This window comes from Hydractinia symbiolongicarpus, chromosome 11 (genome assembly GCF_029227915.1).
Source record: "Hydractinia symbiolongicarpus strain clone_291-10 chromosome 11, HSymV2.1, whole genome shotgun sequence".
Lineage (NCBI taxonomy): Eukaryota > Metazoa > Cnidaria > Hydrozoa > Anthoathecata > Hydractiniidae > Hydractinia > Hydractinia symbiolongicarpus.
Window position 1 is genome coordinate 23,004,512 of NC_079885.1, and position 144,179 is coordinate 23,148,690.

A 144,179-nucleotide genomic window follows, 5' to 3' on the forward strand; every position below is an offset into this window, starting at 1 on the left:
TGCTATCGTAGGGTAGATTTGGTACCAATAACATTAGTGATAACGAATGTCTGAATTATACTGCCAATGGGAATAAGGTATAAATATTCGTTGTCGCAAGGCAAATTTGATACCCACGACGTTAATGATAATAAATTCTGAACTGTCCTATCAAACATGTTACAAAAAGGAAACTTTGTTATGACAGAATTGATTTGCAGCTAGGCTTTAAATATCGCGACAAAAAGTCTAAATGAAATTTCTGCTGCGGAATTTTTCCTTAACTGAAGTTTTAGAGATACTTCCACCACAAGGACTAAATAAAATGTTGTTGTTAACTCAATGTAGATAGTTGAAACAGCCACACATGACTATTCATTCCGCAAAACAAGTTCACACTGAAGCTTGTAAAATTTCTGTTAAATAATGCTCGACCAAGCGGTAAAATATCTGTAAATGATGTTGCTTCCATTCGGATAAGTCATTCAGGCATATTGCTTTACGCTTAATCAAGTGGTCTTGTGCAGCGACATTTTCGAAGCATAACTTTGCTGTAATTTTCTCTCAAGTAACAATACAAGGGTCCAAAGGCCAAACCGCATTTTTAATCATTTTGGAGAAACTTAATTTACGAATTGTAAACCTTATTTCATGAATTTTGTTTCATCTTTTAAAGTTTAATATTTTCAGTCCCTGCAACCAAATTTTTCAACGGGACATACGACCAGTTATTACCAAATGTAAATAATGAACCGACTTGCAGCCGTTTATTAATGACCCTCTTAATATGACTTACACTAATCAAAGTCATGAGTGCCAATGTGAAGAGGTTTGCTGTCTTTCACTAATAATTTCTACTTTTTCAAGTCGATAAGATCGTCGTCGCTTTTTAGGCCTTGTTTATAATGCGATGCATTTTTCGGCATTATTCACCTGCGACGCTTTATTCTTAATTGTGGCCTACCTTTGTTATTGCCTAAAGAAAATCTCGTCACCTGTGACTATGTAGAACATTTTTAAACTTTCGCCGCAAGAAACATTTTTAGTTTTTAAAAAATTTGGGACTAAACTTTCACGACAAGAGCTAAAATCATAGAGATCGCGAATGTTTCTTCCAGCAAAAAGTTCTCCCGGTAACACTAATTTTCTGGAATGAGTTCGGTGTATTTTAACATCACCTCATTTTTTTATTATAACTGCTAAGATAATGCTACAGCCTGCTTAAAACATTTCGACTTTTCTTTTCGTAACTTTCCATTAGAATAATTCTAAATCCTCATTTTGGAGTTGCAAAGGAATCTCCTAAGAGAGGTTTTAAAAAGATGATTTTCGAAATATTGTAATTGCTCACCTGCCCTAGTATAATTTTTAAAAGAGTATTAGCCCTATTTCTATATCCATTTTGTTCCGCGAAATATACATGGTAAAATGCAGAATAACATGAAAACGAGATTAGTTATGAGCAAAATTCGGGATGCTAGTAGTTTACATTCAAGTTTGAAGAATGTATCAACAAAATGTTGACTTTTACAACCCTAACAGCTTTTAACTAGCAGTTTCACAAAATCGTAGTTAACACGGTTATAAAGAGGGTATTGGTAGTGATAGTGTGACAAAAAAGTTTAATACTGCAGATTTTAAGAGCGTATAATTTAATGTATGGTAGCTAGCTAAACCTAAATGGAGCTAAAATGCCGTGTTTTGTGTCTACTTTGCTTGTTCGGCATTTTATTCGATTGATTGTAATTAGAAACTTCGCGCGGTGCTTTCCTCAGTTGAAACAAAGAAGGCGTAGTAAAAGGTCGAACTCTATTTGTATATCAAGTGCGCTCAAAAGCACAATCTGTCTATAATTCGAAGTATAGATATAGAAATCTGACAAATCAAAGTCTGTAAAGAAAGGTAAATACAAGAGGCATCCAGCGTCACAGTTTGTATGTGATACAGCAGTGAGTTGTTATATTTATTAATTTTGTACGTTTACATTGTACGGTTCTGCTTTTCTTCACTTGGTCTTGTTATTATTTTGCTTTGAACTCAAATCGAAGTTAAAAGTTGATTGCAAATTTGTAGTTATCTCTTGTATACTGTACCACCTAAAACTTATCCACGTTTGTATTATAATGTAAATACATTTTTTTACTGTTTCCTAGTAAATTTAGGACTGAAATATAATGTACATTTTATTATCGCTCAGTGGCTCTTTATATTACTCTGATCAGTTCAAAACAATATCGCTTGCCCGTTGCCAGCCAGCATAGATGAATTCCAGCTTGAAGTTACTTGTTTACTTTTCAACGGTAAACTTTTTTGGCTTTGACATTGGCGTGGTACGCAGATAATAGACCCGTTATAGCTTGCTGATGAAAGGTTAAAATCCATCTATAACTAGCAGGAAGAACAGCAAAAGCTAAAACCCTGATAAAATATGAATTCTCCCCCTTCTCTCAAAATCAATGTTGAATATTGAATATGCTTAGCTGATGCCAACAGAAGTACTCCAGAAACCTAGAGTACCAGAGATAATAAGTAATCAAAAACGTTAGTATAATCCCACTATAATCATAGTGTAATCCTCCATCTGCACCACCCCTATCCAAATAAATTTCATCGCTTCATGCTATCCAGCGGACCACGATGCAGAAAATAGCTATGTGGAAATACGTACAGAGCAATTTTCCACGGGCTAACGACTCGTGTTATACCATTTATTTACACGGAACATACGACAGATATGCATTCTGTTTGTTTAAAATGGCCGTTATCTCAAAACAACAGTTTTAAAAATAAACGAAAAAATTCTTGAAATACCACTGCTATTTGTAAAAGTTTCCGTGTTGTGAACTGCGTTCGTTTATCTATGCAAGTCAAACAGAAGGTTGAAGTGTGTACATAACGTTCTGTCAACACAAACATACAAAGTTCAAAACACGAAAGCCTTAAGTATGTGATAAATTCGTTCTTGTGAAAATTATGTAGCCATCAATGATAAATTCTGAATATAAATACTTTGAAAGTCACCCTGTGTCGTAGTCAGTGAGAAAACAAACAAGAAAATAGATTGAGCAATGGAATCAAAACCAATGTTACAGCTCAGTTCAACAATATCCAGGCAGGGAGTTTGGGGGGCTCTAAACCTATGTTGGGGCGCGACCGAACTTTTATCACTTAAAAATTCCTCGGCAAGAAAATGCCTTTGCATAACTGAAAAGCTGTTTTTGTTGAAATACCATTTTTTTAAACAAACAAGAAATCTATGACAATAAGATGAACAAAAGGGGTTATTTCGGGTATGTATACCAAAACAGAATGCGGTGGAAGACGGACTGTCAAATGCAAAGCTACACCGCACTAACAGCCAACATATTGTTGTATGTTTTCTATGTGTTGAAACATGTCAAAACTATGCGTTGGCGCCAGATAAATTATGTGAAGGAACTTGCACAAGCTCATATTTGATGAAAGATGATATTGTTGGATGAGGCTGGACTTAATTGTAATTTTTGTAATTTTTGGATGTAATTTTTTCCTGTTTATGATATCCACGTTCTTGTCATGAAGTCCAAAATTTTGATGATGCTGATATGTGCTATCTCAAAGTTGAGGTTTTCAGTACGTCGTTTAAGGTCTCAGGGCTAATTGCCTTCCCGTTGCAATACAAAAAATTGGATCAAGGTAGCGCAAAATAAGACTTTGCGCTATCCTTGTTTCAACATTTAATTATTAGACATCTGCCTGTCAAATGTTTATCTTCCATACCTTTTAAAGGCTATGATATTGGCTATTAATCGAAACTACCCCTAAAGTTCCCAAGGACATCCTTAAAATGGATTGATATGATCACTCTTGGTAGAATTATTTTTGGAACATGAAAGTTACAACACAACTTTATTTCAACAAGTGGAATCCTACTGCATGTTGTGGACACGTGATTATTCTGAATTCCCGATTTTTTTTTGTATTTTACCCGTAGCTGAATCAAAAAAAATGGATTTTCGGGCAATTTTTGCCATCTTTTCAAGGGAATTATGTAAAAACAGAAAAATATGTTAAATGACTTTTATTTGGCTTACAGGCACCTTAAACAGAATGTTAAAAAAATTAAAACTGAAGCAATTGAATATTGAGCAGATAGTAGTATTTTAAACAAATTTCAAGCCTCCAGTGACGTCATAAAAGTGCTGAGATAAGCAAAAATTTATTGCTGCTATTTTGCTCCTTTTGTGACGTACTATAAGTGTGCCAAGTTTGGTTCAATTTAGACGAGCCTATGAAAAGTTATTTAGGGGAAAGGAGGGGGCGGGCGGTTTTCCCCCTTTTTCCGGTCATTATATGTTCGAAAAATCGGGGAGCCAATTGGGTTAAGACTTTTGAATTTAAAATAACTACTTTTTTACAACGCCTTATCTATTGAACAGCTTTTTTTGTCTACAAGAGTACTAAACATCGATGCGCGTTTTATATATATACCTTAAGTAATCGACCAAACCTCTATCCGTCCCTTATCTTTCCTGGCTATTGTTCAAAAGTGCCACCTGCGTGGAGTGAAAGAAAAAAAACTACAGGAAAACCAACCAAAAGAAACATTTGATTAAACTGGATTTGTGATTTGTGAAATCGCGTACAATGCAACATTCTTTCGCGAGATTAGAAGTGCGAAAGTAAAAGTAGAAAAAAAAGTTGTATAAAAGAACCTCAAATATATTACATCATTCAAAGCTTGGGGTTTGTTACCTAGGAGCAGGCTTACACTTAAACGAGATTATTAAAACAGAAGCAACGTTGGTTAACGTTTGTTATTTTTATATAAGTGGAAACCCACTTCAACGCATGTTATCGTGCACATATTAAAACATAAAGTGTTGTTACTTCAAACAGTAACATCAATGACTGATAAAATTCTCAAGTGTTTCACACATTAACATTGCGCAACGCAACCTACACACACGTGAACGAAACTGCAAGTGCACATTTCTTTAAAATGAGCTAAAATATGACATAAATTCATCGAAGGAAATGACATTGTTGTTACACCTACGTACTTTCTATTATTGTTTCTGAGTACATATCCGTGGACACACACCCTTCGACACATATCCGTGGACACACACCCTTTGAGACATATCCGTGGACACACATCCTTTGACACATATCCGTGAACACACATCCATGGACACACATCCGTGAACACACATCCATGTACACACATCCGTGGACACACATCTGCGATAATACTTTTTTAATACTGACGTATTTACCAATTTTTTTATAAGTACCATAAAATGTGACTTTAGCCTGAGGTGTTATATCTTATCTGTGTACATCTCAACCTGGAATTATTCTTATTTTGTTAATATATTTCGAACATCTGTTATTTCTTTCACAACCCATATTTGATATGGGGGTAAGTTTTCGGGTCTAGGTTTTTATAGATGTCGTCATTCGTTTGCAAAACATGGCAGAATTTCTGCCTTGACAGTTGTCTATTGTGTCTTACTTTTAAGTTATTCTCAGCCTCGTTGTTCTTAAATCTAATTGTACGATATAAAAGATTTTGTTGACTAGAACGTATCTTCTACCCCATTTGATAATATTTCTCAAAAACGCTAAACATTTAGGAAAGTTTTAAATTAGTTGAGACTAAGATTATATCTTGTGTACATTCTCAAACAAAATTTGAATATTTATCCTCTGCTATGTCAATCTTTCAAAAAGTTGTTTGCTGATATTTGCGTGTTTCGAACCTGCAATAGGAATATAGTAAACATTGAACATACCACTGCCTTGAGTAATTTTTCTTGCGTGTTTTTTTTTCAAGTATGGTGCGGTGTGCCTATGTTAGCGTTGGTTTCAAAATGTTTTTGTTTCGAAAACGTCCATGTAAGCTCTACAATTATTGAAAGAGACAATTGAGGAATATCAGAAAACTTGGCATCTACTTTGTTCGCCCAGTTAACAAAGATCTTTATCGGCTTTAATTAACAGGCAACGCCTTGTTACATTGTCCAAAAAGAACAAATATATTCAATTTTTCTAAGTTATCTCCAATTATTAGCTACCACCACACGAAACAAGAGGATTGAGTTGGCTAGTATTTTTTTACAAAAATGAAGAGGCAAATATCATCCATTAAAATAATGACACTGAAAAATTGTGTCTGAACGTTTTTCTACACCAGGATAGAGTCATATGATAAGATTTTTTGAGCGTTAAGACGGATTTTCTTGAGGCAAATAGTAAATTAGCTGTGAGAGACCTTTTTTGATTTCTATCAGATCCACAAATATGTTGGTCATATTTAAATACTAATTGTAAATACAATTTTGGAATTGTAAACAAAATGTTTGTTTTGAATTGTTTCCGGTTATGAGTTTTTCTAAAAATAAACACTGATTGCGTTCTAATTGGTTGAAAGTTCACGGCAATGTGATAAGGTATAAACTGTTTTTGCTTTTCGGCTAAGCAATTTTCTGTAAGTATAGTCAAATAGATAATACTTCACATTCCGGGTTACATTTAGCCGTCTAATTCACTTCGTGGTAATACGCCTTTTTAGAGATTCCGAGTACATATAAGGTGGGTCCTCCCCCCCCCCTCAATCCCATTTAATTAGGCGTGCCCAGTAAATACCATAGCTATAACTTATTGTTAATCGTTTCACGCGCTAGAGAGAATACGGTGCAGTACAGTACGCTATCGCTTGCCAAGGATCTAAACAAATAAAACGTACAGAAACAAGATGACGAAATCTTTTTACAAGCAACACACCCACAGTTTAAGGATGACAAATTCCTTTAGGCTCATGACAAGTGCAAAAACTGTTAGCAAAAGAGCTAATTTTGTTTTAAAACCAAACACATCGAAAACAAAAACAAAAACTGTAACACGATAATAAATAAACAAGTTACTATACGTTCTGAGAAAGTATTTCGTAAGCATATATTTGAGAAGTCAGCAACTTCAGAATACAGATATTTGCTAACATTCTTCTTGAGAGGAGTTCTGATGTTTAAGTCATCAAGTACTGGTCTGATAAGGTAGGTGGATCATTTCTTTCTGGCTTTGGCAACTTCTGCTCTAATGAAAAGATATATATGACAAGTTTTATGACCTAATCAGGGAGCTATAACACATACTGCAGATCATAAATTTGGGACTTTTTTTTCTGAAATATGCATGGAAATAGTTCTGATAAAAGTCTGAATAAAAACTAGGCGGTCATCTTAGTTCATCTTAGTAAAATATATATATGTTATTATAATAGTCTTAATGTTTTTTTATAATTGATATTATCAATCGAAATAGGGGGAGTATTTCTAGCTTAACTTTAAGCAACTAAAGCTGTACGAACATAGCAATCGCGCAACTACACAACCCCCTCAGGCATCAATCCTTTTAACTATCCCGTCATTGGAAAGGAAAAGTTTGTACAGGTGGCTTTGCTAAGGAGAATAAAAACAACTTCGTTTCCGGCGCTCCTTGCTTCATCTGTATGTAGCGCTTCATTCGCCATTCATTCTGTATGTAGCGCTTCATTCGCCATTCACATTGTCGGTTCAATTTTTTCAATTAGGTCATCAGAAACCAATTTAAAATCAACGCGTATAAATGTACGACCGCGCAGCCTTGAGTAATATCTGCTATTTAAGTCATTGCATTTGATTGGTTAGAGGTGGAGACATGAAAAATGCTCTATTTTCGTTAAGGGTTACTAAAGAAGTATGACTTTTCTAATTCGTACCCAATTTTCTTAGTCTTATGAACTAAAAAAATTCGCCTATGTGGAACTTCAATTTACTGACTTGAGATTGAAATACAAAAATTTGGGTACATTGCATTGATACACGTGTTTACTCTCACTTTTCTGTGAACTGATTCCAGGATGTTGGCAAGTTGTTTGAGGTCCATCCCAGACCAAGCTTGGGTTCAAAAACTCTCAAAAAGTGGGGAGTGTTTAAAACATTTTCACCTCTCGTTCCCCATCAATTTACCCACTTCTAAGGAAATTGGATTATTTGGAAATTTTCGAACTGGGACCGATTTTTTCGGTCCCTTTAGAGTCCAACTTAATTCTAGTATGTTGTGGAAAAAGAAAAGAAAGCAAAACGGAATGTTTGCACCGGGATTTTTTCTCAGTTGGAAAGTAAACAAAAAACCATGTCGAGCATATATATCCGGGGTTTATTAAGTTCCAGAGATTTAGCTTTAATGAAAAATGGCGGGAGGTTGAAATGAGAGGCTATAAACATTCTACGACACTACAGCGCTAGACTTTTTATAAACAGGATAATCTCTTTTCCTGCTTTTCTGCGATTCTGCTTTCTGGTTGAATGAGAACCTGCCAATTTCATAACGTACAGTGGAATAACAATTTAACTTAAAGAGTCTGGCATTTAATGTATACGTATAAAAAAACGTTATATCGCCATCTTAAAACAGAAAAGCGGTGAAAAATGTGTGTTTTTAGAAATTAAAAAATGGTGGCAAACGAAGAAGTGAAAAGCAATGCTCCAACAAACGAGGGTCACACAGTTGCAATGGAGACAAAGGAGGAGGTGGAAGACAGTGCTCCAACAAACGAAGGTCAAACAGCTGCAAGGGAGACCCAAGGGAGGTGTCCATTCAAGCCGATAGTGTTAAACAATATCACAGATGGGAACAGAACAGTCGATACACTTCACAAAGAAGCATACGTGAGTAGAATATCTTTTTGGAACAATTGCAAAAAGAAAAAGAGAACAGGGAAAATGAAATTTAAAACATTGGGTCTGAAGCATTAAAAATATTCCTTCACAAACTCACTTTGTTAATTAAATTTTTGAAATTTTGCCTCACCAGGGCTAAAACCTTGTGCTTTTAATATTCTTTAGCTATTTGACAACTTTTTTGCAAAAGATTTTAAAATCCGGTTAAGGGTAATAACATTTAGCAAACCAAATTTACATGCAATTCAATCCAATCAAATGGTCAGCGGCGACAACACGTGTTCTCAGAAAAATCGATGATGTCGTACCAAAATTGCTGACGCCAGCAAATTTTGATCTTCACTAATTAATTTTTCATGCTATACTGTGTTCCTACTAATTTTATGCACTTAGCTTAAACCATTCAAAAGTTACTAGTTGGTTGGTTCTGGGAAATATCCGCATGATTAGGGAGGCAAAGTGCTTTATAAAATAGAATCCAATTTAGTTCAAAATATTCTCTAGTTACCTACACTACACAGAAGATATTAGTTTTTTCTAACGGTTTCTAAATCATTTGTCCTCTGTATTTTAAAAAACTTTGAACATCAAAATAATTAGTTGGTATTTCCCTTTGACTATATAACGTTCAGATGTACGCTGCGTCTTTACCAAAGTCTGTAAAGTAAAATGGTACTTTTTTAAAACAAGTGGCTTCAACTGAATTTTTAGTATGCCCTTTATGTAGATGAAAGCTGCTGTATTCAATTTTGTACCTTTTCCTAACTTTACTCACTTGAAATTATAAAATTTTACAATTTAATCATCTGTATTGACAAAAAATCAAAATTAACACAACAATGTATATTTTAGGCAACTTTTTGCACGGCGGAGAGATGTACAGGTTCCATTATGTACCCAGTTGGTGGCGAATCAGAGAAGAAACAACCCCCCGGCATGCTAAGACCTAAAGAGGAAACAAAGCGACAAGCCATTTTTTTCTTAAAACAATATTATGCTTCCATGAACAGGTAATACTATGTTTTTAGAATTGGGAGATAAAATAAGAGCAAAAATTTCATTGAAGTACTGGTAAATTTTCACTTTCCTAATTCTTTATTGTTTACCATGTTTTAAAGAACTATGAAGAATGTTTTTTGTCAAGGTCTCTTAAATTAAAGAAAATATTTGACTTAGACAAATAACTTGTTGTAGCATTTAAACACAAAAAGAAATTTGATTAGGAATTAATATTTTGTTTATAATATTTCACGAGGTTGACAACTCGTAATTGGAAAATGAGATCTTCTTTTTTTAATCAACTAAATAATTTTCGATACTCATTAGGCAAGTGAATTTCAGCCCACACTAACAACTATCTTGTAAGAGAGAGTATAGCATTAAAATGGAGCTGTTAACTAGCTTGTTTGTGTAAAATCATTTGAAATATTGCGAGAAATTGCACTGAGTTGGAAGCACTCTGACGGAAGTCCTATCATTTGACTTAAATGTCAGTTTTGCACAGTTAACACAAAAGCATACAGGACATTCTGTTGCCATTGCAGCGTTGATCTTTTGTAACCTAAATGTCGTTTTAGGCCCAAATGTGTCCAAAAATTAAAATTGCTTTATTTACGACAAATTCTACTACATCTTGTTCCTACTGACTCATGAAATTTAGTGATTAATATTCAACATTTGATATATTTCGGAAATAAACTATTTTGTTGCTATAAAACTTCACTGCTAAAAAAAGGTAAGATAATATTCAGGTGTGCCTTTATTTTAATAAAATTTCAGGCTTGGTTGAACCTAAATCAAAGACTCTTTTATTATTCTAATATAAGCACTCACAAGACTTTAAATGTCACGAACAAAGATGAGAAAGCAGTCTGTTTAATATCGTTTCTTTATTTTTAATTTTAGTGAAGATAGTGAAGAACACAAGAGGAGAGTTGAAAAGGTTACATCTGAAATTGAAGAAACTGGTACCTATGATATGGATATAAACGAACTGAATTTTGGTGCTCGTTTGGCATGGAGAAATGCACCTCGTTGCATTGGAAGAATACAATGGAAAAAACTACAAGTAAGAAATGCTTGCTTAAGTCTCATCAACAATTTAAGACACATATCATTTTTTGAAGAAGCTCAAATTTCCATTATTTTTTGCCGACAATCTTTCAACTTTGAACCCCATTTCTTACCACATCCCACCTCAGGGTTGGTGAATCTGAACACTACTGAGTGGGAAATTTATTTCTCTTTCGTATGAGCCTTTAAATCTCAAAGTTGAGTGATCACGACTTATGACCGATAGACGGCATGTCGGTATTTCGTCGCTGTAGAGACGTCAATTTGCGCACTTCAGAATCTAAGGGTTATTAGCAGCAGTGTGAAAAAACTTCAGGGTTTAGAAAAACGGGTTGAGCAGTTCGATAGGCTAGTGGAAAAGGACTTAGGAATGTTTCAGATTACCTACCTATTGGACGTTTGAAAAACAAACTTTTACAAATGGCCTTTCATTGTTTCTTTATGATTCAGCTTTTTGATTGTCGGCATGTGAAAACACCGCGAGAAATGTTTGAATGTATCCTGCAACACATCAAGTATGGGACAAATGAGGGGAACTTAAGGTGAGTAAATAATTGTTACCGCATTAAAAAAAAATCAAGTGTAGTGGTAGCGCCTTCGGCTTGTAATTATCAGGTTTCAGGTTGGAGTCTCTACTCCGGCGCAATTTGAATATAGTTTTGTCAGTCAAATGACCGCTAATCGGCTTATGTGGCAGGCAAGCAAGTTAGAGAAATGCTATACATATCTCTGGCGGTAATGTAACATAGTTGCAGTCTGAGGGGAGGAAGAGTCAGCCATTAGTGTGAAATTAAAACTTCGCTATACATGCATACTTACTTTGTGAAGAATCTAGAGTTATCTGAGACAAGGCATAGTACTTTTCGGTTTACTAGCTTTTGAGAAGCGTTACCGCATGAGTTTTTTTTTGCACAGGTCTACTATTACCATCTTCCCTCATCGTTCTGCTGACATGCTTGACTTCCGGATTTGGAATGCCCAGCTTGTAAAATATGCTGGTTATAAGCAAGAAGATGGTTCAGTGATTGGAGACCCAGCCAGTGTGGATCTAACGCAGGTTGGTATGCTATCTTCATACCTATTTCAAGAGTTCAGGGCTATGTTAACGATGTCGCCGGAAATTGATACCAAGAATATTCACAACAACCCTTTCAATAACCATAATTCAAAATCTAATGTGCTATTCGCCTACATTAAAACAAAAGGCTAACGTATCTTGCCTGAAAATTGTTATACACTTTGTCACGACTAGGAATGTTTTCCAATTGGCCTTTTATAAACGCATTTCTGTTGCTAAAGCGTTTGATTTAACAAAAATAAATGGGCAAGCGAGCTGCAAACTCAACATGGAATGCTTTTGTATGCCATACGCTTATTGTGACTATTTACAAAAAAGGAAAGCATAATTCGGGCTTAATAGAAGGATTGGACATGATAGAGGTATCTTATATGCACAATAGAAATGAGTTATTGCTTCATCCCTCACCTTGTCTGTCGTTAATTATATAACCAAAGTAGAACAGAAATACTATTATGAGGGCCCACCATTATTAATTTATTATTTTACAGATTGCTCAACAACTTGGTTGGGTTGGTAAAGGAACACCATTTGATGTACTGCCATTAATTTTACAAGCTAATGGGGAACTTCCTGAACTGTTTGAAATCCCTGAAGAATATATCATGGAAGTAAAGATCAAGCATCCGACGTAAGGAATAAAGAATGCTTTATAACCTGATAAAAACACTCTTCCAGGTTTGAAAAAAAACTGCTAAACATAGACATTCTGATCTCGCGTGGGACGGGTGTTAAAACCGCAAGAGTTTCTATTATTGTTTCATCCCTTTTTCATTTTTATGTTCATGTTGTTCATAAATTTAAAATTCTGGACTAAAAATAGAGTGCTATAAATTCCATTTAGATATGAAAAAATTGATGATCTGAATCTGAAATGGTATTGTCTACCGGCTGTTGCAAACATGTCGTTGGACTGTGGTGGCATAGAATTTACTGCGGCACCGTTTAACGGATGGTAAGAAGTTACATATATATATATACTAGTTGATAAGGGCCGTGGAAATATCTATTACGGCAGGAGTACAATAGAAGGACCCGACGTCTGCAAAGAACCGTGAATACTAAAAAAACTAGGGAAAAAATTGTTTACACGTAGCTTCTATTGTGCTGACGAAGAAAATGTATAGGATCATGAACTTTTGACAAACACACACAGAAAGACAGACAGAAGCTTCTTATTATTAAATAGATGTTTACTGCAGCTTCCAGAAAATTTAAAATGATTTCTATGTACTTTGGTTTAGTCTGTATGCCTAAACACCAGCGATTGCTTTTAGGTATATGGCAACAGAAATTGGCGCTAGAAATTTCGCTGACAAAGACCGTTACAACATGCTTAAAGTATGTATCAGATATCTTTTTTTTTTTGACAGCACAGAAAATTCCACAGACGTGGATCTGGATACAAGAAACCGAAATTGTACCAATATAGCCTGCTTTCTTCTTATATATATTTTCTTAAATTTTAGCCGGTAGCAAAATGTATTGGTCTGGATACATCAAACAACGCAACTCTTTGGAAAGACACTGCTGTGGTAGAATTAACCAAAGCTGTCCTGCATAGTTTCAACGTATGTGTCATACTTCTACCATGTCCTCCTAGTGTAACTTCATAAAAAACAGTATTTTTATGAAAAATGTGAAATTGATGTTTGTTTTTAATTACGTAACGTTGCGTTTCTGCTTCCTTTTTTAAGTTCTCATCGTGACGACAAATTCATTCTAATTCGTTAGGATTGCAATCTAATAAATTTACCTTTAATTTAATGTTTTTCCCATCTAGGCAGCAGGTGTGACCATAGCTGACCACCATGCAACTTCTGAATCTTTTATGAAGCATTTAAAGGATGAAGTAAGATTCTTTTTCTCTGACAAATTGTACGCAATCATCTTCGCAACAATTAAAACTATAAGTTTTGGGTCCACAGTTGATCTAAGTTATGGCTTAAAAAGTATAAAGTTTGGTACAAGTAACTTTGGATTTATTATTTTTTAATAGCAAGCGTTACGAGGTGGATGTCCTGCAGATTGGGTGTGGATTGTGCCACCGATGTCTGGTGCGGCGACAAGGGTGTTCCATCAGGTTGGTACATATCATTGGTAGCATTGTTTATAATAAAAACTTTTTTATACCATAATTCTCTAATAATCAAAACATTTTTCCGAAGTAAAGCGTGCTGTCAGTGTGGGTTTGAGTTACCATGAAGTATTTTACTATCAACATTGGGGCCCTAAAAAAAACAGCACATGTCCTTTCTTTTTTTGGCCCAATAATGTCTTTTCTTTAAATTAGTTATCACTGTTATTAATATGATGCTCTGAATGGCTTGAGTTGAATACCTCAACCCTTTTATACCTGAGCTTTTTTGGCTTTTGCAACCCTGGGAAGAAGAGGCTCACAAAGTGGCTGCGGATCATAAATCCTGAAACATTTATGTTTAAGTGGTGAAACTTAGCACAGTCGCAGAATGTCTTAGTAAAAACATATTACAGGTAAAAAAATAATTTGATGAGGTCACTGGGATTAAAGATGACGTCATATATATGACTAGTATTCTGGTCCTGATAATACAAAAATTCTGGTGTGCATTATACACCTTCTAGTTTGTATCCTTGTAACACAAAAACATTCATTAGCATATATAAAACTATTTTAGAAACAAAACAACGCCATAAAACTTTTTTCTTGACTTGCTAAAAAGAGAATTCTAAAAAAAAAAGAGATTTTTTTCACCTCAATTTTTTTGCCTGAATCTGTAACAAAAGTTATATAAAGCCACTACTTCTCTACATTCAATGGCATCCACTAAAAAAGATATGCCCTATTGAATCTGCTGTAGGCAAGCCCCCTCCCCCACCGCCCCCAACTATACCAGGGTTAAGTTGATTAACTTTAGCGAAGACTTATTTCACGAAGTCCAAAGATATATCTTTCGCAAAGTACCTGTTGAAGATTTTCTGCGAATAATTATCTTCACGAATCTAGTACTTTAGCGCAATCTTAATTCATTAATCAGACGTCTTAGACTTGATCATATCAAAGAGGCTGCTAATTATTTTTATCAACTAGAAAAAAAATTACCGAGAAAAAACTTTATAAGGAATTAATTTTACGATAAAGTCATTTTAAATAATTTCAACTCTATTTATTTCCGCGAATTAACTTTTTCATGAAGCTTCGTGCAGACAAATTTTTGAGAATATGAATATAAACTCAACTGAAGGTAATTCAAATGTTACTAAAATGGTCTATAGCCCATATGAAGTGATATATATTGTCATGTCATCAATATTGTTACCAATATTGTTAGAAAGAAACACATTTTATAACTTTTTCAATTATTTTTCAAAACTTAAGAGTTAGAATTCTAAATCGTTAAAAATGAACAATTCAAAATTACATACACGTACAACGAGGCGAGAGAATTTATTTGTTGGACACTAGGTGGATTTTCAAAACATTTCCCTGGCAAGTCGAACACTACCTTGGGTATCTCTTTACTTCATCATAATATGACCCCTCCACTTTTAATACTGTGTCGGTGGCCCTATTTGGTGTTATCTTAACAACCGAGTTACAGTAAAAAATAGTCAGAAGACATTATTTTTATTCTAGGAAATGTTGAATTATAAACTAAAACCGTTTTACGAGTATCAGACCGACCCTTGGAAGTATTTTCCAATTACAGCAGCTGATGGACAAAGAAAAAAGAAAACATTCAAAGGAGTTGCTGAGTAAGTGGGAATCTTGCTATCTTTAAGTTGACTGATCACGAAATATGGCTAGTAGAGAGCTTGGCGGTATTCCGACCTTGCTGAGACACAATTAGCGGTTAAGCTTCTCTTGGACCATTTACAACACGCAGTTTGTCAACTTACTAAAAATTAAATAAATGCTAAGAGATCTTAACATGATTAAGATTGCAAAAGATTTAATATTTCCTTACCAAAAAATTTTTCTTGCACTTTAATGTTTACATTTAGAGCTGTAATATTCACAAGTAAATTGTTCATGAAGACATTGGCGAAGCGCAACAAAGTAACCATCTTATACGCCACGGAAACTGGCAAATCAGAAGAATATGCAACAATGCTGAATGAGTTGTTTTTGCATGCTTTTGATTCGAAAGTAATTTGTATGGAGGATTACGATTTCGCAAATATTTATAACGAAAAGTGTGTCTTGATCGTGGCAAGCACCTTTGGTAATGGAGAAGCACCAGATAACGGACAGGTAATAACAGGTTACCTTGGTTGAGGAAATGGTATAGTTTACAATAGGAACGCATTAGGTGGAATGATGGATGAGTAAAAGTTCCTTGTCCCTCTTGTATCTCCCATACTCTCTTAGGTTTAAATATTATCACTAAACTTTATGTCAGACTAATAGAAGCGTACTGTCTTATAGCAAAACAAAATCTCGCTGAGGATGGATATCTTGACATTTCTTAAAAAATGATTGTGTTTTTTTTAATGTGTTTTAGCTGAAACAATGAAGAGACATCGTTGTTCTTGCTTTCTTGCTAAAGTTCCCGTTAACTACTATAAGCTTTAACGGGAAATAAGTGAATTGGGGGTACTTTTATCTGCTTTGTGTGATCCATAAAATGTTAAATATTGGGCTAATTATTCATGGTAGAACTTAAATAACTATGGATATTTCGTAGAAATTCTAAAAAGATCTATATAACATTCTTATAGCGTCGTAAAAACAACAAGAGATAATTTTTCACTAAATGGGGAAACATCCCCATATCTTTAATAGTTAAGTGAAATGTCAGCCGTTACGCTAGCCCTGAAATAATGAATATTCGTACACACATTTAGGCATTTGAACAAAAGCTGAGAAAACTTGTGTACCCAGAGCGGTAAGTATTTACGTATATCTTCAGACCACACTGCGCAAACACATGGTACACATGGTAGGAGTTTTTATTATTGCTAGTCGTTAGCCCGTGGAAAAATCCACGGGTTCGGACGGACGGACGGACGGACGGACGGACGGACGGACGGACGGACGGACGGACGGACGGACGGACGGACGGACGGACGGACGGACGGACGGACGGACGGACGGACGGACGGACGGACGGACGGACGGACGGACGGACGGACGGACGGACGGACGGACGGACGGACGGACGGACGGACGGACGGACGGACGGATGGACGGACGGACGGACGGACGGATACGGGTGTTATAATATAGATTAACATTTTCATCTAATTAGTGCTACAGTTAACAATTCTATTTCTTACTTCAGCATTCACAAACCACTGTACAGAACAATGTCATCATCATCAACTTTCACAGAAACACCCAAAACCGACCTGGAAAATCTAAAGTATGTGATTTATAGTTAATATTTTCATTGGCTTTGAAGCAGAACGCAGAATGTGAAATTAAGTTGAGCTCAATACATAGCTGTCTTAAGTTTTGACAGTTTTTCATTTTTCAAAACTGCTATACTCATTTCAGCCGGCTAATACTGGAATAAACAAGAATAAACAAGAGTATTTATGGCGCAAAAAGTAATAAAGCTTTGCGTATCATCTCGACATTTAAGAATACAATTTCTCACAAAAATTTATAGAGACTACTATGAAAAAAGCTGACTTGTAGCTTGTGCAACGATCCTCTTCTCCCTTTGGTGTAACAGCCATTTGTATGCAAAAGGCTGTTACACTAAATATTACATCAATATTGAAGTAAAGGAATGGAGAGACAATCTAAGATTTCTTTGAGTAGAGCTTGAATTTCATACATTGTAAATGAACCTTATTAAGCTCATGATTAACATTTATGTGTTTTCTTTTTAAGATTTTCAGTATTTGCACTGGGATCCAGAGCTTATCCACAGTTCTGTGCATTTGGAAAGCAGTTAAATAAATATATCAGGCACCTTGGTGCTGAGGAAATGTATTACCTTGGTGAAGGAGACGAGTTGAATGGACAAGAAGAATCCTTTAGGATTTGGGCCCGAAACTGTTTTCAGGTGTGCAATCAAGTCTTTATATGTACCTTTATATGTATATTTACATGGAAGGGTGGGAGGAAGGGTGGGAGGAAGGGTGGGAGGAAGGGTGGGAGGAAGGGTGGGAGGAAGGGTAGGAGGAAGGTTGGGAGGAAGGGTGGGAGGAAGGTTGGGAGGAAGGGTGAGAGGAAGGGTGGGAGGAAGGGTAGTTTGTCTCAATGTGCATTAATCAGAGGTACGATAATTTTTTAGGCTTTTAAGGATTTAATCAAGATAAAACTATAGCGAATATATACTTTTCGAAGACCAGTGCCTTTAATTTTGAGAATCGCTTCTTTTACTTATGTTTTCGTTATATATCTCTAGTAGAAAAGTTCTTATTTTACCTTCACGAATCAAACTTTTTTATGCGTCAAACAAGTACTCCATTTATGCAATAGCATGTGGTTCTAACAGAGATATCAGCCCAATCTCGTTCTCAGCACCTGTTTCTCTTCTTGCATATCGGACAGCAAAACGAACATCTATCTATCATTATTTATCAATAAGCGCAGCGCCGATGAGAAACAAAAACCTTGGGATCGAGGTTGATATGAGTCGCAGGACCTTTTTTGCTATCACAGGATTATACGGAACAAAAAATCCGTTATAAAAGTTAGTTAAGTCTTTAAATTCTCTGATTTATTGAAGTAAACTTTAATTTAAAGAAGCTACTATATAAATATTAAAACTACATATATTGCTTTATTCTTTTATTTTAGTCAGCCTGTGATGTTTTCTGCGTCAAAAATGCAAAAATCTCTGCATCTTCAATGGCAATTTGGAAATCCGTTGCTGATTGGCAAGAAGGATCTCATAGAATAATAAAAGCCGAAAAGGAAGATAAAACAGTTGATCTTTGCAAAGGTTAGATTAGTATAGTTCAAGTAACACACTACAAAAAGCAAATTCTTTTTTTAAAATTTTGTGAGAAACTATTTTATTGTCTTGGTCAATTTCTTAACGTTTGAACTTTAAATTTTCAAAAAGCGCCTTGGACAGATATATAAAAATTTTTTTTGTTCAGAAAAAGGATTTTTCAATTTTTGCACCAATATTAGCAACAAATAAAAAAGACGAAAACATAGTAAATTATAGCTCACCATCAGGCGAAGTTTTTTTCTTACCAAACGATTTCCTCCAAAACTTTCCATTTGAATGCTATAACAAAATCCCGGTCTAAAATGGCGTGTAGGCAACAAAACATTTAAGTCCTGAGCAAACCACCAATTTTGAAAAATTATATTGGGCCACTGTGCCAGATTTTCATTGAAAAAAGAATAATATTTTTAAAGATATTTTTTAACGCATTATTAGGATCATCATATACAAATGGCAAAGCGATATTGCATTTTAAATATTTTGTTCTACAGCAATAATTATAACATTTAAAGAATAATTTTGAATTTGAAATGTTAGGCTTTGCTGCAGCGATCAAGTGGTGAAACCTATTGACGAAATGTATATTGACAAACAACTAGGTCAACTTTTATTCTTGATTACAGTATCAGTTTAATTATATGACTATTTTCCAGGTCTTTCTAAAGTGCATCGGCGCAAGGTAACATTATCAAAAGTTATGGCTGTCGAAAATTTGCAATCAGAAGAGTCAGGGTAAGATGGAAAGCATACTTCTTTTGATATGTTCATTAAATGAAACTTTAGATACTGCATGTAAGATATTTCATTAAGAGATGAAAATTCTTTTGGCAACCTTCGTAACTGTACTTGTTAGGACACTATACCCAAGGGTATCACAGTACTTTAAAACTGACCTTCATTATTGACCTTATAAAAAATGTTCTTTAACGTGTTAATTTGGCTTTAAGTTAATATTAAGAAAAAATTTATAGTATGCTTGATAGGGAGATTGTCAAAATGTATGTTTAATGCCCAAATGACACCATTTAAACCACTGCCTGCAAGTAAGACCTTTTAAGTAGAAAAGAAAAACATTTGTAGTTCATACTCAAAAATTCTCAACCATTCTGATGATTCCGAAAAAAAAAATGGTATTCGTCTATTTTAGACGCGTTACTGATTTCGTGCAACTGAACACTAAAGAGTCAGATGGGATAGTTTACCAACCTGGAGACCATTTATGCGTCTATCCATCAAACAATGCAATTATGGTTAAAGAACTTTTGGATTATATAAAAACTGAGCATGATATTGATCAACCAATCTTTGTGCAGCGTATTACTGAAGGTTTGTAAGATTAATGTAACTACTTTTTGCGTAGATAGTTACGAATGCGTAGAATCATATCATCAGTAAAATACCTTCATAGCTTCGTTAAGTAAAAGCCATTTGTTTTCAAACGGTTTCCCTCAGGAATGATTTGGCGCAAAGCAAAGACGTTAGACTGTTTCGTCATTGGCGAAATTCTAAGGACGTCTTCACCTTCTTTGCAAGCTGTTTCTCCTCTCCCTCTATGTTTAGCGTCTCCACTCAGTGACTTAATCTAACTAAGATTCTAAAATTTAATAAGAAATTCTTATCGATCTATCTTTAGTGATTGTGACCCAAGTGTTTAAATATTGTTAGGAAAACATTTAGTAGGGAATGATGGCATTTTTGTTGGTGAAAATGTTTCTGTTTGTATTCCATGTTTAGCAAACTAACTGGGAGATAAAAGGAAGAATGGAGTAAATGAATAACCGATGAAAATTTAATACCATATTAAAATATTAGTAATACCACGCTAAACGGAAATTTTGACGACTCCTTTACATAAACAGATCAAGTGAATCATGATAAGACTAGCTTAAGTGTAAATTTGAACTTTAACATTTTTCTGCAATGCTCACACTTCTTTATTATTTCTCATACACTTAGATGACAAGTGGGTGCCTGTAGCAGTACTCCCGACGCCATGTACCCTCCGTCAAATGTTTACACACTACCTGGATATCAACACACCTCCTTCGGTGAAGTTCCTGTCGCTTTTGGCAGATATGTGTCAAAATGAAGATGAAAAGATACAGTTGACTGAGTTGGTAAAGGTAAAGTATTAAAAATTGTAGGCGATTGTATATTGAGTTGAAACACATTAAAGGCGTTAGCAATCAAGATTTTGTCTAGTGATCTTAGATAGATTTTAATTTTGATTTATTAGCAAAGTAATACAGAGTCCATATCCATGTTTATGGATTTTTTATAACTCTGTGTTTTTGTCTTGAAAGCTGCTGACTGCTACTGTTGCTGTTATTGGTATTGTTGTTGTTTTTGTTGTTCTCTCGCTCTGAGTTTGTTTTCCTAAAATCTTTAATTAGCACTTTCTCTAGGTAAATGAGTTGTACGAAGATTGGAAGTACAAAAAATATCCAAATGTTTTGGAAGTTTTAAAGAAGTTTTCTTCAGCAAAACCAGACATCACAATGCTTATCAGTCAACTGCCTATCCTAAAGCCGGTAAATATGCATTCCTTTGTAACTATTTGGTGATTGTAGTAACATATTTGAGGACATTCTAGAGGATGGAATAACATATGTTGGGTCGTAGAACCTTTTGTAGCAAATAAACCTTTTTGGAAAATTGAAATTCGTCAAGTACCTAATAATTTTATCATTTTTAAGATCTTATACTTAGTTTTAAAACATTCAAGAAAGCAACCTTTTTCTGAATCATTTTGCCTTCTTTTTTTTTTTTTTGGGGGGGGGAGATTTCCGGAACAAAATATTCTTGCCAAATCATTGCGTACTTTAAGAGGACTTTGCTGGCACGCAATGTGAATTCGTTGCAATTTGCCAACAGCAAGGGAGTCGGTCAAATCAAGTATTTTTAGAAGCATTCTACATCAACACGCATATGAAATTAATATAATTTCTTTTACAGCGTTTTTATTCAATATCCTCATCTCCAAATCTGCATCCTGGTGAAATCCATCTAACAGTGGCACTTGTGAATTACAGAGTTGATGGTAAGAGAATCATTAAAATTGACGTAACTAGAAATCTAATATCGATCAAATTTTTGTATCATTGAACTTATTTAAAACAGGCGGAGTCTCTATGCATCTTTGTTGTAAAATTTTATTTCAAGTGTTCAAACATTAGTTAAACCAGCAGAGTCCATCACAATGCACAGCTTAAAAAAGGTCTTAAAATAATAACTTGCTCCGAGGCTTGGGAATCATCTTTTATAATAATACGCTAAGTGTGTCCGTCTGTCTGTGACAGGCAAAGTGGATGTCTTCTTTTTCCTTTGATGTTGCCGAAAAATGCATCTCTAATATGTCAAATTTTCTGACGTTACGGCGCGACGAAAATAACACTACCTTAACGTCAATATCCTATATTAAATTAATGAAACCATTACAGTGCACCTAAAACTTTGAGGCCAAATAACTTGGAAACGAGGTGGTGACGTCAATGTTTTTTCACCGCGTGGGTAACTAGGGACCACCTTTGACCAATTTGGGTAAGTTTCCCAAACCTGGATCCCTGAATCCGTTTCGGGAATGGACGGGTTGATGACGTCATCAAAAAACCTTCAAACCCTAATATCTCTGCAACCGTTTGTCAAAAATACACGATCCTATACATTTTCTTGATCAGCGTTTCAAGATCTATACGATGAAGGCAACAGGCATACACATTTCTGAAAAAAAAAGTTTTGTGTTCTGACATGTCTCTGCTGACGTCATCAAAATTTAAATGACGGTTATTTTTCTCTGTTATCCTGCCTAAGTGGATTTTTCCACAGGCCTTATCGACTAGTCTCTTATAATAATACGGAGAGTGTGTCCGTCTGTCTGTGACAGGCAAAGTTGATGTGGTCATTTTCCCTTGATGTTGCCGAAATTTCCTTTGAAGTCACCGAAAAAATTATGTCCATTTTGCTGGCGGGTTTACTTTGTTTACATCACGTGATCAAAATGGAGCAACTTGATTTGCTCAAATAAATTTAACGGCTTTCTTTACAAAAATGGTGTCCCTTGACACCGAAAAAAAACAACAACAGAAGAACGGTCCCTCTGTCTTGAAAAAAGTAATTCAGAGAAAGAAGAGTCCAAGAAGTGAAGTAAGAAGTGGTAGTTAGAGCTAGAAGTAAAGTAGTAAAGTTAGAATTAGAAAATAAAAGTTGGAGTTTGAAGTGGATTTAAAATCAATAATAGTAAGAACTTTGATGTATTCAGACGTTTAGTTTTTATGTCACTGGAACAAGCAGACTCGCATTTTCCAAGAAAAGCCTCAAATTCTTGAAGTTTTATATTTTACCGCTTTTTTTAAAAAAAACCTAGCCACCATATTTGTTTATGTTTTTGTTGCATAATTAATGTATCCCCTGGCGCGTAACTAATGTGTTTGTCCTAAAATTCAAAATGCTGCATAAAGCTGTTAGCTAACTAACAAACGGAAAACTTTGGTGGTTTGTTGAACTTACTGCTTATTGTAATGTTATTATTTTTACATTACTATTGTTTCTCTTTATGTGTGTTTTACTAAGCATAAATAGCTAGCTTTAGTTATAGCTAAGTGTTCCCAGTTTAGATATATTTAACTGGGGGTCTTAGCTACTGTTAGCTAGCTAATTTAGCCTCTCCAAGTCCTGCTCTCTTATCCCATGGCTAGCTCTAACCTATGAATTATGTTGTTATTCCTTTTTTTTAATATGTATAGCTAGCTAACTTAGTTTACCTATCTTAAACTTCTCTTCTTTTATGAGCAAAATCTTTCAAAGACTTAAACTTTGGACAGGATAGTAGGATGTATTTTTCTAAGAGTATAATTATTTTCACATTTCCTGTAAACTTTACAAGGGGACCCAAGCAATTTTTTTCAGAATTTAAAGCATGTGTGTTAAGTTATTTCTTATTGTTTTGTTTCTGACATCCTGTTAAACTTTTGTCAGCCTACATGTAAAATTCCAGGTTATTTTTACAGGGGGTTGTAGACATTTGATTGGCAATTTTACGTGGGGTTATGACTTTATTTTAATTTATGAGAGGATGGTATGGTTGTTTGTGTTTTTGTTTATGTTGCAAACTGCTGCTTTTTAAAATTTTGTGTAAACTTTTGTGGGAAAAAGACCACATGCAATATACTGAAAGAACAAATTCACGTTTTTGTTAACGTTTTTGTTAAGAATTTTAAAATTGTAATAATAACTGTGTTTGGTGATAATGAAAACTTTTTTGTTTTTAATATTATATGAAATGCCTGATTTTTCTATGATTTGATGTGTTTCATAACCTTTTTGTGGAAGATTTATGGGCAATGGCAATATATATAGGCGTGCAAAAAATAGACTGATTTTTGTTGATTTGGATGTGCTCCTTAAAAACAAATCTATTTTACATTTTGTATAAACTTTTGTGAGGACAGACCGTATATACACTCTGTTTTCCAAAAACAATATCTTTGTTGATTCAAATTTACTCCTTATTCATTTTTGACATTCACGTTTAAAATATTTGGTAAAGGTCACTACAGATCATCGTACTCAGGAAAAAATTTTTGTATTCTTAACCTGTTCATTTTTACAATTTGTGTATATTTTTTGGGAACAGGATAGTATGTAATCGAAGAAATGATTTTCCAGATATAAATTTTATGTTTTTTGACACTTTGATTGAATTATTAAAGGTTTTTCACAAAGTAGAGGTGTGTTATTTCTGACTTTATTATTTGTTGGTGTTGTACATGATTCTATACATTATTTTGATTATTATTTCAAGCTCTATACATAATGATCTTTGTTGATTCAAGTTTATTCTTTGCTCATTGATTTTTTGACATTTAGGTTTAAAATTGCTGGTAAAGGGCAGTATGTTTTAACTTTTTTGAGGGAGTACAACACCGAAAAAACTTGTGTTTTTTTTTATATTTTGTATAAATTCTTACCGGGCAGGACAACATACCGAAATGACTGATCCCTCTCTATTTATAAATTTGATGCATTCCAAATCGCAGTTTTTTGAAATTTTCAGTAATTATTAATGAGTACAAGATACAAATACTGATTTTTGTTGAATCAGAAGTATTTCCTAGAACCATTCTTTTTTTACACTTTTGTGGAGAAAAAGTGTATGCAATATCATCAGAATAACTGATTTTGTTGCAAACTGTTTTTCTTTTTCACATTTTGGATTGAAATATTGTTATAAAGGGCATATATCAATAGACATATATATACCAAAATAATTAAATTCTGCAAACTTTGATTTTGTCGTTCACCTCTCATCTTTTATATTTTGATTAAACTTTTGAGGAAAATCATAGGAATTATTTAGAATATATATGTATTTTGTGTTGGAAATTTAGTGCAAAAATTGACGTAAAATGAACTGTTAAATTGATTGTTGTTGTTTTAACATGAATTATGACTCAAACTTTGTTTTTGCATTTCTAATTTGACTAATTAGCCTAAAAATTTGCCAATTGGTTTTACACTCTGTTCTTTTTTATATATATTTTATGTGAACATAGAAGTACACAAGTAAAGTTAAAAGCCACAAGAAGTTAATTCGAAAGTGAAGAGTGGAGCTAGAAGTAGTAAAGAAAAGTTAGAAGTAGAAAATGAAAGCTTGGGTTTAAAGTAGATTTGGATTCACAAATAGTAAGAACTTTTTAGATATTTTTAGACGTTATGTTTTTATGTCGCTAGAGTTACGTGTCAGGCAGACTCGCATTTACCAGGAAAAAGTCACTTAAGAGCTTCAAATTCTTTATATTTTACCGCGTTTTTTTTACACTTTTTTGCATAATTAATGTTATCAAACAAATGTGCTAGCGAAACTTTTGGTTTGTTGAACTTACTGCAAATGTCATAATTTTTATATTGCTATTGTTTCTCTTTATATGTGTTTTACTAAGCATAAATAGCTAGCTGGCGTCTTCCCAGTTTAACTATATTTAACTGGGTATCTGTCTTATCTAATGTTACCTTCAAGCTCCATATCTAAACCTAGCTAGCTAACTGATGATTAATGTTGTTATTCCTCTTTTAGCTATTTATATCCACCTTAGTAGTCAAACTTAGGGATCTTATTTGAGCTCGAATTATGATGTAACAAGCCACAAAATCTTTTAAAGACTTATTGAACTTTTAGGGTAGTGTGAGGAAAAATTTTACTTTAAGAGGAATGATTTTGTAAAACTAAAGTGTGTGCGTTAATTGGAGTAAGTTTTATTGTTTTGTTGTTGACATCCTGTTAAACTTCTGTAAGCTCGCATGTAAATTACAAGGTTATATATTTTTACAAGGGTAGTGGTTGATATTTTTACAAAGGTTGTTGACATTTTTTGGGAAATTTACCTGGGTTTTTTACATTTGTGGTTAAAATTTCTCAGCAGAGAATAGTATGGTTGCCGATTATATTGTTTGTGTTGCAAACTGCTGTTTTTTAAATGTTATGTAAACGTGAATTTAGACGATAATAATACGCTAGGTGTGTCTGTCTGTGTGTCTGTGACAGGCAAAGTGGATGTCTTCATTTTCCTTTGATGTTTCCGAAAAATGCATGTCTAATATGTTAAATTTTCTGACGTTACGACGCGACGAAAATAACACTACTTTTACGTCAATATCCTATATTAAATTAATGAAGCCATTACAGTGCACCTAAAACTTTGAGGCCAAATAACTTGGAAACGAGGTGGTGACGTCAATGATTTTTCACCGCGTGGGTAACTAGGGACCAACTAGGACCAATTTGGGTAATTTTCCCAGACCTGGGTCCCCGAATCCGTTTCGGAATGGACGGGTTGATGACGTCATCGAAAAACCTTCAAATCCTAATATCTCTGCAACCGTTTGTCAAAAATACGCGATCCTATACATTTTCTTGATAAGCGTTTCAAGACCTATACAATGAAGGCGGCAGGTATACAAATTTCTAAAAAAAAAATTTGGGGGGTTTGACTGGCCATTGCTGACATCAGCAAAATGTTAAAACCCTTATGTCTCATTAACTGCTTATCAAAAAGATATGATCATATACATTTTCTTGGTCAGCGTTTTAACATCTGCATAGTACAGGCAACGAATAAACTAAATTTCGCCAAATATTTTTGTAATTGCACTCCTGACGTCGGCAAAAAATCTAAAACAACCTACTTTTCCATTGTCCTTCTGCCTAAGTGGATTTTTCCACGGGCCTTATCGACTAGTGAAATATAATTTGAAATATTATAATGTCTTCAGCATTATATTGTCTTAGGTCCTGTTCCCAAGCCATCAATAATGATTATTAAAATAATATTAATTTTAATAATAAATTTTTAATAATAAAATAATATTAATTAATTAATTAATAATTAATTAATTAATTAATTAATTAATTAATTAATTAATTAATTAATTAATTAATTAATTAATTAATTAATCGTTAAGAGTGTTGCGTTGAAAGCATAACTGAAGACTACAATTTTATTTTGTTTTCTTTAATAGCGAAGACGGAACATTTTGGCGTTTGCTCATCGTGGTTGCACTCTCTAGTGGAGGATGATACTGTTCCTTGCCATATCAGACCGTAAGTACAACTATACTCTTTCCGTATATATATATAAAAGTCAGATACAAATGACATAAAAGTGTTTACTAGAACTTGTTAAAGATAAAAACTAGCTTAAGAGAAATGTTAGCGGTAAAAAACTTACTGCATGCGCAAACAAAACGCCGAGTTTATGTCTCCACGTCTTAGTTAAAACCATATGTTGTCTATTTTACTACGTGACGTCAACTACTCCGACACACAAGATGTAGAACCCGATAAATCTTTGAAAAACGGACTCACAAAAGCTAGTACTGTTTATATGTGAATAAATAACTGTAATACCATAAATGTGGCTTTGTAGCTACCTTGCTTTTGCTACACATGTAGAATGGGTTTGTCGCCATTATTTTTGACCAGGATTGTAGCAAACTTTATAAGTGGAAAAATGCAAAAAGACATTGTATTGGCATTATGCGTAATTTCCGTTTGAAGGCTATGTGTGACAACTAGCTGCCTACCTTCTTCTGATTTCTTAAATTATCATTAAATGCGAAGCCGCATTAAGTAAAACACTAATATTAAGTGTTACTGTAATTGTCGTACCAGTTAAAAGAATACGCTAGATTCCATCTGTATTAGTAAACTTCATTTCCCGATTTTACTTTTAGTAGCCAAAAAGCATCAATTTCGATTTTCTTCTTCTTTAAGTTAATTAGTAGTTAGCTATATTGACAGGCCAATGCGAAACTATGTCTGATTTATTGTGTTAAGTCATGTCTTGTTTTGTTCAGTAACTTTTGTTGTCACACATGTTTTGCCTTGTTTCATTATTTTTGGAACTAAAATCAGTCCTGGCCAAACCTTTTGCTTTTCATGAAAAAAAACGCTAGGTATTTAATAAGGCAAAACTAAATAGGTGTATCTATAATATTTTGATGCTGTTGCTAAAGAATTGTTTCGTAAGCCGGTTTAACTTGGCTTATTATCTTTAATATATAGCTCAATATAATATGTAACTATATAACTTAAAATAAAGCCTATATAGTATATAAGACTTACCTTAAAAACTTAGATGTTTGTAAAAATATTGATTTGAAGAATTTAGGAAAACCTATTACACGGCGTAAAAAAATTATAGCTTTGGAGAGCTACAAGAAAACATGAACTCGTTATACGTAATTAAAAATTCCATTAATCGACAATTAATCATGGAAAGATAATACCCAAAGTGAATCTTTAATCTATTTTCGTGTTTAAGTAGGCGTACATAGTTCCAATTTCTTAATGTCTTTATTGATTTGTTTTTACAATTTTTTTTGCCAATAGAGCACCAAAATTCCATTTGCCAGAAAAAGAGAACGTTCCCGTCATTATGATTGGTCCTGGTACCGGCATAGCTCCATTCAGATCCTTTTGGGAAGAGCGTGTTTATCAAATCAGTAAAAATCCAGAACTGAAATCCAATATGCATTTATATTTTGGTTGTCGTAATTCGAAGTTAGATAACATTTATTGCGCAGAACGCAAAAAAGCATATTCGACTGGAGTGTTTAAAACGAGTTTGACCGCATTTTCAAGAGAAGACAATAAACCGAAGGTATAATGGCTAATTTGTATGTGAATTGTCTTTAAAACTTGCATTAATCAATCTTTTTTGATAGGTGTACGTGCAAGACTTAATTCGAGCAAATTCTGACGAAATACTTTATTTAATCATCCAATATGGCGGACATGTTTATGTCTGTGGTGATGTAAAGATGGCAGCGAGTGTTAATAAGGCCTTGATTGAACTAATTGAAGAATTTGGGGCATTTACTGACGAAGAAGCAACATATATCGTGGATACTATGAAGGTATAATGTTCGAACAAAACTTTCTCTTTCCTTTTGTTTTTAGCCATTTGGTTTATTTGTTTGTTTGCTTTTTCTGGTGAAATTAAAATCATCAGAAACTCCATTCTCCCGGTATATGATATCATACTGCACTTGTATATTTATTGGTTGAATTCAGTCAGGTGTAAATTTATATACTACGGCGACTAAAGAAAATTCTGTGTTGGTGGCATTTTTCTTATTGTCAAACCCTAAATTTCCATTAATTTAAAATAATCCTCTGTTACAATTAGATATCATATAGATGGATTGTTTATTTGCATCACATAGCTGGAAATTTTAAAACCTTAAGTTTTGCACTTTCATGATTGCAAAACACATGATTGTACTGGATAATGTAACCCGTGATGCTACAATTTCTAGTATATTATCAACTGTTATTATTGCGATTTTTAAGAATAAGTAGCCTGTGAAAAAATCTACGGAAATTAGCCTGTCGTACCATCAATTTTTTTGTAATATTTTTATTTATATAGAATTTTATTACTTGTAAGTACTTCGCAATGTTTATAATTAATGGAGTTACTCTGTGTGGGGTCCAAAATAAAGTAGTGATGCAATTATTTTAAAAAGAATACGGCTATTATTATACAGACTAGTCGTTAGCCCGTGGAAAAATCCACGGGTTCGCCCGTCCTTTAAATTCACTGCTCGCAACAAAGTGGACAAAAATATATCGCATTTGGTATTGGTTCACATTATGAAAATTTCGTGATTCCGTTACGGGACGCGGCTCTCGCGGACACACAGACAGACGACGGCTATTATTAAAGAGATTTTGTGTGATAGCGTAATTGTATGCTCTGCGTTGGCAAAGAAATACAGACTTTTATTCTGATTTAGAGAGATGGACGTTACCATGAAGATATCTTTGGTGTATTCAAACACAAAGAAGTAACAACAAAAGTGAGAGAAGCAGTTAAAAGGTTAGAACTCACGTCAAAGCACTCTGCTCTTGCTATGGTGTTGTCATAAACTGCCTTGGCTGGATGGCTAACATTTTTGCCGACTAGAAAATATTTTTGAATCTAAAATATCACTGACAAAACATCATACTTATTTTCAGCTTTAAGGCGAGATATAGCTTCTCATCCGTTAATCTTGAACATGAAATTGTATTTAGCTTTTTCTAAGAAAGGGCACAGTTATTTCACACTATTTTACAATTTTTCTAATGTCAGCTGAAATAAAATTCACACGACTGGTATTGTAGCTGGCATTAGGAAAAATTTTAATGGATTATTATAATAGCTTTTGATTGCTTATATATACAAATTTAGCTCTAAAGAGTATATGTTTTGCTTTCTTTAGGAAAAGAAATGCTTCCATGCGAGGCGTAAGTTCCAATTTAATATGTTATACTTATAGAAAACATGAACACAACAATTCACATTACAACGGCCTTGTTTACCCACCTAAGATTATGTTGATTTTTCTTGCTTTTATTGTCTCAAACCATGTATGATTTTTCTGTCTTTAAATACAGTTATTGTGAAAGTTCAATTATTTAGTTTATTAACTATAACTAAATTATCACTATAATTTTTATATTTCAAACGCTGTTTTCGAAGTCAAACGTTAAAATACAAGCTTATACACCTTTCCAGAGACTTATTCTTTTGATGTGCCGCAACTTTTTCTGTTGAGTTTTATGAAAAACGGACAACAGATTTGAATTCCTTATCAAAAATGTCATAAACAAAGAAAATTTCGAAACAATGCAGCAAGTAAACAACCTGCTATTCTAATTTAAAAATTTGTGGCATGTCCAACCTCTTTTTGAAAACGAGGACTTTAACTGTGATATATATCTCCTCAAAGTAGCACTTTCTGTTGGCGTATCAAGTTAAACTTTTACACAGAAATTAAACAAACTATTCTGAATTCAAATATGGTATTCATATTTTACGAGGTTAAAAAAAGTAAGACTCATGGTCTCGGGAAAGGTGTATTTTTCGCTTAATTTATATTGCTTCTAATACATAAAAAATTCATACCGAAAATCGTCGACTGAAAATCCTCAATAATATGAGTAGACTATATTACTATTTGAACCACTGATGTTGTCGTTCTTTAGATGCAATGCATTGAATGTTGTAGTTGCCAGAGTTATTCACATGACGTTGTAATAAAAACAGCAATTGTCGGATCATAATAACCTAAAATATTTCAAATACCTTAACATTAATAATAAAATGTGCATATAATTGTAAGGAATCTCAGTCAAAAAATCACAGCTTAAGGGAAAAAAACACGTTCGTAATTTTTTATTTTTTATTTCAGAGCATGAATTTCGGCGTTCCTACGTTTATGTAATACCAGTACACAACAGAAAAAGACGAAAAAATTATTTGTTTCTTAATTGTTTCTTGTAGTTGTAGTTTATCTTCATTTACATTGTATTTTATTTCTATCTTATTGCAATATCCACAAAGTCGCACAAGGAAAGTCACGTTATATAAAATTCACACAAAGAAAAATGGTTTTGTTTAAATGCCATTAATATTCCTTTGTAAAGCAAACAAATGACTTGCAAAGTGAAACCATTATTGAGTCTAAAAATGGAAGATTTTCCACTGAAGTAAGTGAAGGCAACGAAAATGAACACTAAACGGAGACTTCAATGGTTTCTTTTCTTCTCTTTATATGTTTTTATACATAATTCACTGTTTAACAATGTGAACCAATACTTTATTTTAATTTAACAATTTATATATATAATGCATTTTTTGTAATATAGATTTATTTTTGTGCTGATGTTATACAAAATTATATTTTACAGTGACGGTTCTATCATTCAAATTTCCTTAAAAAATAATCATTTATTCCTTGCGGATAAGAAGCGATAACATATATCTGCTTCCGATATTTATTCCTTTTTTTTATTCACATTTTTTATTTTACCATTTTTATACAAAGATAAGAATAAATTTCTGTTTAGTGAATTGTTAGTTTTAGAGAAGTTAAGAATTGCATTAATTTCGTGTTAGAACTTTTGTATTTTTACCGTATTGTATTTTTTTACTTCAAATAGAATTCAGTCTGGCTGAATTTTAAATTATTAAAAAAAGGGAATAATCTCTGTCATTTTCCTTACTTCTCTGTTGTAATCTACTATCTGCAAATCCCTTCACCAAAAAATAAACATATCCCCACATAAATTTTGTATAAGATTTGACAGTTTTTGGCATTGATGCACTGTACGCATTAACCCTATTCGGTCCGGGGTGGGCGGATTCCGCCCCCCCTGACGGTTTTTTTTTAATAACTCCTGATTGCTTTGTTATATGGCTATGATACTTACTGAGTTTCAACATTTATCTATTAGACACCTGCATGCTAATTTTTTAGGTCCCATACCTTTCAGAGGCTTTGATATTGGCCATTACTCGAAACTACCCCTAAAAATCTCTTTGAAATCCTTATAATGGGGAAAATATAATAACTCTTGTTAGGATTATCCTTAGAACTTGAAACTTGCAACACAACTTTATTTCATCAAGAAGAATCATTTTGAATAATTTTAACACGTGACTAATCCGATTTCCCGATTTTATCGGATTTCACCCGAAAATCGGAAAAAACGGTTTTTCGGGCAATTTTTGGCAATTTTTTATCCGATCCATGTAAAAACCGGAAGATATGTTAAATAACTTTTATTTAGCTTTTAGAAACTTCAAACAGAATGTAAAAATTCGCTCTAGAACGAAAGTAATTATATTTTAAGCAGATAGTGGCATTTTTGACAATTTTCAAGCTTCTGATGACGTCACAGAAAATGTGCTGACGCAAGCAAAAGCTTATTGGCGCCATTTTGTTCCTTTTATGACGTACTATAAGTGTGCCAAGTTTGATTTAATTTGAACAATCCTATGAAAAGGTATTGAGGGGGGGGCGGAATCCGCCCCCCCCCCCCCCCGGTCATAGTATGTTCAAAAAACCCCGGACCGAATAGGGTTAAGAAAGGTCACTTCTTAAAACAACTCAATGTTCGCCTTTAAATGTTCCATTTGTCAACAAATGTACCTGAATGAACACCACAAAATTTTAAAAAACATTATTGTGCAATATCATTCTTAATCATGGGTGCATAGTGAACGTTTAAGGAACAATTTGAGCTTAAGTGGGGCTAAATATTCTTGTTTATAACATAATTTAAGCATTATATGTTTTTAGAGTGCCTTTAACAAATAATTTATGACCTCTTGCTGTTTTAGCCGTTTAGCTAATTAGGTGTGTGAATGAAACAAATTACAACACACAACACTAATATAACTCAAGGATAGATCAGGAACTCATCCGCGTGACACCAATCACTTTTGTTACATGAAATTAAGTGTAACCAATAGTAGGGATATCATACCAACAAGATCGTACATGGTACCATGTAGATCACCGGGTTCTAAGTCAATAAAGGTATTAAAGGTGATATTTGATTCACCAACGGTGTTTTCTCCGTACAAACGCTCTGAACTATTGCTTCGGTGATGTTTGGTGCCATTTCTGCTGAGTCTTCTTTTACTTTGTTTTTGTTGAGTTCTTGTGTTGCTTCCATTGCTTAGTTGTGTCTTCATGCTTCTCCTTTTCCATATTTTTTATTGTCTACTGGAGGTCCATTTTCCGACACAATTTCCATGTCACCTTGTGGTAGTACCAATCCACTTCCTCAGCCGCAATTTCATTTACTTTCTTAATTCTTGACAGCGCTCTGGTGTTTTCTTCTAGGTTTATTTCCACGTCAGTTTCACATTCACTGGTTTCACGACTGTTCATATTAAAAACCAACTGACAAGTTCTTTTCTATCCACCGAATGTTTTTTCTCTAAGCGCCAAAGGTCTGCTTCGTTCTTTCTCCGTCAAAAGAATGCTCCCTCTTCAGAAAAGGTGTTTTTCTGCTATTCTAATCCTGTTGTTTCAGTCTACTGCCTCTCTGTACAGCACTGTTGTAAATATGTTTTCTTTTCGTGACGTTGTTTGTGACGTATTGTCCTGCGCTTTTGTAATTTCTCTGATTTAAGACCAGCGTCTTTATCAGATTCATCGGTCTCAACTCCTGCGTTGTGTGTTGCTTTCAAAATACTTAGGTATATCTTGGCGGTTCTTAAGACTCTCTGTTAAGTCAGCAAGTAAATCGTTGTTACCAAGAAGTGCGTGGCATGGCACCCACATGGCTCTGTGGCGTGTTTGGATATTTTTTTTTTCGGGATGTATGTCATATACCAATCCTTTCATTGATACTACTACAGCTATCGTTTTTTCCTAAAAGGATCTCATCTTTCCTATTCCACCCCTTTGCAAAGGAGTGCGAATCAGTAAGCGGTCTCTTATTTCCTTACTTGCATAATCCGCCATTTGTTTTTTCCAAAGCTTGACATAGTCATGGTACGATGTTTTGTCTTGTGTCACTATGAATGAGTAAAATATTAACAGGTAATCGCGGCGTACGTCCAAAGAGCAAGAAAAAAGGTGAACAACCGGACGTTGATTGCTTGGTACAACTATAAGAATGGAACAATTTGTTAACATGGTCTTCCCATATGAATTTCAGGTTAACACTAAGGGTGGACATCATAGAATTAATGGTCTGGTTAAATCTTCCACTTGGCAATTTCATTGAGAATAGTATAGCGCAGTACAAACCACAAAGTGTTGCCTTGATCGTGTAAGGATTTGTTTGCCTTTCCAAACGTCAGTATAAAATCGTTATAAAGCTTGTTGGCAGCAAACTTTAAAGATTTGTTCGTGGTATCAGTAATTACAGAAATATGTGGAAAATTAATAATTCAGTTCATTAATGACGATGTTGTGATAGTGCCCATGGGTGCTTGGAGTAAGACGTGTGGTTTTGTCTCTTTCATACAACCGCATGACTTTTGGATATTTTTCTTCATTCTTGGAGAAAGATATTCAATGAACCCTTTCTCTGACAATTTAATAAACTTTCTAGATGACCCATTTCAGCATGCAGTTCTTTTTAGATAAGAGAACGCAATATTAGGGACAACTCAAGGTGCATTTCTGTTTCTGTTTGTCGGTAAAGAACTCCCCTATTTCTCACTGTCAGGTTTGCATATTCTCTAAGCAACGACTACACATTTTTTCCTTTAGTTTTCTTTCTGTTTTCGTCAAAGTTGTTCTACTTTCTTGGATTTCTACCATCCTTATCCAATGCTCTTCTTTTTGTGCCTCATAGATATCTGTCAGAGATACTGGCAATCACAATCACATTTTCCAGATCGTCAAACAAGGTGGAGAACGTATTCACTGCTACCAAATTAGTCTCCCCTTTTGTTGTTGATTAACAGCACCATCAAGGATTTGTTTCTTGTTCATACATTTTCCACAAAGTCTGTCATATTGGTTGAGATTCTGCGCAGCGAATCTGCAACAGGTTTCTTTTTTCCTGACTTGTGATGTAAAGTAAAGTGATGATTTGCTAATTCATTTACCTAACGCTGACTGACTGCAAGGATAGTACTATCCTTGCGGTCAGTCATCTATCTATACTTATAGATAATTACGTAAATGATCGGATATTCCCGATTTCAGGGTGAGCTATGGTATTTGGTCTCAGCTCCAACCAGTGTGCGACTACTATAACCAATCACTTAAAGCTTTCCATTTTGGACTAAGTGAATTATCGTGCTCATTCTTTCAGTTTATATTTTTATCCTAGTATTTTAGTCAGCATCTCCTTCACTTTTCTTGGACATATCAAACAGATTAAACAACCAATCAGATTTTCCTTGTGGTCTTGACAGGTCTTCTCTCTCTCCCGCGTGTTTTTATTTGCTTGTTTCTTCTTTCTGATGCTCTCTTCGTGTACCAAAATAAACAACAACAACAACAACGGTACACACGTGCTCTTTTCCAGTAGTAATTCTTTCCTAATTGTAACGAATTGTCATTGCAACTTTGGTTACAGCCGAATTACATCGTCCACCTGAAAAAAAACTCAGCACATTTATTTTGCAGAATTAGCTTGCAAAATTCATTGTTAGTTTTAATAAAAACATATTTAAAATCCTGGTATATTGCAGTAAAAGGTCTACCAACACTGCACTTAGAATAAGCTATCCTCCTAGGAACAAGAAATATTATTTAAAACATTGTTGTAGGCACTGTATTTGACTACTTTCACGTTTTAGCCATGAGTAGCTAGCTAGATAGCTAACAGCAGCCACAAACCCAGGTACAGCTGTGTAGGAAACAGATTGATGAAAATACCACAAAAATAAATAATATTGGCTAAGGTAAAGCACTTATAAATTTCTTATATTAAACTGAATAACACCCTTATATGAATAGGAATAAATAAGGCTATATAGATAAATTTTTGGATGCTCTCTCAAAATCTACGTTCTTTAGGAGACAAAAAAGCAATGAAAACAAGACTTACCAACGTGAACGCCAAAAATTTCAAAATAGCTGTCGTTAAACTATCTCTGATTGTTTCATATTCCTTCACCCATAAAAATTGTTTGTTGACTCCCTATAGATCTGTTCTGTAAAATATTTTTTGTGGCCATATGGCAACGTAATTTACGGACTTTGGACGGTATGTTTTCCTTCCAACATAGCCGACGCATGCATGTGGTACCTTAGTACTGCACCTGGATAAAAGCGAGGTGTATGGTACCTTCCTCTAGCTAAAAGCATGTTTGAAAGAAAAACAAAAGGTAAGGACTTCCTAGCAGTTAATTTTTTTCTCAATGATGTTAATTTCCTATGCGGTGAATGCCTGGTTGCTATACAGGAGATATGCAGATTAGTACGTAACCCAGATGTCTGCTGCGCCAATGAGGAAAGACAAACCCGTTGACAGACATGTCGGAAGTCCACCTAAGCAACGATCCCTCGATATTCAAATTGAAAAAACAACAGGCCGTACTCCACAAGTACCGAAACCAGTCCCAGACGTACGCTTTGACGAGCTGGGGCACTGGCTTGAACACAGAGAGAAAAAGAACAAGTGCCGGCATTTTGTGCAAGAAATGCTAAGTGTACCTCTGCATAACCAAAGATCCTAATTGTTTTTATGGCGTTTATCACTGAAGAACAATTAATCCTTAGTTGTGTTGTTTTGCTTAGTTTTCAACAGTTTTTGTCAGAAACTCTACTCGTACAACCAAACCGTTCTTCGATTCAGTCCAAATTGCTTTGCAGATTGCCATAAATTTAGGTACGGAATCACTTGTTTTACCTTTCTAACAATTTAAAAGCTTGTCAAGGGCGAAAATGCAGCCACAGTAATTAACTTTGTATGAAGTCAATATTTAGTATTTTTCTGTATTCTACTACCCATGAGTCACAGAGTTGCTATATGGCAATCAAAAGTATCTTCCAATGAAGACATCATCACATATTTTTTTTCCATGCAAGTCATAGAGGCACTATTAGTGCGTCAGGGTTAAAAAGACAACTTTCTTAGTCAACTTCTTAAAGTACTTGAACTCAAGGGTTATAGAGATATACACACACATTAAGTTCAAAGCCAAGCAACTTTCCATTCCCAGCTGCGACGCCTTCTTTATGGGCTACCGAGTTCATTTAACCTAGTGAGATCAGTATTTCTCTTCTATTTTGCAATTTATAATTATATCTATTATACCCCGAAATTTCCTCATTTCTTTGCTTATACTAAAACAACATCCTTACAGGCTAATACAACATCGTTAAACAATTTTTTTTCAGTCTTACATGTTCTCTAAAACACACAATATATCGCTGATCTACCTACTACGCTACGGTAATTCTATTCACGTCAAATCTGAATTAACATCGTTAAAAAAACTGGATCCTTGTAACGATTTTAGTAAAGCAGAACGTAGTACTTTATAACTATCTTTAACGTTAAAGACACGTTGCTACATGGAAATTAGTCCGAATTTATGCGGTTAACTTTTTCGTCCTGTGAATTTTTAATATCTTAGCCGTGCTGCATAAAAAGTGTGCATCACGCATAATAGTGAAAGTCGTTAAGTATCGTCAGTCTTTGAAATGTTGTTTTTAGGTCGTATTTATGTCAATAATCCTAGTAGCTAAGCAACCTAACCCAATTGCTGTGTTATATCGAAAGTACAAAAAAATGCACGTTTTTTTGCATGGTTATAAGTTATTGAGTAAAGTTAGGAGCTTTAGAAAAACTTTTAGATGTATTAATGCATTATATTTTAGATAAAAAAATAAATATCAGGATCGGTATGAGTAAATGATATATTATTATTTTTGTTCAATGTCTGCGTCATTTTAATGTTGTAATGTGATCCATGTAATTAAATACGATTAGAAACTGGTGGTAAGATAAAAAAAATTTGTTTTGGTATGCACTTTTTAGATTTGCAAAGATTTGTGATAAGTGTGTGGTAAAAGGTTTGGAGTTTAAAGTTTCCATTAAAAGACTTATATACTATTCAAGTAAGTTTTTATGGTACTAAAAGTTTTATAATAATTACTGAAAAAATCCTTCCTATTCTGGAAGAAACGACATTTTAACAAAATAAAAATATTGCAGGAAGTTCTGTAATGTAGTCTATCACAAGCAATTGTCTAAAAGCTTCCAGTTGTGAAAAGAGGCATTTTCTTGGTGATGATTGGGGGTAGGGGTGCAAGCTATTATTGCTAAGTTAGCGCCTACAAGGATCAAAATCAACGAAATCGAACCTTACGTCAAAATGAAGCTTATCTTATTAAGAAAGGGCGCCCTCACATAGCTTCACGCAATCAAACAAGTTTGATGAATAGGATCCATGATTAAGTTTTCTAATGTAGTCGCCATATGTATCTGTTACAAGGTCCTTAGGTTATGTTTACCGTTTTTGTGTATGTATAAAATGAAGATATTAATCTTTTTATTAATAAAATGACTTGTATTCGGATACATCAATCACAGCTTCAGGTTAACCTTAAGCAGGTTCAAAGATATCGGACCCGTATGCTACACGTTTAAACAAAGAATCTTCTGTGTCTCAAATATTAACCTTATAAAGTTTGGTTTGGTTCGGTTTGGGGCGGAGCTTTTAGGTATTTGTATATAACTTTAAGTTAGTAAGGGTTAAGTGTAAAAGTTTGACTTTGTAAAAAAAATTTTACAATTAATTCTAATGCACGCAATAAGACTTTTGCATCACTCCTATGATACGTTTCATTGCTTCACTTCTCAAAAAATCTTGAAAGTGATCAGAAAACTTTCAAATTAAAAATCAAGAATTTTGAGAAATCATCATGGCTCAATATTAAAATTAACAACGCAAAATTCCATATCTGTTTAGAATATATACAGTTGGCTATATACAACGGTCTAGATTGGGCCTCAGTGGAGACTTAATAGGGTCAAAACCCTGTTGTTGCCATCATGACCAACATGTTTTAATTCGGTGTAGCATTTTGCACGAAAATTATTACTACAATCTTGAAAAATCGTTTGAAGTTTTTTAATCTATTTATCACAATAGACCATGAGCCAGACATTTGAGTTTGTATTAATTGGGTTAGGCTTAGGATTGGCATTAAATGATACACGATAAATGTTTAAATGAATGTGCGTGTTTTTACAGTTCCTTGTGTCGTGGGCGTGTGAAATATTATAAACTACCGCAAATTATTTTTGTTAACTATTTTGTTAACGATTATTAGCTACTATGGTTTTTTTCATTTTCATACAGGATGAAGCTGTTTTTTGCTTTGGTTTTGTTTGCGCTGTTTACTGTCGATCAATCAATCGCAAATGTTAAAAATAACAAAAAGGTTAGATATTTCTTGCCAATGATATCCACTCTTGACAGTCAGTTTAAGCATGTTTAGTTTTTATTCAGAATAAATGCCTAATTTTGAACAATACCTTGTTGAGCTAAATGCTGATAGCTAATTATCACAATATGCTCACTCGTATGTTTCTAACAACCTCTCCATGTTTGACATAAACATTCATAAACGGTCATTTTTAATATCTGATTTTTTCAGCCACAATGATTTCTTTTCTTGACATTTGAATAATTATCCTTTTTACATGACTTACATTTGACAAAAATAAGAAACCAAAGTTCTCTTTTCCTAAAATATTGAATTTATGAGCACCACATTTTTAGCAATTAACTCAATTGGACCCTAGAAGTAAAGAAGAGCATAGCCATGGACTTATATGATCGTTGACTTTGTCACACAAAAGCCATGTATGTTACCACGCAGTAACGATACACAATATATGTTCTAGCTACGTTCTTTGAATGTTAAAAAAAGTGTTTCCCACGTTGAAGGCATCTTTTTATGATTGTTGCCTAAATTGAAATAACATTCTTTTTACGTTGCGTTATTTTTAAATTTATTTTAACTTTAATTTATTAGCTCATCAGAGTGACATTAGCCGTGGAATTTGTTGCTATTGGAAAACCAAATCCTCCTCCGCAGACGTTCTTTATTCAAAAAGGCACATATGCGATTGACGCGTTTCTTAAGAAAAACAGCACCCAATGCTACAACATAGTGTATACTGTGTCCAAATTCGGTGCATATATCACAACGGTGTGTGATGTGAAACAAACAGCGAATGATCTTTGGTTTTTCTATATAAATAATAAGGAATCACCAGTTGGAGTGTCCTGCTACGAGGTTAAGAATAATGACAAGTTAACCTTATCATACGAAACCTACCCGGAAAGTCAAGCCCATGATGAATTATAAGAATTTGTAAACTCATGGTGCAGCTTTACTTGTATTACTAATTATATTTTTATTTACTCACTTTTTGTACTTTCGTTTTAAACCCAAAAAAATTGGATCATCCATGGCAGCTTTCTTTTTCCCCATTTTAAAAGAATGAATAAATCTATCATACTTGAAACAATTTATACCTTCGCCCATACACAACGGATACATCAGTGATGTGACTAAAAGGTCTGAACAACATTGCTGGTATGATCATGGCTTTATCCAACAGTTAGCATGCCCTTTGAGTCAGAGTGTAAAATTAGAAATCTAATCTGACATATACGTAGTGCTTTAATTGAACTTAAACTGATTAAAGATACAGTTTCTTTACAATCTCCAAACCTAAAGCTAACCCTGATGTTAATAATTTAGAAACATATGATTTTTCTTTACTTTAAGCCAGGTATGGCTTAACTAGAAAAATCAAGGGTATAAAACTTGTAAAGGTCGACGTGAAACCGTTAACCAGCATGAAATTAAAGAATAACGCCTCCTGTCCTAACAGTTAAATTAATTTGTGAACAATCCCTAAGCACTAAAGTATTATAAACTACACGTTTTTCTTTTTATTGTAGGCCTGTTCATCAGTCCATTTACATTTAATACATTTGCCAAAGAAATCAACGTATCGTTACGTCACTTTATTGAATTACATATAACAATAATTTGCGAATTTTTCGGCCTGATTGGGGTAAACAAAGTAGCTTCTCCATTGAATAGAGTTTAAAAATTTAACTTTTTCTTTCTTTTGAAGATTGTTCAATTTTAACAAAAAATAAAGAAGCCAGCTTCAATTAAAATTGAGACGTTCTCATAACAATTACAAATCATTATGGATGAAAATAAATTTACTAAGTTCTAAAATTTTATTTAATAAACATAAAAATAACAGCATTAATATTACAACTCGATTTGTTAAAATCAATTAGAAGGCGAGAATAAAATAAACAAAACAACAAACAACAAAACCACTTACAGAATCTTTTTAAAATTTGTATTATTGTTCTTTTTTATCATGAAATTTGTTCTTGGTAATTTCTTTCAGAAAGTGGCATTATTAAAGATTTATTTAGCGAATCTGACAACTCAATGTTAATTGTCCGTAATTTTTTCCACGCACGAATTTTTAAAATAAAAACTGCATGGAGTAAACAATAAAAACCAACTAGCCGTCAATTTTTATATATATACTAGTCGTTAGCCCGTTGGAAAATCCAGGGGTTCGCCCGTCGCAGCTAAGCTACCATTTTGCGTGACAGACGGACGGACGGACGGACGGACGGACGGACGGACGGACGGACGGACAGACGGACGGACGGACGGACGGACGGAATTTACTCTATGACTTATTATGGCCAAAATTTGCTCTAAAATACAGGAATTTAATTTCGCGAATGAAAAAATTGTCAAAATTTGCCAAAACATATTTCAACGAATAGCGACAGTGGCAACTAAACCATCTTGCGAAAAGCCGGAAAATTGAAATAATAGTTATTCTATTATGTCTAACTAAAGAAACTACTTTATTATGCTTCTCTTAGAAGTTCTTTGGTAAACTTTTCTTTCGTATTTTACATGATCATATATCTCGTACGCAAATAAACACCACCCTAGCTCTTAAAATGGGCATTAATAAAAAAGAGTAATTTTGATCATTTATCCTGCTTCCTTCTTAATATCTGCTTCTTTCCAAAAAAATATTTTCATTCTGTTAGTCCTTTTTAACGTCACTTTATTTATCAAAATATTCGATTATATAAAATTATGTTGATGTGCTGCCTTCTTTGTTTAGTTTTTATAACAAAAAATTCGTGCATCATATGTGATTGCAAAAGTCTGTAAACAGTAACGACATTTTAATAATAGATGTCAGGTGTTGTTAGGTTGTTACTAGCAGCGCCAATGCAATAAACAATGAAAGACTTTTACAATTAAAAGATACGTAAAGAGGACAGGAGACATTACACGTGGAAAGATAATAACCATAAACACATAACATAAAAATTGACATTCGACGACTAACGACGTTGAATTCTGCTTTCTTGCATTGAAGTTTGATATCTCCGTCTAAATTATGTGTCTTTTCATACATACAATCAATACAATTAACAAAAAATTCAATTGGGTCTTTATCCAAGCACTAACAATAGGTTTCGAAAACTTGCGTTTTTCGGCAATTAAATCCGCGGCATGCCAGTAAAAACGATTTAAACAGCATTACGGGGCTAAATCCTACATTGACATACGTGTCAGAGATTAAAAGCAGAAATCTGATTTGCCATGCACAAGTGATTTTATTAATAAGAACGTTTTAAAAACAATTTAGATTTGTTTATTAAACGTTACGAAACAAACGCTTAGAAAACGTGGAAATCCGTTATCAGACAATACGAATCCCTGCGCTACTACATCTTTTTAGCATTTGAACGAAAGGCGCACTTAAAATATCGACTGAAAAAAATCTTTATGATAGGGAAAATATGATTATCCTTAGGACTTAAAACTTACAAAATAACTTAATTTGTCAAGTGGATTCTTTTTGAGTATTTTGGATACGTGATTAATTCGATTACCCGATTATGCGTTCAAATTTATCTTCAAGCCAGGATCAATTTGCTGATCAAGAAAATGATGAAGTGGCACAATTGATGGAAGATCCTCACAATTCTGAATCAGAGGATCCAGCTGAGGATGCTGTAGTGTTAAATGATATTTTTGTTTCTTCAAGTGATGCATCAGTCATTATTACTGATGATGAGTTAAATAAAAAAATGACATCACTTGATAAAAAGCAACGGCAATGTTTTGAGGTAATTTATAATGGAGTGAAAAGATTTGTTAAAAATCTGTCAGCTACTCAAATTATAGAGATTTCTCCATTGTATGTGTTTTTAACTGGAGGTGCTGGAACAGGTAAATCACATTTAATAAGAACTGTTTATCATGCTTTAACTAAAATACTCTTATACAACTCAAATATTTTGGACAAACTAAAGGTTATTTTGCTTACTCCAATAGATATAGCTGCTGTTAATATTAATGGAACTACTATTCATTCTGCTCTTGGAATTTCAGATTGTAAATTTGGAAATGATTTACCTAGACTTAATGACAAAAAGAGGTCTGCATTGAGATATAATCTGTGCGAATTGCGAGCCATTATCATTGACAAAATATCAATATTCTCCAATTTTCTACTTTTGTATATTTACATACGGTTTTCGGATGACGTTCCGTTTGGTTGTATAACTGTTATAACAGTAGGTGACTTCTATCAACTGTGTCCAGTAGAACAACGAACAATATATCCTGAGTATAATGATTTGTGGCAAAATTTAGCACATTTATGGAATCTTTTTAAGATGGTTGAACTACATGAAGTTATGCGCCAAAGAGGTGATTTCAAACCAATTGATGTCTTGAACAGAATTCGAACTACCTCAATTGAAGAAGAAGATGAGAAACTACTAAGCTCTCACTTTATTACACGAAGTAATATAACTCATCCTAATCACGCTCTTCATATCTTTGCAGAGAAACCATGTGAAGAACATAATTGTCAAATGTTGAGATTAAATGAAAACCGTTTGTATTCAATACTAGCAATTGATGATTCGCCTAAAAATATTGCTAGAAATGTTATTGACAAAGCACTTAGTCGCAAAAAAGTTTTAATAATGGTCAAATGTATGTAGCTTTAAGAGTTACTTCTTTGGATGGACTATTGTTTAAAGGTGAATACAAACCATCTGCTAGTGAAGCTAATGCCAAAGCATAATGTGAATATGATTGCATGACAAGAAACGAGAATGAGAAAGGCAAAACTCCAACCATTACATCAATTTTATAAATTAGAAACTGCATTGACAATATCAAATACAAGGTGCCTTAACAGATATGCTGTAGATATTTTTATAATCAATTTTTGGTAAGCTCTGCAGATGGTATTTCTGATATTTTAGGTAACTTTCGTATGTTACACAACAAGTCCAATGATGAGTTTCAAAGTATTTCATTTTGCCATTATCTTAATGTTGAAATAGTTAATATTTACCAAAGCATTGGCATTTCTATAATAGAATTTAAAAAACCTTCTTTCTCACTTAATCTGTTCAAGTTAGTGTTATGAGACAGAAAAAATACATCTTGTTCGTCTGAATTCTATCAAACCTTGATATTGTTCAGTTATCATCAATTAAAATTATTATGGGTGACTTAATATCAATGCCCAAGATTACACACGTTGAAATGTGTTGTCACAAATTTTTACCGGATGGTACAAGAACCAACTCATCTTCGTAAAGCAACACTTGACATATATATGTCAAGAAAGAATTGTTTAATCATTTTGAACTTCGTCAATTTGTAAAATGTATACACTTTTCTGACCATGATGCCATCAAATTTCAATTAAAGAAACTTTGAAACATTATGAAACAGAATAGTTGTTTGATATAATTTGTTTAGGTATACGGCTTAAATAATTCAATTTTATTTTTTGATATGTAGTTCTCGGAAGTGCAATGCAGGTAATAAAATAAGTTAGAGGGAAAGACGGCAAGAATGGAGCTTAATTTTAGCTACTGTATGCACATAGATTCTAAATTTGTACATTGTGTTTTATTTTGTTTGTGCTATTTTTAAAAGGTGCTGTGACACAGTGTGGAAAGAGGGGGTTTGGGGGGTGATAAGCTTTCTAATATCTTTTAAGTTGAGTTGTCTTAACACCTAATATTGCAAGGCATTGGTGTACATCAAGTGCAACCAGAGAAAAAACTGTTACAGCGCTTTTATATTTTTGGTTTGCCTACACAAGTAGGCTTTTGGTATATTTTAAGATTTCTGTTTTAAAAAAAGAAGCAGGAACAGAGGCTATATATACAGAACAAAAGTTATGATTAGGCTTGTCTCTGTGTACCTTTGCTTCTGCTTCGATGTATACTACATTTAGTGTTTTGTTTTACATTGTGTTTTATTCTATTTGTATATAATTTAGTTTTAACTTGAAGTTAGAGACACACGAAAGACGCTTGCAAATTAAAACAAGTTCAAAGACGTTAGGAACTTAAGCACCTTTAAAGGAACTTACGAAATAAAACAGAGTTCTGAACTGAAGCAAGTTGAAATACATTTTACGAATTAACAAGTGGATGACTACAAAATAAATCATGTGCATCGTCAATTTTGTGGTGATGTTGATTCTTGGTGAAATTTAAAAGGTAAATGTAAAATATGTGATTTATAGAGATTTAAATTCATTGGATTCATTTTAGAGGAATTTAGAGGAATTTAATAACTTGTATCGAACTGTTGCCATGATAAACTTTGCCATATATATATGGCGTAGAATAGGGAAATAAGAGGACAATTATGTCTGGGCAAAAAATATCTGATATATAATAGCATTTCTAGTATTCATTTTTTCTTTAGTTTTCTTCGTTGAAAAACACAGATGGATCGATATAAGTATTACAATATACCATTATCACTCATAATAAATTACAATCTAAAGACTGGAGACGTACCAAATTATTTTGTCCATCGATATCCATACTATATCGATACATTGTTACTCATTGACGAATTCAACCGCTAAAACATTTTTAAACTACCTGTTTTAAAAGTTTAAAACACGTATTGAAAGCATATGAAGTCACAAAAGTCATATCCAATATTAAACCTATTAACACGCAACTAGTGGACGTAGAATTGCAGCGAGTCATAAACTGATATAAGAAGAATGTACGAGCCATGCCATGCCACTACTTACTTTCTTACAATGCACCACTCTAAACGTTTACGTCGGTTATAGTATCAGAATAATACTAAATCCTGGACAAATACATCGAACTTAATTAAAATAGCGTGCTGTGCTCAAGCCAAGAGAAAGAGACTGTACCTCTCATCATTTAAAAGAACTATGGATTTTGGGCAAATTACATTGTAAACTGTTGCAAGTATTTTCACTTCAACTTTTCTATGTAATATTATCTTTCCACGTTTACTGTCACCAGTTCTAATTTGTGTTATTTTTGTAATTTGGAAATTACATAATTTTATTGTATGGTACTTTTGCTGTATGGGTAAAAATAAGTGTTTTCTAAAGTGAGCAGTTGTATGAATATGTGATTATGTATGGGATAATGTGCATAGATGATACGTACTAACACCAAGGTATTCAAACATCAATTTTTCAAGAAAATTATTTCTTGAAGATTTAAATTCTCATCAACCCATTTTCTCCCTAGAAAAATCCTTTGTCTTCATAGCACCTGTAAATGTTTCTAATAATATCTTACATTCTTATATTACTTTTTTAATGACTAGTACTGTAAATAGTTTTAAAAAAGATAACAAAATGTGAAGTTCCAAAACAACATTTTTCTTCGACCATTGTCTCATTATGACGTCGTCATAATGAGACAATGGTCGATGATGAATTGATGACATGTCAACCCAAGTGATGATGACAATGATGACATGTCAACCCAAGTATATCCTCTCTAATTAAGTCACACCATATTGATGCTACTTTGCGGCAAGTGTCGTCACTTAAACCAAACAGAACAACAGTTATAACTCGCGGGCGCTTTATGCCTCCCCCCCCCCGTACTTACAATGGTAAAAAAGCTCATACCTAATAGGGTTAAACCGACCGCGATTTTTTTTTTGTATAGGCACACAGTTTTAAAGTCAAGTTTTGATGATACACTTTTCTCCTAACTGCAAAAATTGTTTGTATAACCCCTTGAATTGTTTCTCATTTTATTTAATATGCAAATCCTTAATATGACGTCCAGAACACAATGGAATTAAAAAAATGGATGAGCTTCTGTTCTCCTTCATCAATTTGATTTCATCAATCGGAAAAGTTGTTTATGAATACTGATATTGATCTGAATATTGATTGTTTGAGAAAGTGCATTTTTATTGCTGTTGGTTAGCGCGTTTTTCTTGACGCATGAGAAAGTGAAAAACGGGTTTCATTTTTTAGATTTGGTTTTGTTAATGCGTTTATAAATTTACCTCTAGGATTTTGTCAGTATCGCGACAGCAGTGAGCAAATATCTGGCATATATTTGCGATCGCCCGACAAACAATTTGAATCGTAACTATTTTGACTGGTGTTTATAAAATATAAGTTCAAACGAATCAAACTCGCTCAATGTCTTCTCTAGGATTCACACTTCTTTCTGCGGTTTGCCGAGTGTTGCACTTGTTACTAGATCTATTGTTCTTGTTTTTACGCAGGCCGTTGAAAAAAGACATATTAATGGCAAAGTAATTGATGTTATTGAGGTGGAAGAGGACATTATTACGGTGCATTTTTTTTCTTCGAAATATACCACCCATTTTTGACAATATGTCAAAAAAACATTTTTATGTTCTCACACATTTGTACAGAATATCTATTACATCCTACATTGTCTAAATTAACTTTTGTAAAGTCATCGTTAAACCGAAAGTAGTGTTTTAAAAAAAACCTCAACGATGAAGAGCTTAAAGCAATAAAGCGCCATACCAACAAACAATGTCTGTTTTTTTCTACAAGTTAAACCAGTTTTATTAATTGCATACTTACTGACAAGAACTTAGTCAAAAAGTTTGGTATAATTTTTTATTTTTTAAACAGAAAGAACAAAGATCTTTCTTCAAGCGACTTTTAAAAAAACATAATTCGTGTTATTATCCCACAACTGAACTAATTTTATTTTTTACCTAGTTTTCAAATAATTCTTTTCTCTTTTTTAAAACGTGGCAGTATCGTACAGTTCGAAGAAAAGTGAAACTTTTTTACGGTATATCTTGTAATCTCAACGATGAAGACTTGCGTATTATTTTGGATAGCGCTGTTTCTCTGTTTGCGTAAGTAGATATTTACGACCACTTCACATTAAGGCGTTCTTAACCGCAGTTTCGAATATCTAGGAATACGCACAGAAAGATTGTTTACACGTGTCCGCTTGCAGACAGACACTTTTTCTTACCAATCACTAAGATTTTAGGAAACGCTGCCATCTTTAACGTAATTGAAATTAAACATATTGAGCACCGGCGTTTACACTCCGAGAGCTGTATGGCCGTTAGCGTTTGAATGTATTATTACGCAATTTTTATATAATTATAACTCTTGTACTTAAGACTCAAAAATGATAAGAAATGTCTCCCTTGTAAAGTCAAATAAAGAAATTTCCTTGTTAAGTCAAGTGATGAATATAGCAAGCAGAGTGAACTTTATTATAGTAATGGCGACAGGGGAAAAATTCCAACATCCTATCATTTCTTTTATATTCTTAAAAATTTTCTTTCCGAAGGTTAAATACGCTTTTAGAGTTATTTGGAAACTGTCCAAAACAATTTTTGGCATAATATTGCGGAAAGATGGTTTAGTTTGTTCAGATATAAGTCCATTTCGGACAAAAAATATCGGCAAAAATTTTTCGTCCAAAAAATTATTTGTCATCAAGAGAAAACTTTGCCACTTTCTTCCCTTTTTTATAATGCTTGTAGATTTAGGTTTTATTTCTATGAATGTTCTATTGGCTATATATATAAATACTGTGAAAAATTTTATAGTAAAAGGCTTTTTTTAAAAAATTATTAACTGTAGATGTAAATCGCCCTCTCCTCACTGTCTCTGATAAGAATACCCAAAATGGCCTTAACTTTGCTACCTCCTTGATATACACCAACGAAGTAGAGTAAGCTCAGCTCTAACTGGCTAGGCAAAACAACTTTGCATGAATTGTTATGTAATATAAAATACGAAGATAATTAAGTGGTAATATAACACAATTTTATCCAATACAATCGATAAAAATACACAGAACGACTTTCCTTTAGCTACTCTTGTTCAAACGAAATCTTGTGAGACATATTGGCCAACCCACGCATAACTTAAAATAACAGACACACCTAACAAAAGCATATTATAGCTCTCCATGGCTGAAAAAAAATTAAGAACTTTTTGGAACATTTTCTACATAATTCTCTGTGTTAAAATGTTGGCAAAATGCTAATTAATATTTTGCATTTTCTTTATTAGTGCCTGAAGATGTAGCCGGTTCACTCCCAGCATGTTTTGTCAAAAGTACTGTGCAGGCATAATTTCCAAAAATGCACGAGACTAGATAACCTTCCGGCCTAAATATTTTCTTATCATTCTCACCGTGTTTTTTGAAGTGGTCACTTGTCCAATTCTTAACTTCTTTATCTAGGTATTACAGCAATTCAAGCATTCTGTCGGACCATTCCTGTTCCCCAAGTGCGACCTCCGTGTTGGGCTGTTCAAATTACAGGACCAGTGGCATGTAATGGTTTCTGCTACATTTACCTTTAGTAAAAAATTGTTACGTTTTTTTGTTGTTTATTGAATTGCGTTTTATAGAAAAAGATTTAAGATGTAAAGTAATTTGTATATTGTGTTAGGCCTTAACGCGTCATGTTACGCTCCATAACTAAGAGTCTGTTTGGACTGAATCGAGATAAGGTAATTTTGAAATATGTTACACAATCAAAAGTGTTTAGAATTTAAATACGTGTTTTATTTTCTGAGGAAAAAATGTATCTTAAATATCTGTTGCACGATTTTCAATAATAAATGCGCCTTTCTACACCACCATATCGTGATTTTTGCAGTTCCCGATCATGTATTACTTATATTCACATTCACGTATTCTTTTACATGAGGACTCACGTAAAAAATACGTAAAAGATCAACCTAATGAAGAATAGGTCTGCTGAAGATTACGAAGATAACAGAAGTTTTAGATCTGCGCTTGTGAAAACAAGAAACTTTCTATCCATCTTTTCTTTGTATCAAGTCGTTCACTATTGAGCTGAATTCATGCAATTTTCAGGCGGCACATTTCCACATACATTTACAAGTGGAAATGTCAGAAGAACGTGTCTTAACCTTATTCAGTCCAAAGTTTTTCAAAGATATTATGACCGTGTGGCAGATTATACCCGACATGTCCATAACCTTTATGATTGGATAAATCTTGGCGCACTTGAAGTACGCTTTATGACAGGAAATAAACGGCAATAAATTTTTGCTTATGTCACCACTTTTCCTATGACGTTAAAATTTTTTCAAACAATCAATATCTGCCTAAAGTTCAATTATTTTAGTTCGAGAGACGAATTCTGTCTAAAGTTCCCGACAGCCAAACAAAAGTTATTTAATATTCCGGTTTTTACATAGTTCGCATAAAAACAATCGCTAAAAATTGCCTGAAAATCCGATTTTTCCCGATTCTCAGGTAAAATTCATACAAATCGTTAGATCCGATTAATCACGTGTCCAAATTTAACATAGTGATTTCCCTTGAATAAATAAAGTTGTGTTGTATGTTTCAAGTTCTAAGGATGATCCTAACAAAAGTTATTATAATTTCCCGATTATAAAAATTTCATAGAGATTTTTAGGGGTAGTTTCGAGTAATAGACATTATCTCAGGCTCTGGGACTGACCGATTTAGCATGCAGGTGCCTAATAGATAAATAAAACACCTCAGTAAGTATCATAACCCTGCGCATAGCAGACAAGAGTTATTGGAAAAATATCAGGGGTTGAAATCGGTCGAAAAATGCATTTTTGTTAATTCGTTAAAATAAAACTTCGTTAAATTAAAGAAACTAGTCGTTAGCCCGTGGAAAATCCACGGGTTCGCCCGTCCTTTTTATACCGCATTGCGTGCTTTTCGCTATTACGCAGCTAAGCTACCATTTTGCGTGACAGACAGACGGGTATACGTGTATTATAATATAGATTAATTAACTTCGCGAAACTTTTAGAAAAACTAGTTATTCTCCGCAAACCTTTTCTTGTAGCTGAAACCTCATAATAGTTAATAGGCGAAAAATTTCGATTTGACTGAGAGGCAAAAATTGATCTTTGCAAAATGTATTTTTTGGACCTTGCGAAAAGTTTCATTAATTAATCAACGTAAGGTAATGTAGGATAGCCTTTAAAATTTATCAATACATTTATCGCACCTAGATAAGTCTACAAAATGATGGCGGAAGTGTCACTCAATTTAACTGATTCCGGTCAATTCAGATATAATATTTCAACACTGGGTATGAAGAATGACGTACATCGTTAGGAATACATATATATAGGAAAGTCACGTGACTTTAAGAGTTTGTTGTAAAATCCTGAATATAATATTCAACAGGCTACTTTGCCGATCATAAAAAATAGCAATATCAAACAAGGAGTTTTTGTTCGTTTAAAGTGTCGTAAATCTTACATCGTTGCGAAAAAGTTTTAAATTTATTATTTTTAAATTTCAACTGGGACTTTGAAACTAGTTACCTGTTGGTGATTAAACTTTCTTAATCGTTTAAGTTGATGAAGTGAAATTTCTTATGGAGATTGCAAGTCACTTTTCAGCTTTGTTTTTAAGGAGCTTTGACCAGAACAAAATTACACGTGATGAGTAAAGTACAAACTATGATGTGGCTGTCAAATGGAAAACAGAGAAGAATCACGAGGGAGTAGAGAAAGTCGGCCTTCTCCTTACTTATCTTATCCAGGAATACACAGTCACGTGAAATTATCGTCATCGTCAATATAACAAGAATTTCGGTGATATCATCCAAAAATTTACCAAGAAACACCATCCAGTGTGATCCCACATTCGGACGAAGGTAGCGGTAAATTGAAAACCAGTTGCTAGTTGCCAGTAAGCCAATTTATAATATACTGAAAAGTTCGGGGTTGGAAAATGCAGATTATGGTTGTTTTCCTAACATCGAAAGGCATTTGTAGGGTTCGTTAGTGTAGGTTGAAACGTCACATGTAATTTTCGGAGGCTTGCTGCAACCAAACCACAAAAATGCATGAGGAGATTTACGCGCAGCATCAAGCATACTATAGGCGCTAGGTAAACGCCCTTCGCTGGTTCCTCTGGTGTACAATTTCTTAGAACTCAATTATTGATATGATAAAAAACGGACATGTGGAACTGATTTGAAGGATTTTTAAAGGATTCTAGAGTCACCTGTAATTTTGACGGGCTAATAGTTTTAGTAACTTAATTTATCAATTTAAATTGCCATGGAAAAGGGCCATTCTAAGGTAGTTATTTTGCTTTGACATGTATCTCGTGTAGAATGTGAATATTTGATGCAAGAAATCAATGAAGAGTGGTAAGAAACAAAAGTATGGTAAAAAACATTTATTTATTCACAAAAATATCTAAATTGCTATATTCTTTTCTTAAATTTGATTTAAAGTTCTCGTGTATTTCTGGTAATTTCTCTGATTGTTTTAAATACGGCAGGTGTATGCCGTTCTTTTCAAGATTGGATGAATCTGTTTGTCTAAACAAAAGAAAACTTTGTTTCAATTATTAAAATATCGGAAGTCATTTAATAAAATGCTCACTGTAAGCGTTAAGACTTTTATAACAACTTTAGACGATATTTAGGTGTTAAACTCAAATCGCATTAGCATTACACAAAGAACATTGGTTTGGCAAATATCTATCCTAAAAACAGCAAATTTCAGCACAATAGCTAAGTGTTGTTCCATTTTAATAGTTTCCATATTGACGACGTTGGTCGTTAAAATATATTTCAAATCTAACACAACTTAGAGGTAATGAGAATATTTGGAGGGGAAACTCAAAATTTTACCAACAGCATTGTTACTTACAAAAATCTCTCCTACAAGTATCCTATTAAAAGCTTAAAAACATTGACGATCATCATTGACGTCAGAAATACGTTTGATGTTTTCCGTTCCACGAGGTAGCTATCACTTAAAATAGCAAACACGTTGGATTGGGTTTTGATGGCAGCAATTTCTCTCTTGTAAATACAAATTAGACGAAATGAAGTATCTTTTTCTAAATACTAATACTAATATTATATGAATGTTTTCAGATCAGCTTGGTAATTCCAGAAATAATTACAAAAGCTCATATATATATCCCTTACTGGAAAAAAAAGTTGGGAAAAAGTGACCAATTCTTCACTCAGTGACCAATATTTTCTACTGACCAAAATTTTAACACAATTTTCTTGGCGATCATTTTTACTGACTTTTTTACTTTTTGTTGCCAAGTCTTTTTTATTTACGTTTACACATTTTTACCGATAATGTATCGTAGCTACTATATGACGTAATAGTACGAAAATATTCTTTTGCATTGAATTTTAGGGGTCAGTATTCATTTTGATATTATAATAATTTACCACCCTACTCATATTCTGGTCTGATGTCTATCAAAGATATTTACTATCTACTTAGGCAGAAAAATGAAGCCCTACCTTAAATTGCCGGGACACTGTTGATTCTGATATTTCATTAGATACTAAAATTAAAAAAAGATAGGAAGCTTACCCAAATAATACTAAAAGGGATTCCTGCATCGAAAATGATATTTTTTATGTTGTGAAGGATAAAAAGTTGTTTATCAAGTCCTTTGGAATTTTTTAAAAATCTTTTTTCGTTCTCAAGTTATTCAAGATTTAAATATTTATAATCTAAGAACTTATGATGTCATAAGCACTGTTCTAGAAAATGCTGACTTTACATATCTACCTTGTCAAGATATCATTAAGAGCATAAGCCCACACTAATAAAAAATTTTGATCTTTTGCAGGTTTGCAAGATATTTAAATTATTAATTTATGCTTACTACGTTATTACATCATTAATGGTGATGTCATTAGGTCAAATGGAAATCTTTGAAGCTAAATGCCTCAAGAGCGAAATAAGAATTTCAAATATTCCAAAAAACTTGATCAACAACTTTTTATCCTCGTTAACATACAAAAATATCATTTTCAGTGCAGGATTCCCTTTAAACACTTGTTATCTTGAACTATGTTTTCCCTAGTTACTTTAGATAACCCAAAAAAGGAGCAAATCTTAAAAAAAAAATTCTGAGCAAAAAGTGTTTAAAATCTGAAACAACTTTTAGGACAAAAACAAATTAATATACTCATATTAATAGGCTTAGCTTAGCAAAATCATATCAGCCTGCGGCAAACCAAAATGTTGCGGCAAGTTTGGTTGGATTGGAGTTGAGAAATTTCTAGCCCTCGTCAAACCGAGCTGGCTTGTTCCTTATGCGATCACATAATATTTCTGATGAGGAGAAAAATCTTATCAAAACGAGTCGTCCCGCTTAACCGGACTGACTCGCCTCGTGTGACCAATTAATTAGAATGTTAACACGCATAAATGTAGGCACCTCCTTTCTGCTTGATTTATAGGCACATTTTAGATATCAAAGATATTTAGATCAAAGACATTACAACACTATTGTACGATGTACCAACCTGTGTGGGAGATACCTTCTCCGGCAGGTATCGAAATTCTATTAATTTTTTCTTCTTTTTTCTGCTTTTTGCCATGTTTTCTTGCAAATCAGACGTATCGCAATGAACGGACAATGATGTCAATTTCTCAGTTAAACACGCTATGGAACGTGACATTTTAAGTTTCGTTTGGGTTGAACTATCTGCGAATCTTTTTCTACCTGTATTCTGCAAGATGTTTGGTTGTATCGCTATGCCATTAATTTTCTTTATTTCCATTGGCCGACGTAGTGGTTTTATATCTACTTGAATTGTTTTGCTATCTGTTTCAATAATTGTAGGTGTGATGTCAATGTTATGAATTTTTGATCTCTGGAAGTCTTGGGGAATATTATTTATGCACTTTTGACTTTGTAAAAGTTTTTGATTTTCTTCACGTAATTTAGTAATGGTTTCCATCAACTTTTTAACTTCGTTTTCCAATCTAATAAAAAGTGAATAGATTATCAACCTTTGCGTTTTGATTATTACTTAACAATAATTCACAATAACTTAACTCTTGAAGTGCGGAAACGTCATATTTTGGAACTGTCAAAAACGCAACTACAAAGCTGTTATTTATTTCTTGTGTTAACCTAATATAAAATGGCTGACGGTTCTTGAAAAAATTTCGAAGGACTTTTTTTGAAAAAATTTGTTTGGCTGTCAGAAACTTTAAATAGAATGTAAAAATTCGCTTGCAATATGTTCGAAAAACCCCCGACTGAATAGTGTTAAGAAATCATACTTTAAGAATTAAATAAGGCTCAAAATGATAATTTTCTAAGAATCACGAGGCTCAAAACAAAAAGTACAATTTTTATAACTAAAAATGTGTATTATTAGCAACATTCGGGGCTTGTACAAAAGCAGAAATTAATGATATAAAATTTTACTCCTTCTTTTCTTTCGTTATTATTGCCAATTCGGTACAGTAGATAATCATGTGTTCTTTCTCGTTTCTTGCTTTTCGCTTCAAGTGTTTCACTCTCAGTATTGCGTCATAAACATCTTGATCATTTTCCGTATACTTTTTCTCATTCCTAAATTAACGTATTGCATTAGACTTTGTTCTTAAATAATGACTAGATAAAGAAAAGAACCGTTATTTGAATTTAGATGACTTTGACAATTACTTATCCATATACCACAATGGGTGACTCGAATCAGAAATTGTGCGCCAACCATTAACCTGATATTAGTAAATCCTGTGACGTTGAAAAAGTATAATACAGTAAAACATCGTGTTTTCAGGACAAGGTATTGTACTGATTTTTCTTCTGCACGCTTTACAGAATCAACTCTATAAGTTCTTGTGACTAGCTAAGTGTTACGTATTTATTTTTTCGCGATTGTTACGTCGGTAAAACTTTTGATTAGTAAGCCGTTTTTAAAGTTACTATGCCATTACATAATCAATGGTAGAGCACTGAGCAATTTTTACTAAATAAAAATTCGTTATTTACAACAACTATAATTCCTCTCAAATAAAAGCAAAATGGTAGACACGTTGTGTGAGCCATCAAGGCGGGCTAGCTTGTTTAAAAGGAAAATGAAAACTTTGTCCGTATAACTTAAAAGATCCTAAACATGTGTAAATAGGTAGCTGGCTACATAACAGAATATTTCGAAACGTTTAAGCTAGAACTTCCTTAAGTTTACGTTATCACAGATATAATACATATGCAAAGTTGTATTTGCGTTGATAATAAGATACATCTCTTTTTTCAATATCGTGGTAATTAAATAAAACTCTGTCATTGATTTTATTTTCACTATACTGTCTTGTGTTTCTTTACAGCATGCCACCATTTTTAAATTTCTAACGCCTATTTCTAATTTCCAATGTCAATTGTTTTTTTTAAGGATCCCCATTGCTGACATCAAGATGCTGAGACCACTATTGTATCATCACCTATAATCTTTTAATTAATGCTTTAAGTTATGTTTAAAATGACAAAAAAATGATTAACGTTAAGAAGCTATAAAGATAAGAGTCCGAATAATATGTTTTGTTGTTGTGCACTTTATTTGACGTAGTAAGTTCACGACAGCCTTCGTTATTGGTAATCGCATAACCTTTAGTCAACATTATCATATTCGGCAGTCTTGTTAATTCTTAGTAGTTCGAAAGAGTAAGTAAGCATTAGTATAAAACCCGAGCATTTTATTGTTAATACATACGTATGACAATATAAAATATTTTTGTTTAATTTCTCATTTTAATACCTTTTTTTATTGAGGTTTACGTCCAAAATTTTGTGTGTTTGTGTGTGTGGTAGCTGTAGGGAGGGAGGAGGGGTTAGGGTTTTAAATGTCCCTGATGTCGTTTCTATTTTAAATAAAACGAGCAACTATTATTTATTATGCAAACATCACTTTCAATATCCTATTTTTCCTTGCTAACCTCTTAACACTAATTGAAGAGTGCTTTTTTTTCTAAAAATTCGGTCTTAGGGTAGTATATTATTCTCTCGCTACAGAATGTTTTTCACACGTATCTATTAAAAAAATCTATTTCATGCTTTTGTTATAAGTTAGTCAATTGTACATCTCTTTCGTTTTTCATGTCTAAATCAAGTTTGATACAAACTCTTCTTATATTCATGCAAAATGCATCATTCAATCTATCATTTCTCAGCTTAATTGCATCATATGTTATTATTAACTCTGTAATACGATAACATCAACAACATTCTTCACTATTGGCAGCAATCACGTATTAATTGATTGTGGTGTTGATTGGTAAATCGTGGTTACATGTAAAATCCCAACTTATTGAGAATATTGTGACAAAACAGCCCACTCACGTTCTAACTTTCATTTTTCTTTGACAAATTCTACGTCTCGTAATTTATATCCCATCTCACTGCAGTGTCTAACACAACTCTTTCACCCTGGATATAGTCACCTCACTGTTTTGGGGATAAAACAAAAATACGCAAAAAAACTTAGTTTTAAAAATTTGTGCCTTATTTCTGATTGTACTTGTTTTAGACATACAACTGCTAATTTTCAAACATTTTATATCCTTTTATCTTAAATCTTTTGTCGTTGGATATAAAGATCTATAGTGACTTCAAATTGAGAAATAAATACTGATGGAGTATTTTAATGTTAACATAGAAGTAAGTCACCTCAATCCATTTTCATAGTAACATATTATGCCTTCGTTTGCTTTTTTTCATTTCCCTTTATTTCTTTATATAACTGTAAAAAGGTAAAGGCGGTTCTTCATTTAAACTTCTACACTAGGATTAATATTTAACGAGGCAGCCACTCTACTTTTTCGGTGTTTTTTCAACAGTTGGTGTGAAGAATTGAACCTGATACTTTCCACGCATTTCTGCATTTGCAACCCTGTTCGGTTTAAACAACTTATAGACATGGGTTCTTAATCATGTATAGCGGACAGTCTAATGCCGATACTTCGAGGAAATCAGAGAGTTAAACTGAAGAAACTGAGACATTTTAAATGAAAGACAGAGATTTTTGATGTCTAGTACTGTGATACTTCCAACGTCCCCTTGTTTTGAATATCTAGCCGCCTTTAATTTGAACATTGTTATAAACACACATCTCTCTAATAAAGGTATCTCTCTGAAGATTCGTGAAAAGTAACTAACTCTATTTAAAATAGGAAGTAATGTGAACTGTAGCTATTTAGAATAGAAGGTTTATTGTTCATTTATAGTTTATTGTCGTTTACCTTTTTATCGCGTTTTACCGTGTCAGTTAACCCTAATTTAAAATTTTGGACCAGCCATATCAAACAACCACGGTAATATGAAAATATGAAACAGATCAAAGGGAAAAAAATATCAAAGAATGTGATTTGTAAACCCCTTTAAAAAACAAAAAAATAATTCTGTCATTAATTCTCTCTACCTAAGATGTGTTCTTTCGTTTCCTTGCGATAAAGAAAACGTATCGATCACTGTTGTAACAAAGATATTTTAAAAACTTTTAAATCTGCAAACTGATTGACAAAACAAACTTATTCAGTCTCTTCACAAAGTTAGTTTGCCTTAATAAAAAATTATCAACAAGAAGATATTTCATGTACAGACATAAAAAATGTCTGTACATGATGACGATAAAAAAAACTTACGTGTTTTGCAATGCCATATTGTCTAAAACTTCCATTTGCTAAATAGTTTGCCGCGTCGTATCTTCCACAATTCTTTAACGAAAACAAATTACATCGTTTTTAAATTAACAGGTCCTCAAAAGAGGATTAACCTCTAATTAAAAACTCTCGATTACACTGTAATTAAACCAATTAAAAGGATAATTGCGTTGCTATAATTAAATTTAATTCTCCTTGTGAGATTACTTAAACGTTTATCCAAATTTTAAGAGTTTGGCCAATGTAGCTTGTTGTTTTCTTATCAAAACATACCTTTAATCCTTGCTTTCATCTAATGTTATTTTTTACAGCTATAGTTTCAATCCTTGCTCCTTTATCAACTGGCTTGCTTATTTGCAAAGAACTTAATGATGTTCACTTCACATCCTATCAGGTTTAAGCACCCAATTTTCTTTATAATGTTGTTTTAGTATCCATTTTTAGCCCTTTGCTTCTATATAGCCTTGAAACATAGATATATTCATGCTTCAAAGTAGCAAAATAGCATTCCTTGCTATAACTGCCGCCAAAAAAAATAAGAATATCTATGTCTTTTACAAAGGCTGCGGATAAATTCAAATCAGATAAATTTAGCACTGAATGTTAGCTTCGCCAAAATTTAGGAAGCTGCATAGAAAGGCTAACTTCTATTACTTATTTAAAGGAACTGCTGCTGGTTTTTAGATGTCATTTATTCTTCATAACAATAAAGCCTAATTAATTTTGTTAATTTCTCTCCTTTTCCTCTCCCTACGTTAACAGCACAAAATTTTGGTGTGGCAACACATAGAATAAAATTAATGAATGACTCCGGATTAAAATTTGTCGTAGATAAATAATTTGCAAATATTTTCTGTCAGTTGAGTTGATGTTGTTATTATCAATAAGCAGAAGTTTTCAATAGGCTAGCCAAACCGGGATACATTCTAAAAAGTCTCATGTCAAACAACCATAAAAATCCTTTTTTTCAAAAAAAATAAATTACTAATCAGCAATTAGCGCATATTTTGAAAATTAATCATCTAAGAATTTATGCTCAATTAAATAGAAAAAGAAAATTAAATCACTTTAATGGGGCCACAAACGCCTGTTGCCTTATACTTTTAGTCACTTACACGAAAGTCGAGCTAATGGCGGTGGAAAAGTGTATAATCACTAAAGACAAAAACAACGTCTTAGCCTTATTTGGTCCTTTCGACCCTCCCTCTTCCCTTGTTCATAATATGTTCGAAAATCCTCGGACCGAATAGGGGAACTTGCAGATAGTGGAGCAAAATAATAGGTCGGAAATTAAATGTTTTTAAAAAAATGAAGTCATCATGAAATTACTGAGATCATCCAAAAATCTCATCTACGGTTATGTGCATACAAAGTTTCGTGGCTATAGTTTTTCCTGTTGAGCAGGTTTCTTTAGGGGGAATAATAAATCTATTTAAAGTACCCTCTATAATTCGACTTCTATCAATTTTTTACATCCCTTTATTTTGCACAACTGGTGCGGTATTCATTCCAGACCAACTCTCAAAATCGCTTCTTCATATAATTCGAATATCTGTATATTTTAAATATTTTTGCTTCCTCCTTACCAATGAACAGGTATTACAAGTTAAGAATAGAACATTTATATTTTAAAGGTAACGGGACAACCTCCCCAATTATTAGTAGCTCTGAACAATTGCCTATCTATAATTAAAACAATTAAGTTTTCTAAAATAAATAGGAGGCATTTGTTAATGTGTTGTCTCAACGCATGGGCGTGTTTGGTGTGTTTTTATACTTTTAGTCGCAATTTCTTTCTATAGTCCTAAAAATTTTTAAATTACTATAGCTAAGCTAAAAGGTTGAAATTTCTAATATTTCTCCCGTGGTTGGCCTCAGGTTGTACGAAAAAAAGGCAATAAATTGCATAAATTGCAATATCTTGAATAAGATACTTTGTCTAAGTCTCTGTCATAAACATAACAAAGTTTATACTTTTTATTTTATAACAAAAAAAGCAGACATTATTGTTGAAAAAAGACACCCACATACTTGAAAAAATAGCTTAATTCAAACCGTGCAATTGCTAGAGCACAAAACACCTACCTGGAAGTTGAAACCTAATGATAAAAACATTCGCTCCCACTGCGAAAGAAATTTGCTAACGTTTATCTGCGTGTAACAGGAAAAGTTTGTGTAAAACTTGAAAAGAAAATAAGAAGTATAAATCTGTTATCATGAGATTCCTTTTATCTTACTAGTTTTCTTTGTGAGCAGTTCTTGTTACCATGTCAACAAAGCAGATGTAACTACGCGAAACAAATGTTTTCTACTAAAAACCCATTTCGAATGCTATTTTCATAGATTACATTATTTATTAAAAATATTTCCTTTTGATTAATCCAAGTTTTCTAGTTTCTGTTTTAATGTGGTGTGTTGCTATTTACTTTTGATATCTTTTCAAAGTTTTTTTTTCATCATTTATCCTGACATTAAAATCTTTTGGAACATATTCTTATATACTTGCAGAGGATGAAGGCGCGAAAAGATTGACTAATTCGAAACGGATTGTAGATAGATGTTAATTACGGCAATTACATTTTCGGACCTAGATGAAAGCAACCATTTTTTTCTCCATAAAGCTTGCATGCTAACACGTAATGACCAGTCTCTTGGTGAGCAAACACGATGTTGGTATAATGTCTTGGCTGAAAATTCATGAATAAAATGTGAGAAAGAGAAATGTGAATTTTCAATATTAAAATTTTTACTTTTTCTAGAACCAGAGCAATCAGCCAATCCGTGCAATTTTTTATTTAAAAACAATAAGTTTTAATTTCGATTTTATTTTGTTATTTATTGTTTTTCTCGCTAAATAGTACGTTGATTACTGACATTTGGCACTTATCCATAACAGACCATCTTACTAAATTCTCACATACCTGGGATAATAGCTACCCTTTAAAACTTTAAAATCTTTTTAATCGACATATTAAAATAAGCGTTGTGATTATGGCTATGCCTTGAAACTATACTTAAACGTTTTTACGCCGAAAACGATTATATATGAAAGATATCTGAAGTGGCCTTTATATCTTTGAACAAAATTCAAAGAAAAAATTGAAATTATTGATTCTGAAAAAGAAGTGATATATCAACTGTTAATTCCATTTGGGAAAGTAGAAGTTATTCGGGACGAAGTTAGCTTAACGCACGGACAACAATCATGTTTCGAACAGTGGTAACGCATCATAAATAACGCTTAAAAGCTATCCATAAAAACACGTGTTACGGACGAAAGGACGGAAATTTAATATTTAGATAAACTTGAATTGGAGTTGATTTTCTATTCAACGTTCTTGCATGTAAATTCGTGTGGAACGTTACGTTTTTGAACTTGTTCCAATATTTTTTTGCATGCTCACATCATGCACACGGTTTTTTAAACCGATTTTACAATTTTTTTGCGATTACATAACATTTTGCCCGGGGTGAAAATTCTTGCCCGGTTGTTCTACCCCCAGCATAAATTTTGCCCCGGGACGTATAGCCTAAGTTAAAAAATCTCCATAGAATCACAATCCATAATATGAGTGAGTTTTCAGTTGAAGGCCGGATTAACTTTTTTTCCACCTGTATCTGAGTTGAAATTTCAGCCTAGACTGAGATTATCCACTTAATCATTCCCTAACTAGTATTTTATTGAAGTCATAATTTAAAATGCTTTCCGACGTTCGTTATTTTTTCTCAAATAATAAATGCTTTATTATTCTTGGAGAGTAACCAGTTGAGACTTCTTTTGTTATTCACTAATTATTAACGCTTTGCTTTCAAGGGGTAGAATTTTTGAAAATCTTCAGGAGACTGTTAATAAGCATACATGAAGAAAAGAAAAGCTTTTAGCCCCGGTACCATTGGAAATTAAGATTGTATCACTGTCAGTACTTTTTTATTTCATTGCAGTTTCCATTGGAATCTTAGTCGCTTTCTTAACCTTAGTTTTCATATTCAACTTTAAAAAAATCATCGGAAAAAAAGGAGTAGAAATAAAAGAACGCGATAGACAAAAACAATTCTTTCAAAATGAGAACAGATGCTTTTCCATTACAAAATGTCAAAAATTTAGGTTATAAAAAAGATAAAAAACAACACATTGATATGCGTTCAGTGATTTATCCAAAATAAAGGTAGCAGAAGCCATTGCATACAGTCGGCGTTGCAAATTGAACAGCCCAACACGCAGCTCGCACCCGTGGAAAAGGAATGGTTCGACAGAATGCTTGGATGGCTGCCTCACCTATATGGAAATTAAATGTTTAAGTATACTCGCTTCACAGTGTGCATACTGTGCTGGAAATCAGTTTCCTGAACATAAGGAAGTAAAATATCTCAAAGACCGCTAATGCTTGATTAAGTACGCCCCAGACACATATTTAAAATTTTGACTTTTAGGGCGGGCTTTTTATCGATTTCCATTATACCTTAACGTGCAAACCTGTAGAAAAATCTACGAGCTTGCACGTTCTTTTGATACAGCATTGCGTACGTCTCGCTACTTAGGGTACCATTTTGCGAACCTGCAGACACAAAATATCATCAATCATAAGAATTATAAATACTCACCTCCAGCACATGCTGCTAAACATGCTGATAGTGATCCAACTTTTAGTTCTATAAAGAACGGGGTATTTTTACATGAGTATCCTATTTTGTCACGTGGGACGCAAGGTGTGTGTGCTTGTGAGTTGGATATTTAGCATAATTATGCACATATATGCATGAGACATTTGATTCGTTTATACACACGGATGTTTAAACGCGTGGTTAACCGTGGATCGCGTGGATTTTCGAGTGATTTTTGACAAAACAAATTATCAAATAAATTTTATTTAGCAATCAGAAACTTCAAACAGAATGTTAAAATTCGTTCGAGAACTAGAGTAATGGGATTTAAAGCAAATAGTGGCATTTTAAACAAACTTTAAGCCTGTGCTAGCGTAACAATAAAGGCGTGGACATAAACAAAGATTTATGGGTGCCAAATTTAGTTACCTTTGTAAAAACCTATTTAAAGTTATGATCTCCTATACTTCTGTAATATGTTCAAAATATATCGGACCGAAGAGGGTAAAATACTTGTCTAAAAAATAGGACTTTAGTTAAAAGAGACTTCCTTTTAAAACTGTTGTAATAAAAGCGATATATTATATAAAGCAATATATGTTTCTATATTGACTTTAAGTGTAACTGATTGAGCCATAATGGTCCAGAAAACGCTAGTATCATCCTAAGATACAATATTTCCTAAAAACTTTTGATTATATAAAAATTTTGCTTACTGTATTGATCAACTAACGTTTTCTCTTTTGTCTTCTTAACTAAAAATATGTGGCAATTTCTTTCTTGTATAATCATTTGCACGGATGCATTGTAAATATCTTTGCTGGCAACAAGAAAACTCAGCAAACTTTTTTTGCAAAATTAGCAAAGATAGAAATAACATACCTTCAGTTTTGTTTCTTTTTCCTCCAAGAAAGAGAACTTGACTAAATGAGAAAGTCGGCATAAATATTAATTAGCATGGTTCAAGAATAACTTTGACTATTGTGTTTTGTTTAGTCACAAAAATTTAGCATTACCAATGGAAAAACTTTAGTTGAGAGAAAGATAAGATTATTTACGTTTTACATATAGATAAGAAAGACGATTTTAAAAAAAACATGACATTATGGGTATTTGTAACTCCCAACGCTCGTGACAGTATGACAAAATTGGAGAATTAAAATGATAGAATAACCCTAATAACCGGGGACTGGAAGGGTGAAATAAAGTGATCGCAGCCCTTTTTCCTGGGCATAACTTTTATTGGGCATGTGATTTGGTGCTTAGATTGTATTGGGGGCTTGCAATAAAAACAAAACTTTACAAAAAAAGGTGTACTTTGAAGTACTAGTGCATTTTGGGACGGGGGTAACTTTTTAAAAATTTTGAAAACAGTCCACGTAACTTATATAAATATTTATTGCATATGTGTTTTCTAGCGTGTTGTTACCAAGGTGTTGCTTAGGAAATGCAGACTAGATTTTATTGTTACAATGAAAAACGTTCTTGGAGATATGACGTCATTTTTTAAAGTATATCGTATATTTTGGAAAAACAACTTATCTTCGGTGCGTTCGACTTGATTTCTTGTCCTTGCAATTTTGCCAAATTAATTCATTGGTCTGGAATAAGTTTATATTGTTTTGTGAATGTGCCAAGTTTCATTATTTAGGCTTAAGTTTACACTTTTACTGAGGTGTAAAACAGACGTCCGACCTGAACCCAAATTATAGAAAAAACACGTAAGAATTACGTAAAAAGTCAATACATACCAATTCCCCTCTGTGCATCTTTCTAAGTAACCTCTCTCTTTCTAATACAAGATATTGAATAAAAGTTGTATAGTGAAACGAGAAAAGTCATAGTAGGAGATAGTCAGACCATAGCCTGGGATGTGTGGACTTAACGTAAAAGGTAGAAAGTTCTGAAGTCAGAAAATTGCGCGACTTCTAAAGTGTAAAATAGAACAGCAAATTTAGTTGCTCCTTATGTCTTGGGACATACAGCTACATCACAATAGGCGTGGCATTCCACCTTAAAATTTCTTTTTGTTGTTCTGTTATTACGAAATGATAAAAAATCAGCTACAGAGTCGTTGGATTAACAGTTCTAATCTTGTTAAGGAAAGTATCCCGCGTAGCGTATTTTGGCGATCCTTTCTTAAAGCTAAAAAAAAAAACGCAACTAAGTTAAATATATAAAACAATGTAATAGTAAAGAAGTATATACCTTCCAAGGTACCACAAGATTTGGTCTTACCGTAACCTACGAAAGAAGCGACAGAACAACTTATATGTTTACAGAACAAAAGGCTTATTAAAGGAAGCTCTGTAAAGTGTTAGATACCATAGCAAAATAAGTAGACTTAAGTAGTCATCTCTTCTCTAGCTAGCTGACGTGGATTTATTTATAGATTTTTTGTTAGAATCACCTGTGAATCACTTTTTAAATACCTAACTTGACTTGATGTATATTTTGATTATATAATTTATTATATTTTATATTTGGGTATTTATCTTTATGACAAATTACATATAATTTTTTTTCTCGTGTCTGGGAACATACAGCTAGAACACAACAAAACTTGACAGCGTGTTCATTGCTTTATTTTGTTCTTTTTTTGCATTTATCTTCTAAAATTCTTTAAAGGTAAATACAACATGTATGTTTACCGTCGACCTTGAAACAACGCCAGCTCTTACTACCGCTTCTTCAAACTTTAACACAGTTTTTGGCCGTGTTTCCCGCCAACCAATGAGTAAAAAAAGAACACGTAAACCAAGCTGATTTTAAAATATTTTAAAATATTAACTTATACTAGTAACTAATCAATCACATTATCAATCTATTGTTGCGATCCTGTTCTCTTGTAGCTAATCTTAATGCTGAACAGATGAGAAATAGAAGATAATTATAATAACTGTGATAAACAGGACACCATTATAGCAAAAATGTCCTATTTCATAACTTTCTAAAAATAGTCTAATTAAGTACTATTTTGGTACTTTGAGTGGTATTTAAACGTTTTTAGCCGCCCATTTGCTTATTGAGGCACCAATTGGACAAAGTGTTAAAAAATGACTTTTTAACAAGATGTAGCGTTTCTATTGTGGAATATTTGGTTGAAAAGATTATTGTGTTAAACTGATTATGAAAATTTCGTAGCGACGTAGGTGGAGTATGTTTAGTGAAACTTTAAAACCTACGGCCGTAGATGCCTGTTTGTAGCAAGGTGCTTAAGTTATTTAAACTATTTTCAAGAACCTGAGAAAAAAGTATACAACTTCTCAAGGATCATATAAAAAGAAGGCTCAATATAGAAAGAAATTTAAAATGTTAAATACCATAAACAAAAAAATGACTCTCATCTCTTCTCCGACTAGCCGACGTGGATTTATTATTAGATATTTTGTTAGAATCACTTGTGTGGAATTGTATTTTAATTTCCTGACTTTACTTAATGTACACTATGATTATATAATTTATTATATTTGATAATCGAGTATTATCTCATAAAAATTTAAAATAACTATACCGGTTCCATGCAGTTTCCACCATAACATTGTGGTCGAAGTTCTATTAATTTCTCTATGGAAACAAGAAACAATTTTTATAACGTTGTGTTTTCTGTTAGCTATGCTAACACATTACATCTGCCTATTGCCTATTGGCAAGAAAAAGGTTGATAAAGCTGTGTTATCGTTAGTGTTCTTCGAATATACTTAAAAAAACAAAGAAATTAGCTACCTGCTTCTTTTAACAACTTGTGTCCTACTGCTACTCCTCCATGTGAATAATCTAGATAAAATATTTGTTGAGAGAATCATTAGTAGCCAGTAATAAAGTCGACTAAGACTGGTGCCAAAAAGCTGAAATAATATAAATAAATAAAATAGTAACATATTTTTACAGAGACAAAACGCTTTCACTTATCATTTGTTTTTATTTTTTCAAAACAAAAACATTACATCTTGTGAACTCTGATGTTGAATAACCTTCTGTTTCTACACCATAACTCGTTTATTAACGAAACTATTTTATTAGAAATGCATTCATTTAGCTGTGATATTTACTATGAAGACACTAATTATTGTAGTGCCTGCTACCTACATAGACAAAATGACAACACCATCCAGAGGAGTACACAAATCTTCATGTTGAAAGCGAAAAGTTTTTTAACCACAATCAGTCTACTGAAATCAGGCTACAAGAAAAAAAACAAAAAGTACCAGAAACTCGAAAGTACACTTCAAAAGGAGAATTTGTAGGCAAATATGTTATATGAATTGTAATATAAAATCAACTCTTATAGCCTTTTTTGTAATTGCATAAAAGCGTTTTAAATTATACCTTTATGAGCATATAATAATATTTTTATATTTTAGCTATAAAAATTTTGATAAACAAAACACATCTTTCCCGAATTAGTTTTCTTTGATGCGTCGCAGCAATTTCTCAACTTTTTTTAACAAAATGAACGTTACTTTCGAAATCTTTACCTGAAACTTAATAAAATGCCACATCTATAGATTAATACAGCAAACAAACAACCTGGTTTTTTGTGTTGATTGACCTCTGCTTGAAAGCAAGGCTTATCCGTACAGGTTGAAAAATAAGAAGATTTTGACCGTAGCATTAATACCACCAAAACAGCGTGTTTACATGTCGGATTAGGTTAAAAACTTCTCACTCACCTATTCAATGATGCTGAATATGATGTTAAAGTCAAAAATCAAAAATATAATATAATAAAAAAACATGTAATTTGGGAAACATGTACTAGAATATATAATCTTAAAAAATAATGCAGATTTCCTAGGCCTCGTTAATTACCTGGAATAAGGTATATTCTTATTTGCCAAAGCTACCATGGCTTTTGCATCCACAAGTTTGCTTAACCAGTATTGAAAGTTTCTCAGCAATTCCATTATTTTAGCATTTTCTTTAAAAAAATGATCAAAAAATTCGTACAATGGACATTTGTGTTTATAAAGAATCTTTTTGTTATAAACTGGAGATTAAAAGAAAATCTTTGATGTAAATAAGTATTTCAACAGTCAATACCAACGGTCCGGTCTACTTTTTTCTCCTCCATTATGAAGTCTTAATATTTAAAAGAATGCTAGTCGTTAGCCCATGGAAAAATCCACGGGTTCGCCCGTCCTTTTTATACCGGATTGCGTGCGTCTCGCTAATTACGCAGCTAAGCTACCATTTTGCGTGACAGACACACGGACGTATACGGGTATTATAATATAGATTTTTAAGGAGTCCTGGAACACGATTTGAAAATCTCTCCTTTTCGTGTGGTAAAATTATAACAAAAGAAATTCAGATTCGCTTTTTCTAAACGCGTTATGGGCCTCAATTTCGGCTTTATATTTGACATTTAATTTGAGAGTAATTTTACGCCGAAGGATTGCATAATTAGCCGATGTCACAAAATCTTCTGTATATAGAAATTGGGCCTACAATAATTAATAACTATAGAAAGGGAACAAGAAAGGTAAAATTTTGAAATTTGTTTATTAAAACAGGGTTTGGTGTGGTTCGTTGTAATGAGAGTTGCAAAAATTTAAAAGATTAATGATGTCCAAAAGTCTCTATACCGGTTCTTAGGTCAGGCAAAAGCTTGTGAAAGAGAGTAATTCATCAAAGGCTAGTTTCATACTCTAGTCACTCATCATTTCACTTCGGAATTTATTTCACCTCGTTCCCACGGCTATTCGCCTTAGTTGGAAGTTTGCTTTAATTCCATTTATTGTTATATTTGGTGAAATCTAGAAAGAAGGGACAGTTCGCTGCGAGCATTTCAATTTTATTCCACTAAAGATATTTGCATTAAAACATCGCTATAATAAACCGCACGCTCTAACACAGTTTTAAGCCTTACGTCAGTTTCAAGCTTTATGACACTTTCAAGCCTTACGCCAGTTTCAAGCTTTATGACACTTTCATGCCTTACGACAGTTTTAAGCCTTACGACAGTTATACGCCTTACGACACTTTTCAGTCTTACGACACTTTCAAGCTTTACGATACTTTCAAACCTTACGCCAGTTTTAAGACTTACGACATTTTAAGCTTTACGACAGTTTTCAGCCTTACAACAGTTTTATGCCTTTCGACAGTTTGGAAGACTAAACATGGGATTTCTTTAGCCACTTACAGTCTCACTTAATACTAAAACAAAAACGAACGCTAAGAACACACAAAAAAAGTTTTGTATCGAGAAACCAGAACAGTCATTCTGCGATTAAAACTATTTTTTGTAACAAAACAAGACGCCGTACCTGAAGTAGTTGCTACTTCGGCATCAATTAAGAAATTATAAAAAGTAAGTGCAATTTTTATTTCGTGAAGGCAATTACACACGCGGTTAAAACTCCTTTAACTTTTGTGTGAGAAGACATCCGTCTGTTGCTGTAACAAGTTTGACCGCTGATATCTTAAGGAATCGGCTACTACTATGTATATTATAATGCTTTTGTTGTTGTTGTTTTAAATTTTTACTTACGTCGTTTAATATCGGGAAAATAGGTTAAATAAGAACACGTGTTTACAATATATCTCTGTTTATCTCTTTCTCTCTATTCACTATCATAACTCTTGTGTCATCAAAATTGTCCCTCTTCTTCTGCCCAAGTCCTCTCCATCGTCGATGTCTTTACGACAATACACGTCGGACCGGGCTTGTCTACTTAGAAATTGATTTGGTTGTTCGTAGGTTGCGATACTTATGTAGCTGATAAAATGCAGCTTTACAGATATAGCTTATGAATGAGTTTAAATGTATTTCGTAAGAAAATTTCGCGATTTTACTTTTTCTAAAAGCAATCGGAAAATTAAGTTTCCCAAACTAGTAAAGTGTTTTGTGAACAGTAAAATTAAAAAATTCACTATGTACCGAACGCAAAAAAATTGTTACGAGAAAGTGTAAAAATTAGGCGTTTAATCTTTTTAAACCGCGATATCTTCTATTCTTTTATAAAAATATGTTTTATAAGAATATTAGGGTGGAATTTTAAGGCTAAAAACAATAGGTTTTAAAAAATTGTTTAGTGAACTTTCAGGCCTACTTGAATAATAGAGAAATAAGAATAATAACTGCAAAAAACGACAATCACAGAACCTAAGACTCCTTGCAAGGATGGTGATAAACCACTTCGATTTGTTTATTTTAAAATGACGAAGAAATGTTATGAACACAAAGTATTAAAAGTACATAGAAGAATACATTATTGAATGAAAAAAACCAGTAAGGCGACGATAGGAAAAATGACCAATTGAACGGTATCAGCATAGCTCTAAACGGATAAGGAAGTGGATAAAGTTAGGCTTCTCAAAATTTAAAAAGAATTCCTGATAAAACTGTTATAGGTTTATATAAACGTCTTAAATAAACCCTTATTAAAATGAAGGTGAATGTATATGACCTTCTTAACATAGGAATTTAAAGCCTAAAAAGATATCAAAATTACCTAATTGGAAATAACTGAAAATTTAGTTGTATTTTTCACTCATCAATCATCAACTATTATTATTTTACATTGAAACAAACGGTCGCATCTATAACAACCATTTGTCAGTTTTAACATAATCTATATTTATTTATAACCTCACATATAATCAAATTCACTTGTGCATGATTAAGCAGCGCACGTATTTACCATTTAATTATTGTTTTCATTTGGTAACACCTAAATTTGCACTTTTAGTTTGCCCCACCCAACCTATTGTTTCTTTGAAGGAGTGGCTCATTATAGAAAAATGCTGAATGTGATGCTTAACCACATTCTGTATGATTTTATCTTTCTCATAATTTACCAGTTCATTAGAACCAAACTTTGATATGCAATTATTACTCATTTTTAAGCTGCAAATGTTTTTCAGCTAAATGACTGTATAATAAGTGTAAAGAGGGTGAATGTACGAGAAAAATCCACCATTGGCAAAAAACTAAACGCTAAAGTCTATATATAGATATTCATGACACACATTCAGTATATTTGCGAGCGAAACAAAATTTGTAATAAGCAATTGATTAATATTTAAAGCTTTGCTAAATTGTATTACATATCATAACCTCCCGCGCGTTTTCTGTAATCATATTATTCTCATTTGACGTACATATGTAATATAAATGTATCGCCAATTCAGTAATGTTAAAAAGTATAATTCTCCACTAGATTTAAATTTTCATGTGAAGCTTATTTCTTCATAGATGAATTAGTATTACATATTTCAATGCAACCAGGGGGTTACTTTTGAACAACAATTCCTAATAAAGTTGTTAAATCATTGCTACACACTGAGTTGTGAAACATATGAATGCAAATGTGAGCGGAAACTGTAAAAGCTGCAAGGTTAGTAGAAAGTTTGTTGAAATTGCTAGTTTGTTGAAATCATGGAAAATGGAAACATGAAACGTTTAAGTCTGGAGATTAAATCCCCAAGAAGAGGTTCAGGACAAAGAACACCCTCTCCTAGAAGCAAAGTAGAATCAAGAATAACTCCGAGAGAGTCATTCGCTAACAAAGGGGATATTGTGTATATCAAACCATTCGTCGATTCCATGGAGTATGAAAAAAGAAAATACAACACAGTGCCGGGATTGAAGGAAAGAAGAAGTCAATTGATGGATCGTGTATACGTGATAGATGGTAAACTCAGAAACATGCAAGAATTAAGAGGTCTTTTAAAAAAGATATCTGGTACAATGAGAGACTTCTCAAAACGAATTTTCAAACTTGAACGCAACCAGCAGGGCGTCCCATACGTTGGTGCGGTTAAAGGATTGGTGAAGAAGATGAATGATGAAATCGAATGTGAAACAATGAAGCGTGATTTGGGCAAAATGAATGCAGATGATGTCCCGTTTGTTATTGAAGTAAATCTCCAGTTCCGAAATGTTCGTCAAATCTGTGAGAACATCATTGTCCATCATATTCACTACAATGTTACTTATCTAGAGGATTTTCATTTGGTCTGTGGAAAGATTCGAGGGATCATGAAGACATTGATTGCATTGTATTATAATGACAAGATTGGAGACGACCTATTGGATGACACGAATGACGATATCACGGATGAAGACGACCAGGTTCGCCTTTGTAATTTTCAAAATACCTTTACTGGTATTTTTAATCTAGAACCAATTTGTTAGAACTACAGTACCCGATAAAGCACACGCCTGGTAACTCAAACTATAGCTTGAGCTCCGATTACCGGAATATACGCTAGGCTGAGCTGCTTTAATTATTCTTATCCCTATTCATCATTTTTACCTATTATTTATCCAGGATAGCCTCTTTAGTTCATCATGGTACCGTTATCAATGCCCCCTAGACTAAAAAATAAACTGCCTTTTTAAAAGATTTTCACACTTTCGTTCTCCAGTAAATATAACTTTGTTTCTACAGTAGATGTCCGTTAATTCGAATGCCGCTTAATTCGAACTTTCCGTTATTTCGAACATTTCACTAATTTGAACAAATAATTTAGTCCCTTGCGTGTTCGAATTAACGGACGTCTACTGTATTTGACCGTCAAAGTGAAAAATTCAAAAAAAAGAAGAACTTTTTTTCATTTTTCAGTCAAAATTCAAGTCATAAAAAGCCTGGAGAATTTAAACTATTATTTCAGTTCTCTGATTCGATCTACCGGCGGAAAATTGTATTTTATAGTTTTATACCAAAGTTATATCAAACTTCTAGAATCTGATTCTTCTTAAGACAAAATTAAAAAATGTTCGCGTGTTTATATCCTGTAGCAATTTGTAGTGAAGTTAATTATTAATATCTATTCCTAAAATAGAATACTTTACGTACCACAAATCCGCAGATACTTCACCACACTAACAAAGTAAATTGAGGGAGAGCCTTATTCCTGCCCACACTTCCTTAATGAAAATTAAAAATTAATTAACTCAGGAAGAACGTTTGAAGAATCAAGAACGTAAAAACAGTGAAAATTTAAATTTTGTCATTTTGCGTCATAATTGTGTGCAGATGATCTTGATAATTTTATCGACCAAATGCATTCGTTTCTTTTTAAACGTTAAAAAAATGTAAACACCAGTCAATAATTATAATCTTATTATAGGACCAATCTTCCAATGGACCTGACATTTATGAAGAAGAGATACAAAACGGAAGTGTAGAGGCATGCATCCAATCAGACCTCTCTAGAAGCATATTTTTGCACGATGAGTTTGATTTCAAACCACCAAAACAAAAAGACGAAGAAGCAAAGAATGGCGCTATTATCCAAGAAATTGTTCAAATGCGGAAAACCTTATCACAATCCAACGAAGAGCTTGGTCAGATTGATCGTTTGTCACTTGGGAATCCGAAGATTCAATCATTATGCGATCGCTTTGCAGCTGTTGGTGACATATTATGTCAAGCTGAGAAAATAGTTAACAAGTTTGTTGCCATGGAGGTGCCATGCTCATTAAAAATTCAAGCAACGATTAACAAAATGCGTTTTTTGACGACAACGAAACGACCAAGTGAGCGACACGTAGAAAGAATGAAGTTATTGCTCGGTGAATGTGATGGAAGAATTATGATTGTGGGTAAATATCTTGCGATACAATAAATATGAACATTAATTTATCCAGGATTACTAACATTTTTTTAAAGTATGTATAATTAAAGAATTAGTCATAAAACTTGATCCCTACAGAATACGTGACAGGGTGTAGAATATCCTAAAATGACTGTCCCTCTCGACTCTGACTTGTGACACGAATCAATACGAACCGCAATCATGACTAACTGATTCAATAAATCATCTCTCCAGTAATACCAAATTTCGAAAACGAGCAATGCAATTTGGTAAGGATGTTTCACAACTAGAAACAGAATCTAGGTGTATATTGTTCAAAATATAATTTAACCTTCCTTTAAAATTTAAAATCGATAATCTCTGAACTTCCCCTTTTATGCAGCAATAATCCCGATAGTCTTTTTTAGTAGAAACGCAACACCAACGAAACCGATAATTTTATATTTTAGTTGGTTCAAAATCTGCAGCTAATAGAAAGTCGAGAACGAAGAAAAACTTTAGGTCCGAATATCCTGTCGAATTCAATTGATTGCTCAATAGCCTTTTTCAAAAGTCCTTTTTTATAGAAGTTATTATACTGAAATTATAAGAACAAAAGAAAGCAAAGAATCATTAAAACACAGGATGTTTATGGAATGTAAAATTGTGAAAAAGGATATTATATTACGAGTTTCTTATACCGCACTTTTTTTTTAATTGTTTTTATAAACTTAGATCACCTAGATAATTAGTTGAAAGTTTTTCAACAGCTTGTATTTTCACTTAGATCTACGATCAAGGAATTTTTAATATTTTATAACAGCAAAAGAAATGCCATTTTACTTGGACTAGATTTAGTTTAGGTTACGTTTTATATGCCTTAATGTACTTAGGATATTTTTACAGATTCTCAGAATAATTATATCCTGTAATATGTCGCTGCTGTTTTTAACTTTTTGTTGTGAACATGTGCCTCTTGTGAACATGTTGCGTTGTCGCTGTTGTTGTCGTTGTTGTTTTTGTTGTTGTTTTTGTTGTTGTTGTTGTTGTTGTTGTTGTTGTTGTTGTTGTTGTTGTTGTTGTTATATAAAACGAATCTTAATACATTAGGAATAGGGTTACTGTATTTTTAGGATACTTATCATATTAATAAAGCTAAGACTGAGTTTACGTGTGTCAATTTCAACATAACTTAGTTGCATGAACTAACTCACAGTTTTAATTTCCGGGCACATGAAGTGTGTGAAAATTATTCACGCATAGATCTTTTTTTCCGAGGTGCGTGAAACAATAAAGGTAAGGTTTTTTTGTTCCTAATGAGTGTGAAAGAGGATTATATTGTTGAAACAGTGAGGGAGGGGGAAGTAAATACGTCCTTTTCATTTCTTTTTATTCCTGTTAACCACCTTTTGCGTGCGCGAAAAAGCATTACTTACGGCGGCGCGAAAATTAATATCAAGCCAAAATTAATCCAATTAAGAAAGCTGATAATAGTTATAAGATACGCTAAGAACGCTTTGTTTTGTGTAAGAATTTTTCAACTTGAATAAAGAGGTCAACTGAAAGAGGTTATAGCTAATAACATTTACGGTTATTGTGGTTAGGTTTCGAAGAAACTCTTCTCAATTGTGATGATAAATGTCCTGTGAAATTGTGGGGACCTTTAAGTTAATTATTAATCTCAATTACAGATAGCGATCCATTGAAGTATTTATGTGAAGAATTGAACTAAATAAATCTAATATAACCTGAATTTATATTAGGATGTTCTTACGAATTTATGAAAATAAATATTATGAAAGAATATGACATGGCATTTACAGAACAACTGGTTGCCAAGGAAAACATTCTTCTCGATCAACATATTAAAAAGGATATGATAAAAAGCAGATAAAAATAGAAAAAATTCGGCGAAATATCTCATTTTTTTGTTTTTGATTTTGAGAGTACCGGGAGTATTTTTAAAAACTCTATTTACTTAAACATAACACTTTTGTGAATATCTTATTTCATCACCTATTGTGAGGGTTTCTGAGATATTATGGCCAATTTTAAGCAAAAAATAATTTGAAGAGCATCATGAACAAATAAACAAAAAACGCTATACCGTAAATGTTGGAACGAAAATAAAGTAAATCAAAATTATCCAGAATAATATTTGTAATTTTTTCGCTCGCGATTGTCTACACAAGACTTGCTTTATCATGCCCTGTTTCTTTGTAATTTGGCGGATAACAAATTTCAAGCAATTGGACGTTGTGTATTTATATATATATATTTTTTTGGAAATTTCTAAGTATCTTTTATAAATCAAATACTGGCCTGACTGCCGCGACCTAAAAATTTTAAGTTAAAGAAGTAAAAACGACACATATGGAGATGTAAATGCCCCGTCTTAAAAACATATAATTGTAGCTTTTGTTTCGACTGAGTTCATACTACCCATTTCCTAAACAAATCTTCTTGGCTTAAATCTTCTTTAATTTGTAAAGAATGTGGATAAGGGCTTGGTTTTTTTTATTTCATTGACTAGTACATCGAATAACGTATCTCTTATGGCTGTGGCATGTATGGCTTTTAGCCTTTTTTATTGTTCCTAATGGCAAAAAAATTCTATTTATTCGCATCGGTTAATTTTTTTAACCGTATCTCTAGAAATGCGTCCCATGGTCCTAAACATGCTTTGCGTCTAAATCTTTAATTATTATTTTTTTCTTCTCTGGGCTTTACATCCTCGACTTGTCAGCTCAAAGGAGGGGGGTGGGGGTGCGAGATGCAAGCCCTCTTTTAGATTTTAAAAACAAAGCAGTTATTTTAAGTCGTAAGTTTTCCTAAGAATAAACACTAAAGTTTGCGTTTTGATTGGTTAAAAGTTTACAGCGAAATATTTCGCCGCTAAAAAGTAGAAACTGTTTCTACTTTATGGCGCAGCGAAATTTGCCAAGCAAAGGATAAATTATTCCACAATTGCCATCACACATCTCTGAAACAACAACAGTATATGTACCATTGTCTTCTTTTAGGTCCATGTATGCTTTTTGCATTGCTGTATAATATCTTTTATTTTCCTTGAATTTTAGTACAAAATTTTACTCTGCAGAGTCTTGACAACACTATATTGGTATCTAACTATGCTCGACACCGAAGTAATAAAGGTCGCGAAAAAAAGTTGATTTCATAAAAAACGAAACGGTGCTGTGCTGTGTTTGTCACCTTCTACGCTAATGATTGCTCCATTTATCTTCCCAGCCGTTGTTCTAGATTTTTTGTCGATAGCTTTGCTTCCATTCCAATTAAGTTGATGGCTATTGCTTCATTTTTTCTTCACATCTCCCTTACTGCACACTTATGCTCTTGAATTCATTGCCTGGATTTTCGAGAAGCTAGAAACGTCTTAATGGCGTTAAAAAGGAAAGACTACGTCGTTGAAAAAGAGTACTATCGACTGAAACCTTTTGACGGACCACCAACTGGATTTTAAGGACAGCCAAATTTCTAATTGCAAATTTAAGTTGCGATATAATAAGGTAAAATATGAGTTATGTACTTAACTGATCAAAGATCAAAACTAAGCTATTTTTATATATGTTATTAAGTACTATCCGCGTTTAAAATATCTAGATAGTGTATCAAAAAATACTTTAAACTGAAAAACTCAGGATTCCTGCAAAAAATATATAGTACATAAAACTGTTTAACATCTTCTTGTGTTGACAAAAACATAGTATGTGTTTAATAACAACTTATACATTCAAATAGATGGAATTGCATCGTCAGTAGTTGCTGAAATATAAATGCAAGCACATGAGACAACAGCATTGCTCACATCACCCGTTGCCAACGTATTTGCCGTAATCAGAAAATCTTACTTTGAAGAGTTCTATTAACACATCAACGGCTTTCACTGGCCTCCACTGTTAAATTTGAAAGAGATGATAGCATGGCTTTCCTTATTACATTGTTAAAACGTAAGAATTGTGCTATTTTAGGCTCAATTAACGGGAACTCACTCAAACTGACCAGTACCTTAACTAGGAATCAAACCATCATAAATCTTGCAAAGAAAGTGTCACCTCTTCATTCTTAGATCGTGCCAATAACGTAGTCAGTGACAAAAAGGTACCATGAGTTGGACATGTAAAGAATGCATTGATTGCAAATGGATACAATTAGAAAGTCATCACGCAAGTCAAAAACAAAACAAAGAAAAGATCCAACTTATCCAACTGTGAAACATAAATGGAATTGACAGCTTGTGAATTTCTAATATTTTTCCCAAGTTTCAGCAAAGATCCAAAATCGAATGTGGTTTCAACTCTTAACAAACGCTGCGCAGCATTTTGTCTAAATCAATGGACAAAATTAGTCTGGAAGATCAAAGCAATATCGTTTATGAAATCCCGTGTAGATAGAAAAAGAAATTTCAAGCAGCGAGTTCAAAAACACACGCGCAGTAACAAAATGTAATTGTGAGAAAAAGAAAATTGCGGACCATAGCTGACGCAATAGGTATCAAGAATCTAGAACAAGCATTTTATATCAACTTCTTGAAATTTGGTTACAAGCTGTACGAAAAAAGTAGTTATTTCCATCTAGATCTGAAAAATGTTGTTAAAATAATTAACAGTAATTAACAGCTTGTTTTCAATTGGCTAAATTTGTATTCAAGTTTAGTCGAAAGACGATATCTCTTGACAAAGACGCCTAAAACAGCGTCTTTGTTTTGGGTATATAAGACAAGTTTGCAAACAAATTCTAAACAATCGCAAAGTATATGAACTTGGAGGTAGGGAAGAGAAGAGGCATATTTATGTAGGTGATTGTAGCTACCTAGCTAGCTTTATATCTTGTTTTCAAGAAATTAAGACAAATCACCAACACCAGGGGAGAAGACATTTACCTACGGGTGGGCATGACGGTGCTGAATGCGATGTTTGTATAACACGTGCTTACAATTTTTGGTCTTCGGATTTAAAACCAAATGTAGATCCATAGAATATTGCGTCCCAAACAAACAGCTCTTTGTTACCGCTCCCCACCCTTTCATATTAATTGGTTGTATGTTTGAGGACTGCACTTTAATAACCAATGACTATTAAGCAAGTTTTTGACTGATAAATTTTTTGTCTAATAGCACTTTTCTTAAAAATAGGATCTTTTGCGCGATTTTAAGTACTAATTTAGGGTGCATTCACCAAGGTAAATTTTTTTCTGATGTTATAATGTTTTCGAACGGACGAACTACCTCGGACCGAATAGATTGAAGCTTTTGATAACGTCAGATTAACGTCAGAGAATAATTGCTAACATAGACCAAATTTATTGCCATTATTTTGTTCCTTTTATGACGTAGTATAATTGCGCTAAGTTTGATTTAATTTGAAAAACACACCTCTTAATGCACGGCCATTGATACGAAAAAGATTGCTGACTCCATGCAACAATCTTGCTTACAACATTTGAACAGTGAAAAAAATTATAGTTCACAGTGCGTCACCTCAGTGGAAGTGAATGTCAATAAAGGAGGAGGATTTTTTTTGACCAGACGACGCCAAAAATAAATAATTATTAGTAGCTATAAGTTATATAAACAGTTTGAAAATAATATATTCCCTTTAAATTTACAACCAACAGAAAACTACGCTATATTTGTTGTTGTTTTGTCGTGGTAGATAGTCTGTAACAAAGATTAGGAAAAAATAACAGATTACGACCTACCACGGAAAAATATTAAAGTTCTGGACATGTACAAACAAATACATTCTAAGAATTGTTAGCCCATTTGTAAGCAAGGTGAAGAACTAACAAATGTTAAAATCTGGGAAACCCCTTGGCTTCCCTTAAACAGTTAATTTCGTATAATAAATATTGATTTTCGCTTTCCGTTTTCTCAATGAATAAACGCAACTCTAAATTCTGTCTTTCATACTGCATGCTTTTATTCAATGTTTCAATTTCTTTGCGTCTTCTATCTTCTCTAGTCTTTCGAGCTGCCACATTATTTCTGATTCGCTTTTGCCAATATTCTTCTGTTTTATGTTCTTCAGAAACAAAATTTCGATTGTTTTTCTTCCCTAACGGCTTCGGATTGTACTTATAGTGCCTTTCCATTTTGATGGTTTTGTTGGAATAGCTTTTTCCATATTGTGGTAGAAACATGGGACTGCCAGGTTCATACTCATCCTGTGCTTGTAAAGAACTTTCAATTTCGGTATTCAAACCATCCATAAAATCTTTTTGAGCACCTTCCGGCAGTTCAGTTTTAACCGAAGTGTAAGAAATAGAATCTAAAAAGAAGTGCAGTTAAATATGGATAAGGACTGAAAAGTAGCAGAAGGAGAATTTTATTTTGTCATATAGAACCATTTCACCACATTTTAAATATTTTATTTTTGATTAAGGATTTTTAAACAGAGGAAAAGTTGTATTGTTGTACTGTATTGTCGGAACATGTACACAAACGTTCGACAATTCTAGAGGAAATGTAAATCTATTATTTTCGTGGCGCTTTATCATATTGAAATTAGTTAGGGAAACTCTGCATCTGGTAAAATTTTTGGCTTTATTGATCTTGTGAAGTCTTGTTCCCGATAAGATGTCATTTTAGAATTAAAAATATGCTAAATATTGGTACATGGAGATCAATAAATAGATAGTCCGTTTAACACGCATCAGTAGAAACATAATACGATGAAATCGGTAATTATCAAAGGTTATTTCTGTTTCAATTCGTTTCGTACTTATTTAAGTAGTATTATTATAAGCACTTATTTTTTTAAAGCTTCTGATTATGAGAAGCTAAATCAAATTCTAAGAGGTTTAAATATATTTTTGGCACGTAGGAAGGACACTTGCCTAAATAAAAACTGATAAAGATTTAGATATGACCAAACCATGTAGAATAATTGACAACTCTTCTAGTAAAAAGTCTGCCCTGTATTCCTCACGTAAGTAGTTTCAAATTGGTGGGGCATTCAAAGTGTCAGAAAAAATTAACTTACTTTATAAGACAGGTTGATCAGCAGATTTGACAAGAATTTTTTAAACAAATAGCATTAAAGTTTGAGTAATCCAGACGAAAGAAGATTTCTGTTTTGGTGCAACAAAATTTGACAATACTCACCATCAGTTCTTATTTGCTTCCAGTGTGTGTCCATCTTTTATTTTGGAACAGATGCAAAATTGATAGAACAGTAAAAATGTGACTACAAAAATTATTGATATGCGTAAGGACATTTTACATGAAGCATTTTGTGTTAAACTCCCTCACAGAGATTACTTGCTGCTAATGAATATGTTAAACTAACGGAGCTAGTATAAAACCTGTATGGAGGAAAATGATAAAATATTGACAGCATACACGATATTTCGCGTGATGCTTGTCATAGTTCAAATCTCTTGACAAAAAATCAATAGGATAGGTCAAGAGAAAAGGGAGGTATAAATGATGACATTAGATATTAACTTTTTTCTATAATGCGCAAACAATAAGACTCACGTAGGAGGGTTATACAATACTTGAAGGAGAGCAACAAAATGGAGCTCCCTCATCCCCTATTATTATACTTTTCCTGATAAACGAGTATACATGTTTAATGGATTTTTCAAATTTAAGTAAAATCGTTTGGTGTTGTGCTAATTGATTGAGGAATAATGTCTTTCTCAAAAGATATTTAAAAAAAATCAATCAATAAGTTATTCTTTATAATTTTTCATTTTACTCTAAGACACTTCTTTGTTGTGTTTTTTTGTATTCTCAACTCTTGACAAAAGCAATCGAAACTGATTAAAAATTTTGAATCAACTTGGAAAACTTCCAGATGTGAAATTTACACAATTATCTAATCAATTTCCCTCCCTCATGAAGACATGTCTTGACAAAACACACTTTACATTAATATTTTGATCTGAGAGCACTCAAAAACATCACAAAACAAAAAATTACGCGAAAAAAAACACAATAAATATCGATGTATTCTACGCGCTTTGCCGTTACACAGCGTTAATATACCGCACCCTTCGCTATAGAACAAAATGCTTAAAAATCTCTGCTTTTAAGTAGGGAATAACTTCCATTGTACTTTAGATATCATGCATGAAATGAAACTGACAAGGTAATTCTTAGGTAAATCTTAAACTACCTTAAGGATAGAAATTATTTTGGTGATCCGCAAAAAAAATTCCGCTAAACTTTCGAAATTTTTCTGCGCAAAAAACTAATTTTTCGAAAGACTTCAGCGGTAAAGAATCGATCTGTTGTCTTTGCTTTACATTTAAAAGCCTCTTTTTGCGGATTTTGCGTAAAATTTGAAACTGTCTATTCTGAAACCTTTACAAACAAAATGGATTGTGGAGCTTGACGATTATCTAAGCTCTCAGAAAGGTCAAGACATCATTTCAAATGGATGGGAAGCATCTGGCATCACAAAAGCTATAGAAAAAGGGTCAAGAGGTCTACCGACTTTCCCTGCAATCGATCCATTGGAGAAAACTGAAGCATCTTCATTGCTGATTGGACAAGAAACAGTCAATCCTGAAAAGATGGCCGGTTTTGTTACCTACAATGGCGAAGATAGTGACGAAAGGAGTGGTCTGTGGAGGACCACCCATGTCATAATATTTTCGATATTTTCAGTGACGATATTCGTTCTTACATTTGTTGAAGATTAGATATTCCAAAAATTGGATGTTTTTCATACACTAAGGTACTAAATTAGGTTTTCTTGACTTTTAATTCACCGATTTTCTTGCATCCAAAATAATTTATTCCGCAATATCTCTTTTGAGGTTGCTATCCGCAAAAATTTATTCCGCAAAATATGCCATTTCTGGGTCACTCATCTGCGAAAATAAATTCCGCACAAATTTCTTTCGCAAATAATTTTTTTCCTTAGGGTAGGCAATTTTAAGATTTTAGCTGCGATTGTAGATTTTGAGGGACCATCGTAAAGCCAGCTAGCTAGCTAGAATTTTTTATTGCTATTTTAAAGGTTTTATTCGGTTTTTTATCCTAACCAACATTATTTATCTTTTTTGTTATCTTCACCAATCTGATTTTTTACTCAGCTGCAACTAGGGATGTGGCTGTCGATCTGCTAACTACCTGCTAACTAACTGTTGACTACAAAAAAATTTCTAATAACCCTTCTTATGCTAAATGGAGTTAGATAGCTACATATTTTACTGTAATATAAACTGTAGCTCAAGTCTAAAATTTGTTGATTTAATGAGACAACAGTCTCGATTAACTTTTGATCAGCTAGGGTTTACATTGTACCCAAAATTAATTTTGTAACAACAGGTTTTAGAATGTGGTTATTATTTAAACTGATAAACTGACAATAAATTTCGAAAAACTTATTTTGAAAAATAAAATTACTGAGTTATTGTTTTAGCTGGGTGGGACAGGCTTTTTTCTGTGTTTTTTAAAAGATAATAGTCATCACACACGGATGTTCGACATTGTTCTCTTTTACTAAGCGTTCATCCCGGGACACGATCAATTTTTATACTTTGACGGGAAATTATTTCGCAAAATAAAAAAATAAATACTGGTTGACTGTTTATGCTATGACGGAGTAATAACAGGTTGTAATTTTTAAAAAATATAATAGCTACAACCATAATGCTGTATCGCTGCGCTTTACTGGATTTACTTGTACCAAAGCGCTCCCTTGGCTGTATAGCATGGTTAAGCGCTTGATCTGGTGTTTAACGCCTGATTACTGGTGGCTCAAAATGGACCTTTGACGCCATCTAATTTAAAAAGCAGGAAGACAATAAAAAAGAGTTGGTGATAAACACGAAAATTTTGATTCCTTTCTTGCAGTTGTTTTCCACAACGATAGACCAGAAAAAGGAGAATAAGTTGTAGTCTAGAGAAATTTACCTTGCCTGTGTTTGTTTCCACTTGTGACCGAGAATAGAGAGCACTTTTTGTGTAAGTTACCACTCCAGTTTAGTTTTTAGCAAAAATTTTGTTTCTATTGGAATTAACGCTTTAAGTAGGCTTGAAAAATATATTTCAATACATAACGTTCATTTTGAGAAATCAGAAAGCATGTTTCTCAAAGAAATCTTGAGATGACAATGGAGACAACACGAAACAGCTTACTTTCATGCTCTATTTATCAGCAAGACAGCGTTCATCTTTTCTTTTACAAGGTACATGCGCAATATGTAAAAACTGTCGTATTCTGTTGCTCTGTTGCATATCAATGAAAATTTGTCTTAAACAAGAAATGAATCTAAGGTATACAGTCAAAAATAATGACTTTGAAATCCTTTACGATGTTATGTTAATGTTACTTAGGTTACAAAGCAAGGATTACTAACGCGTTAATAATTCTGTCAAATTTCTTCTTCTTTGAAAACGTCGCATCACCTCTTGAAAAGTGATAAAATGTCGCCGAAACATTGCGAATTTTCAAACGGACCATCATATATTTCAATCAATTTCAGTACCTGTTCCAAACGTGTCTTAATTCAAGACAGTCATATAAGCATATAAGTAGTCATTTCTTCAGGGCAAACAACAATGAATCAATACGAAAGCACCATGCTGTTGTACTATTCAGTTTTTACCGAATCAGACACTTGATAAAACAAAAATGGAATATAAACAATAAATTGTAAACTATATTATCCAACTTTGTAATTAGAGGAAGAAGCAAAATTATATTAGTCTCTGAGCCAAATATTTAGTTACTATTTACCATAGAAATACAAAAATTATAATGTCTCTACAGATAAGGGATTCGGCGAAATTTTCAAGAAATCTCAGAGAGATAACAGGAATAAGAAGTTTGTCTGTAATATTGATCTGAGGCGGGAAAAAAAATTTAAAGCGTTTTCCCAAGAAAATGAAATGAAGCATGAAATTTGGCATGTGTCTTTTTGTATATGGACCAGATTACATAGTGAATATCTTCAAGACAAATCATGCGCAAACAAAGTTTATGCTATATTCTTTGTTTTTGTTGTTAGCACTCCCCGTAAAATTAAAAATTTGTGCTAATGCTAGATATCCGTAATATCTATCTAGTGGAAATCCAGTTTCAGTTGCCTAAATTCAATGAAAGCAAAGATGTAATAGTATGTCTTTAATTCTAATATACCAATTACACTCACCCATCACGATCAGGGAATAAATACATATATGTCCTATGATGAGACTCATGAATTCATGATGTCTAACATCTGCGTTAATCGTGAACAGATTTCATTTCCCATCATTAATGCAAACCAATGTGCTAACTGGCTTACAATTTTATTACATAGGCTTTCAATTCCCATTGTTAGGATTGACATGTTTGACTATTGCGTGACATCAATGACACGAAGTTCGGCATGGATGAAGTTATCAACTATTAGGAATTTTAACCTTTTAGTCCTTTACAACATAACACAGGATTAAATTTAAGTATATTGGAATTGGATGTAGAAATTGTCATGAAATTTCAAACTCGTTTGAAATGAGTAATAATATTTCGTCATTTTTTTCGGTGTATTACTTCACTCAGAATGACCAGGTTTAGCTAATACGTTTATATTTTAATTTACTCATAATGGATATTCAATTTTAATCCGTTATAATCTATTAGAAGTAGGCATATCAAAAAACAAACAAAAGCAAATAAAAACAAACAAACAAACAAACAAACAAACAAACAAACAAACAAACAAACAAACAAACAAACAAACAAACAAACAAACAAATAAACAAAAACAAACAAACAAAAACAAACAAGCAAACAAACAAACAAAAACAAGCAAACAAACAAACAAATAAAAACAAGCAAACAAACAAACAAAAAACAACAACATGAGATGTAGTATTTTCAAGATGGCAATTTATCTTCCTTTCACCTATCTTGACATTGTGTAAATACTTTTGTTTCATCAACTTTTCCTAACACTTTTGTACACTTCTTTTATAATAAACTCAAAATATTTGGCTAAGACTTAATGTTATGTAAGTTTTCTTCTGCTGCAGGCTAAAACGTTAAAAGGTAAGATTTCTAAATAGATAAAATGTTTGATTTCTCTGTTAGGGTAGCTCATCAATAGTTGTAGGGTCGCATTTCTCGTATAAAATTTAGCTAGCTCTTTTCACATAAGTCTCAAAAGGCATTGTTGTATTTATAATCACTATTAAGGTACTTATTTTTTCTAATTTTAGTCGGGGCTGGTGTTTACCTGCTGCTCCATTTTATAAGTAAAATTATTATTGCCAAAAGGTGTTTTGTAAATCTATGTTATAATGCCCGTATACGTCTGTCCGTCTGTCACGCAAAATGGTAGCTGAGCTGCGCAGGTAGCGAGACGCACGCAATGCGGTATAAAAAGGACGGGCAAACCCGTGGATTTTCCACGGGCTAACGACTAGTATATTGATATTGTTCGTGAAGTATGGTTTTGTAGTTATCTAAGTTGTCTTAGTTTTTCGGATAATCTAGCTTTCCAAGCCTTTATGACTATGTCGTCATAACTAGTGGTAATAAAACATTTTTTCCTGAGTCACTAGTGTGGCAATGTTATCGTAAGTGATATACCGGTTATATTGTGATGCAAATAGGTTGGCTAATACTAAACTGTAATGAAGAGTTGTGGTTGAGACAATCTGGCTTTTGTTAGTGTTGCTACATATGTGGCAGGAAAACAATCATTCTGTTGTAATAAATTTAGCATCTCTTTAAATCGTGCCTCAACCCACTGCCTTATTTCTTTGATAAAAAACTTCTAGTAGTGTTACATAAACAGTAATTTATGAAACCTACATGGCATCACATTGTGAAATTTTTCATTGGTTTAATGATAATCAGATATGTCGTGATATATTGTTTTGGACAATTTATGATCAATTTGTAATTTTGAAAGTACAAATGTAGTATTAAGTGTTTACCAGCGGGAATTGATAAGTGTGACAGTTTGTTTCTTCTGCGTTTGAGTAACACAAAAATATTTTTTGGATAACTATAGGTATGAACATAAAATGTTCTTACTTCTGAGTAGTTAATAATTTTCATTATGATATTTTTAGTCCACAAAATGTCGACGTAACTAAAAGTGCAGGTACAAAAAGGGTGACCGTGACTTTCTGTTGTCTGGCCGGTGTAGTTCAGTTAGGCAGGTTGAAATAATTTCTATTACAAAGCATCTTTAAATGAATGTAGTACGTTCATGTGCAAACAAGTTTATTTTCATTTCTTCGAAAAAAATGGCTAAAATTATCACAGCATATTTTAAGGTCTTTTTTTCGCATTTATTTAATTCCGTTAATGCAGCCATTATTATTTTCACAAAAGCACAAAGAAATGTTAATAAAAGAGTTTGTTCCTAGATAATAATCATGCACAAAAATAAATAACTCAGCCAGGTTAGCCGGTTGAAGCGAGTTCAACAAAGTGAAATCTGAGTAATTCAGACTGCGTCGTTCCCCATAGGATCGCGTTTTACTTTTACGTGTCATCTTTAAAAGAAGCGATATCTCGGTCTGGCTTGCCTCATCTTATCAGCTCCCTTATCTCGTTTACGCGGGCTGGTAATTTCCCATGTAATTCACTCCATTTCGGCTAATTACGCTTATTTTTTTATTTCATCTAAATCATGTGTTTTCTAGATGTTGTTAATATTTTCTAAAGGAATATTAAAGAACATTGTTAATAAAAAATAAAAAAAACATGGAGAAAAGGGATAAATACGTACACACTCTAGAAAAAAATTAAATTTTATTGTGATGATTTTGTCAAATTTGGACTTGTCGTCCAAATAGTAGTCCAAAAATGTAGCGAGCCTTTCTGTTTGTTCTGGGATATTTTTTGCCGGATCTCTTATTATGTTATTTAAAAACAGCTAAAACTTTGCCGCAAATCAAACTTTAAAATTAAGATGTTATATCAAAAATTATTTGCATCGTTAGTTTTTCAGTGGCAGAATTTTTTAGTCTCTATAAATTATTAAAACGCCCTTGTATAGAATATTACCTCCATAATAATACGCTTACAGTAAATGCAACAACAACTGCTATGCGCTCACAAACTTCTCCTCTCTTAAATTACCGAAACAAATGAAATCACGACATATCAATTTCATCACGTTATCATTCGTGCACAGAATAGAGATTGATACATTAGTGTCATCAAAGCTTCATGTCAGAGAATAAGCTGCATTCCACTACATTTTATTAAAAAGAAAAGCCGGTTAAATGTTATTTCAAAACATGCTTGCACAAAAGTCTCTGTATTGGAATGATTATGCAGCAAATAATCGTAAGTAATGAACCAATTAATACAATAATATTACTCTATATTTACTTTTGCCGAGCTTATGCCTAAATATTCTCACAGACTCACACAGAATTATAATCTTAGGGCGAATATTTTTCTAGCACAGCTTACACTACATCCATTTCGGTTTGTTAGAATGTTAGTCACAATGTTTATGTGAACCAGTACATGTCATTGTTCATAGTGTTGACACTAAATTAAACTTCAGGAAGAATTTTATTCACTTTGCTGTGTTATGTGCCTCGTTGGATTTTGCAACATATTTAGATCATTTTGTACCACCAGATAAAAATACATTCAAACGAATCCAGTTGTTACATTCTTGTTCCCTTTACTGATGTCAGCTCCTTGAATGTTATTGTGTAGTCGTTGTTTTTCTGCTGGCAGCGGATTTAAGTTTACGTACCTTTTGCAGCGTTTTGCTACTTTTTCCTCTTGTTCCTGTTGGTGGCCTTTATTTGTAAGGCAATGAATGGTTAGAACTAATTTGCTGATATCATTTAAAAATTTGGCGGACACTAAGAAAGCAACTTATGTAGTTACTTTCGATTTTGTTCTTTCTGTTATATTACCGCTTCCTTTTTTTTTCTTGTTTGGTTAGTCTTGTTAATGTTTCTGCCTTTTTCTATTTGATTTTTGTGCGAATCGTTTTCTTCTTGTCTGTCTTCTCTCGCCTAGTGGTACTTAATTTTGTTCCCTTTTCATTGTTTCATTTTATCTTACTTAGAGGCAGACTGTCCAAGTTATAAAAATAAGATCTGCAGAAAGACTTAATTGAGCAAGTTTAAAGGATATTGTGAGCCACTCATTTGGTCCAATACCTTTAAAATTTAGGTTTTCCGGACGTCGTTAAGATCTCTAAAATGCATGTGGTCAAAGTTTAATCTAGCAGTAGAGATTTCTCACCTCACGCTATCTTGCGTTATTGATAAGGAAGGATAATTAATCCTTAATTTAATCAAATAATGTAGTCAGTAAAAACGTTAGCCACCAATTATGTAGTTATAAAAGGCCGAAAAACATCTTTCTCTTGAAAGAGATTCATCTTAGGAAAGAAATAAATGAGATTGAATTGTTATTATCTAGTGGAAAAGAAAAAAAGATGAGATTTTTAAAACTTCTTTTATTTTACTTCTTTTTTTTGCTTATCTTTGATTTTTTTTCGCGTTATCTCTTTTTTCCTTGTTTCGCTTTAGTTTCTTATAGCTGTTATTACGTTATTTACTTTATCTTGACATGGATTTGCATTTTTTATATAATGTTAATTCAGTTTATTTATTTATCTGTTTCGCTTTCCATTTCTTCTTGTTTTGTGTGCTACTGTCATTTTCGGTAATGATGTTTCAGACTAGAGGCAACTAAAACGATATCTTTGGTTAGTGCAAAACGTATATCAGTTTCAAGAAAATATTATCTGCTCACACTTCAGCACTATTTATCTTCTTGCAGTTTGGATAACTTTAAGATGTCTTTTTAAGATGGTAGTTAAGTAGGCAATATTTTCGTAGAGTTTTCGTCGCCTACTTAACTAATGATAAACTTCCAACAATAATATATGACTGTTGGAGAGACAAACTGAAACATTATCTTCAATGGAACACGCTTTTAATTGCAGCTTCTCAATGTTATAAAATAAAGAAGTGACCTCTCAAAGGAGAAATTAACTATTCATTATAAACCCTTTTATCGAAAAATTATAGGTCGCACGTCAGGTAACTAAAATTACATAACAAAAAGGAAATCAGTTTAAGTTAACAACGTTATGACAGATAATAATACTAGCTACAAAAAAACCTATGATTGACAGGTTATTTGTTGTTTTCTCTAGAAACCTTTCCGCATTATCCGTATGGCTCGGAATCCAACTTTCCATACCAGTCAGGTTTCACGCAGATGCCATCTCACAATGACGTTTCACTTGATTCGATACCTGGCTTGAGTTCAAAATATTTTGAAACCTCTACCGAATTTTTAAAAGATATACTCGATAAATTAGTTGACAAAGAGACGTACGTGTTTGGTATAGAAAAGCTGGGAGCTGGAAGCGTAACCCAAAAGGTGTCCACATGTGTTGAAACTCAGCACGATCCTTCAATATGCTTGTACAGCAAGAATTCAAAAGACGATGAAGACGACGACAACGATATTGACGTATTGACACCGTATACCAACACATCAACTGACTGCAAGAAAAAAAGCATTTTGTCGCGATTTTATAAAGCCGATGGGACTCCGATTAAAAATCTTTGGGATAATAATGATACGAGCGCAAAAGAGGAGAAAACATACAAGTATGATCCAAAACCCCTCGAGAGAAGAAAAAACCCGCGAAATTTTGTCCCGGATGATAAAAAGACGAAAGAGTACTGGGAACGAAGAAGGAAGAATAATATGGCGGCAAGAAAGTCGAGAGAGGATAGACGCAAAAAAGAAATTGAGATTTTGAAGATTGTTGATAATTTAAAAAACGATAATTTCCGCTTGAAAATATGCGCTCAAAAGGTAATGACAGAAAATCAAAGTTTGAAGTACGAACTTGAGGTTTTAAAAAGATTTTAAAATCCTGATAAATTTGGAAGATTTGTAGCAGTGCAGGCTAATGGTATTGTTATCTATTGCCTTACTCATAATACGACCAAAGTGATACTACAGTATGAACTATAAATTATAACACAAACTCCGCTTCTATTGCAGAAATAGAAAGAACTTAAAAAGTGAAACATAGCCAAAAACGATATTGTAAAACAAAACTTCTAAGTTATATTTTTTATATTCATTTAGGGAGCAGACAAGGAAATGTATGTACTTATATTATTATGAGATTATGAGATAATTTTGAATGCCCCCGTGAACTGTCGCAGCGTGTTAAAATAAAAACACGTTTCAGAATACTTAATTGAGTTAGTTTGCTTGCCACAGTAATTACTTTAAATTAAGAATATTTCACAAATAGGAAGATTCGCAAATTTTTGCCGTTTCACGAACATGAACTAACGCGAATGATTCATTTTGAAAGGTTTTGTGAACATAAAGTTTCGAGAAGCGCCTCCTGTAAATTTTGCGAGCCTCAAAATTTAGCCACATTTTGAAGCCTTTTAAATTTTATAGTTAAACTTCAAGGATTAAATGTAAAATCGGTTCTTTTATAATGAAAGCATAAAATGGAAACTGAATTACCCACTCTTGTGAATTTTCGTAAGAATTGTTGAATCACGTGTGTTTTCTTATTCACGAGAATTAACTTACGCAAATCGAAAAAACGAAATTTTTTTTCAAGTTTATAAACTTTAGCAAATTTATGACCGGAAATCTAGAAAATTTCGAAATCGTTTGTATATTCAGTGTTATGTAATCAACATTTATGAAATACTTTTCTTGTAATCCAGTAGTTTCGTTACGGAATTACAGCTGATTTTCTCAAAAGGTATTAGAATGATAATGTGTCTATTTCAGTGTATCATGTTTCAACTTTACATTGTGCAAAGTCATCAAGATGTCCTTCAATCCATTGTTGTTTAATTCGCACATATGTATACATAAGTTTGTAAATCTCTGTTTCAGAAATATGTGTTATTTTCTGTCTGATATACGTATTAGCAATAACTCTCTCCCTCTAGAAATGGGTAAAAATTAACTGTACTGTTATTGTATGCAACTTAATTACTTCATTCTTGCTAATTTTCGCACGTGTTGGATTTCGCGCCACAGACCTGAAGTTTGAACGTATTCGCCTACTTATTAATTCTAAAACAAAACCAGTTGATGTAAAAAGTTTCTGTCATCTTACTGCCAAAATAAAAAAATCAATGTCCATTTTTCACTCTTATTAATTTTAGTAGGAAGTCGTGAATGAAACGTGTTGCTTATTATTTTTAAATTACACGATCTGTTTTGACCTATGAAACATCCATCATCACCAAAGCTATTTCGTTGGAAGAGACGATCGAATCAACGTTGTTCTGCATGGATTGGATAAAGTACGAATTCAGAAGGTCATGCATTTACTGCCCATGCATTAAAATTCTACGCGACGCAATCCTATAAAAAACACCGTGCAGGTAAAACAAAACTTTCAGTATTGCATACGAAAATATAAGCTTTTTCTAGCTGACTAATTCAGAATATTTTTAGTTTGTGAAATAAAAACACTTTTTTTGATTTCTGGCTGTAAAGTTTTGTGATCCCACAATATTTCTGTTTCTAAATTACTGTACTCACCTAGACTATGCACCACAAGAGTTGCTCTTGTTCCGGAAAGATTAAGCAATTCTTCCTTCTAAATATTTCCCGGTACTGGCTTGTCCAATAAAATCCCTTCCTCAAGTGCTACATTCAGTTGAAAAATATTAATTTATTAATTTGCATAAAAAGCTAGGTCTTGTTGGATTTTCCTACTATTTTGTTGCAGAACGTCTAAGTTAATTCTTTAAGTGTAGCTCACAGTTCTCTTCTGTTGGAAACTCATTTACTGTTTCCTTTCGTTAGACGTTGTTCAAAGGCCGACTAGGTTGAATGGCTTGCGTGTTGATTTTATTCCCTTAAAAATACAATTCTGTTTCAACCAATTTACGAGAAAGACGTGAAAACGTGGTTGAAAACAGGGACCTCCTCCGTTGTGAGTTCATTCACAGTCTCCTCTTTAGAAAGCTTGTTTGGTTAAATACGCACTATGCTAGTTGATTTTTTTGATATTGGTACATCTCGTATTAAAATATCAGCATAGTGAAGGAGAAACACATGTGAACATATTTGGCCTTATTATTGTAAGAATTTGTGGGATGATAAACCAAAAATCTTATTTTAAAAAATACTCATTTTTCTCTTTGCAAGCCTCTTTAGCAAGATCGGAATAAGAGGTGGTTGGGGCTATGACGTCTAGATTTATTGCGATACGGAGGATATCTATTATTCGGAAAATATCACGAAATGAAATATATAAATTTTGTAAAACTTGTTTCACATCCTATACAAACACGTCTTGAAGTTTAGGAGGGTTACAATTAAACAGTCTTGTCATTAGGGAACAAACTGTTAGATGATTGCCAATAAGTATTGATTTAGTCACAATAGACAGCTGATTTTTCAGTAATTAGAAAACGAGCCTGGTCTCTTGGGATTTGCTAGCAGGGTTGCAGCCTTTTATGAAATTCATTAGGAGGATTCATTAGGAGAATGGAGGAAACGCATTAATATCTAATAATGCCATGCCTGCTGAAACGCATCGGTTGCTTGGCTTTCCGGATCTGGTTTCCAGGCCATATATGCTGGAAAGTAATTATATAAGTGGGACGCGAAGAAGTCAACTTAGGCTTGACCTTAATACTGAAATATGTTTATCAACAACAGAGGACACAAAAGCTATTCGTTAATATCGTAAAAATCTCAAGATGCTTGGTCGGCTGTCATATTCAGTACCTCTGAGGGGGTATTAGGGTCGTACGCACAAACAAGTAGACGCTAAGATTGTTTCAAACGGGAATGAACTATTCGGTACAACGATATAAAAGTAAAAAACCTTACTTTGTAAAAATACAAAAGGAAAGCACATACAAAAACCCAGTCCGACCAGGACAAGACTAAATAAAGATCCCACATACCTAACACAACAAAGAAGATGGGAAGCAAGTGGGATAGTATCAATAAACACATACTAATATTAGCACAGAAAAAAAACAAAAAATCTTACTAAACCACTTTGACATCACAAATAAGCAGCTCTACACACATACTAACTGACAACACACACACAAAGCCGATTTTGTAGAACACAAAAAGACTTTAGGCGTAACACAATAGGTTGTTTACAGACATATGAAAACAGCGAAACAAGACACCAATAACATGCATTAAAATACAGTATGCTCACGTTAGGTGGGTCCTCGGAAAAGTAGGAGGCCCGCTACATAGTACCCTTTTTCTCCGTTCCTTGAACTTCTTTACCCTTTTCAAGCAAAAAACTTTGTTAATTGAGACCCCGGATAAGTAGGACTCCCGCTAAGTAGTCCCTTGTAGCAAAAACTTCGCTTAAGTGGGACATTCAATGGAACGACTTCAACGTTGCAGTGATTCAAAAGAAAGTTTTTGTAAACAAGACAAACTTTTCTCCAATTTTCGTGGTTTGATGAGACATAGAACACAAAAAACACAATTACTTATCACCATATTTTGTTTATAAATTTACGAATCCCTCTAAGATCTCTCTAAGTCTCTCAAAAAACCTCTCGATAACTGAGACAAATTGAGTTGTTTCATGAAAATTCTACTATGAGAAGATTTGCTTAAGGAGGACGCCTGCTAAGTCGTATATTTTTCCTCTGTCCCTTGAGTGTCCAACTTAACGAGAGTCAATGTAGCAACAAGTAACATGAAGTTAATCAACTAAAATTTAACATAAAACTCAAGGCTAGAAAAATACAAAGCAAGTAAAACTATATACAAACTACAAAATAAACACAATCGTCAGGAATTTCTGAATCCTAACATTGCTGTTAGAAGCAACAATAGGGGGTGTCCTGCAATAAGTGTGATCCGATTGACAAGAATGTCAAATTTCGTTGGCTAAATTGAACTCCGTGTTGTGCGTACCCCTCGTTTTCACAAGATACGACAAAGCTTTCATATTGTCCATCTTGACATGCATTACGTGAAGTCTGAATATTTCATTAAATATCAACAATGCTAGGTAAATTACCTGAAATGTTTGTGAATCGAAGCTTTCGATTAAGGTATTCACAAGAAGTCTGCATAACCGCAAGGTGAATATATGGATAAATGTTTTGATTCTCCAAAAAAAGGCTATTTGGTGCCTCACACCACTGTTAACGATGTTTGCTCTGATTGGTTAAATAAAATATTCTGAAACTACTTTAAAACTTGAAGAACAAACATTGAAAATAGAGCAGGAGCATTTTAACTGTAGTGAACGCGGGAAAATGTTTATTGCATTACCAGCATACAAAGGGATCCATATTACTGTAAATTCATTGATTAAGGTAACTAAGTCTCCACTAACAAATGTAATGTCATTTTTCTTAACTGAACGTTTTACCCAAAACACTTTTAAGGAATACTTTTGCAGGCAGCGTAGTCTTGATCTTTTAAATGATAATCCTTGTTCAGTTTAAATATCCAGTCTAATGAAGAGCCTTTTACTTTTCTTTTGTGTATGGATAAAAAAAAATCACCATAAATATAGTCACTGTTCAAACAAAGCAGATTATAAATAGAAAAATCAATTTTTTCTCTCAATCGTTACGTTTTGTTTTTACATATTACGCATCCTAGAAATTCTGTACCTTATCGCTAAAAAGGTAGTAAAAAAAGACCAATTTATAACTATTTTTTTAGCAATAAAAATGTTCTCTTCATAGACTGACGTCGGTGATGAGTTGACCTAACAGCTAGCTGTAATGGTATTAATTGTCTAATGATAAACGTAGTAGTCGTGTGCAGGTTCAACCCGCCAAAGATTTAGCAAAATCTCCTATTTTACGAGGATTTTTATTAAGTAAACCGGGGACCGTAGTACAACAACCACAACAACAACAGGCTTATATTACAAAGCAATCATATATAACAAGAACAAGAAACAAAGACAAGAATAACAGATTAATACTAAAACACAACAAACACAACAAACAAACAATTCAAACTGAAATAACTAGCCATATTTAAAATAAAGAAAACTTATTATAACATTGATATAACACGGATAAACTTTAGAATTATTCTTATCAAATATATCTAGCATGTCATCTGTGCGCCAGTACTTATGACCCTAGCCGTAGCTTTTAACATGACTTATATTTTCTAAAAAATACCGCCGTCCTTTTCTCGGAAAAAAATGGATAAATAGTTTTGAACCCCGTGTTCATCTTGATGTTTAAGGCCTTTTTTCAAATATTTTGAATTCTGCTAATGACCACGAGTAGTTAAATAATGGAGATAATTAAACCGCGGAAAATATTACTTGTAACGTATACATAGAAGGAAACAGACAAAACGAATCTATGTGATATTTCGAATAATATTGATGGAAGAAAAAAACTGACTTTTGATAAAATTAGATTTAGTAAAACGTGGATATATCTTCTCATTTCCTCAGAGTACGGTTTGCTACGAAATAGTATGTTCAAAAATGAAAAAAAAGAAGAGTTGAGTTAATTTTCCCAACTTCTCAAAACATATCGAATTAGACCTGCTAAAGGAATATTCCTCAACATTTTGTTTAGAAACAAAGTTTTTATCGATGGGTGAACATTTTTGTATATTTCTAAATCCATGAGATTTTGGGATATATTAAATAAAGGTTCCTTTGAGGTATTTTATCTTACCTGAGGTATAGCTTTGTGGCTGACGATAAGTTTGCCTTTGGCGGCAACCATCTCCACTTTCTAGGTCGGCTGGCTATAGGAGCGTTGCCTCTTAAAAGAAATCTGTCTGTCTCCACTCGCATGTTTGCCAGATTGAGGGCCTGCTCGAAAGAGCTTCGACTTGCCAGTATTTAAGTTCTTTAACAACTCCTCAGGTTCTTGCTTCGTCTTAACTGTGCCCGGTATGTACGTTTGAAACTTTTCACCAAAAGGTATTTTACATTCTTCCTTAAAAATGTCATTTTTTCTCTCTTAGTTTCTGCAACTTTTTTGTGGTCTTTTACCACAGCTTTTTTAGGGGTACGCCACAGCTTAAAAGACTTTTCCAAAAAGCAACACAGTTTTTTCAATATTTTCACAAAACTCTGGTTACGACATATATGCTATTTCATCAAACATTAGTCATTTTCTGTTGTACTATTTTTCTAAAGAAGTAGCAATGGCCATGTCGGTTTTGGACATTGCGGTTGCAACACGTTTGATGGTACCGGGCTTTCATAAAGTATAGACTCGTGCACATCCAGCTAGAAAAGTTTGCATATTTTCATTAACGTATTTAGCCATTTTTGGTGAAAGATCCCACTTAAACTTATCATCTAAAAATTTTCCCTGAAATCTTTTCATGGGTGGCTGGCATAACAAAGCGTCTTCCTCTACAGGTCATTTTCGTGTTGATCCATCAACTGATTTTTTGAGATGGCTTGTTGGTGTTTGCGATGACATTATGCCAAAAATAAACAAAAATGAACAAAATAAATACTTTGTTAATCTGATATAACAATATTTTCAAACCGGGTTAAGTTGAAGTAATAGGAAAATCGTAAATACAAGTTTCGTATAACTCTAATTAACTCCATTTCGTATCGCGAATATTAAAAAAAGAGGTCGTCCATAGCGCCGGTTACCATCTTGTAAGCGTTAAATAGGTTGGGAGAATCCAGTATTAGACAAGCGAGATTTTATGAAATAAAAATGGCATAATTATCAAAACTTTCTCAAAAATTTGTGATTCACAATGAAGAAATTAGTGTAGTTAACTTTCTGTTGATTAGGGTAATAGACCTATTTTCATATCCATCTTGCTTCCGCAGAATATACATACTAAAATACCGAATAACATGAAAACGAGATTAGTTTTGAGCAAATTTTTAGTTTGCAGCGAGGTAGTACAGATATGGTTTGTTTACTTGCAATATTTGCAAAATTAATTTGTCATAAAGGTTGTTATTAACATTTGGTGACAATATGGAATAATAGTATGTATCATTGCGCGGTTCTAATTTTTTTGTTTATTAGTCTTGGTGTTAAAGGAGTTAGGTATTAGCTAGCTTTGAGTATGATATGAGTAGCTAACTAGCTAGTTGGCTGGCTGACTTGTTCCAAACAAAAGTGAAATTTCAAGCTGTTTACCAAAATTTGTGATGTTGCTGGTATATATCCTGTGTCTCCAGTTATTAAGTGTACCCTATTTTTGAAACAACATCTGGGAAAATCACATAGCCAGGCTTACTGACTGTGGTTTTAAAATAGTAGTTGAGTTGACCTTGTGGGTGCCTTAGCTCGTTTTTTTTTCCAAGGGAGGGTAGTTTTGGAGGTATTTATAACTCACATTTTACATATTTGTGATTTTAGAATTAGGATACAAATTTGAATTGGTGGGGAAAGTTGAACTTTAAACTTTCCTTGGAATGTTCTTGCTTATTTGTGTTAAATTATCGTAGATTGTATTTGGTAAAAAAAATTATTTAAAATTCCAAAATATAAGGTTCAGAAAAGGGATGATATCCTAATTCTTAAATTTTGTATTCAGAGAGTTACCATCTTGATATTTTTTCAGGCAAATGAAATTGTACAGTGATTTTGCTTGGTCAAAAACATTTTTTCCTACAGGGGATCGCTTCACAAACAATTAAAAAATTGTTTCTTGAAAAACGCACAAAATGTTTATTGACGTATTGCCTAGAAAAAAAGAAATTTCTAAAAAATTTTGTCCACAGAAGGCTTGTCATTTCGAACTTTAACTTTAATAAGTGAAAACAATGTGAAATTTTTTTGTGAGGTCAAAAACAAAATTTTTGATTTTATATTTTCACAAATCGACACTTTGTGAAAATTTCATCGAGATGACTTTCTGTAATTAAACAGTTTGAACAATTCTGTCAAATTAATTTTCAAGATTTCATATAAGCAAGAAAACAAAATACGTAAGTACCTGGTTTTAAGAACATTGAGACTGAGATTTTGCTAAATATTAAGCACGTTTACAGCTGAAAACCAGACATTCTTCTCAGAAAAGTATCTATATTATTTTATTCTCCGTCTTTTGGATAAAAACCTAAAAAAAACAGGGTGCCATTTAAAAAAAAGACTTCACTTTTTCTACATATGGCGATTTATGATAAGTTCTATGCTCTATCAATTCATATTACTTACAAACTGTAAGTATTAAGGTTAACATCACAATGCTTGATAAAGGTTAACCCAATCGCACATTTGTATGAAGCATTGTGCTTGATACAAATGTACGATTATTGACAGTCAGTAAGAGAGAGAGTAGTGACAGAGTGAGTGTGACAGTTACATAATTATAACAGCCAATAACTTCAAAATATTAATTGTGAGTATCATATTACGCAAAAATGTTGAAAAATGATTTATTTTTTACTCATGGAGCTGGAAGATCCTGGAAAACCCTGGAAAAAATACTTGTGAAAATGCTATAAGAAAATCCAACCTTTTCATTATTCTTGATGTTGAAATCTCTTTACTGTCCCCTCCCCTTTCCCCCGAAGTCAATGTTACTTTTCTTTAGTAGTCCAGGCTTCTGGAGTACTTCTGCGAGCATCAGTCAAGCATATTCAATATTGATTTTTGGGAAATGGAGAACTCAAAATTATATTCACAATATGTTTTTCTAGAGTTGTAGTTTATTTGCTGGCTACTTTGGCTTAGCTACTAGCAAGCTATTTTTATTGTTTTGAACTAATGAGAGTAATATAAAGTAACACTGAGCGTTAGTAAACTGTACATTGAGTTTTAGTTCTAAATTTACAGTAAAATAAATGAATTTATTTTCGTATGTATGGCCAAGGCCAGTCACGTGGTTTTTTAAGTGTTTAAAGGGCGTACAAGGCATGGAAGCGCTCACATGTCAATTAGTTCTTGAACCGTACACGTTAAAACTGTTTGTCCACAATTCACTCAAAATGACTGAGCAACAAGAAGCGTCAATGGACACAAATAACGCTGAACCCGACATACTACAACATCTAACAAACTACTTTGACCGTAAATTCCAAGAACAGAACGAAAATCTAGAACAGAGGCTTACCACTGGATCGAAAAAACTTGGAAAAACGTCTTCTGGAGCAGCACAAGATCAGTAAAACCGAATTTAAATTCAGAGGTAATAAAATACAACATCAATTCAATAGCGATTTAATTCAAAGTCTAGAAATAATAAAACAACTAGTAAAAGATGGTTTGATAACAAGATCTTCCAAAAAGATTGATAATGTCACAGATGATCTCCACAAGCGAAACAAATGTATCCGTTTCGCAGATAAATCTCCGGCTGGATGGGCTGCTGTCGACGAATACTTATCCGACGATCTTGCCAGCGATTCAGAGGATGACAAAAAGATGAAGGCTGCGGAAAACCGGGCTCTGAACAAGAAAAAGGCGACCAAGAGAAAGTCAACCTTCGAGCATGTTCCACGTCGGCCCCCATACCAGTCTTCCTCATTCACACACCCTTCGCAGCATCAAAATTTTATCCCCTTTGGCTCACAATCTGCACCTCCGGGGAGGCCTATCTTCGGGCTATCTCAACAGCAACCAAGATTCGCAAATCAATACCAGCGAAGTTACCAACAGCAACAACAGCGATCTCTGTGTTTCGGATGCGGAAAACAAGGACATTGGCGAAAGGACTGCCCTGACCTCAAACAACCCTAAAGAAAAGGCAAAAGTTAAGTGTGATACTGTTTCTACTGTATATAATTTTTCTGAATGCAATAGGTCTTATTCGCGCCAAGCTAATCCTCCACATACCGTGAAGGGCAATCTCAGGTGGCGTCTACCTTACTGGGAGAACATAGGCACTAATAAAACTATTTTAGAACTTATAAAATACGGATACAAAATTCCCTTTTTCACCACCCCTAAAAAGGCTTCTTTCAAAAACAACTGTTCGGCTCTTGACAATGAAGATTTTGTAAATAAGGAATTACACGAGTTACTTAAAACCGGAAGAATAAAAGAGATGGCTACCGAGCCACACGTGGTTAATCCACTGAGCGTTAGTTCGTCCAAAAATAAGAAGAGGCTTATTCTTTACCTGAGACATGTAAACAAACACGTGTACAAACAAAAAACCACATTCGATGATTGGAAGATTTTCGGAGAATTTGTTGAGGAAAATGGTTTCATGTTTAAATTTGACATAAAACAAGGCTATCATCACATAGAAATTGCTCCAGAGCATCAAAAATATTTAGGATTTTCTTGGGTAACAAATGGCGAAAAAAGGTATTTTGTTTTTACAGTCCTACCGTTTGGTCTCTCTTCTGCCCCCTTTATTTTCACAAAAACAATGCGAGTCCTCGTAAAACACTGGCGAGAACATGCTATAAAATTTGCATGTTTTATTGATGACGGCGCTGGCACAAGCAATACATATGAATCGACTCTGAGGGCGTCAAACTTCGTCCGAGACTCGCTTAAGAAATCTGGGTTTGTCGCAAACAACGACAAATCTCTGTGGAGTCCCACTCAAAACATGACATGGGTCGGCATTAATCTAGATCTGAAGAAAAAACTTTTTTCTATACCTTCCCAGCGATTAATTTCTACTCTTTCGAGTTTACAATTCATTCTTGATTCCCTACCGTACACGTCAGCACGAAAATTAGCAAAATTCTGCGGAAAAATCATATCTATGAAATTTGTTATAAGCAATTTGGCCCAACTGAAAATTAGACGAGTTTATTATCTTATTGAATCGCGAATATCATGGGACTCCCGAATGAACATGTCACACGCTTCAGATGCTGTGAAAGAACTGTTCTTTCGGAAGAACAATCTACTAAAACACACTGAGAGACCAATGACACGGGGAAATACTCCCTGGTTAATCGTTTGTTCTGATGCGAGCGATACAGGGCTGGGTGCACACACGTGGCACAAGAATGGAATGCATATTTCTATTAAGAATTTCACACTAACGGAAAGCCTAATGCACTCCACGTGGAGAGAGCTATACGCTATAAAATATTCGCTACAATCATTAAAATCAGTTTTATGCAACAGGGCAGTACTTTGGAAGACAGATAATTACGCGAGCCATTGTATAATAAAAAGAGGCAGCTCAAAGGAAAACTTACAGATATTGGCAGAAAATATTTTTGATATTTGTAAGAAACAAAAAATAGATTTAAATGTCGAATGGGTCCCAAGAAACCAAATTCAATACGCTGATAAATTAAGTCGTTATACGGACACGGACAATTGGGAAATCACAAAAAGCTTTTTCGAATACCTAAACAGGCTCTGGGGTCCATTCACCGTAGATAGGTTTGCTAATGACGAAAACAAAAAGGTGGGCAGGTTCAACTCAAAATATTATTGTCCGGAAACTGAATGCGTAAACGCCTTTAATACCTCGTGGGAAAACGAAAATAATTTACTCGTGCCCCCAATTCAAACAATATCAAAGGTTTTAAAACACATGCAGACCTGTAAAGCCTCGGGCACACTGGTGGCCCCATACTGGCCTTCGGCAGCGTTTTGGCCATTTTTAACTGATTCAACAGGTGACTTCCAAAAATTTATTAAAAACTTCAGAATCTTTGACAATCCCAATTTATGCGTTACTCAAGGAGAGTGCAAAAAATCCGCCATAGGTTCAAAGCATTTTAAAAGCAAAATAATAGCTTTCAAACTGCAATTTACATAAACCGAATCCACAGGGACAGCGACGGTGTCGTCACTGGACTAAGACATGCAGTCACTGGACAAACAAAAACTCTTAAAATCAATAGGCAATGTTTTTTACATTTTAGAACTCTTTGCAAGTCATTTTACGCAACATTTGGAAAACGAAACTTTGAGGCATTTAGCAGAAGATCTACCAGAATATATCTTAAATTCCAGGGCGAATAACACGATAAAAACGTACTATTATTCTTTTAATTCATGGAATACATGGTGTCAAAAATATTCTGTATCAAAATTACCAGCTCTACCGCTAACAGTTGCGTTGTACATACTTAACCTAACCCAAATGAACCATTCTTATCCTAAAATCGAAATCGCATTCTACGCTATCCAGTATTTTCACAATTTGACAGGCTACAATAACCCATGCGACCACACTTTACCAAAAAATATGCCCGAAGCCGCTAAACGCCTACTACAACATCAAACTCGCAAGAAAGACATAATTACGGTTGAACATTTGCACGCATTACATAAACAACTTGTTAAAAGCGAAGCTGTTAACCTTTACAAACTTAGAACTTTTAATATCTTTCTCTTGGGATTCTGTGGCTTTCTTAGGTCTTCGGAAATTAGTAATCTGAAAAGATGTGACGTCACTTACAAAAATAGCTTTATGAAACTGTTCATAGCGAAAAGCAAAACAGATATCTACAGAGAAGGACACTGGGTTTACATCAGCGCTTGCGGAAATGGGATCTGCCCAGTATATAATTTAACTGAGTATATGAAGTATGTACCTGCTGAGCCTGATTCCTATCTGTTTAGAGCGGTCACAGTTACATCAAACAACAAATTCGGAAGTTTTAAAAAGATGAATCGCCCAATCAGCTACACAACAACAAGAGAAAATGCACTCGATGCACTGGCATCAATCGGATTGGATAGGACAAGATTCGGACTCCACAGCCTACGTGCTGGAGGAGCTAGCTTTAGCTAGCTAGCTAACTAGCAAACTTATACCAAAAGATACGCCCTTAAAATCTGCAATATTTTAACTTTTTTGTCATACTACCACTACCAAAACCCTCTTTATAACTACGCTAACTAGGATTATGTGAAACTGCCAGTTAAAAGCTATAAAAGTCAACATTTTGTTGATACATTCTCCGAACTTGCATGTAAACAACCAGTATCCCCGAAATTTGCTCATAACTAATCTCGTTTTTATGCTATTCTGCATTCCCGCATGCATATTTCGCGGAACCAAATGGGTATGGAAATAGGTCTATTTCCAAGTATAACAAAGAGAGTTGGCGAGGATGAGTTTAAAACGACGATTTTTCGCGTATAAAGTAATTGATACTAAACTGTGCCACTCTTAGAAAGTTAATTGGCAGACTATTTATACAACAAAGGTTAAATTGGTCTTGCTGATATTATTTGGATCAGCCTTTTTCAGGATTTTTTGGAGAAAATGTATGGAAAAGATATAAAAAAGAAACAACCTTCTTCGCTTCGCTTTTTTGTGTTCAGTTGATAAACAACTTGTTTCCGTGAGATACCGCACGTGCATGCTAAACCGAAGGTAAAATGTAGCATGAATAATAAATGGAATCCCTGTTTTATCCTTTGGCGGCTTACTTATTTTTTGGCAAATTTTAGCGTAACGCCTCGCCTTAGAAAGACAATGCACGAGACATAAGAAAGTGACCCGTCCTTTTTATGCCGCGGACAGCCATAGGCACTCACACAAGCGTATTAAAATATAGGATTTTACATGTTTGTACTGTTTTTCATTATGCATCTCTATAATAATAGCCGTCGTCTGTCTGTCTCTGCGCAACATGGCGGAGCAAGTAGCGAGACCTGCCGAAAATCCCCGCGGCCCTGCAGCTTTAAATCCCCGCGGCCTTGAACTTTTATTTCGAATCCCCGGCAGACCCCGTTTTTTTACTAGCCTTGCTTTGCCGCTCACGCGTAATAAACCAATCACGAGGCTCCATTTTCACTAATGACCAATCCAAGTGCTTCGCGGCCTCAACATGCCGACAGGAGGAAACATGCTACCCCTACGAAGGACATTGTAGTTTGGAAGTGATGGTGTGAAGTTTGTAGGTGTCCTTTCAATCCTCCTTATTTCTTCTGAGTACTTCTTATCATATAGGACTATTTAGTTTGTTTTCACATGTTAAGGTGAATATTTCATCACGTTTTCTAGCTACGTATGAATCTTAAACAAACGAATTTTAAGTTTTTGGCTAGCTACAAAACGTAGATGTTGAGGCAGCTAGCTGTAGCTATCTTTATTTATTCCTATTCTGTTAAAGTTTTTATTCAGTTTGGTATATTATTCTTTATTTTTATGTTGAAGTTGGGTCTACCTAGCTACCTCCTTTTAGCTACCTCTGGCTAAAAAGTGAAAGTAGCCAAATGCAGTTTGGCTGCAAGTGAAAGTAGTCAAATGGAGTTTTGCTGCAACACAATTCTTAACAATTCTTATGCTAAGCTCAATAGATAGATAGATAGATGTGCATATTTTACATGGCTAGCCTCACAAATATCGAGGGATATACCCTGTCTATTATTTCCAGGAGGGGCCATGGCGTAGATGGAGAGTCCTAGAGTATTTAATGCTCATTTTGAGCTACGCAGACCCAATTAGAGCCCGCGCTCTACTAGACAACTCCCGGCAACATCCAACAGCCCACACAGTGTGCCATCTTCCCAATTTCCCTCACATGGCTTGGGTTAACCCGGGGCTATGGTAACATTCACTCGCCCATGTTGAATCGCCGTCAAGAGGAATCGAACCCCAGTCTCCCGCACAGAGTACGAGAGCTATAACCACTAATCTACGGCGCCACATGCAGTTGGCAGCGACCACTTTTATTACTGTTTTAAAAATTTAAACAGAACCAGGCTGATTTCTTTTAACTCCGCAGCGATAAGGACTTTTGGAAAATAATAGTACCCCTATGCTCATGCATAACACGAAGATTTTGAAGGCTAGCTAGCTAGAGCCTTACTTATTACTAATCTGTAAGGTCTAAGAGCTTTTTATCCTACCCAACATTTATTTTTATGTTGAGGCTGTAGCTATTTAGCTAGCTCCTATCTTTGGCTAAAGAGTGAGAGCATAAAGATAAAAATGAAGTTTGGCTACAACAATATTCTTAAGTGATAATTTTTATGCTAAATACAGTTAGCTAGGTAGCGAGCATCTTTTATTATTTTCCTGAAACTTTTTCTGCAAATTAAATGGCTGAGCAATGGTTTAAACCGAAGTTGCAAAAGGGTACTTCTATACGCCTGTTGAACTCTGTTTAACTGTACGAAGCGGTTTGCCCAGTTTTAACCACGTTTTTTGTAAAACCTGTACTAATTTTTAAACTTTCTCGGGAATCACACCTGTACGGGTGTGCAACACTGTTTACTTGGACTAACTGCTCAGCCCAGTGGTGGTAATGGACGTTTCTTGTGTTTTTATTTAAACAGAGTCTGCGAGAAAGTTTTTTCAAAAGGGTATTGTCCCTACACGCCTCTTTAACTCTGTTTAACTGTACTAAACGCTTAGCCCGATGCCACAACTAATTTTTTAACTTTTACAAAAACTTATTTCACAAAATAAAATAATATTGACCAATTGTTTTTGCTATGACAGGGTAACAACGGTTTGTAAACACTATTTTTATTTCATCGTTGCGGTAAAGTTATTTTTTGAAAAATATGTTACAGTCGAGACACCGCAACGGTGTGTGCGTTGCAATTGATTTATAACATACTGCATACCTATACTAAAACGCTTCACCTGATCTTATGAAACAGTTTACAGCTCTTATTAAGTGCTTCACAGGATTTTCAACGCAGGGTCACACCTTAATTTGTGACCTACCCCGGCTTTCGACGCCGGGTTTCCCGGCTAGTCTATATTATAATACTCGTATACGTCTGTCACGCAGAATGGTAACCACAGTAGCGAGACACACGAAATGCGGTTTATAAAGGACGGGCGAACACGTGGCTTTATCCATAGACCACCGAATAGTTCTTTAATTTATTAAAAAAACAGCATATTTAAACAACATCTGTTCACCATGATGGTTCAGTAAAACGGTACATACCCTAGTTATAATTCCCAAAGGATTTTCCCTGACATGACTAAACATATTTAAATTGAAATGTTGTGTTTCTGACGTATTTTAATTGTCTGGATTACTTCTCATTAACGGGAAAGTCTCGTCCGTTTACCACAAAAAATACCCCAGGATGGATAATATATATAGATTGTAATAATTCAATTCAGATAAACCTAATACAATAATGCAATTGAAAGGCAATTAAAGGCAACAAGAATGGCTGCCAAAAGGAAGACAAATGGATTTCTTTTGTCATGAAGAAAATATTATGTAATCTAATCATAGCTGTAATTTTTGTTACGCTTAATGTTCTCTCAAAGGAGGAAATAATAAAGTTTTAAAATTTTGTTTTGTTTACGTGCTTCCTTTCCCGCTCAACAATGACGTCACAGAGTTATTCTATTCGCTAGTCTATGGTACTCTGCTTAGGCTAATGTCTTCATTTATATTATTTTGCATTATAATACTGCATTTACAGTTAAACCTAAAGGTAAGAAAAACGAGTTAGATATTTTTTGTCTCGTCCCGTAAACAACGATCGAACAAGCAACGATCTTTACTTAGCTTTGCTCTTATTTAAGGCTTGTAGTTTGTAAGAACAATCAATTTGCTATCCTGGTTATTCTATGAGGTTGTGAGCCTGCTTTTAACGCACTTTATGTTCTAGTCTGAGCCTATTTTTTTGTACTAGGTCAATAATATAATATTTAGTGATACCAAAAATGTTCCTGCGCAATTTCCTGTTTAACTGTAAAACTTTAACGTCTGATGGTGAAAAGATGTTCTGTTGTGAGCTTGTGCTCTGTAAAATTTACAAGACGCTCTTGGGAAAGACTAAATGATTAATCACATTGATCTGGTATCAATTTTTTGTCAATTGGTAATGGAAACTACTTAATATAAACTTGAAAAAGTTTCTTTAAGTTTTATAGCTAAATATATCTTAATAATAAATAAAACAGGCATGTGTCGATCAGTGTAGAAACTGATCGACATATGCCTAAGGGCTGTTATGCATTTTTTTGGATTTTGTTATTCAACATTTTATATTTCCTTAAAGATTATTTTTTAAATGATGAAGTGATGAAATTTGAGTTTGGTATAGCAGCTTCTTAAATTGCTATTTTTGAAGTTCATGTCTATGTTGACATCATCAGCAACTTTTACTTCTAAACTATGTAAGTCTTATTTTAATTTTTTTTCAACTCAAATCTCAATTCGTACTTAAAAATTGTAACTTGCAGTTGAAATTGTTTGGCTCACTCATAACTTATGCATTCAGTTTTTAAACAAAAGTGAAGAATCAGCGATAAATGAACTACAACTAGGAAGATTAAAGAAAGGTAATTTCCCAACTAATGCATAATGGCAGTAAATTGATGCTAATTAAAAGAAATGGTAACAAAATGTATAAAATAGGAAGCTGAATCTCATATTCATTATAAGGATCAAAAAACGAACATGAAATCTCGACGAGATGTGAAAATAAGCAGTTTGTTCCTTAACCAAACAAACAAAGCTTAACACAGCTACTGGTTTTCAAAACAATATCACTGGAGTAGAAAAAAATGTATTTTAAAGAACATTAATAGATGTTGTTTACAAGAATGATTTAATTTATTTAACAAGAAAGTCATATCGCACCAACGAATTATTGGATTCTTTTATTGGTTAAACGACTTTACTATGTCCTTCTGTGCAGAGAAATAAACATGGCATTGTTGAATTGCTTTTCTTTAACGGATGAAAGCCTTACGAGTCCCCTTAATAATGCAGTAACAACACCAAATAGACATATAACATTATTGCGCTATAGAGAAAATCCTTTGCAGACAGACAGCAAACACAAGTCAGCATTAGATTTATCCTGGAATGATACATCATTTACTGAAAGTGTAAAGCACTTGCCTGATTCATATGCTTCACCATCACATTTTTTAACTAAAAAACTCGAACAATCTGGGAAATCAGCCCTTCGGAAGGCTTCAAAAGAAGGGAACATCGCTGTCTCAAAAAAACTGAAATCAAAAGGCGTAATAGGGGATTCCATTAACGAGCAAGATATAAACGGCGACACAAAACTCCATCTTGCTTTAAAAACTCGTGATTATAAGCTTGCGAATATGCTGATTTCATGCAATGCCCAATGTGATTTCCAGAACAGTTTAGGGGACACTGCCATTCATATGATGGTAAGACAGCAGAAATTTGGAATGTTAATGCATTTATTTAAAAAGGCGTTTGTAGGTGCTGCTGATTCCAAGGAAAGGTGGTTGGAAATTATGAAAATTCAAAACAATAAAGGCAATGCGGCATTACACGAAGCAGTAGTAGTTAATAACGTTAAATTTATTCATCACATCCTACACATTATAGCTTTTTGCAAAGATCAAAAGTTGTTAACAATGGAAAATAACCAAGGAGAAAGTCCGGTTCATTTAGCACTAAAAAAACAAAACAAGAAAAGGGCTGTTGCTTTATTTAAAGCCTTTGTTGAGATTAAAAACTTTGATGAGTATTCCAAAAAAAACATGAAAAGCATTCTCTATTTAATTCCACATTGGAATTTCACGCCTATATATTTTCAGTACATAGAAAAGGTAATTGATGAACAAATGCAATACGCTATCTGTAAACATGCTATATTCAACAGGTACTCCGATGCTCTTGACTATCTCTTAAAAAACGGAATTCGCTATGACATAGAAGATGACAGTGGAAAAAACTTATTACATTTCGCAGCGCAGTATGGTAGTCTCGAAGAAATTAAAGTCCTTCTGAAAAACAGAGCCAATGTTAGTGAAAGGAATCAAAAGACAGGAGATTTACCCTTACATTACGCTGCATCAAATAACACACCAGACGTTGTAAAGTTTCTTTCGCAAATCAGAGTTAACCTTTGCTATAAAAACAGAATAAACCGAACTCCATTGCACAATGCTTTAATTCTAAAGCGTGTTGCTATTTCTACAATTTTAATGGATACTACGGATTATATGTGGTTTAAAGACCTTAATGGAAACTCTCCCTTGCATCTTGTTTTTTTATATTTTACATCAATCAGTGACGTACGCAAACTATTTTCAAAAGTCGATTCAATCTGGCCACTTACCTCAGAAAATAAAGATGGAGAATCGCCATTACTACTGGCATTAAAACTCCAAAACATCCACCTTATGAGATACATTTTTAACAAGATTCCAGCATCTATAGACACAAATAATATAACGGATGATATGTGTTCAAAACTTTTACAAAACCACAGTTCGAGCAAAAACACGATGGAGTTTCTCAGGTCTCTATTCGAAGAATTTAGAATTAGAAAATCTGAATCTGAAATCTTTAAAGTTTCTGTGAAACTCATCTATCAAGCATACGTACACGGTTTTAATGACCTTGCCCAAGTGCTCATTCAAATAAATCCTCCCTTTGGGCGTTTTTGTCATGAAGCAGTTTTGCATAAAATAGATAGAAATTTTATTACATTTTTACTGGCAATGGGTGACGGTGTAAATTCCACAGATGGTGAAAACAATACGGCCTCAAGCATGGCAATGGTAACTAAGGAAGAAAGAGCAGTCAGACTGCTGTTAGAAATTTTTACCAGCGTGCGTACTTGCAAAGAGGATAAAATTACTTGCCTGGTCAGAGCGCTTGAATACAATATTCTTAGCCGTGAATTTTTAAAAGAAGAAAGATTGAAAGAAATTTTGAAGCTCCTGATAGAAACATTGCGTTCTAATTATTACTATGCTACAAATTATTTTCTTGACCTTTTGCAGAAGTATTCAATATCTGTTGACACTTCCAACCTTACTGAAGCAGTTAGAGCTTTTGATGACACAGAAGAAAGCAAAAACCAGCTCCATCGATTATTAAAATTTGTCGATGTTAACGTACTTGACAAAAACGGAGAACTGCCTTTAAACGTTGCAGTTAAGCTGAATAAGAAGCAGGTTGTTGATATTTTATGTGAGAATGATGCCTTTGTAAATATATCTGATGGCAATGGACTCAGTGCCATTGATATTGCTATCCAGAGAAACGACTCTAACATAACTAGGGTATTCTTGCTATCTTTGGAAAAAGGCAGTCGATGTGTTAATTCAAGAGATAATACATTGTTGCATTCACTGATCGAACAGAGTAATAACAATATACTTCTCAAACTAGATGGTGATCCTGAATTTATTCAGCATTACGATCATGTAAACGTAAACGCAGTAAATCTTGACGGAAACACACCACTTGATTTGGCCTTACTGACAAAGAATGAAATTGCGTTGAGCCTTCTTCTGTGTTTAAACGCAGACGTGAATATATCAACTAAAAACGAGAAGAAACTTATTAACATGTTCCAACAGGCTCCTGATATTATGTTAAGAATGATGGAGAAATTATTAAAACATAGAAAAAACACGTTTATTGAAGAGATTGAGTGTCCGATATGCACTGAAGTCTGCCAAGAGATATACATATGCATAAACGGACATTCTATTTGTGGGCAATGCGCAAAACATCCGAGTATAGAAAATTGTCCAATGTGCCGAGTACCCTTTAAGGGAAACTGGCAACGCGGCGTTCAGAATGAAGAACGGCGCTTTAAAGCTATATTGGCTCACATTGAAAGAGAAAATATATTCTCTTCGTCTTGTAATTTTTAACCTTCTGTTGTTATTTTTATATTTGTTGTGCTGACTGCTATTAAATACTCCAATTATTGAAATTTCCTGGTTTCTGTCCCTACCTGCCACAACTTAATCCTATCATGGCAAAAAATGTGAAAGCTCCAAGATTTCTCCTCCCTCCAGATTTATTTAAACAACTCTTGAACTAGTAAACGCTAGGTGTTAAAGCTTGGTGTTTTTTTTGTATATACCTATTAAAAATATATAATATTTTGCCAAAAAAATCTTTCTTCCTCGCCATGTCTATATATTTTACTAACAAAAATAATTGATAGTACTAGGGACAATCTTTTTCAAAACGGTAAAGCATTGGTTCTAGTAAGAGCAAATATGATTTTTTTACTGCAAATAGAAAACACCCTTATCAAGAGAAATGACATCTGATGTTGTAGATTGCATGTTTTCTAATTGGAACGTTAGTTGAACATGAATTTCCTGTTTCCGTATCTCTACATTCGACGTCGGGTTTTTTTTATTCAAAGTGGGATCTTTTCGATCAGATAAATTTGCAGTTCCTGTTGGATATTAAAAACAGCCCTAAAACACCTGTAGCTTCTTCAAATCATAGAAATTGGCCATTAGCGAGTATATATTCTCGCTAAATGTTCCGAAACAATTCATTCGCAAGATTAATTTGCGCGAAATATTGAAAAAAGTTTATTGAAGTCGTGAAATTATATTCTCCCTAATTTTTTTAAAAGGTAATAAATAATTTTGTTTTCTGTGCAAGGTGTGGAGGAAGATGTTAGATAGATGATATATCAAGAATTTTGAAAGATATATCAAAATATTAAAGACGTCATCGAAGTACACACACTTATACGTCCAAGAAAACTAAACAAGATTATTAAGTATGTTTAAAATTGATCTTTTTGGTATACAGTCTATTGGCTTGCGAGACATATCTATATTATGTCCAAAATAACAGCAATGAAACATCTTAGTTCAGCAAGAACAAATAATTACATAGCTTGTATTAAGTTATGCACAGAAAAAACATTGCTTTGAACAACATTTTATACACTCTTTTTTAATCAACACGCTGTAATCCCAAAGGATTTTCCCTGGCATGAGTAATCACACAAACAGGAAATTTTAACACTTGTAATGTTAATTCTCCACTTAACGATAACTATTCTAATAGTTGATTACAGATCGATTATTCTTCAGTTTCCGAAGTATATATTTCCCCTTCTTTTTTTTCCTTTACGAATATAATACAAGTATATATAAAAAAATTTAAGAGAAAAAAGTTAATTGATTGCAAAAAGATAAAAAAAGCAATGATACGTTTCTTTTGTCATAAAATTAATACAATATAATTAATTGTAGCCACGTCCTTGTTTACTGTAAAGGTAAAGATGCAGTGGTAAATGCTAAGGAGTAATTTGTTTTAGTAATCACTCATTGCTTCATTTGATAATACCGCACAGTTGTTACGTATCCACTGCCCTTTAATAATTTCAAATTTGATGAAGTCCTGTCAATAAAGAGTAGCTTGCCTTAGACAAACAAACAAACAAAACAAACAAAAAACCTAACATAGCATTCAAGAACACTAGTCGGTAGCCTGTGGAAAAATTCCATAGGGGAGCACCGTCGTGCATATCTCCGGCATCGCTGCATCCTTGCCGCCTGTTAACATAGAATTTACTTAGATAAGGGTTGCTACCATGATTATAAGTGCAATCATTTTTCGATTACAAAGCCCCAGATTTTAAACTGGGTAGCAGACAGACAGACAGCGAGTGCGAGTGTTATAATATAGATTTTGTGCGAATATTTTGAATCTATTTGCAACGCGATATAAACACATGTAGCTACTAATGAAATATATTGATCCTTTTCAAGGGGGTTCCCAACTTTTTAAAATATTTCCCTTTACTATCATTAAAAAAATTATTGATTTAATTTTGTCATGTAACTGACCTTTTAACTCTTAACTCAAAAGTGAGGTCTATTAGCCATAACTTATGATCACTCAACTTCAAGATATCAAGATGGAAACCATACCTAAGGGAATGAAATTGAATGAAAATGGATTTTCAGGCATTTTTGAAGCAACTTTTCATGCGATCTATGTAAAAACTGGAAAATATGTTAAACTAGAAATTAAAAAAAGAGTTGCGAAGCATTTTGCAAGTTGCGAGCAAAATTAAACTATCCAATATTTTCTCCCTAGTGCTTCTTGTTTCTCTGGCGCTAACATACATCAAAATTGAATATCATAACGTAGAAGAAACCTGGGGACGAGGCAGGGAAATGAACGCTCTGCAGAACAATTCGTTGCGCAAAAACGGTTTTTATTTTGCGAAGAGACTGCGCGAGTATTTAATGTGCGTGGGATATTTCTTTTAAAAATGTGCGAGAAAATTAGATTACGCGAAACTAACAAAAACGTATAACGCGTGTTAAAATTTTGTGCCACCTTTTCCCACAGAATGATAAAAGTAAAGAGCGCAATACAAAATTACACTTTTAACAGTATTCTGAAAGATATGTAATACATCGAGTTGTACAACCCGCAGAGGTTTGTCCAAACGTTAACGATTTACCGGCAGTAGAAGCCACAGAATCTGCTGGAACAAATTTCGAAAACTCAAGGGAAACAATTAAAACAAAAACAAACAAATCAAAGCAGGTTTTAACTTTATCACGATTTATTAAATAGCTTCAATTTTGGACAGAAAAAACAATAACGGTTTCGCCTTCTTTTCACCACACTCATTGGAAGATTACATCACTCACTCCCATTGTACACAATTGAAAAGAAAAAGAAAACATTTTCATATAGTGAAGTTTTCAGTGCCTTTAAGGGATGGCCAAGCCAATGGAATTGAAAGCGCTGTTTTTCATCTCATAAATAATTAAGGCAAGTTCGGTAAAGTATGGAAGAAAAAACTAAACAATTTGGCAACTTTACTAATTTTATATGCAAAGTTCCAACCATACCAACAGTTTCCAAATCTGACAAAATCATTTTAGAAGTGTTTATTTTTCCAGAATTTGATTGATGCGAGACCAGGAAATTTAAATAAGTTTATTGTCCTAGACACATTCAAAAACACATGCTTCTCATCATTTGTTCTTTTTTTCAACCAACATTAATGTAATCACCCAGAGAAAATTATAATGTCTCTTGTCTGTGTTTTAGTACACAAATACAAAAATATTAAAAGTGCTGAACTTTGGCAATCATATATTTTGCAATCACACCCTTTTGAAAACTATGCTGAATCATGCCTATTATTAAATTCATCACTATAGAATAGCTCCTTGGATAGGATTCTTTGCTGGATGAATAAAATGACTGACAAATGGCTTATCGTAAACAAAATGGTTATTTTTACACAAATAATTTTAAAAATAATGAACTTTTTTAGGTGGGTTGTTCTCAAACACACGTGGGCGGTGGACAGGAAACTGTTGTGTAATTTCTCTAGGTCTATCTTTCCTGAGAATATTCTAAGATAAGAGTGTGCCGATAAGCCGCAAACGCCCGCATATATAAGGGCGAGTTTGGGCGACTTTTCGAATTAAATTAGCGGTTATCTTTTGAAACCGCCCGCACTTTCCCGAACTCCCCGGGAGCATTCCTAAAATGCAATTCCTTGTAACATACCATGCGGACGATAGTTGGAAGAAGGCGCTTTGGGAGATAGGAGGTAATAAAGTTTGTATGTGATTTATTTAATCAAAAACCATCAAAACAGTCCTTTTAAGAACTTCGCTACCACATATTAAGTTTATTTTAATTCTTATAGTTTTTTTGAATAATTAGTGTCTGTTTTTCTTTTTTTTTTTCATCAGTCAGGTAGTAATACAGTTTCTCCATATGTATTTTTCAAATTACTTTCAATTATTTTATACAAAACAGAGGTAGCTAGCTACCTTTTGTGTGATTAAGCCTTGCCTTGATTTAGATAAAGCCAATTAAAATTGATAATATTGTATTCTTACATCTTCTTAGAAACAATAAAATAAAACACAGTTCGGCGCGTTATAATTGTACAAATTACTTCAATATTTCTTTAGAAAAGGGTAGCTTACACAGGAGCTTTCCAATCCAACTGAAATCTCCAAAAAAAGCACAGCAACAAAAAAGCCTAAAATACACAAGTAAAGTCGATTAGAAACGGGACAAGCAATAAATTATTTTAAAAGAAGAAAACCGTTTTAATACTATTATTTTTCATTAAAATACACAACTCTAATAGTAATAGAAGCAAAATTGCAAAATAATTAATTAATTATTTATACAACAATTAGCTATAATACAAAGAAATGAGGCATATTTTAGGTCTGTAAAATATACGTGTCTAATATGCCGACTACCGTTTCTTGTTCACAGCCTCTCTGCGTGTTCAAGTTCGGCGGACGTATAATCTGGACCAAAAGACGGGGGTTATGTGCAAAAATATCAAAAATATCCTATTTCTTTATTTTATTGTTATTGGACACGCCCACTGATTAATATTTGTAATAAGGAAAACATTTTTTGCCTGGTCATGGCACTTGAATATGATGTTTTAAGAAGCGAATTTTTCAAACTTGTTTTATTTAATGAAATTATTCCGCTTATAATGACACAGAAGAAACCAAAATGGACAAAATGGAGAGCTGCCTTTAAACATTGCAGTTAACCTAAATAAGAAGCATGTTATTGATGTTTTATGCGAGAATAATGCCTTTGTAAATACAAGCTATGTTGATCGATTCAGTCCTAGGGAAACGATCAAGGGCTAACTTATTGATAATTTTGGAGGATTTTGGAGGATTCCGATAACATTAAATTTATATTCGTTTAGCATGATGGAAAATTCATCAAAAGTGGACATTAGTGCTTGTACATTTAAGTGAGCAATTGATGTATATGTGGATTTCTCTTTTTAGGGTGTTTATTTTCCGTTGGTTGGAATTCCTCTGTTGTATTTGTAGAAGATATGTCTAGATCTCTTGTATTGTGATAAGGTAGGTTGTCAGAACACAGTTGTTACATGTCCAGTATTTGAAAATTTTAGCTGTGTGGTGTTTTTACTCAGCTTTCGAAATATTAAGGCAGAAAATGTGTGCCAAGTTAAGACATTGTAAACGTTTTCTGTTAGTGCCAACCCCCTTGTTACATTGTGAACATTTCGGCGTAACTTTTAGATTGTGGGTTAAGTTCAATATCGCAGGACATAAGTAAGTTGAACGTAGCCCTACAATTTCAATAATAATTTATTCGACTCTTTGCTCTTTTTATTTTTGCTTTCTTCACAAATATTTTATATGCAAAAGTACTCTCTCTCGACATACTTTAATTTCAGCAGGTGTTGTCTAAATCAGAGCAACTGAAATAATTATCAACGTAATGAGACTTGAACTATTCATATTAGTAAACAGCGGTTTCCATATGCAATGTTATATGAAAGGTGCGTGTAATTTTAAACTTCCAAAATATAGAAACAAAATTAAAGTAAAATTAAAATACTTGTATTTCACTCAACTAACAGGTTACCAAACTAACAAAGTATTTAAGCAGGTATAAAAACAACCCAGTACAAGTAGCGAATTAATTCTATTTGAACCAATGAGTATCATAATATCAATGTATAAAATGTATAAAATGTATAAAATGAGACGCCTCCGCTCTCGTGCCCATGTGTACTATGGATATAAATAGTTGTATTATCAGCGTATTGTAGGGTATGATTCTGTGAAATAGTAGATGTTTGACCTCTATGTATCTGTCAGATACATAAAGGTTAAACAGGACCGTGTTTAATATACTATCCTGTGGTACTTTAAAGGAAATTGACTTCGGCGCTGATTTTATGTCATCAATTTAGAAGCGCCGTGTGCGTTCAGTAACATAACTGTAAATTAAAGGAAAAAATTCGTTGGATAGTTTTTTAACATTTTAAGAAGATTTCGATGACAGCATCCTTTTTAGCAGATAAAACCTTAAAAATAGAGTCATTTTTTTTTAAAAGTATTCCTCTATATAATGGATTGTCATATACTATGATTTATAAAAACTAAGCTACGATTTTGTGTGACAGGCAGACAGACAGACGTATACGGGTATTATAATATAGATTCACAATAGAATTGTCTATGCAACTGGTGGTTTTATGTGCACATCTACGACCAAAGAAATTACAATCTTGATTTGAAAAAATTATTTAATATTCTGCCGAAACTTCCGAAATTATATTTAAATAAGGGCGATACGAATCTATTGTAAAAAAGGTAAACAATTTTTTAGCTTCCACTTAAAAAATGGCTGCTCTACAATCAGTAAGAAAGAATGTTGGTACATGGCCACAAATTGTGAAGTCACCACAAGAAAAAATTCCGAGTATTCCTTTATTAGATCGACAAAATTTGAACTTGTCGAAGTTTACTTGTCACAAAATGTGCACAGTGAAATATAGACAGCGGGATATTAGCAGGGGGATATTCACAGAAGCTTTACTGCAGGCTTAGGTCAGGCTATTTACTAAATCCAAACTCTTAAGCTGTGCTAAATGTAGCTCCCGTCAGCATGTCCCTTTTTCAATATATCGACACTTCGTGGCACCTGAGGTGGATAATTCCCTTAATTACGGGTTGCTAGACACTGTTGAGAACAATTACCAATACACAAAACTTGCACTTTCGCAGCATCGGCTGTGCAGTAATGATGAGTTGATGATTTTTGCCAACTTTCTTAACTGCCTAAAACTACTATTGTGATAAATTTTTAGTTACTGATTGTAGATGCTTCTGCGTTACTCGTTGTTATAAAATACGTGCAAAATATTTTTATAAAAATGAAAAAACATCATCCAAAACAAACGTGTTCAGAAATTATAGCTAAATCTAAAGTCTCATGTAGGAGCAAATCTGTTTTCGTCTTACCACCACAAGAATCAAAGAAAGCAGCACAAGTGTTGCGAACGTGATATACATCAATTGGAACTGATAAATAAATGATGGGACAAAACCAATAACAAGACACAGCATCAAACTAATTGAGTGACCATTGCTTTTCGCGTGACTTTCTTTTGATGGATGGAAGATATCTGCAAAGAATATGCTAAGTGAAACCAGTTCAACATACCATGCCAAACATAACATAATTGCTAGAGCTGCGACAACAGGGCAACTGAAAGTGCCGTGGCTTAACAATGAAATGAGAAATGCCTGTGCACTTGCAAGTAAACTTATGACAGCAATTTGGATATATATTTCACTGTCATTGACAACTGCGTATTTTTTTACAAATGACGACACTAAGATGAAACATACACCAGTTGATCCAAGCATTAAGCTCATTCCTTTTGGTTCCAACAAATTGTAGTTTCTATCCTTGGAGAATGCTATATCTGATGAATACAAAGATTGAAGCCTTGCTAATATGATTGTGAAAATAATAACATTCAGCTCAAAATTGTAGAATAGTTGCATTATTGTATGCAAAGCCTTCTGACGATTATCAGTGATGAATTCAGCCTTAGTATTTCCACTGGCATTCGGTTTATCATTTGTAGACCATTGTGCAGTTTCTTTGGCGTTGTATCGTTGCGAAGTGACAAAATTCTCGTCGAGACAAATTATAGAATTATTTTCAGCGAAACCATTTTCCATGTCCGTTTGCTTTTTTTGTTCCGACACAGTTTCGGTATATGAACTATCATGATCGTTTTCCTCAAAACAGCTGTATTCAACTAAAATGTCATCCAAATTTAAAAAGGAAACAAGCAAACATAACATCCATAACACGCATAAAACGAAACATGTTATGATTGCATTGTTGATTTTCATACCCAGAACATGCAAGTCCACATGGTCAAGCATTGTGTGTATAGCAGGAATAGATACCAATGGAATAAAGTTGCATAATTTTAAAATCGTTATCTTTTCAATGGTACCCTGCGTTGAATAAATTCTCGTTACCTGTCCAGCCATAATTGGTAAAGATGCCTGGCAAAATCCTTGAAGTGTTCTACCAAGTAGAGGAAATCCTACAGAGATTGGAATTGCATACAAGCCGTTACCAACAACTCCACATCCACAGAGTGTCAATAATAACTTTCGATGGCCTTTTGTTTGATTTACATACTTTGGTAGAGTGATACAACCAGTTATCGCCATGACGTAAAACGAAACGATGGTGAGCGAATAGAAAACATCAGGATGTTGCGTTTGAATCACTTTTTTCAAGTAGTACCACAATGAAGGTATGATTAAAGCATACTCAGCTCCAACAAGTGCAGAAACAAAACAGAATGAGTAAAATGTGTTTTTGGTTGGTTGCGTCTTGGTCATGTTGTTTACGAGCTGGAAAAGAAACAAAAATCCTTGGCTAAAGCCAAATTTTCTGGGTTTTCTAAAAAAGTATATCACACAAATAAGAAACATTCATGCACATTCATTTTCGATTTTCTTTTTAAATCACACGTGCGGAGTAGTGTGATATGTTGGTTTACCCTTTCGTCACGACGACGTTGGTCTTCAGGATCGAACGAACGAACGATCTTCTTAAAAATTATGTTATGTTTATGTTTTTTAATTGCAATAGTACTAGCATTAATTAACACTAGCTAGTTGAACTTTAACCAACGTTGTTGACAAATCTATGCACTTTACTCTTTATTATTAGATATCTTTTATCTATATTATAATACCCGTATACGTCTGTCTGTCTGTCTGTCACGCAAAATGGTAGCTTAGCTGCGCAATAGCGGGAAGCAACCAATGCGGTATAAAACGGACAGGCAAACTAGTGGATTTTCCACGGGCTAACGACTAGTTTTTTAAAACATCCGTAAATAGCATTATGACTTGGCTATCCTAAGCATGTTGGATTTGTGATATTCGACTGAATACTGGTCTTTATTCAACAAATTGTAAAAAAAGCACTGCAATCACCTAAGGTAAAAGCATGATTAGTTATAAGTACCCTTTAGTCTTGATTTTTTAAACATTACGGCCAGTAAGAATGTTACAGTTGCCGCTACAGAAAATTGTTGTTTTTTAAATTAAGAAATTGTTCTGTTAATAAGTAGTATTTCTATAAGTATTGCCAGTATTGTTATTCCACGTGAGGTCTAACTATGGGTATAATAATTTATTTGTACCTAAAAGCAAAGATCAACAACTTATGTAAAAAAATTTTTTTGAAGGTTGCTAATAGAACTAACATAAAAAAATTGGTTTAATATACTTCTCCAGTTTCGGAAGTTAAGCATTTTACTGTAAGAGGTTAATCGATTTTTTTAAAAGAAAACTATGTGTTTAATCAAAAAATAATCAATAGGCATTTTTTATTCCTTTAAAAGCTAAGAGAATTGTAGATAAATAAACCGGTCACTATTTGTTTCAAGTTACATGTTGTTTCAATGGACCCGCTTAGATATGTTTAATAATCGATCGATTTACCACAATAACTTAACCAGATGGCCTAAGAAAGTTAATAAAGTTTTAGATATATGTGACTACCTTGCAACTAATAAATGGCTTCTTTTTTGAGGATAACCCAGACAACAACATTACAAGTTTAACACTGTCATTTTCAAAATAGTTGATAGAGGCCTTATCTTGCTTTGTCAAGTTAATTCCAAAGAGAATAAGAACAATTTCTATTTCTTAAAGAAGGGACGCTGTAGCTACTTAATATTTTTATTTATGGAAATGTGTGAGCTTTGACTAAAATATTTTCGTTACAACAGCAGCATGTTCAGTTGTAGGTTTATGATTTCTTGAACATGTTCCAGGAATGATAAATCTACAAAACTAATATGAATCTGAACAGACAAACCGACACAAACAATTGGTGATTACTCTAAGTCAATGAGTTGAGCTAAAATATGTTTATTATGAATGTATACTAAATGAAAAGCATGTTAGCGGGGAAGTGTGGCAATAATTAAGGGTTACATCATCTCTGTGTGCATAGCTAGCTATAACATCCGACCTATAATATCAAGCTAGGATGAAAAGCTGGTTAACTTTTTTAACCTATACAATCATAATATATATATTAAAATTATAAATATATAAGTTATTTGAAGTTTCAGTAAACTAGATAAACATTCTAGACCTTACAGTATAGAATATAAACTTTTAGCTAGTCAACATTAAAGTTGCCATAAATACACACTTAATATAAAAAATATTCATAATTTTTGTCATACTACCACTATTAATACTCTTTATATATTATATATCCACTACGATTCTTTCAATATGGCAGTTGAAATGTTGATAACTTATTTCAGAACAGCTTGTAAATAACTTAGCGTCCTGAGCTTTATCAAAACTAACCTCATTATCATGCAATGCTTTGATTTTTCGCTACCACGACTGATCTTAAAAAGGTGATATTGAAATAAGTCTATTTTAAAGCATGCAAAAAGTTTGATGACCTTCTACACAGGGCATTTTGAAAAACTTACTTTTATCACGGCAAAGGGTGGGTTTATTCATGGCTGTTTTTTTTCTTCCTCTTTTGACAAACCATTTTCTAATTAGTTTTAAGAACAATTTGGTTTGGATTTCATCCCACCCTTCTCAAATACAATATGTACGACCATGCAAGTGATGCAACTGGATGGAAACGCAGCTTATTATTTTTATATTAACATCTGGATCGGTGTTGTATCGACATATTCTTTGCAACAACGCTTAAACGAAATGTTTTTTCGTTATGTGTGATTTTAAACAAGCAACTAAATCATCGAACTTCTTCACAAAAAACAATAACAACGTTTATAAGACATTAAACTTTGAGGTCATTAACTTATTTGCATCAGTCTAAAAATGTTTTCGAGAAATACTTGATAACATCCAAATGAATTTGCCTACATACTTTTTTAATAGGAATCATACTTCCCTGCTTAAGCCTCGTGATTCTTTAAAAAGCCGACATTTTGAGCATCAACATCTTAACAAATAAGTCTTTAAAGAGATTCTTGACTAATTGTTGAAAAAATTGGGATACGTCATTAGATTAAACTTAAGTAAGGAAATCTACACAAAGATAATTATAGATAGAAATATTTGGTTATAGTACTGCTATGATGAAATGCAAACAACAATTTATATTTAAATGGGGTCATTATGTCGACCATCGATAAAATAAGAAATAATTCATCTGAGAAAGAGTTTTAAACCTTCTAAATTCAACTCGTATATTAAAATATTTAGCCTTAACACAGCACCATATTCGTTCTTAATCAATGCCAAAAGAAAACGCATGTCTCTTTATTCATACGTATAGAAACGCAGAAAATAATGGGCAGTGGGATGTTTTATCAAATTTAAATTAAATTAAAAAATCCACAATAAGATATGATGTATTATAAATTATAGATTAAATATAGGAATCTTTGACTTCAGCAAGCTCCGAAAAATCATTAATGCACAATATCTACTGTTGTGATGAAATGCACACAACAATGGTGTCGTTCAAAAAATTGACGTTTTCAGGATTTTGTCGACCAACGATAAAATAATGTTTTATCCCTTCTAAGAACTTTAAAAAGTTTCTGTAAGTTTATAAAATTTGTTGGTGCATTGTTACATTAACTTAAAAGATGCAGCATATCCTTTGTTGAATTAGTTATCAATCTGAAAAAAGGAAAAACGGAAGTAATCATCTTTGGTACGGCTAAAAGATTGACTAAATGTTGAAAAGATCTCTCGTTGCAGTACAATGGTGAAGAAATACAGCATCGTACAAGTACTTAGGGACAATATTGGATAGTTCCCTATCAATGTCCACCAACTTTCAAAATTGTGCAATTATCTCGACAAACAAACAATGAATAAGATCTTTCGTGGAATAATTTTACTGTGTTACTTTCAATTCTACTTTTAATCTCAATTTATGCCAAACACAGCTGCAGAAACTTCAATCTATTGACAAACAAGCGACCAAGTTAACCGGTACCAATCAAACACCAGTCGCGAATGAGATTAAAAAACATTCTATTTTGCTTTTTCAAAAGTGCTTAGAAAATAAAGTTTGTGAAAATTTCAATGGCTATTTCAACATGATTTCCCACAATCGGGAAACCATAAATAATGGTTGCATGCTGAAAATCCCATCAAAGAAATTGCAGTATTCCAAGTCTGTTTTTTTCTGTATGGGTGCCAAACACTATAATGAACTTCCGATTGAAATTTGGAAAAACAGAAAATTTTAATGATTTTAATGAACTAATAGTTTTTTATCTTTTAATTTTATCCAGATTAAGTTTTTAATGTTTTTTTATTGAGAGTCTGAATTACTAGCAATGTTGTAAATATTAAAATACTTATCCTGTATAAAGATTGTTTAAAAAATAAATAAAACTTGTTTGTTGATATTGTTAATGTGACGTAGTTTTAGTAAATCATACGCATATTAAATAGGATTTCATTTGTTACTGGTCTCACTTTACGTACAAAACAACCCTGACGTCGGTTTAATTTTTGTAACAACAAGTGGAATTGGTAAAATAACAAGGTTTTATAAAAAATTGAATTTGAACGAAGCTTTTTAAAAGTTTTTAATTTTTTTTAATTTGAAGATTTGAAGCCTTAATGAATTGTTCTTTGAATATTCCTAATTTCCATTTTTATCATTTTTGTAGATTAAAAGAAGCATGTCACCCCTTTTTAGTATTGAAAACGCCCTAAATGTTTTCACAAAAGCCATAATGTTCTTATATGAATTGTTACCAGTTCGCACGTGTACAGAAAGCAGCCGAATCATCCCTGATGCCCAAGTATTAAGGCGCCCCCCAAATGGCCACCCAAGAGCAATCATATAGTTTGATATGCTCAAGAAAAGTCCCAATGAATCCTAATAAACATGTTAAACAATTTCAGGATAAAAAAAAACATCCAGCTTTAGACATTGTAAATGGGTAAAGATGAAACAAAATTTACAAAATAAATTCCGAATTCATGTTGAGGGCAAACAAAAAATCACTTACAAATTTACTTAAAATTTATTATTCTCTTCGTCTGATCATAAAACTTGTTTTGGTTAATTTCCTTCAAAAGGCGCGTTTAATTAAAACTTTATATGGAAATAGACAACACCATGTTATTTTTGTAACGATGACTACTCACTTATTCATATCAAAGAAACTGCATGGAAAGAATTAAAAAGCTAACTTACTAAGCTAACTCGTTTTTGTATAAGAATTTTTAAATTCAACACAAGCTTTTGTAAAAATAATATTTTATCTCATTTCGTGTTTTTGTAGCGCAACTTTATTCTCCCACAGACAGAATACGGTTATTTTTATATAGGCTAGTCGATAGCCCGTGGATATTTCCACGGGTTCGCTTGCCTTTTTTATATCGCATTTCGTGTTTCCGTAACACGACCTTTTTAAAGAAAAAACCTTTTTGTAAAAAAGAAATTGGCAGCGTAGCATATCTCAGAAACAATGTTGTTGGCAGTACTTTACCAATACGGAATTCTCTCGCAAGCCTGTCAATGTCAAGTCTTTCGTTGGCTAAAAATAGATCCTTTAAAAAATAAGAACTCAGACTGTCTGGATTGTGAGAACACAGGAACTTTTGGCAAGAAGCTTAGTGGCAAGGTTATGCGAAAGAGTTTTATAAGAGCGATATGTAAGTGAAATGCATGTGCTACCACCTCTAGATGAGCAAGTGACACGGTGTAGCTACCTGTATTAACTACTTCATTAATTTTTTTTAACCTTTACAGGGACTTTTTTAGTTATATCAAAGGGTTTTGACCCTTGTCTTTTTAATGAATAAAGTTGCGACAAAGTTATTTTTAAAAATAGCGTATCCCAAGAGCTCTAGTTTGGATGCGTGGAAGTATACCTAAAATGCTTTCCCGATTAAAAGCAACATCGCTTAGATGTATTTACTGCCAACCGTCCTGCCAAAATATTATAGGCGTAAATGTTGATTTACTGCTTAATCGAGCATTACTCGTCAAAAACTTTGCAAGCTTCAGAAGAATTTATTCTGCGATATAAATAATCCTGGACGATTGTTTTAGCTAGGTATATTGAGATAATAACTCTGTTGTTGAAACTAAAGTCGTGGAAACGTTACAGACGTGTTGCCCAAAAGGGCGGCTCTACTGGATGCGCGACAGATGTATTGTACCGAAAGAGACATACAGTATAAAGCGCTCCACCCAGATTACCAACTGCTTGATCGATGAATTGTACCCTTATGTATGTGTATTTTAAGCCGCCAGAATAAATCTGTTGTTCAGAACTGGGTTGATGAAAAACACCTATTAAGTATAAGCATTTATTACTGCGAACATCAATCCAAAAATGCTCTATTGATTCGTCTAACTCGTAATATCACCTCTTAATTTGTATGTTATGTTCAAAATTCAACACCCCTCCACGCTCATCCGTATAGCGGTTTAGATATTTAAGGTTACAACCAGGAATGTTTACGAAATTAATCATATACTCATTGTCTCGTAGTCAAGTTTCACTTAAGGCAATAATATCGAACTTGTAAGTACAAACATTAAACTGAACTCGTCCAAAGTTGAAATTAAACTTTTAGATGCGCAATGATTACTCGATGTCTATGATTATTCAAAATTTGTAAGTGTGGATTAAAATGTCCATCACTATCATGTAGGAAGTTCATGGGACAAACATTTGTCACATGTCCAATTAGTAGGTGCAACATTATCAGTAATGGTGAGAGCGTAGGTAGTTATGACTATTTTCTAAACAAACGATGAGAATTCGTACAGTTTTATCACATGCACTACATTTAGGTGCTCTATATCGTAATCTAGTATTATTAGGAGCAGGGGTTTCTTTTTATATCACCTGAAAGTATTAGTTGATAAGAAGCGGCGTGGTCACAGTAATATCGGATTGGGGCTTTTGATCGTTTTATTTTAACAACTTTCAATTCCTATCGATAACATCCTTCGGTAGTATATACAGCTTTGTTTTCGGCGACGTTAATAGGTAGTGGTAGAATAGCAATCAACAAGCAAATAAAATAAATCGGTTTTTTGTTGACACCCATATCTGTAATTAAATTGCGCGCAATTTGTAAATGAAATGTTGCTATGACAACGTATTGTTGTAAAGACTTTCTCATAAGCAATGTTAAAAACTTTATCACAGTCAATGAATGTCAAGCAAAATTATAAAACTTCAATTTAAATATTTTCCAATTCCAACAACAAACGAACTGTAAGGTTACAAAGTTTACTCGGTAACAAATGTCTCTAGTTTACGATAACAATAAACAACAATAATAATAAGCAATAACGAATATATAAATGTTTAACCGATAACAAAAACACATCTTCGTTCACCGGTCGCTTCGTTAAAAAAGGTAGGTACTAATAATAATTTCAGCTTAAAAGTTGATAAAACTTATGATTATTTCGGCCGGGTTTAATTTTTCTTATTCTTATAATACAAAGCCATATTTGCCTGCTCTGAATTTTTTTTAACTGTATGATTTATATGCCAGACCAAAAAAGAATCCGAGAAAATATGCCCAAACGTTTCGAAATATTTAATAATTTTGTTGCAATTATTGATTGCTCTGCGGTTTTTATAGAGACCCCAAAGGATCTGCAGCTACAAAGTGCTACATGGTCCGATTATAAACATCATAACACGATGAAGTTTCTCATTTCGGTTACTCCAAGTTCATTTACAAATTTCGTACACTTGACAGTGAATTTTTACATATTGTGCCACCCTATTCTAGTGTTATGGCTGACAAAGGATTTAATATTGCCAATGAATGTGCTGCCCGTAGTATAAATTTTAGTGTACCACCTGGAAAACGTGGGACATCACAAATGATTAAATCCGACGTAAGAAAAACCATCGATATTGCAAAATTAAGAATACTAGTAAAACAGGTTATTCGAAAGGTTAAAACCTTTAGAATTTTCGCACATGACGTGTTTGCGATGGTAGAAACTTGTTTTAATGATACAATATTTGCACTCTGGTCGCAGCATGTTGATAAATATCTCACCAACAAACCCATTGGAATAATATCTGTATCCCTTTACTTCTTTGTATTCACACCCTAACCTTTGCCACAAATTACCTCGTAAAATGACATTTAGGAAATACCTAGACATGTCCATGAAATATAACTTTGGCCAATAACCTAATCCTTTACTTTCTCCTACCCAACCCAGTTTTATTGTCAAGGGATCTTCCAAAGAGAGAGGCTGACACTTTTCTGTATACTCTTTCAATAAACGTTCTCGATGTTCAGAATCAACGGGGAGAAGTGAAAAGTGTAGTCATAAAACAAAAAAGCTAGCAAAGGAAAAGAAACAAGGATATCGCTAGTTGCTTGTAAGTACCGCAAACCTTGCTCCCAAAGTATCGAATGAACCATTTAAAGGTTTCTTTCTAATAGCTAAGTACTGTTTAATTGCATTCGTACTATATAATTTAAAATCGCCAAATAATTTGATCTCAAGCACAAGCAAATTACTTTTTTACTTGACATTTTAAACATCCACTTTCGTTTGTTTACATATAGCAATTTAAAATTTTACTCGAAATTTTTTTCCCAGTATTTTTGTGGTATATTTTGCAGAACGAATTTTCATTTTGAAAAAAGTGTATTGTTTTAAAAAAATTAAAGCCAATAACTATATTTTGCCAAGGAATGTAAGAAACAAAATACCCGAAAAACTTGATAAAAGATCCTTTAAAGCAATAGTTGCATTGCCATCTAAACAATGATATCAGGAACAGCTGTCTAAAAAACTTAGGAAACACATGTTATGCAAACTCAACCTTACAATGTCTTTATACACTTGCAATTCATGTCATATTCCCCAGCTCCTCAGAAGTTATAGCACCATGCATCCAACTCTCTCTGCACCCTACGTTATAATCTTCCTTAGATAATTTCTTTAAAATTAAGGAGTTGTCAGATATTAATGCCTACTTCTGCCATGTTTGCAACGCTCATCAGACTGCTCTAGTTAAAAAAGAGGTAGTGTCGTGCGGTTCTCATGTCATTGTACAGCTAAAAGTTTTGCCAGTGGCAACGGACTTCTGTCAAGAATTACCTCTCGTATTACTGCTTACCCTGGTACCATTTCCATACCTTTTACCGTAAATGGAGAAGTAAAATTTCGTAAACATTTTCAATTAAGGGCTATTATGAATCATTGTGGCAACTTAAATAAAGGTCACTACACAACCATAGCCTTCGATCAAAAGGTTCACAGGTGGATACATTGCAACGATAGAGCATTATTAACTGTCACGAATCATATCGGTGTTAACTGGAATGAGTCAACAAGGGGGCTTGACTGCACTCGTCTTGTCATTGGAGAGTGACGACTCCACTTATTACCTTATTAAAAATAAAAACAAAATCAAGGGGGTTTGATCATACTTGGTATTGTGTTTGGAGAGTATGGCAGTCTTCGGCCACCATAAAGCTGAAGCATGTTTATTGCTGGCATTGGTAATAGATGACGATGAAAAAAGGAAGCGAGGCCCTACCAGAAAATGGACCCAAAGAAGAGAAGAGCAAGAAGGGCTCTATGCTAATCTCGTCCAGGACCTAATGGCTGAGGATACTAAAATTTATAGAGAAATGATGAGAATGGATCACAACTCATTCAAACATATTTTACAGTTTATCGAGCCTTATATCACACCGCAGAAATCTGGTGTTTCTGGACAGCGTGTTGTAACCGCTGCAGAGAGGTTAGTAGTGACGATTCGATTTCTCGCAACGGGTGAAACTTTTAGCTCTACAATTTCGTATATCAGAAAGAGCTATATCGTATATTGTCGATTCAGTGTCAAAAGCAATTGTTATTTACATTGGTAAAGAATACATAAAACTATCCTCGTCTTCTCAGGAATGGTAACAGATATCCGAAATATTCCTATCGAGATGAAATTTCACAACTTGCCTTTTTAGCAATCGATGGTAAACACATCCAAATAAGACCACCTCCCGATACCGGGTCTGAGTAATTCAAATAAAAAAATACTTTCTCTTATAATTCTGCTGGCTATTGCCGGGCCTGATTACGAATGCTTATACGCAGATATTAGCAGTAATGGTCGAATGAAGGACCCGGGTGTTTGAAATGATTCCGATATGCGTAAAAAGATTGAAAGTGAAGATTCAGGAATTCCTCCTACAAAACCACTGCCGTTTGGATGGATCAAATAAAACCTAACAGAGGAGAAACGCGTCTACAATTATCGCACAGTCGTGCTCGCAGGATCTTGGAGAACCTGTTTGGTATTTTAGTTAGCAAATGACGCATTTTTCAACGCAACATCTGCCTTAGTCCTGCATAACTTTTTACGGACAAATAGTAGAATTGCATAAACTCCACCCAGTTTAATTGTTTATATCGACAAAAATGGCCAATTAGTGCAAGGAAGTTGGCGTACTGAACAAACGAATCCACTCGAAGTTCCCATCACAAGTTGGTAGGAAGGTGTCTAATAGTGCAAAAGCAATTTGAAAAATTTTTACTGAATACTTTATCAATAAGACAGGCGTAGAATGGCAATGGTAAAAAGCATTTTATTTAGTTGATATATAGTTAAATATGAGAGGATATATAGGATGGGTAATAAAAATATTCTAACTTTAGTCTTGTAACATTGCTGTATATGGTCCCCTTTGTACCTCAAAGGCGTTATGTAAAGACTGAACATGTTGGGAATGAAATTGTTGACTGTTTAATCCAGAGAAACCAACGCCGGTGCCAAATTCTTGCATCTTTATATCAAATATAACGTCATTTTTTTTCCAGCGATGAAACGTTGCTTTTTGTTGAGGCCTTTTAGCTGGTCTGAAACGTATAGTGCGAACGGGTCTTCAATCAACGGGCGCTTTAGACCTTTCAACTTATCCAAAACATCAATACACTTTGCAATTAGCTTTTATTATTCTTTCTTTGGATTCACGCGCTTTTTCTTGATTTCTTGTGGTAAAGAGTCGACGTGTCTGTAAGCTTTATGGTAGACGTACTCTTGTTTGCTGTTCTCTGCATAAATGCCCATGAGCTCTCGTATAGTTTATCAACACTTTGGCCACTCTTTGTTTTGATTTCTTTGGCCATTTTTCGTCCGTACTATGTTCTTAAAGATTTCCATTTGGCTTGGATGATACTAACTTCGATGCCCATCTCTTCTTTTATTTCAGAAAGAGCCTTTTCCTTGACATCTCTTCTTGAGTAGCTTCTATCTAAAATGTCACAGAGACAGGGTCTTTCTTCGTAAAGGTCAATCAGGTTCTCCACATCGTTCATCGTTTCATTTAATTTTTTTACCAGCAGTGGTAGGTGCAGGATCAGCTGAAGCAGTGTGGTTTCGCCATATTTAAAATGTTCGAATTCGCAATTAAATGATTCAAAAATATTGAAAAATACTGCCAGAAATGTTGATGGCTATAGCAAATCGTAACATGCAAAACTCATCAACAATGTTGATTAACATTTATAAAAAAGTTAATAAATGTTGATCAACATTTTTAGAGGGTTTTTTCTTCGTCAATATCTTGATACCCATAGCAAATCGAGTCAACAATATTCATCAACAAATGTTGACGGGTAATGTTGCTCAAAAAGTTTCCTCTATTTGCCCCGGCCTTTAGTTTACTGTTTTGTAGTAACTGTTTCTAGAATCGTTTGCTTGATTGTTTTGGCAAATAAGATTTCGAAGAGAATAGAACCAATTATAGTGTTTCTTAATATTATAATACATCTTTAAACATGATTCAAAAGCCATTGCTGGAAAAACGTTTACCACAAGAATTGAAAACCTTGAGCTATATAAAATGAAATTAGCACAAGAACTAAAATATTTTACTTCGCTAGATAGGATCGATGAGTTATTTTTCATTAAGACAAAGTTTTTGGAAGTGAAACTGCCACTATTCATCAAAATCCCGATGTAATGGCTGCTGTAATACAGTTTGAGGAAGGTGAGAACGTTGGAAGTTGGAATAGTGGTTATTTAAAAGAAAGGAAGTAAAAATTCTATCCAACAGTATACTGTACAAAGGGATAAAGTTGAAACCTGCATTACGGGGACTGTGTTTTGGATACCCAAAACGGGGTGTTGTCTAACCAGACATAAATAATAAACATCAATACAATGGCTCTGATCACATTAAAAAACCTTTAAAAGGACGCTACCAGTTTGTGTCAACTTGGACCAATTCGCGCTTTCGATCTATATCAGTCACCAAAACACGATGATTCCACAATCAACTTTACTGGTTATGCATTCTATCGCTCGTTTCAAAATTTTATCGTTCTTACAGAGACCATGCGTCAAGCCCAGATCAGTTGAATCTTTTACAACGGCTACTTAGAATACGTAATGGATAGATCACTCAACAAGATTGGCAGAATATAAATAGTCGTTACGAAAATGCTTTGTCCCATACTGAAAAATGTAACTTTCTTCATGGTCACGTCCTGACATTAATGGTTTTCTTCATTAACTTCATTCCATGAAGTTAATGAAGAAAACCACAATAAATTAGCCAGCCTTGGTGTGCCAGTTGCTGTTATTTCATCAAGAGGCCGTGGTAAACATCACTCTTTGACCGATAAGCAAGTGAGTCAAATACCGCTGAGATCTTTAATAGCAGTTGGTGCAACTGTAATACTCACCAAAAACCAAAAAGGTCTTACGGGCCTCAGTCTTAATAATGGTGCCATGGGAAAAGTAATTGCAATCCTTTATTCACCAAGTACGTCACCACCTGAATTTCCAATAGCTGTTGTTGTCAATTTCCAAAAATAATAAAGGCCCACTATGGATTCCAGAACATCCAAAATGGATACCAAATACTACTGCTGAAGGTCGATGTGAATCTCATCGTTGTAACAAAAATAACCTGCCATTGATGCCAGGATATGCGATAACAATTGTCAAAAGTCAGGGTTCGATTGGAGATGGTATTGAAGATGTATTTTGTCCTTCACCATTTGTAAATTGCGCATGTATAATATGCCTATCTCATTCATAATGATAACTACAATCTATTTTTAACCTTTTTTGCAGACAATCACAATCTTGGCCATTAAAAACCATTCTAATCTGAAGAAGGTGGAAATGCAACCTGAACAATGTGCATTAACATTGCAGCATTATGCTGATTATTGATGGTGTTGTTGTAGGTGGAGGTGGAGGGTCATAACACAGTCTAATAAAGGTCAGTGATTGTTACATTAACCATGGATACATTTGATTTCCAGTTGCATATCTATTTCATCCGCATCCCATTGATCTTCATACCACAATTACCATACCGTTTCGATTTATGGCAATCAACATATTGTCCGTACCCTACCGATCATCATACCACAATTACAATGTCGTTTCGACTTATTGCAACCAACATATGGAGTGTGCAAATTAGGAGGCACATGACCAAATAAAACCTAAACAACGTGCATTATTATCGCAGCTTTGTGCTGATTATTAATGGCGTTGTAGGCCAATTGCAGCTTGAACAAGGTACATTAGCACATGCAACCTGAACAAGGTGCATTACAGCATTAAGCTGATTGCACAATATTTTTTAGGGTAAAACAGAAATGAAGTCATATTTTTGGTAAAAAAGATAAACTGAAGTGTGCAAAAACATTATTCTTGCTTGTGCTTATATTTGTACATAACTCAAATTGCTTAAAACAATTTAAATCCAGTTGCTTTAAAAATGAGTTGCTTATAGAAAAAATTGTGTATTAACATACAGATCCAAATTCAAAACCTGAACAAGGTGTATCACCATTACAACATTATGCTGCTTAATAACATATCGGACCAAATGCAACTTAAACAGGTGTGTAACATTACAGAATTATGTTTGATACGATTGCAAAGAAATTCGACATTCAGTCTCATTCGTACCCTACCGATCATCGCAGCTCAATCACCCTACCATTACAACTTACAACAATCAACCTACGAGCCATCACACCTCAATTACTGTAAGTTATGCGACATCAAGTAAACAAGAACATCAACAAAATGGGGTAACTCTTTATTACTCCCTTCTCGTGGTTCAGTTTGTCAAGAAAAGCTTGTAGACATATGAAATCTTTACTTGGGATATTAAAATTTAATAAATACATGTTGTTTTCAAGTAGAGTAGAAATGTGTCTACACGCTCTTCATTCCAGCAGCCAGGGTAATAAAACTCTCTTTGCATGAAATGCTTGCAAATATTCTTTTTTCTTTCAGTGCTTTTAACTCCCATTAAAAGGTGTTGTATTAGAAATTTACCTAATCGCTTAATATTAGTTTTAAATTTCTATTTAGTAAAGTAATAAGATGGACAGTGAAGTTGTCAATGTAAGTATTTTTATAGTTTGCTTTTTACCTTTTCATTATTAAATGATGCTCATCTCACAATCGCTGAACTGAGAGATAATTTACAAAATGATGATGATTCAGTTCCACGTAAAATTATTAGCATTGGAAAAAACCTGGTGAATACCGATCCATACTGGAGAGACCAAAAAAATTAAAAAAAAATTGGATGCCATGTTGTTTTTTAGGCGAAATGAATTTGACGACTTACCAGCATATTTTAATACCAACAGTTGCGCAGAATTTCATTGAAAACCATTGCATGAACTACTTATTAAGTATCATTAGTACATGTTTATCGCTATCTCATTGAAGCACTGTTAAAGATTTGGCTCAACGACTACTTCAAAAAATTGCTGGTCTTCTAAATGTACCTGGTACTGCTTTGCTCTTTACCTTTTCATTACTAAAATTGTATTTCTTTGATGCAAAATTTTGCATTCATATAAGTCTTTTTGTATTAAAATTGAATAGTGAAGAAGGTTTGAGACACATTTGTGTCCTATGTTTCTGTCTTGTATCTTTAAAGCAATTGCTAAAGTTTTGCCACATAAAGGCGGTCTTACATAGACTAGCTGTTGTTATTTGGTTGGTCTCCTGACTGCCATAGATTGTATTATGTATATGAACTCAACGTAATAGATAAAATTGTAATTGAAACAGCAAATAAATACTACCACTACTACTTTTAGCGACTAAATGAGATAATATAATAGTTGGATTAGCATACAAGAATATGCATATGAAAGTACAGTATTAAATTAACTTGAGAGGAAACTTTATGTAGAAGTTAAAGCAGACAATTGAAAAATTGGAGGGGAAAATTGTGGAATTTTAGGAAGAAGTCAAAGTAAGTTATAGAAATAATTGACAGGCAATATGTGAGTGATGAACAAAGTAGTTCTTCTTCAATATGACTTACACGCATTATACTCGCCCGTCATGATCAAAGGTCTGATCGGGGTGAAGCATTCTCTGTTGATAATGATATACGAATGTGCTACGATAAATATTCCCCTATGTATGCACACCATCCGGATAAACTATCTGAGTTCATCGCTAACATATTGTCGCACGTATTGTAGTGGGTTCGTCTGCAGCTCGCATTTCTGGGGGCCGTGAATTGAATCCCGCTCACTGTCAGGCAGTATCTTAGTGATGAACTAAGTAGTTCTTTTTCAATAGAATTAATTGCTTTATATTGTAGAATGTGGTAAAATAGTAATAAACAAATTAGTGAATGATTAGAAAAGTTTGGAATGTAGTATTTCCAATTGTCTCATGTTTTAGGAATTATCAGTTGAGAAAACAGACTTATCTTGGGACGCTTTCCGGGAGTTTTGTTCCCAAAATAAATCTTTGGGACCTTTTAGAAGCTCTCAAAATTACAAGTCCTTAAAGGCATTTGAAGGCTCCTGCACATTCACGGAAGAGGACGATGTGCAAGAGCAGATGAAGCTAAAGAGGAGGAACAGTGGAAAAGGGAGAGGAGGATATCGGTGGTAAAAAAAATGAACCCATCCCCAGACTTTTCTTCTTATAAAAGTTTTCTTTTGCACAACAGCATGCGGTTTTAATATTTTGACGTAGTATATAGTTATATAGTCAGTTAGCAAGCCTAACTTTAGGTTATAAAATTCTTTACTAAGCTATTATAAAACAATTTACTTAGCTAGCATAGAATTCTGGTAGACTGGTGCGTTTTTTCATTAAAACCTATTAATAGCTAGTAGCTAGCCAATTAGGTAGGTGGTAGAGGTTAAATCCTCTAAAGATCTCTATTTTCTCCTCCTTGGACGATAGCTCAATGGTGTACTTTTTTTCAGCGATCTTTTTTAAATAGCTTTTGTATCATCTTCATACTCTGATCCAAGTGATGAAACCACTTCTTCTTCCAAATGTTTAAAATTTTTAACATCGTCTTTTTAAACAACGAGAACTTTTATTTTGATTTCCAAACCGCAAAATTACATAATTATTACGCCCTGTTGATCTAATGGCTCTGACACTCTTTGCAAACGAGAGATCCAGGTTCGAACCCTGGGCAGGGGATGAAAAACAATTATCTTGCACCTACAACAACCAGGTGCTAAGATGATTCACTGTATATTGACCTTATATAAATTTAATGCCTTACATTGAGTATATCTTTGAGTTTCTATTAAGTTGCCTGCCTTGCCATTCCTTTGCCATTGCCTACCCTTCCTTTGCCTTTTCTGTTGCCTGCCCACTATGCCCTTACCTGTGCCTCACAGGCTTTGCCTACCCCTGCCTTACTGATTCCTTTTCATGTTTCCTTGCTCCTCCTCCTGTATCCTTGCCTGCTTTGCCGTGCCTTGCCGTGACCTTTCCCTGCCGTGCTTAATGCCTTTACCTTGGCAACATCTCCGCAAGACTTTCTATATTGACTCAATTTCCATAATAATCACGTTACTGTATTTGTCGATCGAAACGGAACTGCCCGTTAAATGGCGAATGCTTGGATTCTTGTGTTATTTACAACGCAGTAGTACAAGCTGACGGCCAAGCACCTTTATATTTTAAAGCTAGTGAAAGTGAGTTCAAAACATAGTACGGCAACCATATGAAATCATCACGGCATAAAAAATGAAGACGAAATGAAATTGTTGGTATTTTTTTAGTAAAAAATGTTCAGCCCGCGTACATCCAGTGTCGCGTGAAAAAGTTGAAAGGGTTTTATTTGGTTTCAGTTAAAGAATATTCAGTTGTACACGAAACAAGTAATATTAACTTTCTCTCAGCGAGTCGGATGTTGAAGACAAGGGTGTGGAAAAAGTAAATTCCCACCAACAAAAAAAAGAATACCAAACTTGTACATAATAATCGCAGGCATTTAGAAGGAAACTTATCCGCAGGTCAACGGGACCAAATTCTCATTAGAGAAGCCTAGGAAGATGCTCCGTTTCGCAAGGATTTAGCTGAGTGAATGCCTAAAATAACTGCAAGCTTTCCAACGTCCATGGAACATATAAGTCAATCCATCACCCAACTTTGGAATAGTATTGGTCAGTCTATGGGAATGCTGTCACAAGGTTACACTTAACGGACTAATGTAATTAGTCGACCCAAGCCACAAGGTAATCCACAAGGGCCATTTTTCTTCAAAATTAGAACTGTTTATCGAAAACAGTAAGCCTAAAAAAGAAGACGTTTTGTTCATCTGACATTTTGTAACTCTTACAACTATTTTTTGATGACGCGCTGCTTGTTCATTTTTGCGGAAAACGCGCTTTTTTCGCTTTCATAGATCCCGAACTCGGCACAGGATGTGCTAAAATTTGACTAGTTGTTGTGGACTTTTATGTATGCATCGTTGTCTCTGTCTTGTCTTTCAATTATGGTTTTATGATTATAAGGTGACAAAACCTTAAGCTGCAATGATGATACTTGTCTAATAACAGCTGACTTGATTCCATGTCATTTTGGAGCTTAACACATTTTGTTGCCTCATTTTATCACATTTTATCAATATTACATCATTTTTTAATTTAGTTAGCATTTGAAAATTGGCATTTGTCTTTTTCAAGCTGGTCCCTCATCATTATTAATCTTTATTCAGCCTTTTTTGATAAACTTTGATTGCATAGAATGAAAATTACAAAGTGCATACACAATGATAAACTCTACCAGTTAAGTCTTAAAATTTAAATTCTAGAGGTTTTGCTCCTCTAAAGAATATGCTCATATAAAAGAACACAATTCTTAACTCATTATTCTTAATATGTTGGTCAGCAATTTGGAAATCACTTGACCATCTGTTTAAATATACCAACCCCTCAGTGTTACCGTCTGTTGTAAACATTGAACAACATCCTGTTGCTTTAGTGTTGGGAGATAACTTTACAGGTTTTCAGGGGATGGTAAATATTTTGTTCAGCACAATAACATGAGTTCTGCTTCTGATGGAAAAGGTCTGATATCTATAGCTGGTGGTTACATTTTATAGCTATTTATCTATGTGACACGCACAGCAGAGATTGCCACATAAATCTAACAGTCAGTCGATAAACAACGTGCAAGTTCTACAACACAGAAATACATATGTAAAAACATTTTTGGAAAAAACAATATAATGAAATACGACGTGGAGATTACGCGAAGAAAAAATATATAAAATTTTAAAATTACAATTAAACAGGCTCGGTTTTTATATGTGTAGTATGTCACAGACGTCTCTATAAGAGGTCGGTTGTTAAATTTGATGCTGAGAAATATGACCTGCGGCATCCAGGCATTATTAATGAAATGAGAGCAGTGGCGGTAGCGATTGCGCGTGGAAAAGGAGTAATCGAATATCATCAATACGAAGGTGACCTCAGTGGTGAGACATGTGCGCAGTACTTCAGAGATTACTTTCCCGTAATGTTTAAACGTGGAAACAACCAGCGCAGAAGACTATTCCTTCAAGATGAAAACCCGTCACAACACTCTCGTTTGTCGCGGGATGCTATGGATTCTTTCGGGTGCAGCTCGTTCACCAGACTTTAACCCCATAAAAACATCTTTTATAGGGTTGGTATCCAGCTTAACAAAAATGTGTGGAAAGAAGACTGAAAAAAACAAGGAGAAAGAAACATGCGTACAGCTCTGTCATCATGTAAAGAGAACACTTTTATATTATCCTTCGAGAATTATCGACAATTGTTACCATGTCAAAATGTGTTGACGAGGTAATAAAAGGTGAAGGACGTCTTACCCGGTACAAAGCTTGTAAAACACCTTGTAAAGTTGTGGAAGTTTTGGCGCAACGAGTAACCAACGAGTAACCTTCGAGTAACCGTAGGCTGTTTAGAGGTTTCCTTAGCAAGATATGACAAGTAACACGAGTAATCGTTTTGTATATAAAGAATATACAGTATTCCTATAATCTAAAGTATGTTTACTCCGCCAGTGAAAATGACCTAGTTGAAAAAAGAATGACTACAAATAATAATGATGAACATCGATTATTCAACGATATCCTTTCCGAGATGAAAAGAAATACTGTTAGGTTCCCACGTGCAATCGAACCAAACAAATAAGTTAATGTTACTACTAACTGTCTGTGGTATCTTGACGGTAACAAAGAAAAATTAAACACCCGATCGAAAAATACTTCGAAAGTTCAGGTGATCCCGCAAAGGTACGTTTGATTTATATGTTAACAACCTCGTACCCCGGTGTTTCTGTAAGCGAGGCTGCTCGGGCAACTTACGGACAGTCCCTAACAGGCCAATGTAGTGATCTCACTATGGGGAAAGAACTTTTCATGTCGGTTTTTAGGCTAAAACGTAGCTTTTGATGGACTGTTCTTAAAAAAAGCTGTTTAAATATTATAAACCAAAAAATGACGTCACAGCGTCGATTTCAAGTTTCCTTGTCGGTTCGTTTTAATTGAATTTATTCAAAAATACGGCTCCCGGAAACTTTTAACAGCTCTTTTGTTAGTCACTGACATATCAGGCACGAATTGTGACAGATAAAATATTTACAGGTTGCCCGCGCATAGTGAGAACACTGTTTTCCGACAGTTTTTCAAATATTTCGTCAAAATAGGGCATTTTCGTCAACATTTGACGACAGTGTCGGGAATACGTCAAGTTTTTCCGTAATGTTAGCAGAATCGCGAAAATTGAAAATGGTAGCTTAAGGCGGTAAAATATATAAACATTATTTTTGCCGAACAATTACTGCAGTATGGGAACTTTTTTTCAATGTGCGTTTATGAGAGCTGAAGTAATACGCAGTACTCAAAGTATTAGTTATCGCAACAAAGATGTACGTTTTAATAATTTTTTGGCTATGTTTCCGCATCAATCAATAACTAAGGAATATTTTAACAGAAAGGCCGGCGAGCTTAATGCATTTGTCAGAAAATTTAAATGGATGGGCGAAAAAAGGTGTAAGTACCTGGAGGAGTTTTCAAGAGAAAAGTGGTTAAAGCTGGACAGTGACAAGCAAAAATATCATACAACGCACGAATGTGTAGGATGCAGTTCACTTAAAGCCGATATAAATACATTTCCAATTTCAACAACACACAGACGCAAAAAACCTAATCGGTTGAAAACACCCTTAGCTGATATCACAAACACACCAGATACACCAATAAATATTACTCTCGAAATTCCGCACACAAAAAATGACATTTCATATATGAAAGGAGCAGCCGAGTTTGTTCTTGACAGTGTCAATGACAAATGGGATAAAATATTTGATACACCGTTTCCTAAAATTTTGACGAAAGTGAAATCAGCTAACGTTGCGGAAGTAAAAACAAATTGCGAAAAGAAAAGAGAGTTAAGGCAAAAAAATACAAAAATTAAAAAATGCCTGGAAAAAAATGTTTTGGTCAAGGCAAAGTCATGGATACGATTTTGGGAATCAGACAGTCCAAATCTACCTACAAAAAATCAAGATCCATTCAGTATCTTGAGAATAAAGAAAAAGCAGTTGAAAGAATGATTGGTAAGAACAAATTTATTTATTTTTTATCCAATATTAGAGCAATGTTATAAATACATATTTTATATATATATATATACATCTATAAATATATGTACAGCAACTGTTTCCAACATATGTAAAACTAATTTTAGAACAAGTTAGAACTATACTGGGCTGTATGATTTTTTACAATTTTTGTACAAAAACAAACGTTACACACTTTTTAGCAGGAATGAAAGAACTAAAAAAATGTTTAAAACATAATAATAAACAAACCAAATTAAACAAACAAACAAACAAACAAACAAACAAACAAACAAACAAATAAACATCTTTTTAGGAAGAAAACAATCACTGCAATCTCAAACAGATGATACACCAATGAAGAAAAAGAGGAATAGTCCAGACACGAATAAAATTAATTTTGACAAAAATGCACTGTTAGAAAAAGTAAAGCATATGGAAGATGGTTCAAAGGTAGTTACGAATATAATATTCTGTAAACAGTACTTACAATATCCATTAACACACGGATAATTTTTATAAATTTTAGATAAATTATTCTGAATTGGCACGAAAGTATGGCATTCCTGGCACCACTGGAAATACGGTTGTCATAGAATACCTGGAAAACAATGGCATCGATTTATCGAAATTTACCAACAACTTTGTTAATCCAAACCGAATGCGTCGTAAATACGAAAAATTTCCAGGTAAGAATCTAAAGAATAATGTTTTACACATAACAACAGCTTTTTCCTGATTTTCCAATTTTTGAAAGCTTTTTTTTAATAAATTTTGTATTTTTATCACACAAATTTGTAGTTAAATATTCTAAATATAATATTCTAATGTATATATACTACTTTTGTTCTACTACTGTTCTATGAACTTTATAATCTGTAATACTACTGTTCTATAAATTGTAAAATGTATAATACTGTACCAAAAAGATGTATATATATACTTTACAGATGGTAGTGGTGTTTCAGTACCAATGCCTCCCACATTTGAAAAGATAAAGAAGGAAGTTTTAAAAAAATTGAATCAGGAGAGATCTTACTTGGGTCTTTAATTGAACCAAAAAAGTATAAAAAGATAGTAATGAAAAATGGTCAAATATCAATAGAGGAGTTTACAGTTTCTGGTAGATGCATTTCAATGAGCGAAATACGCAAGAAAATCTTTCTAGAACATGAACAAATGGGTATATTGAGAAATAAATATTCAACTTTAACAAGATATTTTATACTGTGGTCAGACCATGCATCAATTCTCAATGCTGGACATTAACTGCTGACTGTCAAAGTTGTGTATGATGATGAAATATTTTATACTGATGAAGAAATGTTTGCCAAAACAGGTAATACACAAATTGTTGTTTTATATATTTTTAAATTCAATGTCTCATGAAAAACATTAGGCTGAGATTATGCTAGAACTTTGTAAAATAAACATTCAGAATTGACATTTTGTTTCTAAAATAAATCTAACAAAAATATTGAACACCTTAAAATCAAACTGTGCTTCTTCTTAAACGCATTTTAAATGTTTCTTTATTTAACATTTGTTTACAAGGCGTTTCACATAACGTACAAGAATTGGTGGAATGTCCATCAATATACATAGTTGGATTTGCTAAAGATAGTATTGCTGAAAAGCTGTTCTATGTAGAGACAAGACTTAGTGACATAAGAGCCATGTCGGAGGAAATTATTGTCAATGGCATAAGATTGGTGGATGTGATGAGGTTTTTTCATGGTGGGTGTTATTTTACTACAGTACATTTAAATGCGGAAAAATAAGTCAAAATACAGGTATCTTAAGAGAAGTAACTAGCTAGAATAAAAATTTTCAAACAATTAGAAGACTATATCATATTGTATTTATAATTTTCATTTTTAAATTGAAGTTTAAAAATTAAATTATTTTTTTGTTTCTTTAAGTATAATGTGTAACAATTTCTAGAAAAAATACAATTTTGTGTGAGCTGAATTTCGCAAACATTGCAAAAATGATAATGATTCGGAGCACCACAGTTTGCATTAGCAATCAAAAAATTTTAGGAACAACTTATTTTAAGTTGCAATATCAAAAAATTTTATTTACAAAAATTAGTCCCTTAATGCTATTTTTAGAATGAAAAATGTATAATTAGTTTGATTTATATATAGGTGACCATCCAGAGATACAATATGAAGGTGGCAATTTGCATGGAGGAAATCATCCATGCATTTGCGGATGTAAGAAAAGCAGATTTAATGATATTGCACATGTTTACAGCAATAATATAATGTCTTTAGAAGACAGAAGACAAAAGGTACACCACTTACAATTTATATACAAGTTAAAATAATACACTATATACTTTGAATAAGCAATGCAAAACACAGGAAAATCTTAAATATCAACTAAACTAATTTAGCATTAACTTAATTCCTTATGATTATTTCTTAACGTTTGTACTCATTATGTAGGTTATTGCCGGACCATCTGGAAGATTATGCAAGGCTATATCCCCATTTCAACAACTCAAAGTTGATGCTTTGAGCTTAGAAGTTAATTACAGAAATCTTGATCGTAACATATCAACGTACGAAAAACTACATAAAAAAGATCTTGAACTATTGTTGAAAAATCATTTGGCAGGTCAGTAAATTTAATTAATTATTTGTTAATTTACTCATTTTGTTGTGAAATTCATAACACATATATATATATATATATATGTGAAACCGTTTTATTATTTAATTGAGTGAGTCATTCATATATTTACTATTTTCTTTATGTTAAGGAATATCACGTGCTCCAGTTCTTTGTTATGGTAATGAGCATGATACCATAGCTTCATTGAATCTTGAAGAATACGAAGTTATGCCAATTGAACCACTACATGACTGCAAGGGGCATATAAAAATGTGTGGGATGTCCTGCCTGAGATTTTAATACCTAAGGAATATAAAATATTCCAACAATCCTTGGATGCCACATATGGTTATAAAGATAAAATCAGAGGATCAGACTACCGAATGTCGACAATAGTGGTTTATCAAGCAATGAAAAACAATTGCAGGAACAAAATTGAAGACCTTTTGTACACTTTGATGGAGATAGTACGTTTAGCCTACATGAAGTCACAAAAAAGATCACCAAAATTTATTCTACGCATACATAATGTGACCTTTCAGCATGCAATGTTATGTCAGTCTGTACTTGGAAATAACCTGAAAACAATAACAAAAGAAAAACTCTATGGCATATATTTTCATTCCCTGACCGCTCACCTGCCTGAGGTGTCAAGAATTGGTGCTCCAAGCTCCTTACATTCAGAAAATGAAGAGCAGTTATTCAGTAAAATAAATCAAATCAGCTTGGGAACATCATCAAGAACGTTGGAGTCTATGCGTGATAATAGTATCATTCGCATTCAAGAAGAGCAAAAATTCAATATGAAGAATGCTAGAAGTAAAACATCTTCCAGCACTTCTAAAATATC

General features: G+C 33.6%; 10 protein-coding genes and 3 long non-coding RNA genes across 17 annotated transcripts in view; 8 read left to right on the forward strand and 5 right to left on the reverse strand.

Moving 5' to 3' along the window:
* Positions 1–6,905: 6,905 nt before the first annotated feature.
* Positions 6,906–61,530, reverse strand: LOC130613374 (uncharacterized). Of its 5 annotated transcripts, XR_008975660.1 has the most exons (7): positions 61,423–61,529; positions 59,320–59,391; positions 56,105–56,251; positions 55,191–55,653; positions 54,174–54,217; positions 31,181–31,342; positions 6,906–7,056 (listed from the first exon to the last, which is right to left on the reverse strand). XR_008975660.1 is itself a non-coding variant. In XM_057434730.1 (6 exons), exons 2-6 carry the CDS (start codon positions 59,352–59,354, stop codon positions 31,333–31,335), a joined length of 699 nt encoding a protein of 232 aa, XP_057290713.1. In that variant the 5' UTR covers positions 59,355–59,391; positions 61,423–61,529; the 3' UTR covers positions 31,036–31,332. The 5 variants fall into 5 exon arrangements, 4 of the variants coding, with proteins under 4 accessions (XP_057290713.1, XP_057290711.1, XP_057290712.1 ...); XM_057434730.1 differs by lacking the exon at positions 6,906–7,056 and having other exon boundaries at positions 31,036–31,342; XM_057434728.1 differs by lacking the exons at positions 6,906–7,056; positions 31,181–31,342 and adding an exon at positions 53,063–53,222.
* LOC130613373 (nitric oxide synthase, brain-like) lies at positions 6,920–31,991 on the forward strand. The gene is made up of 29 exons (XM_057434727.1): positions 6,920–7,016; positions 8,447–8,672; positions 9,537–9,694; positions 10,590–10,752; positions 11,208–11,299; positions 11,673–11,814; positions 12,327–12,466; positions 12,680–12,790; positions 13,113–13,176; positions 13,305–13,406; positions 13,619–13,687; positions 13,835–13,918; positions 15,452–15,570; positions 15,820–16,069; positions 16,663–16,703; positions 17,100–17,180; positions 17,657–17,831; positions 18,572–18,716; positions 19,385–19,463; positions 19,879–20,057; positions 20,688–20,854; positions 21,137–21,262; positions 21,687–21,771; positions 27,246–27,327; positions 28,618–28,888; positions 28,953–29,144; positions 30,027–30,109; positions 30,495–30,519; positions 31,467–31,991. The coding sequence occupies exons 2-29, from the start codon at positions 8,457–8,459 to the stop codon at positions 31,497–31,499; spliced, it is 3,474 nt and encodes a 1,157-aa protein (XP_057290710.1). The 5' UTR covers positions 6,920–7,016; positions 8,447–8,456; the 3' UTR covers positions 31,500–31,991.
* Positions 38,299–40,966, forward strand: LOC130613375 (uncharacterized). The gene is made up of 4 exons (XM_057434732.1): positions 38,299–38,384; positions 38,521–38,600; positions 39,848–39,929; positions 40,527–40,966. Exons 3-4 carry the CDS (start codon positions 39,849–39,851, stop codon positions 40,860–40,862), a joined length of 417 nt encoding a protein of 138 aa, XP_057290715.1. The 5' UTR covers positions 38,299–38,384; positions 38,521–38,600; position 39,848; the 3' UTR covers positions 40,863–40,966.
* On the forward strand, positions 47,767–50,508 carry LOC130613377 (uncharacterized). The gene is made up of 2 exons (XR_008975661.1): positions 47,767–48,755; positions 50,108–50,508. It is a non-coding gene; the product is annotated as an uncharacterized LOC130613377 (long non-coding RNA).
* Positions 61,531–67,371: 5,841 nt separating the features above from the next.
* Positions 67,372–68,136, reverse strand: LOC130614401 (uncharacterized). The gene is made up of 3 exons (XR_008975868.1): positions 68,029–68,136; positions 67,666–67,716; positions 67,372–67,506 (listed from the first exon to the last, which is right to left on the reverse strand). It is a non-coding gene; the product is annotated as an uncharacterized LOC130614401 (long non-coding RNA).
* A 4,105-nt stretch (positions 68,137–72,241) lies between these two features.
* On the forward strand, positions 72,242–75,639 carry LOC130614689 (uncharacterized). Its single transcript, XM_057436126.1, has 2 exons — positions 72,242–73,021; positions 74,023–75,639. The coding sequence occupies exons 1-2, from the start codon at positions 72,326–72,328 to the stop codon at positions 74,518–74,520; spliced, it is 1,194 nt and encodes a 397-aa protein (XP_057292109.1). The 5' UTR covers positions 72,242–72,325; the 3' UTR covers positions 74,521–75,639.
* Positions 75,640–80,040: 4,401 nt separating this feature from the next.
* LOC130614371 (thyrotroph embryonic factor-like) lies at positions 80,041–85,690 on the reverse strand. Its single transcript, XM_057435797.1, has 2 exons — positions 85,600–85,690; positions 80,041–80,756 (listed from the first exon to the last, which is right to left on the reverse strand). Exons 1-2 carry the CDS (start codon positions 85,646–85,648, stop codon positions 80,281–80,283), a joined length of 525 nt encoding a protein of 174 aa, XP_057291780.1. The 5' UTR covers positions 85,649–85,690; the 3' UTR covers positions 80,041–80,280.
* A 2,985-nt stretch (positions 85,691–88,675) lies between these two features.
* On the forward strand, positions 88,676–92,021 carry LOC130613542 (transcription factor VBP-like). The gene is made up of 6 exons (XM_057434872.1): positions 88,676–88,739; positions 88,859–88,883; positions 88,942–89,067; positions 90,105–90,205; positions 90,458–90,469; positions 90,586–92,021. Exons 1-6 carry the CDS (start codon positions 88,676–88,678, stop codon positions 91,314–91,316), a joined length of 1,059 nt encoding a protein of 352 aa, XP_057290855.1. The 3' UTR covers positions 91,317–92,021.
* An 8,242-nt stretch (positions 92,022–100,263) lies between these two features.
* LOC130613544 (uncharacterized) lies at positions 100,264–103,085 on the forward strand. Its single transcript, XM_057434873.1, has 3 exons — positions 100,264–100,511; positions 100,564–101,052; positions 101,150–103,085. The coding sequence occupies exons 1-3, from the start codon at positions 100,264–100,266 to the stop codon at positions 103,083–103,085; spliced, it is 2,673 nt and encodes an 890-aa protein (XP_057290856.1).
* Positions 103,086–103,130: 45 nt separating this feature from the next.
* Positions 103,131–104,066, forward strand: LOC130613545 (integrase/recombinase xerD homolog). The gene has a single exon (XM_057434874.1). It carries the CDS (start codon positions 103,131–103,133, stop codon positions 104,064–104,066), a length of 936 nt encoding a protein of 311 aa, XP_057290857.1.
* Positions 104,067–109,642: 5,576 nt separating this feature from the next.
* Positions 109,643–112,087, forward strand: LOC130614456 (serine/threonine-protein phosphatase 6 regulatory ankyrin repeat subunit C-like). The gene has a single exon (XM_057435885.1). It carries the CDS (start codon positions 109,737–109,739, stop codon positions 111,867–111,869), a length of 2,133 nt encoding a protein of 710 aa, XP_057291868.1. The 5' UTR covers positions 109,643–109,736; the 3' UTR covers positions 111,870–112,087.
* A 5,228-nt stretch (positions 112,088–117,315) lies between these two features.
* Positions 117,316–120,208, reverse strand: LOC130614409 (uncharacterized). Its single transcript, XM_057435836.1, has one exon. It carries the CDS (start codon positions 120,186–120,188, stop codon positions 118,740–118,742), a length of 1,449 nt encoding a protein of 482 aa, XP_057291819.1. The 5' UTR covers positions 120,189–120,208; the 3' UTR covers positions 117,316–118,739.
* Positions 120,209–141,161: 20,953 nt separating this feature from the next.
* The window catches only part of LOC130614625 (uncharacterized), a 5,986-nt gene continuing 2,968 nt past the window's right edge, over positions 141,162–144,179 (reverse strand). Inside the window, exon 2 of the long non-coding RNA XR_008975922.1 lies at positions 141,162–141,404. This is a non-coding gene — a long non-coding RNA (uncharacterized LOC130614625). The remainder of the gene's footprint in view (positions 141,405–144,179) is intronic.

Coding starts and splice junctions, on each gene's coding strand:
- LOC130613373 (XM_057434727.1), top strand. CDS start 8,457: ATGGTGGCAAACGAAGAAGTGAAAAGCAATGCTCCAACAAACGAGGGT. Junction 13,177..13,304: donor ACCGTTACAACATGCTTAAA/GTATGTATCAGA, acceptor CTTAAATTTTAG/CCGGTAGCAAAATGTATTGG. Junction 29,145..30,026: donor ATATCGTGGATACTATGAAG/GTATAATGTTCG, acceptor ATTCTGATTTAG/AGAGATGGACGTTACCATGA.
- LOC130613375 (XM_057434732.1), top strand. CDS start 39,849: ATGAAGCTGTTTTTTGCTTTGGTTTTGTTTGCGCTGTTTACTGTCGAT. Junction 39,930..40,526: donor ATGTTAAAAATAACAAAAAG/GTTAGATATTTC, acceptor TTAATTTATTAG/CTCATCAGAGTGACATTAGC.
- LOC130613374 (XM_057434728.1), bottom strand. CDS start 59,354: ATGGAAGTTTTAGACAATATGGCATTGCAAAACAC. Junction 55,654..56,104: donor ATAACGAAAGAAAAGAAGGA/GTAAAATTTTAT, acceptor ACTTTTTATTAG/ATTGGAAAACGAAGTTAAAA. Junction 53,223..54,173: donor CAGTGTCCCGGCAATTTAAG/GTAGGGCTTCAT, acceptor TCTTTTGTTTAG/ACAAACAGATTCATCCAATC.
- LOC130614689 (XM_057436126.1), top strand. CDS start 72,326: ATGGAAAATGGAAACATGAAACGTTTAAGTCTGGAGATTAAATCCCCA. Junction 73,022..74,022: donor TCACGGATGAAGACGACCAG/GTTCGCCTTTGT, acceptor ATCTTATTATAG/GACCAATCTTCCAATGGACC.
- LOC130614371 (XM_057435797.1), bottom strand. CDS start 85,648: ATGAGTCTCATCATAGGACATATATGTATTTATTCCCTGATCGTGATG. Junction 80,757..85,599: donor TTATTCCCTGATCGTGATGG/GTGAGTGTAATT, acceptor ACTTCTTTTTAG/ATTCTATTTCTTACACTTCG.
- LOC130613542 (XM_057434872.1), top strand. CDS start 88,676: ATGTTATTTCAAAACATGCTTGCACAAAAGTCTCTGTATTGGAATGAT. Junction 88,740..88,858: donor TGATTATGCAGCAAATAATC/GTAAGTAATGAA, acceptor ATATTTTTCTAG/CACAGCTTACACTACATCCA. Junction 88,884..88,941: donor CTTACACTACATCCATTTCG/GTTTGTTAGAAT, acceptor CATTGTTCATAG/TGTTGACACTAAATTAAACT.
- LOC130613544 (XM_057434873.1), top strand. CDS start 100,264: ATGGAAGCGCTCACATGTCAATTAGTTCTTGAACCGTACACGTTAAAA. Junction 100,512..100,563: donor TCTGGAGCAGCACAAGATCA/GTAAAACCGAAT, acceptor TCAATTCAATAG/CGATTTAATTCAAAGTCTAG. Junction 101,053..101,149: donor TGCGGAAAACAAGGACATTG/GCGAAAGGACTG, acceptor TGAATGCAATAG/GTCTTATTCGCGCCAAGCTA.
- LOC130613545 (XM_057434874.1), top strand. CDS start 103,131: ATGCAGTCACTGGACAAACAAAAACTCTTAAAATCAATAGGCAATGTT.
- LOC130614456 (XM_057435885.1), top strand. CDS start 109,737: ATGAAAAGCATTCTCTATTTAATTCCACATTGGAATTTCACGCCTATA.
- LOC130614409 (XM_057435836.1), bottom strand. CDS start 120,188: ATGACCAAGACGCAACCAACCAAAAACACATTTTACTCATTCTGTTTT.